The following is a 144,179-nucleotide window of genomic DNA, read 5'->3' as shown; positions in this document are numbered from 1 at the left end:
CGCGATTGTCTTGGCCACGCCGAGGTGGCTTGCGGCGGCGGCGTCGTGATTCCGGCGGAGGATTTCCGGCCGTTCATCGCGCGGCACGCAACGCTTCCATTGCTCCTCGGCCGGTGACTCGTTAAAGTCTAGGCTATGCAGGACGTGGCGGTACAGCCTCCCCTCGCGAATCGCGAAGTCGGGTTGCGCGGCGGGATTTTCTCGTGCAGCGCGTAGCGCGCGCCTGTACCAGCGGTCCGGTGAGACAAGATTCGCTGCGGCGCTGGTGGGTTGCCGTGATAAGGCGTCCGCGACGCGGTTCAGCGTGCCTTTCCGATACTTGATCTCGACGTCGTATTGCTGCAGCTCGAACGCCCACCGTCCCAACCGTCCGGTGGGCGTGTCGAGTTTCTGTAGCCACCGTAGCGACTGGTGGTCTATGACGACGGTGAAGGGGTACCCTTCGAGGTACTCGCGCATCCGGCGGATCCCCCAGATCACGGCCAAGCACTCGAGCTCGGTGGCGCTGTAATTCCGTTCGGCCTGATTTAGCGTTCGGCTCGGGTATGCTATTACGCGCTCGCCTTCGGGAAAGAATTGCGTCAACACGACTCCGAGACCGGTGTTGCTCGCGTCGGTTTGCAGTACGAAACGCCTGGAGAAGTCGGGGCAGGTCAGCATGGGGGCAGCGGTGAGGGTGCGCTTTAGCGCTTGAAATGCGGCCTGTTCCTCGGCCCCCCACTTCCACCTTGTGTGTTTTTTCGTTAGCGCGGTCAGCGGCGCGGCCACGGTAGCGAAGTCTTGGATGAACCGACGGTAGCGTAGTCTTGGATGAACCGACGGTACCACGAAGCGACGCCGAGAAACTGTCGGACCTGTTTGACGGTAGCGGGCGGTGGCCAGTCGGTTACGGCTTTGACCTTTTCGGGGTCGGTGCGGATACCGTCCCTGTCGACGATGTGGCCGAGGTACTTGAGCCGCTCCACGCAGAACCAGCATTTTTCCGGGTTGATTTGTAGCTTGGCCTCGCGGAGCCGGCGAAAGACTTCACGTAGCGTCTGCAGGTGTTCCTCGAACGTGGCGCTGACGACAATGATGTCGTTGAGGTAGACCAGCACGCGCGGCTCAAGGTCGGGTCCGAGTACGGAATCGAGCAGCCGCTGAAAAGTGGCGGGCGCGGAGTGCAGGCCGAACGGCATGACTTTAAATTGAAACAGTCCCTTGCCGGATACTGTGAACGCGGTGATTGGTCGGCTTGCGGGGGATAGTGGTACTTGCCAGTAGCCGCTCTTTAAGTCTAATGTGGATAGGAACCGAGCGCCGCGTAGCTTGTCGAGCGTAGCGGGGATCTGGGGAAGCGGGTACGCGTCTGGTTCGGTCGCATCGTTAACGCGACGGAAGTCGATGCAAAATCGGAACTTGCCGTCTTTCTTGCGCACTATTACGACGGGGGAGCTCCATGGGCTTCGTGACCGTTCTATGACGTCGTCGTCGAACATCGCCGACTTCGGCGTCAATTACGGCCTGCATAGCGGGATTTCGCGGTCGGTACCGCTGTTTGATTGGTTCGCGGCTAGGTTTCAAAAGGATGATGTGCTGCGTTATTGTCGTCGGGCCGGCTACGCCCTCAAACTGCGCGAGTTCGGTTGTGAGGAAGCGGTTCAGCTCGGCTGATTCGGTGGGCGTGAGCAACGTGGATATGTTGGTCACGGCGTGATTCTCCTCGCGGCCCCGTAGCCCGGCGGGGGGGATAGGTATGGGTGCGCCTACTTTTGCCCACGCGTCTATACCGAGGAGCATGGCGGTTTTCATGCTTGGCATTATGCGGAATTTGTGCCAGATGTGTCGGTGTCCGATTGTCACGGTCAGACGTACGTGGCCGGGCAGTTCCACCGACTGACCGTCGGCCAGCTGTACGGTATTACTCTCGCGCTAAATCTTAAAGCCGGTCGCCTCGGCGCGGCGGGCGGTGGCAAGGTTAATGAACGACACCTCCGACCCGGTATCGAAAAGTGCCGTGAGGTCCTGGTCGCGCAAACGCACGACCGGTTTTTGTTCTATGTTTTTCCCTGGTCGTAGCGTGCGATGTGTGTGCCGTTTATTAGAGTCGCCTTAGGCCGGTGGTCCCCGGACACCGATCTGCAGTATCCCTCGGGTGAGGGTGGGGTTCCCCTCGAAAAATAATACCCCATTTATGAATCTATGGCCACTGATAGGGATACATTACCGCGGAGGGGGGGTCGGATACCTCAGGGCCGGTAAGGGGGGACTAGTGTCCTGGGTGCCCCCTTGTCGTTATCGTTCAACGGGCGGCCGCGCGGAGTGACCACACGCTCCGCCGGCTATCGTGCTAATGTGGTAATTAATGTACGTATTCGTCCTCGCGCTAGACGGATAGGCCAAAGGTCTGATCCAATTCGTTGGATAGACTCGAGGTCTGAAGCCTACCAGCGCTTCCTATGGCGTCGCCGACTGGACAGGGCGCTGACGCCTTACTGGAGCTACACGAGCTCCGACTCGTGGAGCCTCATTGGCGTTGAATCGGTGGAGGAGACTTCCTCCTCCTCGAGTGACGGGGGGGGTGCGTCCCTTGAAGGGAGGGGTGGAGTGGAGCCGTCCCCGGTGGACGAGGCCTCTGCCCTGATCGGCGAGGGGGACACGATCCTGCTGGTCGACTGCCGCAAGACAGGCGCCGACTAGCGGAACAGTAACGCGACCAGGTCGTCGGGGACCCGGTTTTTCGATGCGATAGCGTCAGTGACGCTGCGGAATGGCGAGGGTAGGACGCCGATCCGCGTCCGTGGGGGAGGCTCGAGCGGGGAGGACCTCGCTGACCCGCCTCGTCAGAGGCGGCAGGGGCTCTCTCGGCCTCGGGCCGAGCCCATGGAGGTTGATCGACGCGAGAAGGAGGAGATGACCGGGAACCCACTGGAGCCGGTCATCGATTTAGACGAGTCGGAAAGCCGGGTTCGGATTCCGGATGTCCCGGGAGACGGATCCGACCTCCCGACTCAGGGCGGTGCTAACCCGGCCACGTAATTTCCCTCATCGTATCAAAAAAAAAAAGACCCCGCCTCTCCATCTCACCCGGTCGGGGAGTTTGGCACTGGGCTGGATAGCGGCCCGCGCGGAGGTGCTGAAGGCGCCTCCACAGCGGAGTTTCCGCTTTCTGGCTCAGGGACACATGCAGCACTGATGCCTTGGCGATACCGACAGGGTCCGGTGCTGCTTCAATTGCGGGGGGGGAGGGCACACCCAGGCGGAATGTGCGAATAGACCGTTCTGCCCGGAATGTGTCTCTAAAGGAAAGGCGGTGAAAAGTGCCCTCGTGTTCCCCCTACTCGACAGGAGAAGAGAGCTTCCCCTCCTCCGCAATGGGAGGAGGTAGAAGATCTGGAAGACAATCGGCCTCAGTCCCCGCCGCTTTTCACCCCGCCCGGCGCTCAGGCCGTGGATGGTGAAATGTCGGCGGGGCCAGTGGCCGACGTAGACATGGATGAGACCCCTCCCGTAACGGAGGCCTCTGTCGGTGAGGCCTTTGTCACGGGGGTGATTGAGATCTCGTCGGAGTCGTCCGGGGCGTCTGGGCTCCGGGCGAGTCCGCCGAGCAAAAAGAGGTGCAAGGCACTTGACAGTCCGAGTGTCTCGAACCTTCCCCAGGCAAAGGTGGTGCTTGAGCCTCTCCCTCTCTCACAACGGAAGATGCGAGTGGGATTTGACTCGAGCACCCCTGCCAAGTCGGCGAATAGACCCCCAGCGGAAAAGGCGTCGACGCCTTCTCCCCCAGGGTCACCTATCCTCTGAAGTGATAGGGCCGCGGGGTAACCCCTGGGGGGGGTGGCATTCTGCGCCTCTAGGCCTTGTTCCCGGCTGCCCCTGCGCTCGGGGATGCTCAGGGGACGAGGACCCCCGCTATGGACCGCCGGATGAGTGAGGGTCTCCGCTCATCAGGCGGGTCGACCACTCGTGGATAGAAGGTAGGCCTAGACGGTTCCTCAGGAGCGCTGGGCAGGGGATTAGCGCGGAACGGGTAAATTCGGCGCTCGCCTCTGGCCCGAAACGAGCGCGGGGGAGGGAGGCGTGTCTGTGCTTGCACGCCGGGATGAACAGGTGGCAGTTGACGTATCTCGGCTCGCTACTCTGGCACGTTCTTTCCCAACCTGACCAACTGGCGCGTCGGGGAGCTCACGTTCCGCCCCCGGGGGAAGACAACCGAAGGAATGATGTATTGTCGGCCGGGGCCTTCCTTATCCGAGGCAAGGTGGCGCGGTGAGGTTTTTAGTTCGTAGGCGGGGGGAACGAACCTGGTCGTTGAAATTATGTGGCCGGGATTGCACCGCTCTGACTCAAATTCAACACTACCAGGTCTAGCCAGCCTAGTATGCCATGAGCATTTCCCTCATCGTACCAAAAAAGACCCCGCCTCTCCGCAACAGATGGCCAAAAAGAAGATTCCTGAACAATGTTAAGGAGTTCGTCTCTTTAATGTGTGGCGGGAGAGCATTCCACATGGTGCAGCCAAAAAAAAGGAACGAATGCTGATAGGTGGAGGTGCGACAAGACGGAACTGCTAAGTCCCAGGGAGAAGGAGGGGAACGAAGATGAGAGAGAGACTTAGAAGCAGGCAGGAGATTGTGTGCCAGGAAAGGAGGAGACCGGAATGGATAATGAAAAAGATTAGGCAGCAGGTCAAATATTCTCTTCGGTCATTGGCAGACAACCAACCCAGACGCTCGCACCAGGAGGACACATGTTCGTTGCGGCGAAGATCAAAAATAAAACGCACACGGGCATTCATTAAGCGCTTAAGCTTGAGTCTCTGTTGTCCCGTTAAGTCGGTGAGAACCGCGGCACAGTAGTCAAAGACTAGGAAGACTAGTGACCTAATAAGTTGCACTCTCAGGGGCAGCGCGAGGCCGTTTTTGAAATGGTTCAGGCGCCAGAGAATCCCGTTGACCTGGCTCGAAGTAAATCTGATTTGATGAGCCCAGCTCAGGTTGTTGGTTATGAGCAACCCCAAATTACGCACTTTGTCAGTAAACTAAATACGTATATGGTTGACAAACAAGTCTATGCTAAACGTGAAGATCGAGTTGACAAACCCAGCACTGCCCATGAGAAGCGCTTTGGTCTTACCGGCATTTAGTTTGAGAAGATTATTCGCCGCCCATTACTCGACCGCAGCGATGTTCTCGTTGACAAGCGCGACCGCATTAGAGAGGTCATGAAGAGGGAAGGGGAGATAAATTTGAAGGTTTCAGGCATAGAGCAGGTGATGAGAGTGCCTGAGCGAGTGCCTAAGGTCGTTCACGAAGAGAGAAAAAAGTAGGCCCCAGGACGGAGCCTTAAGGGGATGCTAAAGTGAACGGCAAACTCAATCGAGGTCGGTCTAGATTCTAATAATCCTGCGACATCTGCGGCCTTCCGTGGAACTAAATGCGACATCTGCGGATCTCTGCAGAACTAAAAATGATAAATATCGATAATACCAACATTTTCATCGACATTTATCATATAAGCGTCGTTTCTCTTCTACTTTTACATGAGCTCTGTTAGACAGATACTCTATTTTTTTTGTTACATAACAAAAAAGAAGAGAAGAAATACAATAAAGTTCAGCATTTTATAAAAATTATTATATATGCGTATGATAACACTTATAGTATTGTGTCATAATTAGCTTGTTCAAACGCCTCCGATATTTGGTTATAACTATTTACAGCACAATGTACAGCTATAGCATTTGGTTATAACAAGCAAGTACACGATAAATGCACCTGGCAAAAAATTAGAAAGTCAGCACACAATAAATGCATATGACATTTGGTTATAACTATTCACAGCACGATTTATAGCTGTGGCATTTTATTATAACAAGCCAGCTCACAAAACGCCTATGGCAATAATCAAAATTTATTTATAACTATCCACGGCACGATTTACAGCTGTGGCATTTTGTTATAACAAGCCAGCTCACAAAACGCCTCTGGCAGTAATTACAAATGTAATTATAATTAAAATGGTTTACCGATCTATGGCGAAAGAAATCTTTTGATATCTCATTATAGGTTTCTTACATAACTTAATTCGTCTTCGCAGACGATACGGCGGCTTCCCGTTGTCCTCCGCTGCCGCTACCGTTGTCGTAGTTGTTCACTAGCTATTATCACCAGCACTGACGACGACGACGACGACAACGACAACGACGACGACGACGATGACGACGACGACGACGACGACAGAGACAGAGGCAGAGACAGAGAAAGAGAAAGACGATGAGCAGAAGTACGCGCCGAGTAAATTATTTTGACCCACAATCCGTACCATGCATCGATAACAACTGTATTGTCTGAACGTTTATTTCACTGCGGGTTACTCACGAAGACTCGGACGTATGTGTAAAAAGAACTCTACCCGCGACAAACGGCATGAAGCACACCGCAAAGATGCCATCAGATGCCATATTACTAGAGTGGCAGTACACGCTCGCGCGTTGCGGCAGTAGGATTGTAATTTTCATACAAACTGTAGTACAATTCAGACATTCTTGAGAAAATAGTAAAATATATTTAGCACCTATAGTACCGTTACGAAAGAAGACGTGTCAAGTTGAGCATGTATTTCTATAGTAAAATGCGTGGCTTATACGCTGAAAGTTTCCAGGTTCGATCCCTCAGGACAATTTTTTTTTTGTTAACCTAGTATTGAAAAAAATAAAGAAATTAAAAAATGCTGTTCTATTATTAATTAAATTGAAATTGGACACAAAACATATGTAAAAATTGTAACACTTATTTTGACGTTTAAACACTCATTGCTAATTTTCATGGCAAATACATTTTTCGTGTTTTTGAAAAATTTTAATTCGATTGATAATAGAAAAGCATTTTTTTAATTTCCTAATATTTTGTTTTAATGACGAACTTAGTGTTAAATAATTAAAAATAGTTTAAAAAAAATACATAACGATTTTAAAAAATCCTACTAACTTTTATATAATTCTACATACATTATAAATAATTGTATTTACGAATGTATCAAAAATAATTTTTTTTACAATTATTCATATATATATGTATATATATATATGTATATATATATATATATATATATACAGGGTGTTTCAGACCACCCGTACACCCCTTTTCTCTTCGCAGGATTAGGACCAATCAAAAATATGTTCAGACGAAAGTTGTAGGGTTTCAAAAGATCTATTCAATGATCTTATCAGTTTGACCTTGGATGGCGTCGCCAAGGTCAGATCAAAATCACATTAAGTTTTTTAAATGAAACACCCTATTTTTGATTCCAGAATCTAATAGCTGGTGTCGAGACCTTTCCAAAACACTACAAGAAAGTTTATTTTCGTTGACTACTTTCCGAGTTGTGCCGCTTGAAAGTTACACTACCGCCAACACCATGTAAATAACAATATAAAATCACGCGTTACGCAGAAAGCTGTGCAGCCGGCACAAAGAAAGTAAACACGCGAGCTGGGCCAACAAAAACAGATCATGAAAAATCGTGAAAGTTAGCTGTCGCGACCGTAGATAGTCACATACATATGTATGTCATAATATTATGTAATTACATTATTACTTTAACGGTAGCACACGAGCAATAACGAGCGCGGCTTTCTGCGTAACGATGTCTAACTCGTGATTTTATACATATTGTTATTTGCATAGGATGTAGTAGAGATGTATTCACCACAACGCTATTGTGACTCAACTCAACACGAGTGACAATAACTCTCTCAAACTTGTCACCTACGTTTTCAATAACCGTCATATCAGTATCAATCGCGCAACAAAAATCCGACCCTCTTTATTAGTCTAGGTTTATTTAGCCATGTCCTATTCCAATGAAGAAGCATATGATATGCTGCTAATTTTAGGTGAGTGTCGAGGTACATTCATTGCAGCGGAAAGATTGTGGCGGGAACGTTATCCTGATCGGACTCCTCACTCGCGAAATGTTTTTTCACGTTTGGCTAAACGAATCAAAATTAAAGGTGTCGTTCAGCCTCAACATAACAAAGGTACACAAATTCGTCGTCCGATTATGGATGAAAGAACAGTGGAAATTCTTGCATCGACAGAATTGAACCCTTATGATTCTTTAAGACGACGAGAACAAGATTCTGGTGTTAGTAAAATCAGTGTTTGGCGCATTCTAAAAAATAACAAATTTCACCCTTACAGAATGTCTGTTCATCAAGCGTTGAATTATAACGATATTAGACAGAGACTTGTATTTTGCAACTTTATAAGACAGCAACCACTTGATTTCCACTTGAAAATTTTATTTTCTGACGAATGTACACTTAAAAGTGATGGATCTGTTAATACTTGGAACTCTCGTTATTGGGCACAAAATAATCCTCACTGGTTGAGAGAAGTAGATCATCAAACCATTTGGAAAGTCAATGTTTGGTGTAGAATTATTGGAAGTCAAATCATAGGTCCTGTTTTCTTTAACGAAAATCTAAACGGTGATAGATATTCCGCCTTGATAATGACAGATCTTCCTGTCTTACTAGAAAATATTCCTCTGTAATTGCGTCTGAACATGTGGTTCCAACAAGATGCATGTCCGTCTCATACATCGAGAGTTGCTCGTGCGGCATTAAATACTATGTTCCCCGACAAGTGGATAGGCAAATACGGTCCAATCAATTATCCACCCCGATCACCAGATCTCACCGTCCTTGATTATTATTTCTGGGGAAGGATAAAAAACTTGGTCTATCATGAACGTCCGACTACGAGGGATAATATGATTCGTAGAATAAGTGAAGCAATTCGATCCTTACGTGCCGAGGAAATTCTTCGAGCAACCAATGATTTTCAAAATAGAGTTGATGCTTGCATCGCAGAGAATGGTGCTCACTTTGAACATTTAGTCGCTTAACAAAACATACACTCATTCATTCCCGAACGTGAGAGGCAAGGGGACTCACGTGAATCAAGCACCCCAAACGTGAGAGGCAAGGGGACTCACGTGAATCAAGCACCCCAAACGTGAGAGGCAAGGGGACTCACGTGAATCAAGCACCCCAAACGTGAGAGGCAAGGGGACTCACGTGAATCAAGCACCCCAAACGTGAGAGGCAAGGGGACTCACGTGAATCAAGCACCCCAAACGTGAGAGGCAAGGGGACTCACGTGAATCAAGCACCCCAATGGGATGAAATTCTCGTCACGTCCACGTCGTTCATTCTGGATAATGCTAAGCGGGAAAATGCATACAGTCAATCTGGACATGATTGATCATCAAACATAATCAATCCAGTTAATAAACAAAAGCAGAGTACATAAAATTTTGACTCCCCTTTTCCTCCCCCATACACATACGCATGCACGTATGCACACACCCACACACAAGATTAAATCCGACTAAGTAACCACCACATGGTACATCTTGAGTAATGCTGATGCTGGCGGTAGTGTAACTTTCAAGCCGCACAACTCGGAAAGTAGTCAACGAAAATAAACATTCTTATAGTGTTTTGGAAAGGTCTTGACACCAGCTATTAGATTCTGGAATCAAAAATAGGGTGTTCTATTTAAAAAACTTAATGTGATTTCGATCTGACCTTGGCGACGCCATCCAAGGTCAAACTGATAAGATCATTGAATAGATCTTTTGAAACCCTACAACTTTCGTCTGAACATATTTTTGATTGGTCCTAATCCTGCGAAGAGAAAAGGGGTGTACGTGTGGTCTGAAACACCCTGTATACATGGTGAGTCATTTTAGTCTATGGACCCGAATATCTTCCAAATAACGGTATCTACAAAAAAATGGTTTAGATAAAAGTTGACCAGGACAGAGGGGGTCATTCAATTGTACCATTGGTTTTGTCCTTGAGGTCAATTTTGAAGGTTACTTCAAGGTCACGATGGTTTTTTTAAATGGGACACCCTATTTTTGAGTGTGGATTTCAAAAGAGCGGAAAATTTTACATCAAACATGTCTTATGAAGAAATTGTTTTTGCGACCTTGGAAAGGTCAAAAATGAAGGTGAAATGCCTGAAAAACGATCTGGTGTACTTTTTCTGAAATGACGTGGTTTTCTGGGTAACACAAATGTGCATAAATGCTTAAACATTACTACTTGCAACTTTCGGCCGGATTCTTCGACGCACGCCTATTGCTCCCCTCTCAACGCTCGCGCCTTAGCAACAGCGCCGCCGGACGGCGTAACGCACGGTCCTGAGACGATGTATCGCGCTCCTTAGTTACGCCGTCCGGCGGCACCGTTGCAAAGGCGCGAGCGGTGGGAGGGGAGCAATAGGCGTGCGTCGAAGAATCCGGCCGAAAGTTGCAAGTAGCTGACAGCACTGCGATACCTAATGCAAATAATTAACGATTGAAAAAAACTAAACAATTACGTTCGATTTAAGATTTATAATTATTGTTATAATAGAGTTTTATTCCTTTTCTTTCTTACTCACTTCTGCATAATTGAAAAACTTAATATTTAAAGTTGCTTAAATTTAAAAATTCCAAACGTACATACAGGGTATGTAGGTAATTACATTCACAAGTAACCTTTCCAGAATGGCTGATTATAGTCCTAATGAGATTGTTGATATTATATTGGTTTTAGAGGAGTGTCATAGCAATTACAATGCAGCATTGAGGCTTTATGCTCAACATTTTCCTGAAAGGCGACATCCAACTGATATGACAATACGTAGTTTAGTCCAAAGAGCTCGCAATGGATATCTTGTTCGTCAACGTCAACATCATGAATATGAGGAAAATGATGCGCGAGCTGTAACTATTTTAGCAGTACTTCACCTTAATCCTCATGTTAGTACTCGCCAGATTGAAAGGGAAATAGGTATACCACAAAAAACTGTTGTTAGAATTTTAAGAGCTCTAAATTATCACCCTTTCCACATCACTCTTACGCAGGCTTTACAGCCTAATCATCATCTGATGCGTATTGCTTTTTGCCAGTGGGCTTTATAAATGTTACACAATGATCCTAATTTTTTTAGGTATGTGCTTTTCTCAGATGAGGCTAAATTTTATAATGACGGACAACTTAATAGACACAACTGCCATTATTGATCAGATGTTATTCTCCACTGGTATAGGCCAATAGATCATCAAAATCGATGGAGTATTATGGTGTGGTGCGGCATTGTAAATGGTTATTTGATTGGACCTTATTTTTTTGAAGAGAACGTTGATAGACACAGTTACTTATCGTTGCTAAGAGATCACTTACCAGGCTTATTAGAAGATGTTGACTTAGCAACAAGAGCAAGAATGTGGCTTCAACAAGATGGTGCTGCACCGCATTATGCAGTCATTGTACGTGCCTTTTTAAATGCCAGTTACAATGACAGATGGATTGGACGAAGGGGTCCAGTTGAATGGCCTCCTTGCTCACCAGATTTGACGTCGCCTGATTTCTTTTTATGGGGATACTTGAAAAATGTTGTTTTTGCTGAACGATCAATCACAAGAGGTGATTTTATGGACCGCATTCGTAGAGCTTGTGCAGCCATTTCTAGAGCTACCCTGCTTAGAACTGTGGATAGTTTTCAAAACAGATTGCAGTTATGCCTCAAAGCCAACGGAGGTAATTTTGAACAATTACTCCGTGGGTAATTCATTTAAATTACAGTCTCAGTGAGATGCGAGGGGACTCACGATAATCAAGCACCCCGACGTGAGAGGCAAGGGGACTCACGATAATCAAGTACCCTAAATGAAATTGAACTTACTACGTCCACGTCGTTGTTTCCGGGTAACGCTAAAAGTAAGATGAAAGTGCTTTTGACCTTGATATGACCTTGATATGACCTTCAAAATGTCAGGTCGAAAAACTAAAAAAATCCCTATGCTCATGTAAAAAGTGCCATTGTTTAAGAGCCCATTGTCAAGAAACAGGTTCTGCGGTCAAAAATAGGGTTTACTAATCAAAAAATGCCTAATGAGCCTCAAACAAGCTTGAAAATTGACCTCAAGGTCAAGCTAGTCAAAGTGATTAATACTTTTACAATTCATTGACTTTGTTTAAGCATTATGCACATTTGTGTTACCTTAAAACCACGTCATTTCAGAAAAAGTACACCAGATCGTTTTTCAGGCATTTCACCTTCATTTTTTACCTTTCCAAGGTCGCAAAAACAATTTTTTTATGAGACAAGTTTGATGTAAAATTTTCCGCTCTTTCGAAATCCGCAGTCAAAAATAGTGTCCCATTTAAAAAAACCATCGTGACCTTGAAATAACCTTCAAAATTGACCTCAAGGTCAAAACCAATGGTACAATTGAATGACCCCCTCTGTCCTGGTCAACTTTTATCTAAACTATTTTTTTATAGATATTGTTATTTGGAAGATATTCGGGTCCATAGATTAAAATGACTCACCCTGTATACAGGGTGATTCAGAATAACCCGTTGTCTTTTAAGGGACGTATTCCTGGTCGAATTCTAAGACGATTTTTTTCTTTGCCAAAAATTTGTCAGACGCTTAGATTTTAAAATATCAGCCGATTAAGTTAACGTACCACGGGTCGAATACAGATGGTACGCAGGGACGGCGCACTCACCGTTACCCGCGGGTGTGTCGTGAGGTGCCTGTGCGCTCAGCTGATACAACACACAAGTCTTTCTCCCTTCTCACGCACTCTCTCTCTCTCTTTTTTTCTCTCTCTCTCTGTCACATCACAATGCTAGCTTTAACTTAAAAATGTAATTAATTTTCTTCTGAATTTTAATGATTTTAATAAGAGAAGTGTCAGGAAATTTTTTGTACAGTTTGTACACATTAAATATTTATTCAGTAAAAAAATGATAGTTAAATTACATTAGTGATTCTTGTATTAAAGAAATATTTAATTACATTTAATAAATTATGTCATTGGAAGTATTCAAACAAAAATTTATTAAAATTCAATAACTTTTTTTTTCAGTGTAGAATCTCTTGATATAAAAAAATAATTTTAATAAAATAAATAAAAAAATATTTTTTAATAAATTTTATTATTAAAAGCAATATTAATCACTACTTTACTTTTAAATTGCCGCGTTCTAACTTCTCTTCGACCAATCACGCATTCATATTCGATCATAACATAACCCATAAAATCAGTCGGCTCTTTCCTGTTGTCGAGTAAACACATGTTGTCTGTTCGTCGCGCGTAAACACGAGTTTTATCGAGCTACATATTTTCGCACACCGAATGACTAATAATTATTTGCAGTGATTGTTACTCGAAGTGATCGTTAATTAGTTACTCAAGTTTTATCGATCAAGTGAATGAATTATGTATTATGATACTAAAGTGATAATTTACGAAAGGATCAACGAAACTTTGGTCTGTCTCATCGTGGAGACAACTAATTGATCGCTGTACAGAATAATACGTCAGTAAATGCATGTTCAAACTTGTTCATGCAAGCACGCGCGCGCTGGCTCTCTCTCTCTCTCTCTCTCTCTCTCTCTCTCTCTCTCTCTCTCTCTCTCTGTAACAAAACAAATACTACTGTTTCTAAAATCTTGAGATGTAAATACTTTTCTAGATTTCGTGCAATTCTTTGTTCGATTCTTCGACTGTATTAAGAATTTCCTTGCACTTCTCTTATTAAAATCATTAAAATTAAGAAGAAAATTAATTACATTTTTAAGTCAAAGCTAGCATTGTGATGTGACAGAGAGAAAGAGAGAGAGAGAGAGAGTGAGAGGGGAGAAAAACTTGTGTGTTGTACCAGCTGAGAGCAGCAGGCACCTCACGACACACCCACGCGTAACGGTGAGTGCGCCGCCCCTGCGTACCATCTGTATTCGACTCATGATACGCTAACTTAATCGGCTGATATTTCAAAATCTAAGCGTCTGACAAATTTTTGGCAAAGGAAAAATCGTCTTAAAATTCGACCAGGAATACGTCCTTTGAAAGACAACGGGTTATTCTGAATCACCCTGTATATAAATTTGTGAGAGATGTGACAAATGAAATCACAGATATTGTAAAAATTGTAACAAAAATTATTCTTTATACATACGTACATATAATTATTTATAATGTACGTTGAATTATATAAAAGTTAGTGGGATTTTTTAAAATTGTCACATGTATTTTTTAAACTATTTTTAATTATTTAACACTAAGTAAGTCATTATGAAAAAATATTAGAAAATTTAAAAATGCTCTTCTATTACCAATCAAATTAAAATTTAAAGAGCACGAAAGATGTATTTGCCATGAAAATTTACAATGAGTGTTTGAACGTCAAAAGAAGTGTTACAGTTTTTACATATGTTCTGTGTTCAATTTTAATTTAATTAATAAAAAAAAAGCGTTTTTTAATTTCTTTATTTTTTTCAATATTAAATTTACAAAAAAAAATTGTCTTGAGAGATCGAACCTGAAACCTTCAGCATACTACCCACGTATTTTATCACAGAGCTACATGGCCAACTTGACAAGTTTTCTCTCATAACGGTACTATACGTGCTAAAAGTATTTTATCATTTTCTCAAAAATGCCTAAATTGTACTGTAGTAATGTATAAATAAAAATTACAATCCTATTACATTTTATAAAATCGGTGACCAGGGACTACTGAGTTCTCGTTAGCGCAATTTTGCAAAATTTTTGTCGCATGACCAACACGCTATGTGGCAACGTCGCGATAACTTCGCCGGAGCGCGCGCCGGTTGGCACACCGCATCTTGAACCGTAGAGTATTTGCTCGTACGAGCATTCAAACTGTTACTGTAAATTCGGCGATAAATAAAATTTTGTGACTAATTGCGAATCACTAAGCACGACTTATTAAACTAACTATCCTTTCATTCTCCTTATCAAAATAAGGACAACGCGGCGACGGGTGCGTGCGAGCGCGTATGTTCGAGTCTCTTGTACATTCTCCGGCGGAGAATAGCCAAGGTGACGAATGGGGACTGAGAAGCTCTTCCTGTCTCCTTCTTTTTTGAGGAGTCTCTCCTTCTCGATCTATCCTCTTCTGTCTCAAGCGTTCTCTTTTTTTCTTATAACAGGCATAGCTTTGCTTTCAGCTACGAATTCTGATTTTCGTGTTGCAGAGCCGAGTTTGCGACGTGCGCGCGCGCGACGTATTACTATATATAAGTTTCCTACTTATATATATATATATATATTTATATATTATACGTACAATTATTTGTACATATAAGTTAGTAGGAAAATCTCAATAGGACAACATTTATTAAATTGCATGACGATAAAATCTTACTTAAAAATTTTAATCAGCAATTATGTAAGTACATGTAGAAAAATAGATGTAGAAATATTGACCTGTTGTAAAACATTGATAACTGTTGATGTAATTTTAAAATATTTATGTAATATTTCATACAGCAATATTTCTACATCATAATTTAGAAAGAATTGTGCATTTTTGTAAACATTTATTTGGATTAATTCTTTTATAAAGATTTTAGCATAGCTAAAAATATCTTTCCTAATTATCTCTTTCCAAATTTAATTTTGCAAATACATCACTAAAATGATTCGCATATTGTTATAGTTTTACGAAATACTATTTTGAAATTAATTGAACAATTATCAATATTTTATAAGAAGTCAATACTAGTTTCTACATAATTTTTCTAAATGTACCTACATAATTGCTGATTAAAATTGTTATGCAAGATTTTATTGTCATATAATATAATAAATGTTGTCCTATCGAGATTTTCCTACTAATATATGTAATATATATATATATATATATATATATATATATATATATATATACATACAGGGTGTAAAAGACAAAGGGACCTGGAGTATACCATGAGGACACGAATCCAAGTCGAAAAGTCCTGAGTCATTTTTTGATCTGAGCCTTCTGTTCCATGCTATATGATGTTAAAGTTAGCGAATGAGCGCCCGTCTATAGAAAGAAAGCAGTGGCAGACAATAGACAGGCGGAGTGGAGGTGACAAACTACGTGGCGGGAGAACAACGATGAGCAGCAAAACGGCTGTAATCAAAAACACACACACACACACACACACACACTCTCTCTCTCTCTCTCTCTCTCTCTCTCTCTCTCTCTCTCTCTCTCTCTCTTGCGTCCGGTGAGTACTTACAGTCGTGTGTCATATCGCTCCGTATTTAGATACTTTTTCTGCAGTTTTCTGCCCCGCGGGGCATCTTTGTTGCAGTTCCGGGTTTTTATTCAGGGCTGTTTTCTTGCTCTCTGTTCTTACTTGCAAAATTCTGTGCGGCATTGTCTGGATTTTCGGATTTTCACTGTGATCTTTTCGGTCTCTACTCGCGACGGTGTAAGAAGACATCGACGATGACGCGGAGGACTCTGATTGGCTGCCGGTCGCGCTGTTGGTGCACGATGTCGGAGCGTGGTCTCGCCGCGGCCGGCGAGGAAAGTACTGAAGCGGCGAGCGACGAAAACAAAAACAAGGGATTTCGAAAACGGATCTCATTAACGAACGTGTCTCTCGCACCGAGTTCGACAAGCGTGAGCGCGTCCAAAATTCTCGCTCTGCGTCAGTCTGTGAACAGACACAGCGACGAAGTAGCGAAGATTTTGTTAAGTAGCAAGGAGTCTCTGGAGAAGCGGAGGCAGATTGAGTCCGCCTTTCGTGTCTGCAAGGACGCATTTCTCGAGCTGTTATCGGCTTATTTAAGTGTTTTGGAAAAACATGTGTCTGCTCCTCCATTATCTGAGGAACTTAAAACTCATATAGATAAAGCAGTCACTAATGCGTTTGACTCCTTGCGAACGCGAATGGAACATGCCGATCGGGCGGTCGGGGCGACCTGTGCGCCGAGTATGTCTGTTAATACAGACGCGAAAACCTATGCGTCCGTTTGCTCGGCGCAATCGACGGTCCGCGTAGCCAGGGGTCCTGTTCTGGACATTCCAAAGACCACTAATCTTATAGTCACTCCCACGGGCGAGTCTGGCCTTGCGATTTCTCGCGAAACTAGGAGTGTCTTAGAAAAATCGTTAAAGCCCTCGGAGTACCTAAAAATATGTCGGATATCGTCAGTCAGAAAAAACGGCATTCGTATCGAGGCCCATTCCGTGGATTTGGCCAAATTAAGGCAATCGCATTTTGGACAGGGTCGGTCTCAGGCTAGAGCAGGAAACCAAAATCAATCCTCGGCTCATAGTGCACGGAGTTCCCTGCGGTATGAAGAGTGAGGATCTCAAAAAGGAAATCATCTCTCTAAATTTGAAAAATGTTGCTTCCCCGGACATCAGGGTTATTTATATTTTCCCTCCAAGAGAGAATCGAAAATTCACCAGCTGTGTCATAGAGGTATCACCCGCTATCCGCGCCCAATTACTGAAGGAGGAATTAATTTTCGTAAATTATTCTGTTTGCAAAATTGCTGACTATGTAAAGGTTCTACAGTGCTATAGATGCTTGGCATTCGGTCACTTCGCCAAGACCTGTAAGTTCCCACCTCGCTGCGGTCATTGTGCTGAGGGACACGAAACCAGGGATTGTGTCACGAGGGGGAGGGATCCGATTTGCGGCAACTGCATGCGATGGCTGCTTCACGAGGTGGCTGTCTTACTCAGCACTGGATAGCAGATACTGCCCCATCTTGCGGAGGAGGATCGCTGATCGTATAAAGAACATAGATTATGAACAGTAAAGGGACGGAATACATTCAATTATGTCATGTTAACTGCCAATCGCTGCTTGCACATATAGACGAATTCCGAGTCCACTTTGCTAACTCTAAGTATCATATCATCTGCCTTACAGAAACCTGGCTCAAACCAGCTATTTCGGATCAAATGATATCTCTACAGGGCTACTATCCGCTCAGATGTAATCGGTTCGGGAAGCAGGGGGGAGGTGTGGCTTTCTTCGTGCGCGAGCACCTGCGGGTCCGACTGATACAACATTCAAATAACGTTTATAGTCACAAACCGGAGTACATTCTCGCGGAGGTGATTCCGGACGGAAGGTCGAAGATTCTTCTCGGCGTGGTGTACAGACCTCCACACTGTGGATATCTGGCTGATTTTCTAAACGTCTTTACAGATGCTTCTGCATTATATAATCACTCTATCATCTTCGGTGATTTTAATGCCGACTTGTGCTCTCAGACGTTCGACTCTGAGCAGATTAAGTCTTTCGTGGACATATCTAATCTATTCCTGGTGCCTTTCGAGCCAACACACCATACTCGTTCCTCTTCCACGTGGCTGGATTTATGTATCATCGACAATGGTGAAAAACTTGTGACGAAGGATCAACGCGATGTCACGTTTCTCTCCGCACATTAGCTGATTGAGATAACGTACAGAATCAAAGTTGATCGCTATTGCAAAAGGTGTATCTCAGCGCGAGATTTTCGTTCCTTTGATAGAGATACCTGCCTGGATGAGCTTAGCACGTGCGACTGGGAGGCTCTGTACCGTGAGTGTGATGTTGACATAAAAGTCAAGATGTTCAACAACTACGTCATTGGATGCTTCGACAAGCATGCTCCGCTGAAAGAAATTGTTCCAAAGCACCTGCCTTCGCCGTGGATCACTAACGAGATCAGAAGGTCTATGGCGGAGAGGAACAGGAGTCGGAGGAGATGGAGGAGGAGCCGTCTAGAGGCGGATTACAACTCTTTCAAGAAGCTAAGAAATCAGGTACAACACATGGTACGCACCGCTAAGCAAAACTACTATCAGGCAACATTCTGCGAGCTTGAGGGGTCCGATGCTGTGTGGAGGAGGCTAAAACATCTCGGGTTGATAAAATCCAAGGCGATAGAGAGGAAACTACTCTTTTCCACGGAAGATTTAAACGCATTCTTTACTAACCACGTAACGGCAACGGAGCATGAATGTGATGATGTCCACCTGGGAGAGGAGTCGTACGACGATTCAAAATTTTATTGGAGCTACATCGAGCCTCGCCACGTCTTAAAGGTTCTAACATCACGTGGGTCTGAAGCTGCAGGCGTGGACGGTATGGCACCGAGGCTGCTGCACATAGCCCTGCCATGTATTCTGCCCGCTGTGACTCATATTTTCAATTACTGCCTCGAGGCTGGAGTGTATCCCGATCAGTGGCGTACAGCAGCCATCTGTCCAATACCTAAGATCAAGTTCCCTTCTCAAATGAAGGACTACCGGCCGATCTCAATTCTGTGTTTCATCTCCAAGGTCTTGGAACGAATTGTGGCAGATCAGATAAAAGTCTACCTAGAGAGGCAGGACGTCTTGGATCCGAATCAGTCTGCTTATCTGAAGGGCGCATCCACTCAAACGGCCTTGATCAAATTTCTGGACGATGTCCGCCAGGCGGCGGATTCTAGAAGAGTCACAGTGTGCGTCTTCTTCGACTTCACAAAGGCGTTTGACTACGTCTGCCATCGCACATTAATAGAGAAGTTGAGGAATATAGGCTTTTCGTGCTCCTCGTTGCGCTGGGTTTGCGCCTATCTTTTTCTTAGGAAACAAGCGGTTAGAGATCCACTCACGCGTGGGTCCTCAGAGAAAGGTTAGTAAAAACGTTAATTTTTCCAATTCTGGGCTATTGTTCAGTCACTCTTACGGACATCTCTCAAGAGCAGAACCTTAGGCTGCAGAGGGCCTTGAATGCCTGTGTTAGGTTTATCTACCAAGCAAGAAGGGACGAACATATCACCCCTTATTTTGATAAACTAGGGTGGTTAAAGACTCATTCCAGGCGAAGTTACCTAATAGGGAGCCTTACCTTTCGTATAATGCGTACAAAAAAACCTCCCGCAATCTACAAGGGTTATACTCACAGAAGACGTGATAGTCCGCAACACAAGGACCGCGAATGACATGTTAACCGTGCCGAACTGTAGAACCGAGTTATATAGGAAGTCTTTTAGGTGCGTTTCTATCGAGTTATGGAACAGCCTCCCATCTGACATTAGATGTGCCAAATCGCTAGACATCTTTAAATCTGGACTTTACAATTTCCTGTTCGGAACAAACCGTTGGGCCGAAGTCCGCTTCGACCCAATCAATTGAAACATCGGTCTCGATACAGCGACTGACTAATTATTCTAGTCCATATTTATATTAATTTCTACTTACATTAATTACTAATTTCTAATATTTTTATTGTATTTTATGTTAATTTCAGATTATATAATAATTGTATATTAGTATGTATTTTTCTGCGATTTTTGATCTCTCATGTCAAACTTAAAGATGTAATTGATCATGCGCTTGAGGGGATCTAATCCCAGAGCGCGTAATAAATGACGATTCTCTCTCTCTCTCTCTCTCTCTCTCTCTCTCTCTCTCCCCTTCTCTCCACCTTGTTTAAAAATACCTTAAAGATCCTACTTGTTTGTAGAAAATATTATTTCTTTAAAGTATTATTTTTTTTTTTTAAGTAATATTTATTTGTGTGAAGTAAATAATTTGCTTGAATAGCCCTAATAACATATTTGCTTAAACCACGAAAATTTTTTTTACAGTGTACATACATAGAATAACTTGCTTTTATACAATGATTTCTCGTTAATTAGATTAATTAAAATTAGTATTAAAAACATATCGTTTGTTTGAGACAAACTTTATATTCAAGTGTAATTATCCATTAAACTACTTTTAATATCAACTTCAATAAATCTTATTTAAAGGTATAGTTTGCCATTGTCTCGATGAAACTTTTCCCCAATGGTTCAAAAGAGATTCGATAACTCCGTGGCCTGCTCGATTTCAGGATTACAATCCGTGTGATTTTTTTCTTTGGGAAACAATAAAAGAAAAAATATTTATGCACACCAACATCGAGACGGCTGACAAAATGAAGGAATTAGTATTCCGCACTATTGAGGGAATTAGTAATGTTCAAGTTCGAAGAGCTATGCAAAATGTACAGAAAAGAGCAAGAACGTGAAGTAGGAGGAGCACACTTCAAACATTTATTATAATTATAAGAAAATAAATAATTCACGTTGAATTGATAAATTACAATAACACCGAAACGTTTATTTTAGTTATGCACCTTAAGATCTTTAAAGTTTTCTTTAAACAAGGTTGAGAGAGGGAGAGAGAGAGAGAGAGAAAGAGAGAGAGAAAGAGAGTGTGTGTGTGTGTGTGTGTGTGTGTGTGTGTGTGTGTGTGTGTGTGTTTTTGATTACAGCCGTTTCGCTGCTCATCGTTGTTCTCCAGCCGCGTAGTTTGTCACTTCCGCTTCGCCCGTCTATTGTCCGTCACTGCTTTCATTTTATAGACGGGCGCTCATTCGCTAACTTTAACATCATATAGCATGGAACAGAAGGCTCAGATCAAAAAATAACTCAGGACTTTTCGACTTGGATTCGTGTCCTCTAACTCATGGTATACTCCAGGTCCCTTTGTTTTGTTACACCCTGTATATATATATGGGGCATTCTCCGTCAAAAAGGCCACCCCTGCTGCCCATTTCAATTTTTGAGATAAAATGTTCGAAAAGGGCTTAAAATTTTCGTTGAAATGTCTATTTTTCGATGCCGTTTGGCCTTTTGGAAAATTCAAAATGGCGGACCTAATATCACGGCTAGAATGAAAAAAGCCTTTGAAAAAATACATAATAACGTGAATAAATGTGCAAGATATGACGTAGCAGAGGTCTAATCCTTATGTGTAAGTGTGTGAGTGTGTGTGTGGGGGGGTGGGGGGAAGGGGGATACGCGCGCTCATACGCGTGCGTGTATAAATGAATCACGTAAAAATCCTTGCTCAACATGGTCTGGCTATCAAGACATTTGCATACAAAATTTCGAATCATTTCATTATCCTTGTCCTGAAAAAGTACGTCACAAAAAACCTACGGTACAGAAAATATTGTTCTTTAAAAAACATTTTCTCCACAGAATAATAGTAAGATTACTTAAAATTACTTTGAAACTTATATTATCCCTCATAACATTTTTTACAATTGCAAATGTTGGCAACAGATTAGTTAGTAGAAAAACCGCAAACAGAAAACATACTTTGTTATAGTCAATTATGGTAGCACACTTTTGTTAATATGCAATAATCTTGGTAAAATATATGACAGAGTAGTTAACAGTAAGCAAATGTCGAACATATTGATGACAGACTGTTAACAAACGCCAAGCAATTTTTTTATTGCAAATAGTGTTAGCAAACATCACGTAAAAATGCAGCAGCATCTGTTGATCAAAATACATAAGATTGACAGTCGATAGCGAACAAGTCAATCGAATATATTGACGACATATTCACTGCATGAACCCAAAAGATCTATCTTTAAAGTCGTACACCTGCGAGTAGTACGCTTATATCTCGTACATAAAAAACTACACATATGGAATAAAAGGCACAGCAATATTTTTTCAATTTTCAAATTTTCTCGTCTTGTTTTGGATTAGAGAACCTCATCACAATACATTAGTTACAGAATTTATCGAGTTAATTAATTATAGTTTGCAATTCAGTCAATCAATAAGTTTTTTATGTTAAATAGAATATTCAACTCACGTTTTTGTCTCTTCTTTATCGACTTTTACTTTTTCTACAATTATTCCAATTATCTCTTACCTGTACCACATCCAAAATAAAAAATGTCGGCTAAATCTCGTACAGATAGATGTATGAATCCATTCAAGAAACTTGGTGAAAAAGGACATTGTGGTAAAGATTTACGAGTGATACCAAAATTCATTCGGGACAAATTTCCTGAGATACCGACTAATTCTAAAATTTGTTGTGCATGTAGGAAAAAAAGTAGGACTGAATATGTTGATATGTCTTTAGATGAATCTAATGATTGTGTCACAAATATGGAATGTGATGGAAGCTCATTAACAATGGATATTGATAACTCGGAGATTTCTTATAATGAAGATAACATTCGATCACTTAGAGAAATTGAACTGGAAGAAATGCTTGATGGTCTTAAACAAAAATTTTCCACCTTGAAACACAATGATCCTTTAAGGGTGCGAATTCTCACTATAGCTCCGTCGTCTTGGAGTGTGAGAAAAATAGTAAAAGAATTTGGTGCATCACGATATTTAGCAAAAAAATCTAAGGAATTGAAATTCAACCATGGCGTATTAGCTGATACTACTAAAAGAGTTGGGAAAGTTTTACCGCAAACTACTGTTGAAAAAGTAATTGAGTTTTATAATAGTGATATAAACAGCAGGATAATGCCTGGAATGAAGAATGCCATTTCCTTAATAAATAATAATAAACGGATAATAGCAAAAACGTTTTTTACTATTAAATTTAAAAGAACTGCATGCCTTATTTAAAGAATCCAACCTAAAATATGATGTTAGCTTTAGTACATTTGCTAAACTTAGACCTAGAAATTGCATACTCCCTGGGGCTTCTGGAACACATTCCGTTTGTGTTTGCACAATCCATGAAAATGTCAAGTTAATGATTGATGCAATTGATGTACGGAAACTAACAGAAAATGTAGACAAGCCACTTTCCAATTATAAAAATTGTTTGAATGAAATTATATGTAAGGAATCGAATCCTGATTGCTATCTTGATAAATGTGATCAATGCCCAGGTACTATCGAGCTTTCTACAAAGCTTTCTAAACTATTGGACGATTCATGCATTTCCCATGTTCAATGTTCTTTATGGACCGGAACTGATCGATCAACTCTATTAACGCAACAGTTAAAAGTTGATGAGTTCATAAACGAGTTATGCAACAAATTACAAATTCTGAAATCTCATTCATTTATCGCCAAACAACAAATGCTTTTCATTTCAGAAAAAAAAGAGAATCTTTGTGAAGATGAAGTAATTGTCATGTTTGATTTTTCTGAAAACTATTCATATGTTTGTCAAAATGCCTCACAAGCATTTCATTTCAACAACGATCAGTGTACTGTGTTTCCTGTTATTTACTATTATAAAGAAAATTCTGAATTGAAGCACAAGAGTAATGTATTTTTATTTAGAGAGTTTGAAACACGATACCGCTGCCGTTTACACTGTACAAACATTATTAATTCCAGAGATTTTAAAAAATGTCAAAAATCTTAAAAGAGTATTATACATGACGGATGGGGCGAAACAGCATTTTAAAAATAAATTTCAGATTGCTAACTTAGTGCATCATAAACATGATTTCAATATTCAAGCAGAATGGCATTACAGTGCGACTGCTCACGGTAAAAGTGCTTATGATGGCATTGGTGCTACTTTCAAAAGAGAGGCATATAAAGCAAGTCTTGTTGCTAAACCACAGGATGCAATACTAACATCTCAACTTCTTTTTAATTGGGCTAAAAAACATTTCAAGAACATAAAGATTTTTTATTTAAAAAAAACTGACCATGAGAAGGTAAAAAGAAAACTTAAGAAGAGATTTGAAACTGCATCGCCTGTACCGCAAATTCTTAAAAACCATGGGTTTATAGTTGTGGACGAGAATAAAGTACTAATCAAAAGGTATTCCAATGATACAAATGGAATACTATGGCAGTTATGAGAACAAAAGTAAGAAATATAGGATAAAAATAAAAAAATATTTCATGAAACATCTATCTACATATACAGACACACATACACATACACGCACACACGTACACACGTGAGAGGCAAGGGAACTCACGTAAATCAAGCACCCCAAATGTGAGAGGCAAGGGGACTCACTTAAATCAAGCACCTCGAATGTGAGAGGCAAGGGGACTCACGTAAATCAAGCACCCCGAATGTGAGAGGCAAGGGGACTCACGCAAATCAAGCACTCCGAATGTGAGAGGCAAGGGGACTCACGTAAATCAAGCATCCCGAATGTGAGAGGCTAAGGGATTCGCGTAAATCAAGCATTTCAAACATAAGAGTTAAAGTGACTAATATAGATCAACTATCTCAAAAAGAGGAATATAAGTATAGTATAAGTTTCAAAGTAATTTTAAGTAATCTTACTATTATTCTGTGGAGAAAATGTTTTTTAAAGAACAATATTTTCTGTACCGTAGGTTTTTTGTGACGTACTTTTTCAGGACAAGGATAATGAAATGATTCGAAATTTTGTATGCAAATGTCTTGATAGCCAGACCATGTTGAGCAAGGATTTTTACGTGATTCATTTATACACGCACGCGTATGAGCGCGCGTATCCCCCTTCCCCCCACCTCCCCCCCACACACACACTCACACACACTCACATAAGGATTAGACCTCTGCTACGTCATATCTTGCACATTTATTCACGTTATTATGTATTTTTTCAAAGGCTTTTTTCATTCTAGCCGTGATATTAGGTCCGCCATTTTGAATTTTCCAAAAGGCCAAACGGCATCGAAAAATAGACATTTCAACGAAAATTTTAAGCCCTTTTCGAACATTTTATCTCAAAAATTGAAATGGGCAGCAGGGGTGGCCTTTTTGACGGAGAATGCCCCATATATATAAGTAAAAAACGTATATAATATAATACGTCGCGTACGCGCGCGCGCGCGTTGCAACTCTGATCCGCGACACGAAAATCTGAAATCGCTTCGCTAAGCTGTGCAGTGTTGCCGGCTTGTGCAGTGTTGCCGGCTTGTAATGAGAGAAATCAAGAACGCTCGAGACAGAAGAGGATAGGTCGAGAAGAATAGACTGCTTAAGAAAGAAAAAGACAGTAGAGCTCCTCACGCATCTTTCTTACTTGACGCTGGGTTGAGAGAGAAAGCATAATGTAACGTAGACGTATGAACAACTTCGGTGTCCTCGCCGTTACGGATGTCGATCGCGTACACGTATATTGATCGACGATAGTCAGCATGCACAGAGCGCCGTTCTAGGCGCTTTGTTACATCCTATTAGGGTTTTTCTACTAAAATATTCTTGTTTTTGTTGGCGATGGGACAAAAATTTTGCAATATTGCGGGAACTCGGCGATCCCTGATCAAAAATTTCATGATTATGTAGTATTCATTCATAAATTTACTACATACAGCGAACCGGCTATTTAGGCATTCTCGAGAAAATAATAAAATATTTCTAGCACCTATAGTAACATTACGAAGAAGAATTACTAGTTAGCTGCATAGCATGCGTGGAAAAACGTTGACTACTATGCTCAAGTTTCCAGAGTCGATCTTGAGAATGAGAATAATTCTTTTTCGTAAATTTTCTATTAAAAAAAATCAGAAATTAAAGAAATTCAAAACTGCTCTTCTATTATTAATTAAATTAAAATTGAACACAAAAGATATATAACAATTTTAACACTTAATTTGACGTTTTTAAAACAATCATTGTAAAATTTTATGACAAAAATATTTTCTATGTTCATGAAAAGGAACATTGAAATTTTAATTTAATAATAGAAAAGAATTTTTGAATTTCTTAACTTTTTGAAAAATAATTTTGTATTAAATAATTAAAAACTAAATTATTTAAAAATTTTATATGTATAACGAACGAGACTGGAATAGACAGCATCTCAAGAAATCTTATTGGCTTACGTAATCCACTAAAAATTTCAAAAAAGCATTACAAAAATAATATTTAAAAATGCAGAAAGGTACCTTTTTTCTCTTAGGTTCCATATAATTTTGATGAAAGTATTAAAATCTAGATGCACATTTGCATCTATTGATACATAATCCACAAAAATAATTTTATATGCAATATGTCTACACGAATTCCAACTTATTGTTTACTAATGAGGAATTAGTTGAGAAAGGTATATAAAATCACACAAACAAAAACAAGCACGAAGGTCTAGCTGCGACCGTAGAAGGCAAAATATGTAAAGTTTTATAGAACAAGTTTTCTCTAGAGTTTCCTATAGATTAAATTATTTCTTTTCTCTTTTTTTTTCATAATTTTAAGAAAATAAACTACGTTCACAGTCGCATTTACAATGTTACAGCAAGTTTGCAATTCAACACATTTTTATTTATGTCATTATGTTACCATACAAGACTTCTACATAGTAAAAAAAAGTGAAATATGTAAGTTCTTCTCAAAAGCAATGCAAAAATTCTAGTATATTATGAGAAATGAATATTATGTAATTGATATTAGTATTCTCAATTTATATATTTATAAAGTAATATGATTTATGCAGATTTAAAAGGTTACGTTATAGTAAGAAACTGAATAAGAAGTTCAAATATATTTGACAGTAAAAGTAAATCTAGATCAATAAGTAAAAAACTGTTTAACATATATTTTTTATCTATAAAAAATTTGAGCGTAATTTGATAAAAATGAGTTATAAGTACATATCATTATAATATAGCTCAAGAACATATTATAGATCTATATATATTTATCATTCATATTTTATCACGTCACTCAAACTTTTTATAAAAAAATCTTATTCCTAATTAATATAAATAAGAGTATGTGTGAAACAGTTTTTAACTGACTGATATAAATGTATTTTTACTGCTAAATATATTTGAATTCCTTATTTACTTTCTTATTATGTAATTATATTTAAAACTGCATAAATCACATATTACTTTAAAGTAATAATATTTTAGACTAATATCAATTAAACATATATTACTAAATATAGCAAGAGTCTTATTTACATGAAAAGTTTTATGTATTGTTTATTTTTGATTTTATTTTGTTGAACTCTTGTGTGCTAACATAATAATATAAATAAAAATGTGTTAAATTGAAAACCTGATATAACATTGTAAACGCAACTATAAACGTAACTATAAACGCAACTATAATTCAATTTATTTTTAATTATAATAAAATTAGGAAGAGATATCAATCCAATAATTATTTTATAAAACGTTACATCTTTATTAAGTATTGTTTGTCTGTATATAATAAAACATTCATATTCTCTCTAAATTAGAATCAGTGTATTATTCATTGATAAACAGTGAATAGTCTAGCTGTTTTCAGTGATATATTTATAACTATTTTATTTCACTGAATGTATTACTATATACTTATAAGTATTTTATTCATTGTCAGTAATGTATCATTGAAAAATAGTGAATATTCACTAATGACACAATTATAAGTATAGCACTGTAAATCGGTAAAATTTCACTGATTCAGTTTTAGAGAGTAGGTAATGCAAAGGGCTGCGTTTCGAAATTCACTTACTGAAAATCTATAGTGTACATAACGTCTACAGTATATGGAACTATAGATTTGTAATATTAGCAGTGAATTTCGAAACGCAGAATGCCAAGAAGTTCAAGCCAAACAGATAATCTGCTTGCAGAGTTGGATTTGACAGGAAACCTAACCTATTATTGCTTAGCTTAGATTCAATCCAATCGATCAATAAACAGATCGATTGCTTCGTCCGACTTGAACACTGCCATGTGTCACAATACGGGGCAACTAATTTTCTCTTTTTCTGCTGCGATCAGCTGAGATATACCGGCATCGGACCGGACATATGCTCACAAATTTTTGCAGACAAAAATCTTTTTTTTTAGACTTCTAATCCAAATTTTGAAAAATCTACGTTGTTCCGGCATTTAATTTGGAACTCATAGTACACTCATTTTATACGAAAAGACCGTTAAATATTTGTATGAAACAAATATTTGGCACCCGTTGACACTCTAGATTACAGAGCCAGTTAAGATTGGATAAAAAAAGATATAAATTCAATGTTTTTGGCATAAATTACTATGAGGTCCATTAATGTCTATACTTTAATTGACGAAAAAGATTTTGAAATCTGTAAATGCAATTACAAGAATTTTGTCTGCAAAAATTAATCGTATTTAGTCGGTAAAAAAGGACATGTTAAGCATCCCCTTAAGGAACACCAGCGAGGACAGGCTGCGCGGATGAGAGAGAGCCGTCAAGCTCTTTAACGCATTGGTGTCTGTCAGAAAGATAGGACCGAAACCAGGCCAGAGCCGACGACGAGATCTTAAAGCTGCTTAGCTTCTCGAGAAGAAGCACGGGAGACAGAGTCAAAAGCTTTGGATAAGTCAAACATGACTAAAAGAGTAATCATGCATCTGCCAATGGCTAGTCTCACATCGTCTACTAGCTTGATAAGGGCGGTTTGCGTGCTGTAGCCCTTTCAAAAGCCGGTCTGGAAAGGATCGAGGAGGTTGTGATGAGATATGTGAGCAACCAGGCTATTGTAGGCAAGCATCTTGGAAAAGAAGCAGAGGAGAGAGATGGGACAAAAGTCAGACAGGACGGTAGGAGGGTTTGGGGAGAGGAATGACATACGAGGTTTTCCAGAAGGAGGAAAAGGTGGAGGAGTTAAAGGAGCAGTTGAAAAGATCGAGGATGACGGGAAAGATGACGAGGACACAAAGGAGAATAATATGACGATTTAAGCCATCAGGACCACATGAGTCGGAGGAACTTGCTCTAAGAGCCTTGGGTAGGGTTTCTGGAAGGATGTGGGGAAAGTAAAAGGTAGCAAGATCAGAGACGGGAGAGGCATGACTAGGAGGGAAGGTGGATGGGGAAAAGGATGAAGGAGAATGAGAGGAGTGAGAGATATAAGCAGTGGTAAAGAAAGTGTTCAAATCCTTCAGAGAGAGATTAAGGTGAGGGTTAGAAAAGCGGCTCTTAGCGAGGCCAAGCGAGCGCAGCTCCAACCACAGTCTTGCCGGGCCTAATTTAGCGCCAAGTCTTTTGCGCAAATAGTTATTCTTGGCTTCGACCAGGAGCGATTTTGCCAAGTTTCTGAGAGACCCGAACCTTTTCCACCGCTCAGGGGAGGGGGGTAGGAGAAAGAATCTTCTGGCGGCTTCTCTTTGCCGAAAGAGAGACTTGATTTGATGATTCAACCAAGGAGCAGAGGGATTATTTTCCACAAATGTTTTGTAAGGCAGATGAATGGCCAATGAGTTGTTAATAAACGAGTAGAACAAGTCAACTTTGCGATCCAAACAACTAGCAAGATTAACAGCAGACCAATCTTGGGAGAGAAGAGAGAAAAGAAAGTTGTCTGAATCAAATTGAGAATAATCTCTAATTCGGATCACGCAAGGTGGAACCCTATAGATAGAAAAGTTCAGAGTGACTTTGATGAGGTCATGGTTAGATAAAAAAGAGATTGGAAACTGTTGAAAATTCTTTACTAGATTTTATCATTAACTAGGCAGTGGTCAATTTTTGTGATGAGGAAGTGTGGTGGGTGTCAGAAAAGGGAACTATGTAGAGATTGTTGGAAGAGCTGAAGTCAAGTAAGAGAGAGAGAGAGAGAGAGAGAGAGAGAGAGAGAGAGAGAGAAAGTTTAAATAAGAATGTGCTGTTCATGTACTTTTGTCAGTCATTTGAGCGCAGGAGGTGCCCCACGGAAACACCCGCGTGTAACAGTGACTCGCGTCGCCTCTGTCTACCACTTGTATCCGACCTGTCATACGCTAACTAATTCTTACTGTAATTTAAAAACTAAGCTCCGGACAAATTTTTGCAAAAGGAAAAATCGTCTCAGAATTTGATTACGAATATGCCAGCTTCGGGACCAATAGGTTATTTTGAATACTCTGTATATACATACATACATATATATGCATATTAAATATTACGTAAATATCAGTATAGAGGGAAATTAATTAGATTCCTTTGCGTTAAATCAATTACAAATTCATTTTAAATTTAAACGTTTTCCCGCCATTTTTAGATTTTTTGAAATATCTACTTTACTATTTATATAACTTAGCAAAACGGACGATAAAATTTCACAAAACGAGATAATTTCCAACAAGTTTCATAATAAATAATATATTTATTTCGCATTTTAGTTAAAGAAAAATTTATGCAGAAGCCGCGGAAATGACTTGCTTTGTTTTAAGGAAAGGTGCATGACTTGCAGAAATATGGTATTCATTGTGACATTAACCAAATATTTATGCGAAAAAGTCTTACTATAAAGGCATACTATGAAAATGAGATGTAAAGGGAGTCATATATGTATATGTATATATATATATATATATATATATATATATATATATATATATACAGCGTGAGTCATTTTAATCTATGGACCCGAATATCTTCCAAATAACGGTATCTACAAAAAAATGGTTTAGATAAAAGTTGACCAAGACAGAGGGGGTCATTCAATTGTACCATTGGTTTTGACCTTGAGGTCAATTTTGAAGGTTATTTCAAGGTCACGATGGTTTTTTTAAATAGGACACCCTATTTTTGACTACGGATTTCGAAAGAGCGGAAAATTTTACATCAAACTTGTCTTATGAAAAAATTGTTTCTGCGACCTTGGAAAGGTAAAAAATGAAGGTGAAATGCCTGAAAAACGATCTGGTGTACTTTTTCTGAAATGACGTGGTTTTCTGGGTAACACAAATGTGCATAATGCTTAAACAAAGTCAATGAATTGTAAAAGTGTTATTCACTTTGACTAGCTTGACCTTGAGGTCAATTTTCAAGGTTGTTTGAGGCTCATAACACATTTTTTGATTAGTAAACCCTATTTTTGACCGCAGAACCTGTTTCTTGACAATGGGCTCTTAAACAATGGCACTTTTTACATAGGGATTTTTTAGTTTTTTGACCTGACCTTTTGAAGATCATATCAAGATGAAAAGCACTTTCATCTTACTTTTAGCGTTACCCGGAAACAACGATGGGGACGTAGTAAGTTCTGTTTCCTTTAGGATGCTTCATTATCGTGAGTCCCGTTGCCTCTCACGTCGGGGTGCTTGATTATCGTGAGTCCCCTTGCCTCTCACGTCGGGGTGCTTGATTATCGTGAGTCCCCTTGCCTCTCACGTCGGGGTGCTTGATTATCGTGAGTCCCCTTGCCTCTCACATCGGGGTGCTTGATTATCGTGAGTCCCCTTGCCTCTCACGCCGGGGTGCTTGATTATCGTGAGTCCCCTTGCCTCTCACGTCGGGGTACTTGATTATCGTGAGTCCTCTCGCCTCTCACTGACACTGTAATTTAAATGAATTACCCACGGAGTAATTGTTCAAAATTACCTCCGTTGGCTTCAAGGCATAACTGCAATCTGTTTTGAAAACTATCCACAATTCTAAGCAGGGTAGCTCTAGAAATGGCTAACTAAGGAGCGCGATACATCGTCTCAGGACCGTGCGTTACGCCGTCCGGCGGCGCCGTTGCTAAGGCGCGAGCGGTGGGAGGGGAGCAATAGGCGTGCGTTGAAGAATCCGGCCTAAAGTTGCAAGTAGTAATGTTTAAGCATTATGCACATTTGTGTTACCCAGAAAACCACGTCATTTCGGAAAAAGTACACCAGATCGTTTTTCAAGCATTTCACCTTCATTTTTGACCTTTCCAAGGTCGCAAAAACAATTTTTTCATAAGACAAGTTTGATGTAAAATTTTCCGCTCTTTCGAAATCTGCAGTCAAAAATAGGGTGTCCTATTTAAAAAAACCATCCTGACCTTGAAATAACCTTCAAAATTGACCTCAAGGTCAAAACCAATGGTACAATTGAATGACCCCCTCTGTCCTGGTCAACTTTTATTTAAACCATTTTTTTGTAGATACCGTTATTTGGAAGATATTCGGTCCATAGATTAAAATGACTCACCCTGTATATATACATATGTTACTGTAAAAACCTAAACTACGGTAAATCCTAAGATTTTCCAGTAAAACCTAAGATTTACTAACTCTTAATGGTAAAAGTCCGAACAGTTTTATGATCATTGTTGATTTCAAACTTTTACCACCATTTACTTGGTAAATCTTAGGATTTACCTCAAAGTCACGGCAAATGTTGAAAAATAGATATATATATATATATATATATATATATATATATATATATATATATATAAAAGGTGTCAGAAAACAATTGTTTTTGCTCTCGTGGGTTGATAGAGCAAGTCAAACTAAGAAAAAAAGTCCTTTACCATTTTTCATTATTTGCAATAGTTAACGATTTAAAAATTAGTAAAGTTTGGTAAATGAGCGTGTAATTTCTCTGCCCACCGCTCGCGGGATCCGCCCGTCGGTCGCGAGTTAGGTCGCGAGTGGCGGCGCGGTAAGAAGAGAGAAGCAGCAATGGCTACCGGCCAGCGCGCTGGCGCTCGGCTGCCACACACGCAAAACCGCGCACGCATGTGGTAGCGCGGAGGAGATCGGAAAGCAGGCAGAAAGTGATGGGATTTCGATCGTGCATCCTCCTCGCTTGACACTTGGTCAAGAGAGAAAGCATGATGCGGCGTAATGTTATGGAGAAATGCAGTGTTGTCTGCTTTTCTCATCCGTTCTCTGCCGGCAACTGGACGGACCTCGCGTGCGATGGGCAGGGAAAATATGCGCTCATTTGTCAAACTCTACTAATTTTTAAATCGTTAACTATTGCGAATAATAAAAAATGGTAAAGGACTTTTCTTCTCAGTTTGACTTGTTCTATCAACCCACAAGACCAAAAACGATTGTTTTTTGACACCTTGTATATTATATAATACTACAAATTGCAAACCTTTAGTCAGACTATTAATTTAGAACAGTATTAGTAGCAAATCATTTGTTTAAAATTTGAAAAAGGAACAAAATTAATTTCCACATTTAATAATATAAATATTAAAATTTTAAACCTTAAATACAGCATTGGGTCTGGACTTTTGTGATCGTTTATTATGTGCAGAGGAAATGAGATAAAAAGTCCAGGTTAGGAAAGAAAAGTTTAAAGTCTCTACTATCAATCGCGTTCAGTTTTAAATCTCAACTAGAATTCAAACGGCATAAAAATAATTTTGTCACCATATTTTTCCCATTACACCATTATAATTTTGAAAGGAATAACAAATTCATAAATTCTGTTAAAAATATCACTCTTTAGTTTTAAAATGCCGTTAAAGGTCTTATAAGTCCTTATAATTACTAAGATCTTAAAAGTTTTTTGTTATGAAGATATTTATTGTGATGATTTAATTTAAAAAATGGATTTTTATAAACCTTTACTTTTGTTTAATGATTTATTCTTAATGAATTCACAGTAAAATATTTTTCGATTATTTAGTTACATTTCTGAAACTCTGAACTCTACCATTAAAAAAAAAATTTGTTGAAAAATATTGATTGGATCCAAAGTTATGACTTCTTAAAGTTGAATAGCTTTCCCAAAATTTTGTGCTGGGTTTAAAGTTAGTGTCAGATAAGCTGTGCTTAAGGATTACAGAATTTATATAAAAAAAGATAAGTAGATTAACAATATAATAACAACATTTACATGTAGATGTAGATAGACATTGTACATCCAAATTGTTGCAAGTACGCCATGAATCTGAAATATATGAAAGACGAGGTAAAAATTATGCAAAAAACAAAAAACATAATTATCAAATAAAAATAAGTATAAATTTTTAATATAAACAAAAAACAAAACTTGAAAGAGTAAATCTAAAAAAAGTTTTTCTTTTAAAGGCAAATTTTTAAAAACCAATTTGTTTTCAAAACTTAAATATGTATAACTATATTTTATCGTAACCTTTATGTAGAGGAGAAGAAGGTATTATGGCTACCCCTATTATCTCCATTGTTAGGTGACGTATTCTAACAATTACTTATGAAGTTATTTGTTTAGTAGCTCGCCGTTTTCTAGTGATCCTAATGTGCCAATACATAATAACTGACAATTGTTATAAGGCATTTTTACTTTTGAGCACTTCTAAACTTTTTCAAGGTACACCTTTAATTACAGCCTTGTAGCCTAAGCTAACACCAGTGCATAGCAACAAAAAGCGATTTCTTTACTAGCATATATTTGCTAAACGCGAAAGTAACGGATCGTCTTTCGAGACTTCCTTTCGAAAGACGTGCAGAAAACGCGACAACGACGGAAGACAAGATAGTCTTTCGCCGGATGTCGCACCACCGCCGATTCAACATATAGCCAACCTGCATTTTAGCGTTAGCAATATTGGAGGATAAAAAGGGCCTCCGAATCGGGAAACGGTGGAGAATAATTCGAACAACCGCCAGAGCAACATCACGGCCGTGCGTAACTCATACGTCGAGCCGTGAAGCGATAAGAAGATAACGCGCACCGCAGCCCATCGTAACAGGGCATCTAAGTGTAAGCAACCACTGTATAAGAAAAAGTATCGAGAATAAATCAACATTGTATTGCGACAAAAAAGGTGTTTCTTGATTAGCAACCCGTCCGAGCTGCTACCGTCCCGTGAGTTCTAACTCTTTGGGCAAAAGCAAATCCCGAAATACCTACCGACGTGCCTGGATCACCACCGGGCACAAAAGTAAAATTGGTGGCGGCGGTGGGATTCCGCTTAACATATCGCTCAGAAGAAGCCAGGAAGAGAGTAATCCTGCAAGTCGCATCGACGACAACTGAGAAACAACGCCAGGAAAAACTGTACAAAGACGACATCTGCCATTAATCGAAAACATCGAGGAAATCGCAATACTTCAAGGGACAACAGGCGAAATAAAAGACAAGGGCGAAGGATCACAGTTCCGTTAGCCAAAACGAGATGACAGGCCCCCCAGGAGATCACCGCCGACCTACCGCAACAGTCAGCGAGCCGACAAACGCGAGCCCAGCTGGAGCGTACAGATAACACCAGAGGAGGCGCAACCCGACACCAACATGCGAGCGAGTACTGCGCTACTACTGTAAGTCGAATTACTTCCGTAAATTACCGACACGATAAAAAAGTAAACAGTAACGGTAGGCTAGATCCCTCAAATAACTTCATAAAAAATCGTGGTAACTGCGCTAAAATTGATTCACAATCAAATAAATAAATAAAAACGAGCGACACGGAGAACAGAAAGAGAGTTCCCTATAAATCCGCTCGACTTTAGTCTCTTAAATATGGACGGAAATGGATTAAACGGTACGACACAACAAACCGGTGCCACCACGGCAAATTCTCCCGCCGGACCGTCGTTCAATTTATCAAATAATACGGTAGATAACGAAACGCAAAACTTACCAGGTACAAGTCGGCGTAACAATGAATCTGAACAAAATAGAAGAGCGAGTTATATTCCAGGCGCGGATAATTTCCTTTTACACGAGTTGTTACGCGAAATAAGGGAACTTCGGGTATCTTTCACGGAAACCGTACCCGAAGCCCGCGGTACCCTACCTAGGAACCCAAACCAAGAAACAAGGAGTTTCCATAATCACGCCCGCGAACTTTCTTATGGCCGATCTATGTACGATATCAAGAATCAGAGAGGATCAACGGTTAATTTCTTAACGTTAAAAGATGCTCGAAACATGATCCTAGATATAGACGGAACTTCCCGAGATCGCGTAAAAGAATTTATAAACGCTAGCTCATATGCTATGAAAAATATTCACCCAGCAGAAGAGCACTCATTGCTTGAAACCATGATCTGCACGAAATTTAAAGGAAAGGCCATGACGGATTTCCAAACACGGGATATAAGAAGTTACGAACAATTAAAAAGAGAGCTAGAAAACGAATATTTGAGTAAACGAAGCACAGCGCATTTGCAAATCAAATTTAATTCACTAAAACAAAAAAGTGGAGAAAGCGCGTAAGACTTCGGACGCCGAGTAGATAAATTGGCAATGGATCTGTACGAATCAATGGAAGAGGACACTCAAGAACAACACGAGCCATTTTAGAAAGTATTAGAGAACAAGTCCTCCATAATTATCAAACCGGATTGCACGAGGATATCAAGCTCCTCGTACGCGCACAGCAATATCCGACGCTGGCTGAAGCGATAACCGGCGCAACGGCCGAGGAAAAAGTTAAAGGTCCAGGCAACCGCAATCTGAATTTTTATCCAAGGAATAGATCAGAGTTCCAAAAACATATCCCCTCGTATAGAATACCGCAATGCAAAAAATGCGGGAAAACCGGGCACTACGGACAAGACTGTCGTAGTAGCCGATATGCAAACCGCTTCCCATTACCGAGACCAGAAAATCGCTCTCACATAAATACTTTTGAAAAATATTGCAATCATTGCAAGAAGAAGGGGCACACCCGCAAGGAATGTTGGTGGCTAAACAATCAAAAAGGCACCGCAACGAAAGAAACAAAAACTTATCAGAACGGTAAAGATAAAAAAACAAAAAAAATACGAGCGATAAAAAGCTCGGGCGCACAAAGCAGCGGAGAAGAAGAGAGAGAAAAGACAATTAAGACAACGTCGCGCACCGCCGCCGCGTATCGAGTGTCACACATGCGATACGCGCCAAGGGAAGATACCGGGCTGGATATGATATCCCTGCCTGTATGAGAGGTCCAAAGAAATCAAATTGCTTTCTTGTTCGACACAGGGGCAACAATCTCGATTATAAAATTGAAGACATTAAAAGATGAAACTATAATACAAGATGAAAAAATAAAACTAACTGGGATAACAGGCCATTCAATTACTACACTTGGAAAAATGTATCTGCATATACATGTACAAGATGGAAAAATAAGTCTCCCGGTATACGTAAAGATAACGAACCTCTAGAGTACGATGGAATACTCGGGGCCGACTTTGTCAGGAAAAATAATATGACATGCGATTATGGATCAAGAAAAGTGACCATTGACAAAACAAGCTTCAACTTATTTCCATATCAAAAGATAATACTAAAACTACGAAGCGAAACTATCGTACAAGTATCAACAAATTAAAATAAAACCGGTATAATCAAACCAGAAGAATTAAAAGCGGAAGTCTATATCGGATGCTACTTGGTAGCACCAAGTGAATTCACGTGCCCTACGAGTATATTAAATACTACGGAGAAGGAAATAGAAATCCAAGCACCACAGGTCAAAATCGAGAAATTAGTACGCGAAGATACACTCGAACAATCAATAAATAAAATCGAGAATGGAAACGTACCAAAAATTTCAAGAAAGGAGCAAATAAATAATCTCTTGAGAGCCATTTAAATGAAGAAGAGAAGAAAACTCTTAAATATTTGCGAAGAATTTAGCGATGTTTTCCACTTAGAAGGAGAACGGCTAACGTGCACCTCAAAGGTTTCACACGAAATAAAAACACGCACGGATACAGCAAATGTAAACGTCAGACCGTATCGATTACTCAAAAAACATAAAATCGAGGTAAATAAGCAAATAAAAAACATGCTAGACCAAGAAATAATACAGCCGAGCACGAGTCAATGGAATGCGCCATTACTCGTAGTCCCAAAAAAATTAGATGCGTCAGGCAAGCCAAAATTACGCATCGTAGTCGACTTTCAAAAACTAAACGACTTAACAATTGGAGATTCGTTTCCAATACCTAATATCACTGACATTTTAGACCAGCTAAGCAATGCAAAATATTTCTCAACACTAGATTTGGCGTCGGGATATCATCAAATCCCGATATCCAAAAATGATAAACAAAAAACAGCATTCTCAACGGCATACGGACATTACAAATTTAATCGAATGCCGTTCAGATTGAAAAATGCGCCTGCAACCTTTCAACGTCTAATGAATAGTATTTTAACGGTATTACAAGGGCTAAAATGTCTGGTATATCTCGATGACGTCGTAATATACGGTTCGAGTTTAGAAGAACACAATAAACGATTAATTGAAGTACTTAAAAGACTACGAAAGAATAATCTAAACTTACAGCCTGACAAATGTGAATTTCTAAGAAAGAAAGTAATATACTTGGGACACATTATAAGAGAAAAGGGGATCTCACCAGATTTATCCAAGCTCAAAGCTGTGAGCAAATTTCCGACTCCTCGTCGAGTAAAAGAAATTCAAGCTTTTATAGAGTTAGCAGGATATTATAAAAAATTTATAGAAAATTTTTCAAAAATCGCCAAGCCGCTCACAAAATTAACGAAAAAAGGGGAAAAATTCGAGTGGACGAACGATCAACAGAATGCATTTGATGCATTAAAAAATAAATTGATAACGGCGCCCGTACTGAAGTATCCAGACTTCAATGCGGAGTTTATCGTCACGACGACGCATCAGATTACGCCGTTGGAGCCGTACTCTCGCAAGGTATCGTAGGCCAGAATCAGCTGATCACATATGCAAGCCGAGTGTTAACAAAAGTCGAACAGAACTATAATACGACCGAAAAGAAATTATTGGCCATAGACTGGGCTGTTAAACATTTCCGGCCATATGTATACGGTACAAAATTTAAAATTATCACGGATCACAAACCACTGATATGGCTATTCAATGTAAACAATCCGGGTTCACGATTAATCAGATGGCGACTTAAATTAGAAAAATACGATTACAAAATAATTCACAAGGCTGGTAAAATAAATAAGAACGCCGATGCCTTTAATCGAAATCCGATCCGAGCGGACGAGCATATAAACGCGATAAGAGATGACGACGACGAAGAAGGAGGAGATGAAGAAGATGAAGAAGAACAAATAAATTACTCCAAAGATAAAAAAAAGAAAATATTATATGAATATCACGATGCCCCCCTTAAAGGACATCAGGGAGTAAAAAGAACTCTTGAGCAAATTAAATTAAAACAAAAATGGCATGAAATGAAAAAATATATAGAGACATATATCGCGAAATGCAAATATTGCCAAAAAAATAAATTAAGACAAAAAACTAAAATGCCGTTAGTAATAACGGATACGGCTAAGAAGCCATTCGAGAAATGTGCGTTGGATATAATAGGACCATTAACGGTCACTACATCCGGGCATAAATACGCACTAACATTCCAAGATAATTTGACGAAATTCAGCAAGGCAATTGCACTGATAAACCAAGAGGCAAATACCATAGCAAAAAAGTTTGTAACAAAAATCGTGCTGGAACACGGAATACCCGAAAAAGTCCTAACAGACCAGGGTACAAATTTTACAAGTAAAATTTTTAAGAACACGTATAAACTTCTAAAAATCAAGAAAATTCAGACGACCGCTTATCACCCAGAAACGAATAGAGCATTAGAGCGATCGCACAGAACCTTAGCAGAGTACCTAAGGCATTATATTAATAAAGATCAAACAAATTGGAACAAGTGGTTACCGTACGCAATGTTCACATACAATACCACGCTCCACACAGCTACAGGCTTCACGCCATTTGAACTATTATATGGATACCAGGCAACCATGCCTACAGCGTTAACAAAACCGTCGAAACAAGGATATACATACGACGATTATGCACAAGAAATGCGAGAACAAATAAGAGCCACCAATCAAGTGGCAAGGGAGAAATTAAAAGACGAAAAACAAAAAGCAAAGCTTCAATTCGACAAGAAAACCAATGAAGAAAATTTTCGAGTAGGAGACCAAGTACTATTATTTGACGAAACATTACGAAGAGGAAGATCGAAGAAACTCGACTCTCAATGGACAGGGCCGTACACTGTGATCAAAAGACACAGTGACGTAAACTATACGATAAAAAAGGGCCGAAAAGAAATACACGTACACGCGAACAGACTGAAATTATTCATCGAAAATTAACAAACACAAGCAATGAAAAAATAAATATAATTATATATACGCGTAATAAGCGCAAACAAATAGTAAGAATATAATAAAATAATAATAAAAAGCAATAACAAATAAAAATATAAATATACAAATAATAGATAATAATAGAATAAATAAGAATAAAATAAAAGAAATAAACAAAAACTCACCAATATACGAGAATAATCCAATGACTCCAAATAAAATCCAAAACGAGATGAAAATCAAAAGTCACTTAACTACGTTAACACTAAAAATATGAAACTACCATACAAAAAAAAACCACAAAAATGTTACTGCTCCCCCTCCTCGGAAAGCTCCGCAACAAACTCCGGATCACCAAAGAAGGGATCGAGGGCAGCGATATTTTCCCATTTGTCATCGGAGAGAATAAACAAATCAAATTCATCAAAGGCTCAGGGGTTAACAAGGTCGTCCAGGGCCTCATCAAAGACCTCGCCCACCCGACGATCTCCTCATCCACAGCTGATCCCTCCAGTTCCATCTCCTCCGGAACCTCGACCCTTTCTTCCGGAATTTTGGCACCAAAATGGAGCTCTAAAAGCTCGGGATCAATCTCATAAATGTCCTCAAAATCGCCGGTGGCCGCTGACTCAGCCACCTCTTCAAGAGCAGGCGACACTAAGAAATATATTTTTTTTTATGCGAACAGTCTGACGACCAAATAAAGACTGAGAAAAGATTAACGAGCAAAGGGCAGCAAGAGTTAGCAAAGTCAAGAGACACCAGGAGTAGAAACCTGACATCGGAAGATACGAGGAGGAGGAAAGGGAAAAACGAAACAAAAAAAGACTAACCATCCTCCCCAAAAAATGCTCAAAATCAGCGTCATCAATAAAATCCATTACGAGGACCGGACCGGGATCCTCAAAGTCAAAGTCATCCTCAGGGAGGAGAGGATATATGCCCTCATGCTCCCAAAATGGGAAAATCAGCAAATAAAAATACATAATCAAATACTTAATTACACCACCGACAGTTGAGGAAAAACTGATGGCCGAATAAAAAAAAATTAAAAACGACATAGTCCAAGCCGAGAATAAAATCTTGCTGAATAAAATATAATTATCAAGAGAGATGATAACATAAAATAAAAACCCTGATGCTTACAGGTGTTGCATTGCGTGAACCAACGTCGTGAGAACGAAACTAAAGACCGCACCAACCAAAGGAGTAGAAAATCAACCATACGAAATAGAGAGGTTCGTCTACCATCCAGGAATACATTTCGAAATAATAGGAAATCTTCACCAATTAGAGTCAACATGGAAAATAGTGATCCGAGTAGACACCACATCGTTAACAAATTGATTGGAACAATTGAGACAATATTTACAAAAAACAAAAAGTATGTGCCACTTTTTTGCAGTCGTGAATAAAGATACATGTCAATCTATACGAGATTACAAAAGATAACTATGAAGAAATAAATAAAGAACTAATAAAAATAAATTCCAAGTGCGAATCGTCAGAAATAAGAAAAAGAGGCTTAGTTGACGTAATAGGCACGATAGCCAAGTCTTTATTTGGCACAATGGATTCAAACGACGAAAAAATGATTAACGAACAATTAACCGCATTACACGACGAACAACAAAAGGCAAAACATGCAGTAAAAAATCAAATCAAAATACTGCAACAAACAATAGCTCATATTGACAATACGGAAGATATAATACAAAAGAACGAAAATCTTCTCCCAAACGCGACAAAAAATTTAAGGGAGCAACTAATAGCCAATGAACGTCAAAGTAATATTCACGAACATTTTATCACAATCAACGCGATCGTAGCAGATTTAAATACCGCGACATAAAAGATATACTAGATTATTTAACCCTAATAAAACAAGGGATCTTACATCCTAGATTAGCACCAATAAAAAATATAATAGAAAATCTAAAAGAAGTGATTTCATTCCGCATCAATGCATGCTTCGCACCGACGTCGCATAGATTGTCGAAGATGTTCAAAGATTCCTGGAGTATTTCGTATTTTTTCACACGCAGCGATAATACGATTTCGGAGTACTTCTACAGTAGCAACAGGAGTATCATACACGATAATCTTAAGATAGTCTTAAGATGTCCCCATAAGTAAAAATCCAATGGGTTCAAATCAGAAGAACGTGTAGGCCAAGCGATGGGTCCTCTTCTACCAATCCATCTATTGGTGTAATTATTATTCAGAAACTCGAGCAATGCGGCTGAAATGTGCTGGAGCTCCATCTTGCATGAACCACATTTGATTGCGTATCTGTAGAGGAACGTCTTCTAATAATATAGGGAGTTGCGTTTCCAGAAATTGTGTGTAGTTGTTACCATTAAGTGTAGGTGGAAGAAAAATCGGTCCAAGTAAGAAATCTCCAATAATGCTAGCCCATACATTGCACGAAAACTTATGTTGATACCGAGATTCTATAATATCATGCGGGTTTCGTATGACCATAAGTGATTGTTATGATGATTTATTATAGCATCGTGTGAAAAATTTGCTTCGTCTGTGAAAAGTATGGACACTTCAAAATTTGGAAAAGTACACTGTTGCAAATACTACTAAGCAAAAATTACTCATGAAGGATAATCCGCTGGTAAAAGAGCTTGTACTCGTTGTATGTGATAGGGATACAAAAGATCTTCGTTTAATATCTTCCACACAGTTGAGGAAGAAACGTTTTGCATGTAAATAAGACATGTTTATAACTAGGAAAGAAAGCATGCATTGATGCGGAAGAAAATCATTTCCAGCAATTTTTATAAAATTAATAAAAAATGTTTATAACTTGTAAAGGAAGCATTTCCGGACCCATGTTTGTATGACTTTTTTTCATCCTTACAATGAGTAGAATATGCTTTTACAGTTTGGCCACCTATTTCGGAAACATCCTGTATACAAGGTGTCCCAGAGCAATGTATACAGATTACACGATGAGGTAGAAGAGATTGAGACAAATCAAAAAGTCTGATACCATTTTGCGATATTTGCAATAACTTTCAAGTGATAAAATATTAAAGTCGACCTAATAAGAGCGCGCGAAGAGACAAGCGGTCGCTCGCCTGAGCCGTAGAACCGCCCACCGCAGCCCGACTGTAGGCGACGCCGTGACAGTAAGTGTCGCGCGGCGAGGGAAAGGATAGCTCGGCACCGCACCGCTTTCTCATGTCCTCGCACTACGTCGTGGTACGTGTCAACGCTATACACTCGCGATCACGATTATTAAGTATTTTGTTCTTTGTAATATTTATAGCATTTTTTATAACGAAAAACCAAAAGATAAATAATGTAACTTTGCAAATATAGCATTACATTCTCTCTCTCTCTCTCTCTCTCTCTCTCTCTCTCTCTCTCTCTCTCTCTCTCTCTCTCTCTCTCTCTCTCTCTCCCTTGCCTCCTGACCCCTCCCTTGATCAGCTTAATTCCTTCTTCTCCTCTCCCTGCCTCCCTCCTCTCCCTTCTCTTACCCCCTACCCTCCTCCTCCCTCTTCAGCGATCCCTCCCCCCTCTCTCCCTGGTTCTCTTCTTTCTTCATTTGCCGCCTTATCCGATCCGTCTTCTTTTTATTTCTTACACATTACTCCTGACACTCTCCTGAGGGCGCTCACCCGGTGCTTATCCAATGCCGCCAGACCCGACAACCTCAGTCGGCATTTCATCCTCGACTCTCTCCCCATCACTTTCCACCCTATCCTCGAACTCCTAAATCTTTCACTCAATTCCTCTACTTTCCCCTCGTCATGGAAGCGCTCTCACGTCATTCCTCTTCCCAAAGTCACAGCTCCTTCCTCCCTCTCCGATTATCGGCTTATTTTTCTCCTATGCTTCCTTTCCAAGGTCCTGGAGCGCATCGTCTTCGACCAGCTGTCCTTCCATCTTTCCTCTCTCCATCTCCTTGATCCCCTTCCGGCTTCCGTCGCGGCTGCAGCACTCAAACTGCCTTGGTTAAACTGGCGGATGATGTTAGGTAGGCGGTTGACCTTAGAAGAGTAACTCTTCTTATCCTGTTTGACTTTTCTAAGGCCTTCGACTCCGTCAGTCACGATTTACTCCTGTGTAAACTCTCGCATTTCTGTATCTCCCAACCGGTCATCCGCTGGTTCGAATCTTACCTTTCCGGCAGAAATCAACGCGTCCGTGGACGCGACGATTTCTCATCTTGGTCCTCTATCCGGGTCGGCGTCCCTCAGGGCTCTGTTCTCGGTCCCCTACTCTTTGCTCTCTACATCAATGACTTACGATCCGTTATCCGCCACAGTCGATATATTTTTTACGCTGACGATCTGCAAATCTATGTCGACTTTCCTCCTGCAGACCTTGAGCACGCACTTGATAGGATCAGGGAGGACACTTCTGCGGTTGAGCGGTGGGCGCGCGTCAACTGTCTTACACTAAATGCCAAGAAAACCGTGGCTACTCTCTTGGGCAGCGCCCGCTATGTTAACAACGCGCGAATAACGAGATAGTCCTTGAACTCAATAATACTCCTATTAAAGTCACTGACCGGGTGATCAATCTTGGCCTGACCTTCACCAGCTCGCTCAGCTGGAGTGAACATGTTAAATCCGTATCCCAGCGCGTAAACGGCGTTCTCTGGCGTCTTAAATATTTTAGGCACTGTCTCTCGCGCCCCCTGCGCGTTCGTCTTGTGTCCTCTCTGATCTTCCCCTTCTTCGACTACTGCGCTGCCGTTCTGACTGACCTTACTGGGCAGCTTCGTCTCAAACTCAGGCGATTGCTGAACGCTTGCGTACGATTCATCTTTGACCTTCGCTGGGACAATCATGTCTCCCCCTATTATACCCAGCTTGGCTGGCTGCAAGCGGACGATAGACGATCTTACCTATTCGGATGCTTCATCTACTCCATCATCCGTAGTGACACCCCGTCTTACCTGGCCTTCAAGCTCTCCTCCTATTCTAGACTCAGAACCACCTCTAGAGCTTCCCCATCGGACCTGGCCATTCCTTCATGTCGCACCTCCACTTACCAACAATCCTTCGCTGTGGCTGCGCCCACATTCTGGAACTCACTCCAGGTCTCTATTCGCAACGCCGAGACCATCCACACCTTCAGACGCGGTCTCTTCCTTTTCCTGCAGCGGCGGAGTGCCTCTGCGCCCTAGCGGGACGCGCACTTTTTCTCACGCTTATTATTTTTAGCATTATTTGTACTACATTTAGCGTTATCCGTATTTTTCTCTTTCTTTTGCGCTACATATTTAATTATTCTTATTCTTAGTTCTTTTTATTCCTTGTGTTAATTCTATTTACTCATGTTATGTGTTATACTCACTCTCCGTTATTTGTATTTGCATTATCTGAGCTTCCCTTTTTTTTCTCTTTTTTGTTTTTTTGCGTTACTTTTATGTTTGTTTTATTTTTGATTCTACTCTGATATTGCGGTTCCTATTGCTTACCTGCGTTATTGTTATGTTATATTTATTCTATTCTATTTTATTTTATTTTATTTTCTACTCACGCTTGCGATTTGCCTGTTTCTTATCTTACATTTATACTTCGCTGTCTCTGTTCAATTTAGCTTCTATCTTGTCACTAGGCTATTTTGTCTTTAATTTGTAAGAGCTTTGTTCTTTTTTTTTTGCTGCTCACCTGTGTCCTTAGAGGGCTTGCCCTAGGGCTAATAAAACGCACATTCATTCATTCATTCATTCATTCTCTCTCTCTCTCTCTCTCTCTCTCTCTCTCTCTCTCTATTTCTATCTCTTCTTCGCGCACATTTTCTCTCCTTCTTAGGATTTACTCGCTGCAATAAGAGTTAATCCAAAGAAATTTCTTATTTTATTCTCTCTCCTTCTTGGGATTTACTCGCTGCGATAAGAATTAATCCGAAGGAATTTCTTATTCTATTTTCTCTCTTTCTTGAGATTTACTCGCTGCGATAAGAGTTAATACGAAGGAATTTCTTATTTTATTTCCTTTCTTTCCTTTTTGTTCATTCTCTCCTTCTAGATTTAATCGAATTTGTTAAACTTTCAATCTCTTTCTCTGGTTTCACTCCAACCCTGTTCGAGTTAACCCGAAAGGCTGTCTGAATTTTAATTAAATCTTTCGCAAGACAGAGAGAGAGAAATGGAGTGGTTTTATTTTAGTGAACGATGCAAAGGTCCTTAAAATCCACAAAAATAAGTCCCGAGCAGCCGCAAAATATCGGAACCGCCGTAACTAGTCAATTAACATATAGAATCTTCTCCGATTCTCCCCTTTCTCTCTCTCCTCCTCGTCAGTCTCCGACCCCTGAGGTCTACGATGTAGAAGAAGAACACTTTCTTCCGGGTCTGCCGATCTTAGGGTCGCATGATCTCGAGGACGAGAATCCTCCTCCTTCCGTCCCCAGTGTAGAATTTTTAAAAAAGTTACCAACACTTCCTCTTCGTTGTTATTTTGCCCCTGCAATCCTTGGAATCAATTTTGTCAGTGCTCCCAATATCCTCTGCCCCTCTCCTTCCTGGCGTGTTCTCGATCGGGCCCGAGGTATTCGATCTCGAAACGATTCGTGCCTTTCTTTCTCGTTCTCCCCACGATGCACCCGTACTAGTATATCTTCCCCATATATATCTAAATTACTATTTAATCTCCAAATTAACATTTTTAAACCACTTCCGCCCCAACACTGCCGTGTTAAATGAAGTCCCAACGTAGCTTCACATACATACATCTATATATATATATATATATATATATATATTAATATATATATATATATATATATATATATAGGAAAAACTTAGGAAAAATTATAAACAGTAACTAGGGAATTTAATATTATAAGGAAATTGTATTATTGTTTTATCCGTTATAAGTGTAAACTAATTGTAAAAATGTTTGTAAATCCAAACATTTTCTGAAAAAACAACATTAATAATTAAATTAAGAAAATTATTAATGTATTTTACTAACACTGGTTTCTGCCGCGACGTGGATAAATGAATGGCCTACATCCGCAGGACTCTTGTATGCTATCAATTTTACAATCGACAATACAATCACTGTAAGTATACATTGTACCGTCATTCGTTGTATGCGTCTCATGCGTGAAAATGCAATTGCGTTCATTTCTAGGAAAACTTTCAATAATTTGAGTACTAAGGAAGGCTGTCGTAGTTATATCCATAAACGTTTCGGAAAGAGGCATTGCGAGGATCTCTGTAACACCACCGCTGGTCATATCCGGATAATCAGTAGGATTAAACACAATCACCTGGAAATCAAATAAATATTAATTTTATTAAACTTGTGTCTCTTTTTTTCTTTGTACGTTTTTTTCAGACTTCTTTAAATTAAATTAAATTTAAAGAAGTCCTCAAGAAACTCTCAAGAAAAATGACTACAAAATCAATTATAAAGGGCCTAGCGGAATAAATATGGTGAAAATGCCCCCACGGCTTTTCAAGTTGGCCTTTTTTTCTAAGATAACTTATATGAAAAAACGTTTACATACCAAATTTTAAAATTCTATATCGAGAAGTGACCAAGATACAGTAAAAAAACGATTTTTTTACATTTTCACAATTTCCACTTGTTAGTAATAAATCAAACAAAATTTTGAAAAAATTCTGAAAAATTAATTACACTTAGATATTAATAAAAATATTTTCTACATTTGTTTTCAATGCGAATTTTGATTATAAAAAATGAAAATAATTTTTAAACATTTTTCCACCCTGATTGCGTTGATTGAGCACCTTAAAAAAATTACATGTGATCTCTGTTCTCAATACTTACAACATATATTTTTTTCAAATTTTTTCAAAAAGTGGGCCACAATGAAAAAAATTAAAATAACATTTTTTCGTTAATTTAAAAGAAATGAGTATGCAAATCGTTTTTATCAGCTCCTTAATGTTTTATTTATCTATAAGATTCCATATTAAAATGTTTTGCTGATCACAAGTTGAAATTAGTGATAGCGAAATTATTTTTCAATTTTTATAATGCTATAACATAAGATTTTTATTTCATAAATCGCTGGGTCGGAAAGCAATTAGTTTTATCCACAATTCATGACATTTATTTATTTTATAACAAAAAAAAACATATTTAATTCTCATCGCTATTTTCGTTAATTACTGGATAAACTTCTTCTGCAATGTACATATTAGATAGAATTTTGCCAGGTTTTATTATTTTTGATAGATATCGAGCCTGGAATAAATAGTATATCACTGCAATAATATAAGAACAAAATCCAACTGTGCGTCTACCATTAGGACAATCACATACATAACGTTGTATACCAGAATAGCTTATAGAATGATAAATGTAATCGACGTAACATATGTAAGTTTTGCTATTTATGTGTCTGGATTTTACAAGAATTTTTATTATTGTGTTATTTTGATTTTCTGATGTAGACTTTCGAGAATAATTTTTCCTGACTCATTCATCATTTCTGTTAAGTAGGATACAGCATATGATAATTGGTATGATCCAGTGAAAAGAATTTTCAAATCTCTTTCCGTTATTTCAGAAAAATCCAAATCGGCTGATGTCAATTGTTGAAATTGAGTTTTTTGTCGGTTCCAATGTTCTGTTTCTACTTTTTCAGCCAACGAATTTTCTACATTTTGTCGATACTTTATTTGCTGAATGATTTCATTCGAAACTTCAAAATCAGATTGTAGTCTTTTGCCGAAAGTATTGCTTAAAAAACAAGCGATTCTGATGAATAGCCAAATTTTTGGAAAGAGTTCATTATCCAAAGTAGTGAAAAAGTTGGTATTTCTGCCAGAGAATCTTATGAATTTTTTCAACAACCCAACGGATTTTAGTAATCCACCGAGAGTCATTTGATTCTTCAGTTTTTAATTGTGCTCGTTTTCCTTTTAAAGCTGGCGTAAACATCCTCGTTCTTCTAGTTGTTTCACGATATCTCGAAACCCTCTATCAACTACACAAATATCACCTGCTTTCATAATTTTTTGAAGACCAGTGGGATTATTTAGCAGTACTTTCATTATTTCTGATACTTCTATTGTACTGAAGTTTGAATATATTTTTATATTATTTAATTCGTCTTTGACAAATCTTTTCTTTATGATGTGTGTAGAACAACACCAATTTTCTTTAAAAATAAAAATTATTTTTTTTTTAAAGACTTGTATTCGGGCTAAATAGCACATTAATGATTTCCATTGATGAACTGCACAGAAAACTGTACTTATGCAACGCTACAACTCGCTAAAAAGGCATTTCTAGAATCTCATTTTCTTTTTCATTTAATCGAGGAACAAATGTTGGATCATCACTAGATGATTGTGAGCCAACAATAGATAACGATTGTAAGCTGCTGATAGATGATTGTTATGAAAGTGATAAAGTTTCAAATTGTATCTTTTTAATTGACAAACATTTAGTAGCTTCTTTATTGTCAGCTTCCGGAAATTCAAGAACATTTGCAAATGCTTAAAGAACTGTTGATGTTGATGGAGATTGTAGATCATCCTCTTCATCTCTCGTTTTCTCTCTATAGATAATTAATCGACATCAAGCACATAAAATATCACCAATTTGTATAGGCTTTCCAATCTTATTACTATAATTAAATGATTCATCATTATTTTGCACAACTTTTTGGCGTCCTCCTGTTCTCCGGAGCAGCAAAACACAATTTGCATATTTTGTGTCATCTCTTTTAGCATTAGAGCTTGCGCGTGAATCTAACATTTTAGATTATTCTTTTTTATGCAATTCATGTATCAACAACTTTATTGGTTAATTATGAAACAAAAAGTAACTCTTAATATTTTTCTATTAAATGGAATTCACTATAAAAATATACAAAGAAAAACGTTTTTTTATGTGCGCAAGAGGAGTTGTAAAGAGAGCGAGAGGCGGTGATAAGGAGCGGCGGGAGGCGAAGAGGGCAAATGCCCAAAATAAAGCTTCGAACAATTGAAGAAAAAAGCCTTTTTTTAATTCACTACACTTATTTCGTTTAACTGCGCGAATTTACAATGTTTTGATCGTTTTCCAAATCTGAGTCCAAGAGACGTAGGCCGATTCCAATATAACAGTCCGTGTACGTATCGATTCTAAGAGCGCTAGATTACCTCGCAAACGACGCGCACGGCGTCGATCACTGGGCTTTGATCGATCCTGGGGCTGAGTCCTCGCTGGTGATGGAGTCGCTGTGCCAGGGACTCCGGTTGCCCCGCTTACATACTTCCGTGGCGGTGTTCGGAGTCGGTGGTGTCCAGACGGGTGTTGCTCGCAAGCAGGTTGACTTGCGGGTCTCGCCTTGCCAAGAGGGCTCTCCGATTATCGTGTCGGCGCTGATCTTTCCTCGCCTGCCGCTCTACGAGAGCGATATGCAAACGTTTCCGGTTGGCCCCATCTCGCGGGCCTAACTCTCGCTGACCCGGACTTCCTGAAGGCGGACCCAGTGGACATCCTCTTGAGCGTAAATATCGCGTAAACGTGTATGCCGCCATCCTCCGGACCGGGCTGCGGAGGGGCAGACCTGGTTAGCCTGCGGCGCAGCAGACATTACTTGGCTGGCTTCTCGTGGGGCCCGTCGGCGCAGTGGAGACTCCTTTGCATGCTCTGGCCTTGCATTGCCGTGTTGAGGACAACCTCACTTCTTTGCTGAGAGAATTCTGGCAGCAGGAGGAACTGCCTATGGGACCGGCGCCTCTCACCCCATCCGACCAGGAGTGTAAAGACCTGTTCTGTCGTTCGCACCGCCGACAGGACAACGGCCGCTACGTCGTTCGCCTTCCGGTGGTCAACCCGCTGCTTGACTTAACGGCCACAAGGCGCGCTGCCTTGCGCTCTTACAGCGACGGAGAAGAGATTCACTTGAGATAACCGACTGCGCAAGCTATACCTCGACTTCACGACGCTGCGGACGTACAAGGAACTCAGATATATGGTTCGCTCGGACGCCACAACGGAAACTCGAGTGAGCTACTTACCTCATCATGGTGTACTGCGTGAGGCCAACTCGACCACTAAGCTGCGCGTGGTGTTCAATGGTTCGACGACGGTTTCCCCCGCAGAATCGTTAAATCGGAGCCTCCTGGTAGGCCCGAATCTGTTACCTCCATTCGCTGACGTCCTGCTACGCTGGCGGTTGCATCGCTACGTTCTGGCCACGGACGTAGAAAAGATATATCGCCAGATTCTAGTCCACCCTGAGGACCTCCAGCGCATCCTTTGACGGTATAGCACCCGGGATGAAGTGGCGGAGTTCCGCCTGAACACCGTGACATACGGTTTAGCGTATTTGCCATTCCTGGCCATGCGCACTCTCCGCCAGCTGGCCGACAATGAAGCGGACAACTATCCGCTAGCTGCTTGTGCTCTACGCCAAGACGTCTACATGGACGATGTCTTGCGCCTCAAGCCTGGAGAAAACGCTCGAGCTACGACAACAGCTGACCGACATGTGCATGGCGGGCGGCTTCCCCCTGCGCAAGTGGTTAGCTAACGAGACGCGAGTCTTGCAGGACATTCCGGCGGAGCACCGCATGCAGCAAATGCTGCGAAACTGGGGACCGCACGAGACGCACAGGATCTTAGGCTGTGGCATCCCGCCACCGACGAATTTTCATTCGTCATCCCGGCGATCTCTTTGACCGAAGTGACGAAGAGGTCGGTGCTGTCCTTCACCCCGACTGTTTGATCCTTTAGGTTGGCTGGCGCCGGCTGTGGTGCGAGCCAAGATTGTCTTCCAGTCGACTTGGCTGGTGAGTCTTGGCTGGGACGACCCTCTTGACAAGGCGGAGAGACGATTGTGACGCAAGTACAAGGCTGAGCTCCCCCTTCTACGGAGTGTACGAATTCCGCGACGACTGGATGCCGGTTTGTCGAGCGGCGACGCGAAGCTCCATGGCTTTGTCGACGCCTTGGAGCGCGCTTATGCCACTGTTATCTACTTGCGGACTAGCTCCGGTGCGTCTTGGAGGACCTGCCTTGTTGCGGCCAAGACTAAGGTCGCATCCATAAAACCTGTAACGTTGCCTAAGTTGGAATTGTGCGCCGCTACTCTCCTGGCAAGACTGGCATCACACGTTTGCGCTACGCTCGGTTTTGACCGGACGGCGATGCATCTGGTCGGACTCAATGGTCGCCCTGGGCTGGATACGCGGCCACCCGACTCGGTGAAAGACCTTTGTGGCAAACCGCGTTGCTGAGATTCAGACCAAGGTTTCTGACGCTCAGTGGCATCATGTGCCTGGCCCGGAGAATCAAGCGGACTGCGCGTCCCGTGGACTTGCGCCGGGAGAGCTGATGCATCACCCGCTCTGGTGGCGGGGTCCACGTTGGCTCTGGGCGGAATCGACGTCATGGCCTGATGCTGACCGAGAGACTCCCAGTGACGGCTGGCCGGAGGAAATAGTTCACGCAAAAGTAGCTAAGTCCACGCCCGTCGGCGTGGAAGAGACTGCTGAGCTCTTGCACTTCTCGAACCTTAGTCGCCTGCTGAGAGTGACATCGTGGTGCCGACGTTGGCTTCTTCTTAGACCGACTGCTGCACCCGCGGCCTTGGAGGACGGCCGCGGTCGGCATAGAGACGAGCTATTGACGGACGAGCTGGAGGAGGCGAGGTTGGCTTGGATTCGACAAGTCCAAGCTGACCACTACCGTATAGAGCTGGGCGTCGTGCGGCGGGGTCTGTCGGTGTCCTCTGTCGGCGTCCAGCTCTCTTGCACGATTTACTCCCTTTTTAGATCACCAAGATCTGCTGCGCGTGGGGAGTCGCCTCAAATACGCGCTTCTCGCTTATGACGAGCGACATCCGGTACTGCTGCCTGGGGACTCTCATCTTGCCAAGCTGGTGGTGGAGAACTGTCACCGACGCACGTTGCACGGCGGAGTCCAGATGACCCTGGGATTCATCAACAATACTGAATCCCCCATAGACGAGCAGTGGTGAAGACGTGGCTGCGCCGTTGCGTAGTTTGCTTGCAATGGCGGGCGGTTATCCCCCAGCAGCTGATGGGCAACCTTCCGCGGGAACGAGTGACCGCGGGGAGGCCCTTCCTCGACACCGGCGTTGACTACGCCGGCCTAATTCAGCTGCAAACGACCAAGGGACGAGACCAGCGGGCCTACAAAGGGTTCATCGCAGTCTTCGTCTGCCTGTCTACCTGTGCCGTGTACCTAGAAGCGGTGTCCGACTACACTGCCGACGCTTTTATGGCGGCCTTGCGTCGGTTTGTGTCTCGCACACTCCGTAGCGATTGCGGAACAAACTTCGTCGGCGCCGACGCGCAATTGCAGAGTTTCTTTGCCCCTGGTAGCCTTGAATTGCATCAGACAGCTTGCGAGCGATCGTATTTAGTGGCAGTTCAATTCTCTGTCAGCACTTCATTTTGGCAGAATTTGGGAGGCCGCCGTAAAGTCCTTGAAGCACCACCTGCGGCAAATGTTGGGTGACGCGACCCGGACGTTCGAGGAAATGAGCACCCTCCTCGCCCAGGTAAAAGCCTGTGTGAATTCGCAACCGCTCCAAGCATTGTCCGACGATCCTGATGACATTGCCGCCCTCACGCCGGATCATTTCTTGGTGGGATCTCCGCTGACGGCCGTGCCTAAGCCTTTGTTGCTGTAGTTGCCTGCTAATCGCCTGACTCGCTGGCAGCTTCTGCAGCAAATGCGGGACCATTTCTGGGAACGATGGTCCTGCGAGTATCTTCACTCCCTCATCCATAGACCGAAGTGGCGGAAGGAGGCCGCGAATTTTCGCGTGGGACGTCTGTGCCTCATCAAAAATGAGAGCACTCCGCCTTTGCGCTGACCACTCGCACGTATGGTACGAGTACACATAAGGGAAGACGGGCAGATCTGCGTCATCACTGTCCGGACGTCAGAATTTACGCGACCAGTCGTCAAACTGGTAAATATATCGAATAGGGGAGGCTGCCCCGATGACCTTGACCTTGACCTTGACGTATGTTGTCAAGGTCATGACCCTGAGTAACATCTAACAAGTTTTAACCGTCGCTCGCCCTTCATTAAAAAGTTATAATCATTAAAAATTTATGAAAATTAAAAGCGATAATTACACATATACTCACATATACACATAAAAATATGGTACAGAGAACGCGTGGGCGGGGGAAGGGCAGAGCCCCTCTTCGTATTTTATTACTGCACCATCTCCCCGTATTTTTTCTAACCTAACCTACCCCTATTTTTGTCGAAATTTGTAATAATATTAGATTTGAAATTATAAGTTAGGTTAGGTTAGGTTAGGTTACGCGCGCACCAACACACTTTGGAGGAGTGCTCAGCATGGGCTGATGAGCACCGTGCCCTGGTGGCAGGGGCTGACCTCTCCCTTCCCACAGTAGTAAGAGGCATTCTTGAGGGCCCGGAGAAATGGGGTGCATTCGCCTCCTTCTGCAGTACTGTAATGCTGCGGAAGGAGGCGGCAGAGCGGGCGCACGAGGATGCGCCGGACGCCCCGCCCGAGAGAAGGAAAAGGGAGGGGGGTGTACCTGCAACAACATCAGTAGACCCCCCCTCCTCCCTCTCCCCCACCCCCAACGGGATGGTCTGGGGGGAAAGGGGGGCGACCTCGTCGCCCTCCTCTCTCCTCACAGGAGAAGCGCTGGCTGCTCTTCACGGTATCGACTATGTCGGTGCCGGGGGAGCGGCCGGCGCGATGGCTCATTTTTGTTCCCCTCCCTTCGGGGAGGGTTTGAGCTGAGCCGGGGAGGAACAGTGGGGAGGGGGGACCCTCGCAGCACCGGCTAGACCGGACAGAGGGCCCTACCCTCTCCACTGTTGAGGAAGTACGCCCCGGGCGGAATCAGCGGCGGGATAGTTGCCCGGCTGACCCGTCTCGGGGCTTGGGACGCGGGAGTGCGTACCTAGGGCCCTCTCCCAAGGGGGTCCGATGCACTCCCGGCGTCCCGGTTCGGGCGGCCAGGGCTCGACTTCGGTCGAGTTTCTGGCTGCTAACTCCGGAGGGGGGTTTCGGCTCTCGGGCGGGGACCCGTTTGGGCTAGGATCGCGGTGCATACTTAGTTCGATCCCGTGATCCGTCCCGAGCCCAAATGCCGGAAAAAGTTTGGCTTTAGTGAGTATGTCGGCTAGTCAGGTCGACGAGTCTCACATACCCCGCGTTCCTGTCCCCACAGGACCGGGGACCCATAAAGGCGTTTCCCAACTATAAAAAAAAAAAAAAAAAGGTTACGCGCGCACATGCACACGCATACGCACACTGCGCGGAACAGTACTAATAGCTTATAAGATCAGCCTCATTTCACGTAGAACGTCGATGGCCCGTTTCATATGTATTTTTGACAATATTCCTTGTGTTTAGTTGAAATTGGATACTCAATACGTGTATAAAACTAAAATTGGTAAAAAAACTCTGAAAAACTCAAATATTTACATGTATTGCAAAGAACGCGTAGGCGGGGGAGGGGCTCCTGCACCCCCGTATTTTTTCGAACCTAACCTAACCTAACCTAACCCTGTTTTAGTTGTGATTTGGCCAAGGATATCCAGTTGACCACGTTGCAATATTAGATTTAATGTAAGGGAGAGATAATTATAGTCGTCAGAATGGGTATACAAACAGAAGAACACAGGTAAAAGGAAAGGGAGTTTATTGGAGATACGTCTTGCTCCGTTCTGCTCCGATTGCAACTGCCCCTGCGAGCTTCGCCTAGCAACAACAACCGCCTAAACAATTGTACTCGCATAGCGACCGCAGTGTCGGTGCATTATCGAGATGAGCCCCGATACTCGGAGATACAATTATAATCTTAAGTACGGTTGACAACCCATTACGCATTACATTAAAAATAAACTAAAATAGAATTAGGAATTAGGTTGGGTTAGGAAAAATACGGGAACGGGGTGCAAGGAAAGATTCTCTGTACCACACGTAAAAATTTTTCCTAACCCAAGCCATAATTTCAAATTTAATATCATTATAAATTTTGACAAAAATAGGGTTAGGTTTAAAAAAATACGAGGCAGGGGTACAGGGGAAGGGGCAAAGCCCCTCTCTCGCTCACTCGTTCTCTGTATCACATTTTTATGTGTATATGTGAATATATGTGAATATATGTGTAGTTATCGCTTTTGATTTTCATAAACTTTTTATAATTATAACTTTTTAACAAAAGCGAGCGACGGCTAAAACTTGTTGGACATTACTCAGGGTCATGCCTTTGACAACATATGTCAAAGTCAAGGTCATCGGGGCAGCCTCCCCTATTCGATATATTTACCGTCAAATTAACGCTCACCGATTGCTATAATTCATTTGCTAAAATTCATTCGCTCGGGACTATATCGCCTATCGAGCTTCCAAGCGAGCAAACGTCGCGCGCTCGCAACCGCTCAGCTGACGCGCTTGAGTAGGCCAAGTTCAGGACCAAGCGAGGAAGCCGAATTCAAGGATGAGCAGTGCAAAGGGGTTTGGCGGGACCTCAGCCTGAGCCGATCGCTCTGGCTCGGGCGAGGCGGGCGGGATGTTCGAGATCACGAGAATTTGAGCGCATCACGCTCATAACGCGTGGCCGCACTCTTCCCGCTTGCGCGGCGGACTGTTGCTCGCGAGCGGGAAAGCTATGCTGTTGCCAAATAACAAATTTCATTTTCGGCAAACAATAACAATGAGCCTTCTCGAAGGATCTACGGAAATCAGTAACCGTCGCATATTTACTGAATTCCTGCAGGGATCTTTTGAGAGGGATTGTTGTTTATATAAGGCACAAATATCGCGCGCGCTCCGCAGTCGTTTGCAAGGTAATCTAGCGCTCTTAGAATCGATACGATACGAACTGTTATATTGGAATCGGCCTACGTCTCTTGGACTCAGATTTGGAAAACGATCAAGACATTGTAAATTCGCACAGTTAAACGAGATAAGTGTAGTGAATTAAAAAAAGGTTTTTCTTCAATTGTTCGAAGCTTTATTTTGGGCATACGCCCTCTTCGCCTTCCGCCGCTCCTTCTTATCACCACCTCTCGCTTTCTTTACAACTCCTCTTGCGCACATTCGACACTCACTCGAACACCGGCACCGGCAACGAAAGAATCTGGCTCGAAGGACCAACGAATGTGCGCAAGAGGATGTAACAAACCGCCTTCCGACTTCCCCCCGGACTGCCTAACCGTCCGAACCATCCGGCCGAACATCCGCCGGACGGCAGTTAAACGGCGCATAGCGCCTAGTAAATATTAGAACATCGGAGCAAACGAGCGATCGCTCCTGCGCTCTCATCTTCGCGCGCACGCGCTCTCGTTCCCGCGCCGTCCGCAGCCACGCTATGCGAGCGTGGTCCGAAGCGAGAGACCCGAGATCGAGTGGCGGGGATGCTGCCGCCGGACCGCTTCGCCGTAACGCGCCGCGCGTCCCCCTCGCCTCGATTCGCGGGTATATAAGGCGACGTTCACTCCCACCGGAGGCAGGGACCTGATCCGTTTCTGGCCAGTCCGCCGAACAGAAGCTTCCCCAGGTTGTTACTGAGATCGAGCGCCTCGGTCTCTGCTAAGTTACTTAGCTAGCAACCGCTTCCGAATCCGATCCTAGAACCGCTTCCTGACTCGTCAACCTGGGCTCAAGAACAACTTGGGCCCCGTCAAGCCACTTGACACGAAGGCGATTCTCCATCCGCTCCGCCTCCCGAGTCCGACGCCATCACGTACGGGGGTACGGTGCTCCGTCCCTCCACCAAGCGCACTTGGAGTGAGGGGGTGTCCTCCGGCGAACATTCGCGGTCTTAACCGCCTCGCGACGGGCCGCGCATACGAACCGCCGAGAATACACGGATCCGTGTACGCGCCGCGCTCACCGCTCCCCGCGCCGTGCCACCGCCGAACGTCACGGCCACAATAACAAGGCCGCCGGGATTCGCAGAAAAACACGCGACTAAATTCCACGAACTCACGCGACAGGTGAACCTGTAAATAGATTCCCGTGTATATAGACTACGCCGAGCCGAATTTCTGTGTCACGTCCGTCCGCGCGCTTAACCGATTTAACTCTGGATATCTGTATCGCGTCCGTCCGCGCGTCTAGAAGATTTAAGTTTGTACCGCGTCCGTCCGCGCGTCTCGTAGATTTAAGTTTCTAAATATTTGTATCGCGTCCGCCCGCGCGCTCAGACACAAGTCTCTGTACCGCATCCGTACAACCGCCGATGTCAATGTAACGACGTCTAGTAGAATAAACACGTTGATATTTTCCATCGTTAAGAAACGTCTAATTCCTCCAAGCGACCTTTCGCGTCCGATCCTGTACCGTCGACCGTCCGTGCGCGAAACACGGTCGTTACAAGGAGTTGTAAAGAGAGCAAAAGGCGGAGATAAGAAGGAGCGGCAGGAGGCAAAGAGGGCGAATGCCCAAAATGAAGCTTCGAACAATTGAAGAAAAAAGCCTTTTTTTAATTCACTACACTTATCTCATTTAACTGCGCGAATTTACAATGTCTTGATCGTTTTTCAAATCTGAGTCCAAGAGATGTAGGCGATTCCAATATAACAGTCCGTGTACGTATCGATTCTAAGAGCGCTAGATTACCTCGCAAACAACTGCGGAGCGCGCGCGATATTTGTGCCTTATATTAGCAACGATCCCTGTCAAAAGATCCCGGCAGGAATTCAGTAAATATGCGACGGTTACTGATTTCCGTAGATTCTTCGAGAAGGCTCGTTGTTATTGTTTGCCGAAAATGAAATTTGTTATTTGGCAACAGCATAGCTTTCCCGCTCGCGAGCAACGGTCCGCCGCGCAAGCGGGAAGAGCGCGACCACGCGTTATGAGCGTGATACGCTCAAATTCCCGTGATCTTGAACACTTTACATTTAGTATATATGTTTGTTTAATTTATGCATTGCTGTTTAAAAGTTTGAAGTGCCGTACAATTTTTAGATAAAATTATATTTTTCTCACAGTTACAATTATTTTACTTAAAATATTGATACTTATAAATCCAGATATTATTTATTAAAAATACTAGGGTAAGTAAAAAATTATCCGCACTTTTGCTAGAACACCTCTTTAAACTTGTCATACTGCGTTCCGGGCAGGCAGGCTTTAAGTTGGTACTATTGGAGTCCCATAATCAAAGCTGGACCTTGATTGCATTAGTTTATTTACCGCTACAAGCATGTAAATACGATTGCTCCGCTAGATGTTTGCATCAAGGAGGATCAAAGAGCTGTAATACGGTTTCTTTGATCGGAAGAAGTGAAAGGTACTGAAATTTATCGGAGACTTTTAACATAATATAACGGTTTGCCAATATCACTTCTTAACCTTGCTGAATCTTTTCGTCGGTGGTGGAAGTTGACGGGCGTCCTGCTCCCTCTTCGTGTGTCACACTTGTGCGTCCACTTTTAAACTTTTTGATCCATTCATATACACTTCTGCGTAGTAAAATACTATCTCAGCATTGTGTTGAAAGCCTTTGATGAATTTCAGCACTTTTCACTCCTTCCGACTAAAGAAATTGTATTACAGCTCTCTGTTCCTCCGTGCTGCAAACTTCTAGCGGAGCTGTCATATTTACACGCTCGTAGCAGTAAATAAACTGACACGATAAAAATCCAGCTTTGATCATAAGATCCCAGTAGTGCCAACTTAAAGCCTGCCTGCCTGCCCGGAAGGCAGTATGACAAATTTAAAAACATGTTCTAGCAAATGTGCGGATAATATTTGACTTACCCTCGTATTAATGGGGAGGGTTCCGATAGAGTACATCTCGATAGCCCACCAACCAATCATCTTGACTTATCTAACCCAACCTACGGAAAATCTCTAGGCATCTGCCATTGTGAGTGGTTTGTGTGCTATCGGGATGTGCGCTATCGGAACCCGCTGGTATTAATGCTTATAAATATCGATATTTTCAATAAAATAATGGTATCTGTGAAAAAAATATAATTTTATGTAAAAAATATAAATTGTATCAAAGTTTTGAGTGGTAGTATATTTGTTTCATTGAAAGTAATATTATTTTATACAAAAATTATTTTATTCAATAAAAATTAGATTGTTTCGTTGCATTAAATCATATTATTTGACTGAAGAATAACATTATTTGAACTTTGTACATTTCATCGCTTTATCATATTCAAATTTCCACTAAAAACGCATATAAAGCTTGCAAGGATGAGTATTAACATAAAATTCAAAGTATATCTTTTCTTTAATATCAGTTTAATTTTGATATCTGTTTGATGTTCTAAATCTCTTGTTAGAATTTAGGATGTTAAAAAAATTTCAGAAATATATAAAAATAACTTTTTTCAGGTATATACTTGATTAATACTTCACGTTTCTTATATGATTAGATATAAATTAATGTTTTAATAAAAGATATTGAAAGTGAAAAATATTTGTTTACATTATTGTTACATGTTCTACATTATAAAAATGTTAGAAGAAAGAATATTAGTTAAAGAAAACAATAAGATTATTTGAAAGAATAATATTATTGTTCAAGTAAAAAATATTTTATTTACAAAGTAAATATATGTATATGTTTTTTGAATGTCAAACAATTGTATTTGTTAGTTCAAACATTAGTTTGGTTAAACTATTCCAATGATTTTTCTTTGGATTTTTCAACATTTATTAAATCCAAAGAAACATTTTTTTGTGCATGTAGAAAATATTTCATAACCTTAAATATTTATTTTTTTGCTTCAAATGAACATACAAATAAAAGAAAATAAAAATGTCTTGGAATAGCTAATCAAGCGGATATAAACGTTTTTTGTAAGTTTTGTTTTTTCTTTTAAATTGCAAAACAAAGTTTTCATTTAAAGGTGATTAGAGCTGAACACAAATAAACTATCAGATAAAACATTAAAGACAAAGAAAGAGAATGATAAAAATGTAAAGAGAGGATATACGCGACGTTCGTGGCGCTACTCTACGTTATTCATAGTCGATTCTTAGGGGAAATTCTAGTTGCGCACAGACTAAAAGCTCAAGCACACACTTTTGCATAGCTCCATAAACATATGCACAAAGGAATTGATTGGTCTATTTCCTTATGCATTTGCTAATGAACCAATCAATTTCCTTATGCTTATGATTATGCAAAAATGTTTGCTTCAGCCGTAAGGGCCTCTTTTACCCATGCTTTTACCAATCTAACCGATAGGATAGTCCATTGGAATTAACCAATCGCATTTTTATTTTACACAATAGGCAATGCAATTGATCACTTCCAATGGACTAACCTCTCGGTTAGCTCTAACCGAGATTGATGAAAGAGGCCCTGAATTGGACACAGCGAGTTGAATATATCGCGAATTTTTGACTTATACAATTAGATTTGGGTTGGGTTGGGTTAGGAATTTGGGGGGGACGGGGCAAAGGGCACAGATCCTCCACCTTCCAAGCATTTAATGCTCAGAAGGGAGACAATCTGTGCCTCCCCCCCCCCAATTCTTTTCTCAAGTCGCTATCATGGTGGAAGTAACAAGGTGTGCTATCTTCTCGGACGAATTTTCGTCACATTCTGCGCAGCACCAAGTTTCCGCCATCTTGCAAAATCACCATTGCCAACCAATAGCAACGCGACGATAAAAGTAAACGAAATAGTGTCACGGTATACACAGGTTATACACAATTTTATAATGCCGTCGTGTTCTTTCAAAAACTGTAAAAATACGTCGCGAAATAAAAAAAATGTAAGCTATTTTTCATTTCCAAAAAATCAAGAAATGATTGCGAAATGGAAAATACTTTGCAAAGAAAACGTCAACCCAAACAACGGTATGTATATAATACTGACAGGTGATAAATGGAATTTAACAAATTAAAAATTATAAAATATAAAAATTATAAAATATAATAAAATTGATAAAATACATTATTTAAAATTTGTTTATCTAGCTCGGGTTTGTTCCCAACATTTCCATTCTTCACAATTCAAAGATCGATCGTGGCTACTTGGGCTACTACCTAACTATAGCCCTGTGAAATCTCGGAAATTGAAACTTGATGCAATTCCAATGGAATTTATAGAGGACAATGCAACAACTGTGGTGGAGAAGGATTTGTGTATGTATATAGACATTACTTCTATTGATGTGAATAGATTTATGTTTTAAGTGATTATATATTAATAATGTATAAATAATACTCCTGTCTTCATACAATATATTAAATATACTTTCAGGAACAGAAGTAAGAGAATGTACACACGTTGCTACAGACTGTGTTGCATCGAGCTCTGAGAGTTTTGTGATATCAACGCTTGCAAATGAAGTCACATTAAGCTTCACAAATGAAGAAGCATCATGCTCTCTGACTCAAGTCGCATCGAGCTCTGAGACTCCAGATACACCAAGCTCTGCGAATCCAGTTGCATCATGCTCTACAAGTACAAGCAGTGATAACTTTAATACGTCCTTCTATTATGATTTTTTTGTTGGTTAGATTTCTATAACTTAACTTAACTAAATTTTTAGCAAAGTTATATTTATTTATTTTTATATTTCCTTATCGTGAAGGTTCAATACAAGTTTCCTTTCAATCAAGATGATATACAAAAACTGATACGGGAAAATGCAGACTTGGTTCGCCAAAATGAAATTCTTCAAAATAAAGTTCTTCAATTGGATCAGATTAATAAACTACATGAGAAAGAGATGAAGAATATTAATAAAGGACACGAGCAAGAGATGAAAAACAAATTGCAAGAGATGCTAAGTCCTTTTTTTACACCTGGACAAGTTAAACGCTTAATGAATCCCATGTAGAAGTTAACCCGTTGGTCTTCAGAGGATATTGCAGCTGCAATATCATTAAGAAGCGTAAGCCCGAAAGCTTACAGATATTTGCGAAAAAACAAAAAGATTCCTCTTCCAGCACTGTCAACCCTCCGAAAGTGGGTAGCATCATTCAACCTTGATGAAGGAATTCTTACTGACGTCTTGCTGATTATGAAATATAAAGGTGAAAACATGACAGAGTTCGAGAAGGCAACAGTGATCTGTTTTGACGAAATTCATTTGTCAAATCAAATGGCAATTGAAAGAAGGCAGGAGAGAGTTATTGGCCCTCATAAAAAATGCCAAGTCGTTATGGCTCGTGGGTTATTCAAAAAATGGAAACAGCCTGTCTTCTACGATTTTGACCAAGATCTCACCAAAGAATTATTATTTAAAATAATTGTCCAATTGTATAACAGTGGCTATACTGTGTTCGGAATGACTTGTGATCTGGGACCATCAAATCAAAATTTAATAAAACAATTAAAAAGTAATATAATGGAAAATGAGGATGAAACATACTTTGAGCATCCGTGCGATGAAAATGTAAAGATCCACGTTTTTGTCGATGCTCCTCATTTAATGAAATTACTTCGAAATCATTTTTTGGATTCCGGATTACATGTAGATAGGCATTTTGTGACTTCGGCAGCCTTGGAAAGGTTACTTCAAATTAACAGTGGGGATTTGAAAATTGCATTCAAGCTGTCGCGTATTCATTTAGACGTCAAAGGAACGCAACGACAAAATGTGAAACTCGCAACCCAAATTTTCTCTGCGACAAATGCATCTGCAATTGAATGGTGCGGTTCGCGAGGATTCATGGATAATTGTCCAGAATGGGTTGCAACTGCTACATTATTAAAAATGTATAACGATTGGTTCGATATTTTTAATAGCGTTTCTAAATACGGAAATAATCCTGGACAAAATGGATATGGTGTTGATCTTGTGCAGCAAAATAATATTCTTGCCAAAGTCACGTCAACAACTAAACATATGAAAGTTGGTAATCGACAGGCTTTGCTTCCTTTTCAAAAAGGAATTCTCATGTAATTCGTCATTACGAAACCTGTACTATGATTTAAAGAAGAAATTCAATTCAGAAATGTCATATGTAATTACAAGTCGATTGAACCAAGACGTAGTGGAAAATCTTTTCTCGTACATACGATCAATGGGAGCAACAAATGATAGGCCCACGGCATTAGATATTCGCTACAGACTGCGGTGGTATATATTGGGAAAGCATTCAACGGACTTCTTCACACAAGGAAGCAATACCATCGCTCATGACTCAAGCATGGACGAAACGTGTCTTACTAGTGGCATTGATTTTGACTCGAACGTAATGTCACCGACCGACGATGATGTTGAGGGTAACATTAGTAGTATCGCTAATTTTCAAGACGATTTACCTGATGATTGTGAATCATATACTTTTAATGAAGAAAATGCTGATTGTGGTAAGTTTGTATCTTAATGATAATTATTACACTTTCATTGTTTAGTATTAAGTACGAGTATGTTTATGTAATATTGTGGTAAGACGATTGTAGATTAATTTTTAGCATAATATATATCATTCTAATTAATTCATAGTTTAAGGTAATGTAATATTTTATTCTAATTAAATTGTACTTTAAATTAGAATAGTAGTTTAATTACATCATTGTAAGCATACTCTGATGTACTATTATAAAAGAATTTCAATTATATATAATTTGCCTTATTTTGTAATTATTACAATTATTAATTGTGATCGTATTATTAATTAGTGACGTGGGCAATCGAGTTTCATTCATATAAGTGAATGAAATTATTGTAAATAAATTGAAATTTGAAATTGTCAAAGTGTTTTACCGATATAATATATATGCATGTTTTGCTTCACACCTTTTCTTTCAGATCCAAGTAGTAGTAGTACATTTATTTATTCTCCTACTTCTGAAGAACTGAAATTATTGAGTCAAGTCGAAAATTTAGAAGTTGTGGACGTCATAGAAGAAGAAGGCTTAAAATATATTGCGGGTTATGCCGCTTTTAAATTTATAAATAAATATAAAAATTTAGGTAATCCTACTGAGGTGTTGGTTAATCCAGAAAATGACTGGATTAACTACATCTCTAGAAGAAATATTATAAGTCCTTCTTCAGACTTATTAAAAGTAGGAAAAATAATGAACCAAGAATTCCAAAATTACCATGGATCCTTCATGCGAAAGGAGTCGTCGATATTTGAAACAATCGCAAATAGGGTTGAAAAAAAATTGAAAAATATAACAATCCCGCGCGAGGTTCTACTTTGTTTAATTAGAACAAGAACATATATAAGACTTCGAGTAATCAATAAAAAAATTTCGGCAGAAAATGCTACAATAAAACAAAAAAGAAAAATGAAAAAATTTACAAATAAAAAGTAATTTTATTTTTATTATATTTTTCATATATTTATTATCTTTTTATTGTTTTTTTTGTGTCTGTTATATTTGTTTATTTATATTTATGAGTTTATATTTACTATATTTTTTAAATATATTAACCAGAATTATATTTATACACGAAAGATCTTTCATTAAAACCCTTTCTTGCCCGAGTCTTCGTTTTAATATCCATTTAAATTATACAAGATGGCGGAATTTTGTCACGTTCTCTTATTGGTCAGTAGAAATACCTGATGCGCAAGAGCACACCTTGTTACTTCCACCATGGTCGTTACATTACGTAAATTACGTCAGTGACAGGTATCCTAACCTCAATAATAGTCGTCAACTTTAGTGTTTGATATTTCGGTTAATGAGGCAGTCTGACACTTTTCTCTGCCAGATTCGTTTGTTTCGTGCAAAAACGCGTCAAATGAGTTCAATTTAATCAAAATCAGAAGTGTTTAACTTGCTGTGTCCGATTTATTCTGCAACTAGGACTCACTCGATTCTTATACTTAAGATCGCTTTAAGTATCATCTTAAGATGTCACTAACCAATCAGAGAGCCGTATTAGCATTTTAAGACGTTACTTAAGACAATCTTGAAATAAGACTCAACTATGAATACCGGCCTACGAGTCAATTTCTGTATCTAAAATGAAACGAACAGACTGACTTTTGATTTGTGATCATGAAAAATTCTGACTTACAATTAGTACTTTCAACTTATAAAAACGCTAATCTATATTCCGATTTTTTTTTTAAATTAACGAAAACATCTAATGTTAATTTTTTTATTGTGGATCAAAGTAACTGCTTTCCGACCCAGTGATTTATGAAATAAAAACCTTATGTTATAGAAATATAAAAATTGAAAAATAATTACCTAACTAGCTATCATTAATTTCAACTTGTGATTAGCAAAACATTTCAATATGGAATTTTATAGACAAATAAAACGTTAAAGAGCAGATAAAAACAATTTTCCTACTTATTTTTTTTTAAATTAACAAAAAAATATAATATTAATTTTTTTTATTGTGGCCTTTTGAAAAAAATCTGAAAAATATATATGTTGTAGGTGTTGGGAACAGAAATAACATGTAATTTTTTTAAGGTGGCCAATCAATACAATCAGGGTGAAAAAAGCTATTCTCATTTTTTTATAATCGAATTTCCTATCGAAAATAAATGTATAAAATATTTTTATTAATGTCTAAATGTAATTGAATGTTCAGAATTTCTTCAAAATTTTGTTTGATTTGTTGCACTAAATGAAAATCGTGAAAATCGTGAAAATGTAAAACATCGTTTTTTTGTTCTATCTTGGTCACATCTCTATACAGAAATTTAAAATTTGGTATGTAAACGTCTTTTCATATAAGTTATCTTAGAAAACAAGGCCAACTTGAAAAGCTGTGGGGGCATTTTCACCTTACTTATTCCGCTAGGCCCTTTAAATCAGATATAATTTCAAAAAGCTCCTCTTTAAGTACGCTTATTCGATTAGCAATTATAGAATATATTAACCCTTAAACACACTGATCCTGTAAAATACGGAAACACATTTTTGGGTCTGAGAGACTTTTTCAACTTTGAGAAGCTATAACTTTGATTACAATCAATATTTTTTTACGATTTTGTTTTAAAAACTAAAGTTCAAAATGTCAGAAGTGTGTCTGCACAATCGGCATTGGCGAAAAGTAATTTATTGTAAAGTTACAAAAGCAAAACCATTAAGCAAAAATGAAAAATTGGTTAAAAATACACTTTTCCTTCAAAAAATCATATCTTCGCAACAAAAAACGTTTAAAGACTTTCAAATACGGCGTTTTAAAGCTAAAGAGTCACACTCTCAAAATAAAATTTGGCAAAGTCGTTTCTTTCAAAAAATATAATTATGTAACATCGAGAATATGAGGTATTTTTGAGCATTTAAAAATTCACTTTTTAAAAAAAATCATATCTTTGCAACAAAAAACTTTGAAGAACTTTACAATACGGCGTTTTAAAGCTAAAGATTCATACATTTAAAAAAAATTATATTATTGTCATTTATATTAAAAAATGTACTCATGTAACAAGGCGAATATGCGGAAGTTTTTATTAAATCGTGTCTAAAATTGAAAATTGATGTGTTTTATGATATATTTCGAAAAAACTCTTTTTTCTACAACATTTTATAGTATTCCAATTTTAGACAGAGTATATGCGAGTAACATCCGCAAACCGACCTGTTCGAACGTATTTTGTCCAATTTTTTTATTTAAAGTACTCACAAAAAAAGTTTCACGTACATACTATATGGGTCGCATTGACCCTAACAAAACTTTGCTGCCGTGCCGTTCAAATTTTAGTTGACCAAAAAGTTGATCAACTATATCAATCGAAAGAGGAGATTTCAAACTTTTTTTACGTCTTGGTCCGAACCTCCTATCTCATTCCGCCTTCACATATCAAGCGTTCAAAATTTCATATGAGGTCTCTCAGACCCACTTACGTGTTTAAGGGTTAAGGGGGGAACCTAGTATAAACAGCCGTTCTTCTTCGATTTAATAAAAAAGATAAAATTTATTGAATGTAGACAAGGTGTACAATAATATTCACCATTTAAACTAATTAAAAAATTTTTTTGTTGTTGAAAAATTTCAAAATAGCGACAAAGCAGTTGCTTAAAGTTAGCTCTTTAAATTTGCGCCGACGTACGCTGAGGTTACAAAGTTAATGTAAAACAAAAATTTGAAATAAATTTTGTTAATTTATGTAAAAATGTACAACATATACCTAAATAATCAAAAAAATTAATAAAATTGCAAAAACGGCGACATAAACAAAAAAGCACTTTAAACACTTGTTAATAATTATTGTTTAAAGCAAAATGTTAATGATTGGATAAGTATATGCTAGGACCAGTTGAAGAATAAGCATGTAAAATTTGAAGATGTTCGGTCAAGTAGTTTTTAAGTTATATAAACCGGCGCGTAAAATTTAGCTTTTTGAGAAAAAGGCATTTAAAGTTGTATACCTATGCACTCCGGCCGCTGAGGCCGATTCACCTATCTTTGAAATTAACTCAAAAGAAAGTCTCTTATAACTTTCTAATGTTTTTTTTTTATATTTTTGAGATAATTTCCTAACAATTTCAACAAAAATTAAGGGGCGCGGTAGCGTCTCACGCCAAATTCCGAGTTGTATACCTACGTGCTTCAGCCGCTGAGGCCAATTCATCTTTCTTTGAAATTAACACAAAGGGAAGTCTCTTATAACTTTCTAATGTTTTGTTTCATATTTTTGAGATAATTTCCTAACAATTTCAGCAGAAAACAGAAAATGTAATCAAAATCAAATTTACCCTGGGTTCTTCCCTTAAAGTATCAAACTAAAACAAAAAAATTTCTTATCAAGTAACACAATACTATGTAAAAGCCACTTGTACCAATGTAAAGTAACTATAAATTCAGTCTATATCTTTAAATCTAACTTTATATTTCTTTCTAATTCTTATAATTAAAAAAAATATATAAGTTAAATCGTGTTTAAAATTACATCTACATTAGTGCAAACAGGCCTAGGTAAAATTAATTATACACACAAACACGCAAGCCCGCACGCACGAACACACAGCAGAGAGGATTTGGAACCATTAAATACCATGGGAGTGACGAACCGTGGGGTTCTTATGTTTGCTGACACACACACACACACACACACACACACACACACACACACACACACACACACACACACACACACGCACGCACACGCACACGCACACGCACACGCATACACACAGCAAAGAGGGTTTGGAGTCATTAAATACCACGGGAGTGATAAACCGTGGGGTCCTTATCTTTGCTGCACACACGCACGCATGCACAAAAAAGCGCGCGCGCGCGCACGAATGCACGCATATACACATACGCACAAGAAGTGTAAATCTGACGGCGTGTACAACATCCACGTTGTACACTTTGTGTATCATAAACATTGTTGCTTCATGACCAGGATCGGGGAAATTACTTTAAATCATTAAATATACGTTATAAATTTGTCTTCAACTTTCAAACTAGAGAAGAGCAAACAAAAATTCCGACGGGGCATTTATGGGGAAACGATAGGCAAATGTTTACAAAAAGAAATTTTTAGATTTTTCAATATTGGGGTATTAACTTCACATAAGTTTTTTTTTTTTAATTTTTGATATGTAATGGAACTAATCAATTTAATTTGTTATTAAACAGCAATTCGTAGTCCATTACAAAGATACTCAAATTGCTGAGTGGATAAACTTTTAGTTAGAATATCTGCCTTTTGATCTTTTGAACTATTTAATATACTTTACGTCAACTGTATTGTCATTATGTAAGTCTTTAACAAAGTTGTATCGAATGTCTACATGTTTTAGTCGTCAATGCTCCTATTTTTTCAAGAGGAGAATGCAGAATTGATTGTCTTCAAAAATGATAATGGAGTTGTCCATTTTTATTCCATAATCCATGAAAATATTATGGATACAAATAGCTTCAGCTGCTGCAGTTGCTAGTGCAACATATTCCGCCTCAGTTGATGATAATGCCATTGAATTCCGTTTCTTTGTTTTCCAGCAAACAGTAGCACCATTGACTTCATGAAGGTAGAGACGTTGATTTTCTGTTATGGTCTCCTGCCTAATCTGCATCTGCAAATCTAACGAGTGCTTTATTCCTATTACTATTCAAGTGTAATCCAACATCTTGAGTGCCTTTGATGTATCTAAGAATGTACTTTAAGCCAATTCAGTGTTTTTCGGTGGCACAGTTTTAGAATCTACTGTAGTAATTCACTGCCTAGCTCAAACCTGGTCTGGTGCACAACATGGTGTACATTAAACTACCTAAAAGTTTGCGGTATGGTTTAATACCGATGATGCACTCCGTCGTATCTTTTTCTTTATACCAGCTTGCCTCTGTTGGTGTTTTCACAGGTTTGCAATCATCCATCTCGAAGCGTTTAAGGAGATTCGTGAGATAGAACGGTTAACTGAGGAACATTCCGTCAGAAGTTTGTTGGATTTTAATTCCCAAAAAATACTGTAGCTCTCTCAAGTTCACCGTTAAAAATCTTGTCTTGAGTTCATTCTTTACTTTGTTTAGTTGTTCCTTATTATATTTCTATCAAATCATTTACATATATGATAATGTAAATCTTCACTTCTCCGTCAATCTTCATGTAGAAGCATTTATTACTTTCTGACCAAATAAATCCTATGCTTCTCAGACATTTGTTGAATTCTTTGTTTCAAATACAAGACGCCTGTTTAATCCGTTCGAACGGATTATTTAACTTACAGAACGGTTTATTTAACTTACATAAAGTTTCGGGATTCACAACTATTTCTTCTGGGATCTTTATATAAATTTCTTTACGTATAATTCCATGTAAAAATGCGTTCTTTACATCTATTTGTATAATATACAAATTTTCTTTTCCGATTAACGCCAGAATAATCCTGACCATCATTATACGAGCTACTGGGGCATAAGTTTCATTGAAATCTTTTCCTTTTTTCTGCAAACACTCTTTTGCCACCAGTCGGGCTTTGTAACATTGAATATTTTCGTTTCCATCACGTTTAATTTTATAACTATACGGCCTTCTACTACGCGCGCGCCTCCGTATCTCGTTAAGAACACTCCAGACAACTGAGCAAACCGGCGAGAGACCGGCCCACGTGTACACGCAGAGATAACCTCGCCACGACGGTGCCACGTGCGTTGGTCGACGCGTTCCGCAATCGTCCCACTTTGACTACCCCAGCCGCGCGCGCTGATTAGTGCGTCCAACCACGCGCGCGGATATATAAGCCGACAGTGAGAACGCAGAGTCAGATCACTCCGAACCACTGATCTCAAACTTATTTCTCTTCAACGCCGAGCATCCTCGACGCAACTCGCAGTACTCTCGAGCCTTTTGGGTGTACACCCAGCGACTTTGATTCTGTTCATGGGGAAATTTTCCAAACTGAGAAGTCGCTATCTTTCTACATACTTACAGTTCATAATTAACGTAACGACCAATAAGCTCTAGTCGTTTCATTAATCATGAACTGCAAGTATGTAGAAAGTGGTGACTTCTCAGTTTGGAAAATTTTCCCATGGACAGAATCAAATTCCATGGGTGTACACGCAATGAATGTAATTCTGTCACTGGCAAAATTTTCTAAACTGAGAAGTCACCATCTTTTTACATTCTTACAGTTTATCATTAACGTAACGACCAATAAGCTCTAATCGTTACATTAATCATAAACTGTGTGTATGCAAAAAGTGGTGACTTCTCAGTTTTGAAAATTTTTCCAGGGACAGAATTAAATTCATTGGGTATACTTTGTCAAAGTGTTTTGTCATTGTTTATATTTTCTTCTTTTGTTTCATGTACCTCATCTTTATTGTCATTGTTATTTTTCATGATTGGATTATTGTTATCAGTACTTCTCTCCGAATTTTCTGTAGCAACGTGCTCCCTTCCATGTTCTGCTGTGTGAGAGAATCTTGATTCATTGAAACTTACATTACGTCCACAGTAAACTCGTCTTTCCTTTGGACACCATAGCTTATAGTCATTTGTACAGTAACCAATCAAGAGGCACCTTATCGATCTTGAGGTAAACTTTCCGCTTGACAGATCTTTCGGAATGTGCAAATAAACCGCACATCCAAAAACTCTCAGTTTCTTAAGATTTGGTTTTATACCGTACCACATTTCTGCTGGTACCTTATCCTTAAGTGCTCTTGTAGGACTGCGATTTATTAAGTAAACTGCAGTGGCAACTGCATCGGACCAGAATCCTTTGCTGAGGAAGCGTTCCAGTTGCACACAGGCCCAATTGGACACCACTAATCATAGCGGCCAATGCCTAGTATTTTCGTTGGTTGGGTTAAATTAGATTACGTGATTGGTGATGTCCAATCGGGTCTGTGCGCAACTGGGACTCACTTTTTGTTGCGGTATGTCTGATGGTGTATTCAATCTGCGTTTCGGACTCCTCACAATGTTTTTTCAATTTATTTGAGACTAAAGGCAACACAGATTTTTGCACAGCTACATAACCGTATGCATAAGGAAGTTAATTGGCACATGCATAAGGAAATGGACCAATTAATTTCTTTATGCATACGGTTATGCAGCTATGCAAAAGCTTGTGTTGCGGTTTATATTCTTTTTCGTTGTCACAACAGAGTTTGTTCAGTTTTAGACCAAAGTGTACAGTAGTCATAGCTTCATATACTTTATAATAATGAAAGACCTTAGATTTACTCTTCAACAAATATGCAACTGTGAAGTGGGTATAGTCATCGATAAATGTCAATGCATAACGCTTTCCATCATAAGACTCTGAATACATCACTGTGGATAAGCTGTAGGGGACATTTGGCTCTAACTCGTTCTTGTATAGTCGTGAGCTAAAAGGTTGCAATACATTTTCTTCGATTGTTTTTGAAATGTAGACTTGTTCATCAAACGGCGAACATAATTGGTTCTTACCTGTGGATCCAACCAATTACGTTCGCACAATCAATGAGCAAGTCTACATTCCAAAAACCATCGAAGAAAATGTGTTGCAACCTTTTAGCTCACGACTGTATATGTGGCTGCTTGTCTGTTTTTCTTTAACGCAGTTTTCGCAGAATTTCAGATTGGCTGATTTCAATGTTACATCAATTTCTTGACTAAGAAGTAAGTATTTCCGAGTTGTTGTAGACCTCTTTCACTGAGGTGCCCCATACGTCTGTGTTGTTGATCTGGTGATTGAACTTCTGTGCATGTATTGGCACTCGATATATTGTTAAATGTCACCAGTTTGTATAACTTACTAGTGACTTCGCCACGTTCTATAAATACGTTTCCGTACGCCGCTTTCTTTTCTTTAAATAAACTGTTCTACTTTGGCTGTGTTCCGTTTTTACTGGCAGTGCAGTAAATGTGACGTCATGACAGTACACTGTCACAACTGTTCCAATATTACTGCATTACTGCCAGCACTGCTATAGCATCGTATTTCGGAACAACATAGTAGCCATATTGCACTGTAGCTACCTCACCTTGGAAGCTGCAGTAGTCACAGTGGCAATATGGCTACCATTCATGACGTCATTGATGTTACTAGATGCTGTCGCAGTGCGCTGCGTACCAATAACGGAACGGATTTTTCACCACTGCCAGTACTGGCAGTTATATCGGAACACAGCCTTTATATCATCGAAACCTTATGTAGTTCTCTTGGCGACCTACCCGCGTCCTCGTCTTCCGATCGACTACCATCCATACGCGAAAGTCAGGTCGTTACAAACTATCTCAATTCATTAAATAGTACATATTGCCGAAGTCGTATCTACTTACTTTCCAACCCTTAATGGGTATTGTTGGGTAGAAATAATCATCCAAAAGTGGATCCATGACAACCGTTAGACCACGTTCTATTCCAAGATCCATTACTTTAATTGTATCAATCAGTTTTATTGTATCGTTCAATCTGTCAAAAAGTAATTACTACCATTAATGTTTTAAACGATTAATGCTAAAAAATTAACTTATATTTAACACTTTAGAGATTTCTAAAATAAATAATTTTTTTTTTTTTCAAGATTTTGAACTGACTTACATTTGACATTATTCAATGTAATTCATTACTTTGTTACAATCAAAGTAAATATTTTTTTACAAACATTATTCACGTCAATATTATGGCGTACTAAATGCGGCGGACACGCTCATCCCGTCTTCCCCACTATCGCTAGCTCTGGACAGCACGGAAATAGGAGGGAACCGGTATAGAAATAAAAACTCGTTTTCGTCTTCTAAGGCTACGAATTTATTCTATAATATTTACAATATGTACAGGAGTTCTTTCTTTTTGCATATATATTTCGGTGATGGCCCTGACACGGACTATTTATAGGTGCTAGGATTTAACGCCGGTGATGTTGGCTATGCTGGTGTTGGCGCTGGTGGGAAACTCTAGCGAGTTCGTATCTCCCGCGGCTCTATTGGTGGCGTTGACCGTATTGATTTATTTCTTAGCGCTTCCGCGTGGTGCGGTGCCTCCGTTGAGCGGGTTTTCCGGCGAGAGGCCCGTTTGAGCGATGAGATTCCCGGCAGAAACCGCGCGGCCCGACTGAGCGGCGGGAATCTCGGTGATGTTTGACTGGATGACTGCACCTCCGGGAGATGACTGCATATCTGCAAGATCTCCGGTTTTTGTCCTGCTGCCTGCGAGATGACGAGACCTTCGACGGATCGGTCCGAGGAGTGTGAGACGACAAGACTTTCAGCGAATCGAGCAGATGAGGCTGGCTGCTCTCTTTCGTCCTTTCGGGTATTATTGACTCCACCTGAGTGACCGAGTCGGTGGATAGTGGCTTATTCAGCGTCTCTCTCGTGCACGTGGGGCGCTAAACGTCAATGTCCTTGCCGCTTGGCTCCCAGTCACTTCCCGACGAGTCTGATTCTACCTGCACGCCTTGATGTACTCGGGCAGATTGTTCTGTTTGTGTCGCGATATCGTCTACTTTCCTCTTAGTGGGCAATATTGGCGGTGAAACGAGTCGGAGGATATCCCGAAACCTCCGCGAAGTGTACCGCCAGGCGGTAATCTTTTTTGGAGAGATACACTCTCGGCGGCCGGGTGTGATTAGGAGACTCCGATTCTAACGGAATCAGCTTCCACGGCAAAAGCTCCAGAGTAGTGGCAGCAGCGGTTGTTTTGGTTGAAGGTGTTTGCCTTATGAGAGGTGAGCTCGGAAAAAATACGCTTTTATCTACAAGTATGGTTATAGCCTTGTAGGGCGTTGGTGAGGTGTCCGTTTCTTGCAGCGGCGTGTCTTATATTCTCTAACTATAAAATTTTAAATAGGAGTAACTGCTTATTTTTGCGGCCACTTGTACACCCAAGGACTTTGATTCTGTCCATGGGGAAATTTTCCAAACTGAGAAGTTGCTATCTTTCTACATACCTACAGTTCATGATTAATGAAACAACTAGAGCTTATTGGTTGTTACGTTAGTCATGAACTGTAAGTATGTAAAAAGATAGCGACTTCTCAGTTTGGAAAATTTCCCCATGGACAGAATCAAAGTCCTTGGGTGTACGTAGAAATTTGATTTACGTGTAGCGCGCGTGCTACTTCACGTACTTGTGCTTGGCCGTGACTCAGGCGCGCGCTTGTTTGCGCGCGGTACCGCGGGCCGTTGTCCTGTGCTTGCCACATTGCCGTGCTTGTGGCGTTCTTTTCACTTACACTTACACCTTACACTTTCTACACTCGTTATCGATTTTCTTGTCAAGATGTTCAATTATATTTTATTACCTATAATAGCCACACACTAAACATCTGTTGTTATAAACTTTTCCTTCACTTTCATTCTGTCTGTCAACACGTTTACATGTCTCAACAAATATCTCTTTATTAAATATAAATCTAGTAATTTATTCAATAAGTCGCTACATTTTTGGTGACCTCGACGTGATAACGGTATGTGCTAAAATATTTTTTGTCGCAGGAAGTTTGATTTTTGGAGTGCCTTATGATGTCTTCAAGAATCTTTGAGTTTTGATTTCTGGATCGTCTTGACTCTTCTCTGGAAGCATCAGACCATTAATAAAATACCTGTGGACAGAACTCCGGTTAAATCTGAGTCAACACCGTCGACTTTGACCACTTCAACTTCAGCGTCGACTGTAAATCTTCAACAACAGGTCGGAACGGAAATTTTAAATTTTTCTTCGGGCATCAATCATCGGGTGAGCCCACTCAGATCCATTCTAATAAATTTCGACTGTTAAATTTTCCAACCTTTTGGCATAAGCAGCCCAAGCTGTGGTTTGCTCAGATTGAGAATGAATTTACTGTATAGCGTATCCGTTCACAAGATATTAAATATAGTTCCGTTATTCGTCATCTCGATGAACAAGCTTTAGTCGGTAGCGATATCGGATATTGTTAAAAATCCGCCTGAAATTAATAAATATAATCAATTAAAGAAAGCACTCATTCACTGCTTCACGGATTCAAAAGAGAAACGTCTGAGACAATTATTAGTCGGAATTGAATTAAATTACAAGAAACCTTTGGAACTTTTACGCGAAATCTGTCAATTATCCGGTGATTTTTTAGCAGATAACATTTTACATTCGATTTGGCTACAACGCTTACCATATAGAGTTCAAGCAACTTTTGCTGTTGTCGAAAACGTACCATTAGTCAAGCTCTCGGAACTTGCGGATAAAATTGTTGAATGTGATAATGGTTTTCAAATTGCAAAAATTAATACGTAATCAACCTCTAAACAATCGGTTTTTTCTGATTTGGAACAAAGAATCGCTGCGCTTGAAGTTTCTTATCGCCATGGCAGATCTTCTAGTCAATCTAAAAGCAAATTAAAATTTAGATCAAATTCGCAGAATAAAAAATCTAATTTTAAAAGCCAGTCAATTTGATTTTATCATAAAAAATTTGGTGATAAAGCAAAGAAGTGTATTATTCCTTGTACGATGTCAAAAATTCTTATTGACTTTCAGGAAAGCTAAAAGCGCCGTTAAAGATTGAGGCTGCTTGCAACGGTTTACCTTGTCACCGCCTCGTAATTTTTTACAAATCTTCCAATTTACATTTTCTTGTTGATTCTACCGCTGATATTTCCTTAATTTTTAAGAGAGTTTTGTTTAAACCATTATCCACTAATTTTAAACTTTTTGCTGCTAATAATACTCAAATTTATACTCATAATTCTAAAACTCTTTCTTTGGATTTTGGAGAAATTTCCATTGGAAATTTTGGACAGCAAATATTCAACGTCCCATTTTAAGTGCAGATTTTTTCGGACATTTTAATTTTCTAGTCGATATTAAAAACAAACGTTTGATCAACTCTATTACTGGCCTTAATACTAAAACTACGGTAAAATTTCTCACGAAAAACACGCTATTAAAAAAATTATGTTAATTAATTTCTTTTAATTAATTAGTTCATTTTTTTCAACTTTTATATAAGTAAACTTCATACACAATCACAAAATTATAAGATTTTACAAGCAATAGATAAATTATAAAATTAATACAAAAAACTGAAACGGTCATTTTAACTGCGGCCATCGTTTTAGTGTTAAACATTTTGAAAAAAATCTAAGATATTTCACTATCATCTATATATACCACGTCTCCCGATTCCCCTTATCACAGGATTTTAGCAGATTTTTCTGGACTTACTCGATTTGCTCCTCTTTCTTCGGTGAAATCTCATGGATTTGAACATCGTATCATCACTGAAGAATCTCTTAAATTTTTAGTTCCCAGAAGACTTTCTCCGGAAAAATTCAAGTTTGCCAAGGAGGAATTCAAGTTCATGATGGAACAAAGAATTTGTAGACCTTCGGGTAGTATTTGGACAGCTCCTCTGTATATGATTTCCAAATTGGAAAATATTTGGAGACTTTGTTGTGATTATCCTGCGTTAAATTCGGTCACTATTCCTGATTGTCACCCACTGCCTCATATTTAAGATTTCACTTCTGGACTTTATGGTAAGAAGGTCTTCTCCAAGATTGACTTAGTTAAAGCGTATTATCAAGTACCCGTTGCTAAGGAGGATATTTACAAGATCGCTGTTACCACACCTTTTAGACTTTTTGAATTTTTGGTCATGCCTTTTGGTGTTCGTAACGCGGCTGAAACTTTTCAAAGCTTAATGAGCTTATTGCTCAATGATTTAAATTTTGCTTTTTGCTATCTTGACGATATTCTCATAGCTTCCAAAAACGAAAAAAAACATATTACCGATTTGCGCATTATTTTTAATCGTTTACTACAAGCCGGGATATCTTTCAATGCTTCCAAATGTCTTTTCGCACAAAAAGAACTTTCTTTCCTCGGTTACCTCGTTTCAAATCAAGTTATTAAACCTACAACAGAGAAAGTAAAATCAATTATTGATTATCCTAAACCTAAGACAATTCATGCGCAGATGTATTGGCATTATCGTCACTGTTTTAAAAATGCAGCTGAACATCAAGCTTTACTTACAGAATTTTTAAAGGATAGTCGCAAAAAAGATAGAAGAGTTATCCCTTGGAATAATGAATCTGAAGCAGCCTTTCAAATTTACAACGATAAACTTCTCCGAGTTACTACTCTTTCTTATTCTGCACCTCACGTTCCTTTGATTTTAACTTTCAATGTCTCTAATTTTGCTGTTGGAGTGTCTCTAGAACAAACCATTGATAATGTTAATAGCATATTGTATTCTTTTCTAAGAAGCTTGATCAAACTCACAAGGAGAGGACCCGACAATGATCTCTTTGATTTTAATAAAATTTTATGGGTGTGTAGTATTTACTCACATCTTTATTGTAGTAAAGCTGTTTGTTGCACAACTTAGGCATTCTCGAGAAAATGACGATTAAATATTTCCAGCATCTATAAATACCGTTACAAAAGAACGATTCTCAAATAAGCGGCGTGGCGTAGGGCATTAGGATGCCGACTGGTACGCTTGGGATCCCAGGTTCAATCTCCGCGGATGCAACTTTTCTTATTTTATATTTTTATAATTTTTATAATTTTTAAACCGTTTCTAATTATTTAATATAAAATGGTAATTTAAAAAATGAAGGAATTTAAAAATACATTTTTATTATTAATTAAATTAAAATTTCTCATAAACAAAAAAAATATGTTTGCAATAAAAATTTACAATGATTGTTTTAAAAACGTCAAAATAAATGTTTCTATAAATCGTTATACCTAACGATTTCCGAGTAAAATGGTTTCCGAGTAAAACGGTTTTATTATTGTTTTTTTTTTGTCTAGGTCTTATTTTAGCTTGTATACGAAACTTCTTGCTTAAAATTGTAAAACAGTAATGTTGTAAATTTTTATTAGATTAAATATTTATTAAATATATTTTTTGTTCTTATTTTTTAGTTTTTTTATTCTTGTGTTATATATTTTTTGTGTTCATGAAAAATTTTAATTTAATTTATAATAAAACAAAGTATTTTTAAATTCCTTCATTTTTAAAAAATAATATTTTATATTAAATAATTAAAAACGGTTTGAAAATTATATATAAAAATTAACAAATATAAGATAAAAAAAATCACATCCGCGGGGATTGACTCTGGCCCTGGGATCCCAAGCGTACCAGTCGACGTCCTAATACTCTACACAGTCTACACCATGCCGCTTATTTGAAAATCGTTCTTCTGTAATGGTACTTATAGATGCTGGAAATATTTAATTGTCATTTTCTCGAGAATGCTTAAGTTGTGCAAGGAACGGTTTTATTACAATAAAGATGTGAGTGAATATTACTCATAAAATGTTATTAAAATCGGTAAGATCATTATCGGGTCCTCTTGTCAGAAGAATTATAGCACTTACGATCGAGAACTCCTTAGTATTTATATTTATTTGAAGGACGTCAACTAATTATTAGAACAAATCACAAACCTTAGATTTATGCTTTTCGTTAGAAATTTGATAAAGCATTTCGTAGGCAGATCAGATAATTAGATTTTATAGCCCAATTTTCTTCTAACATTGTTTATATTTCAAGCAAGTTAAATTCTGTGGCCGATGCTCTTTCAAGAATTGAATCAGTCTCAATGCCAATTATAGTATCTCTTGATGAGTTGGCTGATTTTCAAAAAAAAAGATGAAAAACTTCAAAACTTACTTTCTTCGAACTCTTCTCTTCAATTAAGAAAACTTATACTTAGTGTCTCAATTTCCATTAATTGCGACTGTTCTTTTGAATTGATTTGTCCTTACGTGGCTAAACCTCTTTGCAAGATAATTTTTGACGTTGTTCGTGGTTTTGCTCATCCCAGTAGTAGATCAACAGCTAAATACCTTTTGCAAAAATTTATTTGGCCATGTTTAAAAAAAGACATTAAAGAATGGACTTGTACGTGTCTACCTTGTCAACACTCTAAGATATCAAGATACACGAAGAATACTCCTGTTAAAATCGCATTTCTTGATCAGTGTTTTTAACCTTATCAGTGTTTTTAACTTTATCAGTGTTTTGTCCACTTAGACTTGATTAGTTCCCTTCTATCTTGTCTAAATTTCCGTTATTGCCTTACGATTATTGACCGTTTTTTACGATAACCTGAAGCTATTCCTTTTAAGGAAATCTCTGCTGACACTGTTTTTACAGCATTTTACTCTCATTGGTTAGCTAAATACGGTTTTCCCTTAACCATCACTAAGGATCAAGGATTACAGTTCAAAGCATCTCTCTTCAAGGCTTTAATCAATTTGTTTAGTTGTGACAGGAAAAGAACTTCTGTTTATCATCCAGCTTCAAATGACATTTTGGAAATGTGGCACAGGACTGTCAAGACTGTCATTATGTCTCATCAGACAAAGAATCTCTTTCTTCTGTTCTTCTTGGTCTTTGTTCATGTTATAAAGAAAATTTAAAACCTTCACCGGAATTACTCTATGGAACCACTTTTTGGATTCCTGGAGAATTTTTTATTGAAGAAGATTTTCCTGCAAATCCTTAAATCTTTTTGGAAAAACACAGAATTCACATGAAAAATGTTAAATCTTTATCAATCACTCATCACATCAAGCAATTACCTTTTGTACATAAAAATCTTTACGATTGAACTCATGTTTAGATTCGTGAAAATGCTATCAAGAAATCTCTTCAACCTCTTTATTTTGAACCTTTTTTTGTTATCAAACGCATTTCTGATTATTTGTTTTCTGTAAACATTTTAGATAAAAATGTCAATATTTCTAGAACGGCTTAAACTAGCTTTTTTTCCTAGAGAAAACTTTTCTGCAGTTTCTACTTCCACATCTTGATCTTCGTCTACAAAACCTGCAATCAGTTCAGATGTCCCCGCTACTATTCCTTCTGTTCCTGCTTTAAGATCTTTAAGAACTTACCCTGCTAAGAAAAAAGTTCGCAACGTAGTCGTCGCTTTGGGGGAGTACTGTGGCGTTCTTACACTTTTTCACTTACACATACACCTTGCACTTATACTTTCTACACTCGTTATCGATTTTCTTGTCAAGATGTTCAATTATCTTTTATTACGTAGCAACACACTAAACATCTGTTGTTATAAACTTTTTCTTCACTTTTATTCTGTCTGTCAACACGTTTACATGTCCCAATAAACATCTTTTTATTAAATATAAATCTAGTGATGTATATTTGATAAAGGCCTTGATGCCTCGCGGGCTGCCGTTTGGCAGATGCTTATTGTGTGTGCGGATTGCCATTCGGCATGCATCCCAAGCAGAACAGGGAGTCATCACGACCTCAAAATGATGTCAAAGTGACTACATAATGATCATTAAAAGTCACTTTTCAATCAATTACGATTCATTTTGATGTCGTTTTGATACAATTGTGAATCACTTTGATGTCATTTTGATTTGTTGTTCTGCTTGGGATCCGTCATGTAAAGCGCACATGACCCGCTACAAATATTTTTTTAGAGTAATTTCTTAAACAATTATTTTATAATTTTTAAAAAATAATTATTTAAAAAAAATGTTATTAACGTGAATGAATAAAGGTAATTTTCTTGTAAATCTTTTGTATAAAATATTTTTTGATGTCTTGAATAGTTTTCAAGATATAACGGAAAAAGCTAAAAACCGCTATACATATAAGGGATGATTTCACCACTTGACACCAAATATTGGCAACAATTGATAATTTTTAAAATCATCTAATTATGTTATCTAAATGTGTGTACAATTTTATTAAAATCGGTGTTTGATACTTTGAGAAGTTCCCTTGTTAGTAGAGACAAAGTATTTTTTATTATATAGCTCTTTGAAAGCATGGAATACTTACTCGAGAATGTCATCGCTTTCACGTACATAATTGAAGGTACAACAGTAACCATCTTGTGTCTTGCGAAACTCAAAAATATCCGAGCAATTTTTATCGAACCCATGCAGCTTACACTTTAACAGCATCACTGAACATTTTGGTGTCAGCTGAAAAATTGAAATAAGCAATATGTAAATTGCTAATAATTTTCTGAGTGATAACAATAACAGCAAACGCGCAAAGTCTTATAAAAATAATATTAAAAATTGATTAACAAATTATTTAATAATTAATTTTAAAAAAAATTGTTTAATCTACATGTAAAAAAATAAGATAACGGGGTTACAATAACTGCACAACTACATAAATTATTTTTACTTTTTCTAGATAACTCATTAAAGAAAGAAGTAAAAATTAGAAAAATAAATTTATTCGGAAAGTATATGCAAAAGATTGAGATAATGGTAATAAAATCGTTTTTCAAAAAATTTGCATTAAAAATTAGACAAATCTGAATTTAAATTTTTATTATTATACTTGAAAAGGTATTACGTTCTTGTAGATATAATGTTGATTGGTATCATTTGGTGGATACATTCTACTATCACCCTGTACACTCCAAATTGCGCTAACACTAAAATTAACGATTGTAGAATTTTTAAAAGATTTATTTTTATCCATCGCGGTAATTAAGAAGTAGTTGCAGCTACAATAAAATGTTAACATCTGAAAGTGCATAACGCTTTGGTACATGGTTCTTTATAGTAAATCAGTATTCCATAAGAAATGTATTGTATATTATTTTTTTAAGAATAATAAATTTGCGTCGAGGCGTAATACGCACTATCCCCGCGACCCGCGACCACCGCGAGCGCCTACAGACACTTCGCGCGAATTAATGGCGGGAACCGCGCGGTCGCGGAACGGTGCGGTCTCTTGCGGCCTACGCGAAAAACTATCGCTTCAAATTTTCCGCGAACTTGAGGAGTCGTCCCGCAACACCTCTTGCCCATATTCTTGCCTATATACGAAGCGAAATTGGAGCTTCTGATGTTAAATTTATCTTGTTGGTCGGCGAAATTTGCTCCTAAGCGACTGCCAAAACGCAGACCTTCAGGTACAATTTCATAAACGGATGGGTCTTATTCCAAGCAAAGACGTTGGTCTTCCGGATTGCCCCAGTCAGATGCCTCTTCCTTTTCTACCCATTCTCTCTCTCTTTCTCTCTTTCTCTCTCTCTCTCTCTCTCTCTCTCTCTCATTAGAGTCTCAGAGGGTTGAACCGCACCTAGCATATCCTATAATGAGTCCTCACTTGTTACTCTATCTCTCTTTCCCATCCTTGCCGTCAAAGAAGATTTGAAAACGCGACTCTTTAACGTTTCCTGCCTCACTCGTTACTTTATCTTTCTCTCCCATCCTTGTCGTCGAAGAAGATTCGCAAATGCGACACTTCGATGTCTTCCTTCTCTCTCACTCTCCTTCCCCGTCAAAGAAGATTTGCAAACGCAACTCTTCGATGTCTCCTTTCTCTCTTTCTTTTTCGTGTTGTCAAGGAAAATTTGCAAATACGACTCTTCGACTTCCAATATTTCCATCTCTTTCTTTTCCGTCGAAGAAGATGAGACGCTGAAGCCACTCTTCGACTCACTTTCTCTCTAATCAGTGTCTTTCAAATCTTTCTAAATGACCTTCCTGAATTTTTACTCTCCCAAAAAGGCATTCGAACGGACGTCATCTCCGACCCAACGGATTCACCTCTTATTACATTTTAAACTAAAAATTTCAAATTACAGTAAAATCGCGTGATTTAAGAGGGTAGGACCTTTTGTAGGGTTTAAAAAAAATCGTTTTTTTTTATTTCATTTTATGAAAATACATACTTTTAAGATTCAACTCTTAAATTTGTATTAAAAATATGAAAAATTACGGAAGTTATAACTTTTTATTCAAAACGGTAAAAATTTTTACATGTAGTATTTTTTGTGGATTTTATTTTATTATTTTTTATTATAATAAATACACTTTACTTCAAAGTGTTTGTTTAGCTTTGCTTCTACCCAGAAATTACAGAAGACTAATTTATAGAATAATTTCTCCATTTTCCTAAATCTTGCGGCGGGCATATACACGCCAGAGTACGAGAGGATTGCCCGCCGCAGGGTAGGAGGCACAGAGATGTGGAAGTGCGACGACTCCTGTAGCGCCAGATTGAAGTCTGGGAAGAACGCTTGCCCTCGGCGAGTACAAGGTCAGGCGCACGCGTCGCCGGGGCTATTTGTCCGGTCTTACGGGAGTGGGCAGAGAGGCGGTTTTAGCCTTCTTACTTTCCGATTGATGCAGGTGCTCACGGGACATGGGTGCTTCGGTAAGTACCTGCACCAAATACGGAGGAAGCCCACTGCGGTATTTCACTACTATGGCGCCCCGATGGATTCGGCGAAGCACACCCTCCTGGAGTGTCCGACTTGAAAATTTGCAGAAATCGAAAATGGGCCTCCTAACTTGGATCGCCTCAAAAGACGAGACATTTTTTCGAAATAAAGTTTGAAAATTGCCTGAGAGATGGGAAAAAGTAGCAGCCAGCGTTGGAGAATACTTTTATTAATCTGTTCATTTAATTTGTTCTGAAATTAATGTATTTTTGACTACAAAAAAACGAACTGAACTAATTTGTACTCCCAATATTTCGCGTTTTATGATAATATTTTTACATTTATCTCAAACTAGTGATACATTTGCTCCAATTTCTGGTTCAATTCAGATATCTTTCAAGAGAGGAATTAAGTGATCCGCAGTATTAAAAACAAAATTATACTCGGCAAAAAATGCGGCTAATTTTATATCAGTGCGTTTAATTTTGTTATTATATAAAAGAGTGTCTCTAATATTTTATGAATATTTTTTTGCCGCTTTGAATTGATGCTTGTTCTATGTGTTTGACTGTCTGTGATTGTAGGCGATAGCGCGGGGCGAGGTACAGGGGACTGCCATACGCCGGCAGGCAGGGGCGTCGCTTGCCAGTCACGCTGGTAAAGAAAATTTTTTTAAATTTTTAAAATTTTATAATATATTCTGACCAAATGGGTCTGAGACAATAGTTAATTATTTAAATTATTGATACGCGATTCAAAAATTAGTAATTTAGTAATAATATTATTAAAGAAAAAGTTTTATTGATTTGTAAATAAATTAAAAATTAACGCGGTTGTTCATAAATGTTTTATTGAAAAATATTGTTGGATGGCGTGAGAAAAAGAAAAGAAAAATCGTTTCAGAACTCCAGACTTAAAAATGGACATATTTAATATATAATTGTGTCTAATTATACATAGGGGAGACCGGGGCAAATACATTAGACGGGGTAATTCGATAATTGGAAATATCTTTTTATGGGTACATATTAAAAATTTACTTTAAACACTGTAAACACGTCCTAATGTAACAATGTTGCTAACAAAGTTTTGTTGGTAACGGCGTCATATTAATGTCGTAGTAGTGAAAAATGTGTTTTGCGACAGTCGAAGTAATTTCTGATAGTCATCATTTTTTCGAAATTTAAATAAGATAATAAGGTTTTTTTTGAAAACTTTGAATGTATCGTGTCCAGTTGAATGTATTTGAAACATTTTGTGTTTACTTTTTGCTGTGTGATGTCTATTTTTGTCGATCAACGCAATAATGCGCACAGTTGATGTTGGGGCTATTCGTAATACTGATTGTGAGTGAGCATCGGGGCGATTCGTTAATACTGATTACAGCGCCTAACCTAAATTGGGTAACCCTAACGCTTTAGCTGTGTTACGAACGTCTGCGCTACGCAGAGTTAAGCATTGAGGTAAAGTTTTTCATTGATTTAGTTCAAACTTGATAATATTGTGTATTTCAGTACATAGAACATGAATATGAATATAAAATCGACGTTCTTAAGCAGGTAAAAAGTTATAAAACGTTAAAGATTGACACTTGTGAGGCTAGGAAATCTGTCACACCGATGCGGCATAAAAAGACATGCAAACGTGTATGTTTGCATTTGTTTTTTGTAGTATACCTATATCTTTTTTTAAATAAAAAAATATCTTAACAACAGCTTTTTTACAGTCTTTCAACTTGAAACACAAATTTCGGGATATTCCCGGACTAATTACGAATTACCCCGGGCTTGGAGCTATTCGTAATTTTTGGCATTGGTCAACATTTTTATATGTACTTCAAAGCAAGTACACTTCCATGTTCTATCTATACCGGCATTGTGAAGGGGAAGATTCAACCTTTCAAACCGTCTCATGTTTCTTTTTTTTAATGAATATAGAACTCAGGAGACACAAAAGAAAAAAAGGTCTAACAAATAGCCCCGTTCTCCCCTATATAATGATATATAACTGTATATAAATATACTAGTATATGACAAATTTTTTGTCAGGCTAATAAACGTAAATGAAAATAAGTTTCCATGATTACTATTTATTTATGCGGTACTCATATAAAATGAGTATCTATATACGTCATAGAGGTGCCTGTAAATCAAATTTAAAATTTTTTATTTAATATGTCATATTTTTATAAATAAATACTACTTCGAGTAATTTCTAAGAATGAAATAATATTGACAATTCTCCTCTATAATGTAAGAAAAATCTAAGACAAGATATATTTTTATTTATATTAGGTGCGCAACTAAGTTCTCGCTGTTCTTTTTATGAAAATGCAACTTTATTGTGAAAAAATGGTTACAAATGAATCATTCAAAGTATTGCCCATCGCTAGCTACAACTTTTGCCCATCTTTCTGGCAGAGTTCGAATTCCGTTACAATAAAAGTGTTCGTCTTTTGAGGCTATCCATGAATCAAGCCATTTTTTGATGTCTTCATATGAGCAGAACTGCTGATCAGACAGACCATGATGTAAGAAGAAAGGTGAAACAAGTAACCAGATGCGCAGTAGACCATACTCTAGACCAATCAGAACTGGGTCCAAATTTTGAGATTCAATATGGCTACGGCTCGGGTACTGGGACGTATGTATACTTGTATTTATACGTGAATCTGAGATAATTGGTGAATTGAAGAAATTCAAAGCTACTTAAAAAAAGACGAACGTGAAGGTAAGGTTGAGACTTTGTACATTAATAAAAATTGTGATTTCAAATTTTTTAAACTTGGATTAGAAGAAATTTGGAAAGTTATAAGAATGAGCTTATGTGTTTGGCTAAATTGTTATATTTCATGTTTTTAACAACAGTGTTTATTGCAACAGTGATTTGTGTTAAAGATAATAAATTTCAAGTATTTTTACATTTTTATATATTTTTTTTTTAACAACTTCTACATTTTAAGTACGTGTGACTACATATGATTGTTTCGTATTTAAATTGCGCGGATATATTTGGACCCAAATTTCATTGGCGCATCACATTGAGCCACGCCTCTTACCGCGCATCGAGCCGCCGACGATGCGCGTTGTTTCACCTTGTTTTTTACATCATGAGCCAGACCACGTGCCATCGAACGGGACAAGTAATAATCGGACGGCGCAATATCTGGGGAATATGGCGGGTGGGGTAGAACTTCCCATTTGAGCGTTTCCACGTAGGTTTTAACGGGTTTGGCAACATGAGGCCGAGCGTTGTCATGCAGTAGAATCACTTTGTCGTGTTTCTGCTCGTATTGTGGCCGTTTTTCGCGCAGTGCTCAGCTCAGTCACATCAATTGAATATCGTTCCCCAGTGATGGTTTCGTTTGGTTGCAACAGTTCATAATAAATAACACCGACCTGGCTCCACCAAATACACAGCGTAACCTTCGCAGCGTGGACATTCGGCCGAGCCGACGTAGAAGCATGACCGGGCAGTCCCTATGACTTTCTTTTTTTTTTGGGTTGCTGTAATGAATCCATTTTTTATCACCCGTTACGATGCGATGAAGAAAATTCTTTCTTTTTTGCTGCTGGAGCAGTTGTTCACAGGTGAAAAAACGACGCTCAACGTCTCTTGGCTTCAAATTGTAAGGAACCCAAGTTTCTTGCTTTTAAATCATTCCCAACGCATGCAATCGCTTGGAAATAGCTTGGCGGATAACTTCTAATGCTGAAGCAAGCTGTTCTTACGTTTGGCACGGATCCTCATTGAGCAATGCCTCCAATTCAGCGTCTTCGAATGTTTTTGGCCTTTCTTCACGCGGACGATCGTCAACATCGAAATCACCGTCTTTGAAGACGGAACCAATCACGGCACGTTGTTTCACTTAGAGCAGCATCTCTGTAAACTTTTTGAAGCTCTCGATGCGCTTCAGCCGCCGTTTTTTTTTTTAATGAAATAAGAAAATCAACACTTCCCGCAAATAACGATTATTTGGCACAAAATCAGACATTTTCACACAATCAAAAGTATATGACGCCAAAACAAAATCACTAACGTGTCAACGCGGTTTGTTTACCATATGTCTAAGCTTGGTTCATGACGTTTTGGATGTCTAAATCGACCAGCACTTACTGCTAGAGCCATCTATTGACAAACAGCGGAAACTTAGTTGCGCACCTAATAATTGACTAATAAAAGAGTACTTATAAGTAAATCTCTAGTGTATAATATTTGAAACATTGTCGTTAAATTTGCATACATACATCTTTCATCAGATTGGTAACGTCATAAGATCCATTGTAGTAAGTGTTTAAAAGTTTCTCTAGTTCCTCATTACGATTTACATTTATCTTGAAAACGGAAGCATAAAGACTGCCCAAATCCATGATCAAATTGCGAATTTCATCGACTGATTGGTTCGAGATTTTTGCGTTAAAACTAGTTTTAAGGAAAAGATTTATAAATATTTTAATTAAAATGTATCATATACATATACCTATACACATACACATACAGATACACACACAAACATACAGGGTGTCCCAAAACGGTCGAGATATTTAAATATCTTAGGAAATATAAGTTTTACAGAAAAATGTTTTAAATAAAAGTTGCCTGGTTTTGGGGGACATAAGATGGTGTCATTAATTTGACCTTGAATAGTTGCTTGAAGGTCACGTGGATACCTTCAATTTTTTAAATGGGAGTGCCAACTTTTTATTACATATTCTTGTAGCTTATCTTAAGACCTTTTCAAAACACTACAAAAAAGTTGATTTTTGTTAAGTACTTTGCGAGTTGTGACGCTTGAAAGTACACCGTAGATTTCAAGCCTCACAACTCGAAAACTACTTAACAAAAATAAACTTTCTTGTAATGTTTTGGAAAGGTCTCAAGATAAGTTACTAGAATATGTAATAAAAAGTTCACAATCCCATTTAAAAAATTGAAGGTGTTCTTTACGTGACCTTCAAGCAATTATTCAATGTCAAATTAATGACACTATCTTATGTCCCCCTCGAAACCGTGCAACTTTTGTCTGAAACATTTTTCTGTAAAACTTATATTTCCCGAGATACTTAGGTGTCCCAACTTTTTTGGAACACCCTATATATATATATATATATATATATATATATATATATATATAGATACCCAGTTGACTCATAAGTGTGAAAAACGAAATAGAATCTAATATGTTAGACCAATCAACAGAGCTATATCGTATAACTGTGAACTAACTCTATCCTCTAGTTAATAGGAATATGGTTAATAAATCCATCTTCAATCACGTATTCATATTTTTTAATTGGATACGTATTATTTATCACACTTCTATAATTTTATTTAAATATACGAGTATCTATCTTATATAGGATATATAAATTGTTTATTGTTGTAATGTTAACCTTTTGAATAATATAATTAATGCTCATCATTAGTTAATGATATGATAAACTAAAAACTGATTTAAAAAATTAACAGTTTCTAAAGTGACTTTAAATGCAATTTAGCAGTAGCATATTAGGAAATGAATAAATTAATAAATATACGTAACATATGAATACTGTCATTACTAACATTGCAATAAGATATTTGCATCACAGATTTATTATTAATATTATCTATAAGTAAATCATGAGACTAAGCCGACGATTGGGATTTTTACGGAGGTTTTTGCAATGCTAATACATACAGTGATCATATTTTAACATATGCAAAATAAATTCGCAGAATAATACACGTTAGACAACAATACTCTTCGAGTAATCCTAATTGTTTGTGTGATTGATGTAGTTTGATAAAAATGGCAAAACCAGAATCTCACAAATCCAAAATGAATAAACGTGTGCATTAGCTCTTTACCATTGTTCATGTGCACGCGAATGCATTTATTTAATAAATGTGAATGCGCTTTATTATTTAATACATAAATTTCACTTACATATCGGTCGCCAGATTAATTGCGGATTGTTGACTTATCCTGTTAATGGAGCAAATGGCAATTCCTGAAATTATTAAAGTTATGCTTTTAATCGATTCAGATACGGGTGTAACTCAAATATCTTGAAAACAGATTAATATTTTTTAATAAATGAAGGATAATTTTATCATTAACCCTTTCTATTATACTTGCAATTTTTAGAATCCGTTTATATATTCTTTTAATAAAGTTTAAAAAATTTGTTTTTAATTTATTATTATTACTGAGAAAAATGTTGTAATTAATACAACCACATAACAATCTGCATAGTAACACAAAATCAAACGCGATTTTGATTGCTATGCACATCCGTAATGGGATTTGAATTTTCTACATACGAAGATATCGAAATATTATCACTCTGAGCAAGCAATTGCTGAGTCGTCTTCTGCTATTTATATTTCTGCTAAGCGTGGGAATTGCATTTTGCAAGCACAGGATTAGTAATTAACGAATTTATGAATAAATAGAGCAACAAAAACGGGAAGCGACAGAGAATCAATTCGTCAGCTGACCGATATGTTACTCGCCGTACGTATTCCACGTCGAGCTGGTAATGTAAGCCAGGAGATAAGCGTTAAAACCCATATATACCGGGTCGTCCGAAAACCAAGTGAATATATTACAAGTGTACAAAAGAAAGATAATAAAGGCATACTATTATAATGTTCGATAACTCAGTATGTTTGTCAACTTTAACCAACCAAGCTGCCTTTCCTCAAGTCCCTATTCTTTGGACGCAACAACAATTTTGAAAATACCTTAGTGACGTGCCGGGGCACAACAAAAAATAAAAATTTTATTAAGAGCAATATTAGAACAGTACTCATAACAAAGTCCTTATTTAGGACCGATTTCTGAGACGACGCTCTTTTCTTTCCCCTATGGCAGAATTCATTCTCCTACAGTGCTAGCCACACCCTAATAACACATCAAATTTAACATAATGTCTTAACGCAAATCTTGACAGCGTATAACTTAAAAAACGTGTTATCCTGATAATACAACATAAATCTGCATTAAGTCGATAAGGTACATTCCAATAACACAAATTATATATGTTATAGGGAAAAAAAATGCGTTTCATCCTATTAGTACTTATACTAAAACTAAATAATATGTGTTATTGGGAAAAAAATGTTCTTATTTTTGTTAATAGCTATCTCAATAGAAAGAATTATGTGTGCTAACAGGAAAAAACGCGTTTTGCTCCCGATAGCACATACAGTCGTATCCTACGGAGATGTATGTTAACAGGAACAAGAACGTTTCTTTCCTGATAGCACGCATGACTAGATAGAACTCCTAATGAGAAGAAGCGCATTTTCCCGATAGTATAGCTCTGTGGAGTATGCTAAAGGGATGTGCAATATCAAAATATGAGCTAAAAAGATATTCGCTATCGGGATGTGTGCTATCGGGATATATGCATTATGCGCTATTAGGATAATGCCCCATTTTGCATTTCACATTATTCGATTACATTAAATATGTGCTATTGGAATGTGGGCTATCGGGAATGATGTCAAAGTGTTGTTGGGATGCAAGCTATCGGATTGTGTGTTAACCGTGTTCAGTTATGCCTATTTCTTCTCTATCGCTCAATGCTCAATGTTTGACAGCTAAACCTGTTTGGAGCATAGCCAAAAAGTACTTACACGTTTTATATCTTTACAAAACGTTTAATATTATAATAGTATTGCAGCTGAATGCGTGTCGTATGTGTCGTGTGTGGACGGAATCCGTTAGCGCACAATGCGATAGCCAAACAACCAATCATCTTGACTTATCTAACCCAACCAACGGAAAAACTCTAGGCCGCTGTGAGTAATGGTGTGCTATCGGGATCTGCCCGTCGTGTGTATATCTCTAACGTAAGTATCCGTGTATTACTACGGGCGCTACCGCTTCATGCGCGCCCCATGTATATCGAGAATTAAGGTGTAAATGTTAGTAATGTTTGTGAGGCCTATTCCTACACAACATCCCCTTTTCTTTAAATAACTGCTCATTTACGTATTTTTGTATTTATCCGGGAACTCTTATTAAATCTCGGGTTTAAATGATAAAAATCAGGCGACTTTCAAATGCGTGTCTCACGACGAGTTTTTCCATCTCCTGTAGTATTTGGTAATTTCAGGTATGCTTCAGTTCCAGTTTCAGATTCCTCCCTCGCTGTCGTAAGTTTCATCCTGCAGTTCGGAGCTCTTACAGAGTGATAGCTTGACCAGTTGTGATCGAGTACGGCGATAATTGCCTTTATTACAGTTTATCACAAATGATCGCGGTTCTTTACATTTTTCTTTTACGACGCCCCATATTCTTAGGTCTCTAATCCAGACTTCATTTCCCACTTCGAATTTGTTTGACTTTGTTGCGTAATGTTTATCATCGTGATTAGCCTTCTAACGTTGTATTTAGGCATTTTCTTGACGTTATAGCTCCTCACGATCGATTAAAATAGGCATTAAGTTGTTGGGATGAATCGACGCTAATGAATGAATCTTTCGTCCCATTAGAAGTTTGCTTGGGGTAAATCCACATTTCAACGGCGTCGAACGATATTCCAAACATGTATGCACGTCATCGGTCTTTGCAAAACCTAATTTCATCGTCTTTACTTCAATACAATAAATCCGTTGCTTTTTGGGTAATGAGGAAATGAGGTAACATGATCAAAGTATTATTTCTTCTTGAAAGTTATAAATTCGCAGGTTAAACTGTGATCTGTTGTCACTGTGAATTATTGATGGATGCCATGTCTAACAAAACAGTCAATTAGATATTGTATGATTACTTGAATAGTCATGTTCCGTACTTTATAAAGTTCTGGATATCGCAAAAAATAATCTGCAATTAAGAAATACCAACAGTCTTTAAATTTGAATAAGTCCATCGCGATTATCTGCCATGGCCGATCAGGAAATTGTGAAGGTAACAAGAGTTCTGGACAATTCGGCCTATACTCGGCACACGTACGACATTGTTCAATCTTCTGTTTAATATCTCTTGTGATACCTGGCCATCATATGCTGGAATTGACACGTTCTTGACATTTAATTATACCTTGATGACCATTGCAATAAAGTGCTTCCAAAGCTTCTTTTCTCTGATCCGTTGACACGAGTACCCTAGGTCCAAACATGATTAATCCTTTGTTTATGGATAACTTGTCTTGATATTGGAAGTATGGCTTAATACTTGGCTCCATTTTCTTCTTGTTCTTCTTTAATGTATGTTTTTAATTTTTAGCACTTTTCATCTGTAGAACTTTCACTAATTTTGTTACCGCGGAGTCCGATATACCAGAGTATTGTATTACTTTGATAAATTATCTTACTTTTGATAAATCTGATTCTTGAATGAAATTAACTTGTGTTAGTGACCGACTCAAAAAGTCAGCTGCTGCTATGTTTTTTCCTAGAGAATGAAATATTATACATCAAAATCATAATGAATTAGTCTCATTCTCATACGTTGAAGGCGAAAACTTACAAGGAGTGAGCAAGAACTGTAAAATGCCAAACGAGATAAGTCATAGTTCATTCGAAAGGGGGGAACAAGTATATTAAATGTGTAAAAGAGTTAGCGCGAATGGGGCTTACTTTTTAAAAAAATTGCAATTAAAGTTTAACATTGGAATGTTTGTATTTTAAGAATCTTTCTAAGCAGTAGTATCCAAGAAAGCGTCGTGACAAGGCTAAATGCTAGCGTTACATTTTTTTCTCCGCAGCGGACCGGGTTCGAATCTGCGCAGTATCACTTTTTTTTAAGTTTTTTGCTATTATATTTTACAATTACATTATCTTTACTATTTTTTAAATTAATAATAATGTACTTACATATAATAATAAAATTAAGCAATTTTTTATTAATAAAAATTTAATAAAAAAATTTAATTAATTATTTATTATAATAAAATTATTTACAAAAGTAAATAATAATTAGGTCTTAACAAGTAGACAATTCAAATGAGACAAGAAGAGCTTCAGAGCCGTGCAAGGTATTGCGCGCCAATGTAAGTATGACTGCAACGTAACTTTTACAATTCAGTACATGACCGCCTACAATTCACAATAGAGACGGAGAGAGAGGATAAAATCAGTTTCCTTGATGTGTTATTGATAAAACGCAACAATATAATTATTTTCAATCAGTATCGTAAACCCACCTTTTCGGGAAGATACCTCAATTTCTTTTCGCATTACTTGTTGTTTCATAAAAAAGGTATTGTTTTTGGTATAGTGCACAGAATAATTTCATTATCACATCCACAGTTTCATCAAAAAAATTTTATTCTTATGATTAATATTTTACTTGGCAATAATTATCCTTTAAATTTTATCTTTGCCGTGATTCATTTTAGATTAAAACACCTTTTTTATAAAAATGATATTGATGTGGCGGACGGCGGTGCGAAGAGGTATTTCGAGATCTCTTATATCAAATCGGTATCTGATAAATTTTTGTCTTTCCCCAATAAGTATGACTGCACTCAGCTTTAATAATTCTCTTTAAACTTAATAAATTTATAACTGCGGGAAAAGATCATATTGATCAATTATTGTGCAATGATGTAGTCTACAAAATTAATTGTAGAGATTGTGAGTATTCTTATGTGGAACAGACAAAACGTCAGCTAAAAACAAGACTCACGGTACATAAATCGGATATCAAAAAATCTAGTTCTTCTTCCGTTATTACAAAACATCGTATTGCAAATAACCATGATTTTGATTGGAACAATGTAGAAATTTTAGATAAAGAACCATCCTTTAAAAAAAGATCGATATCTGAAATGTTACACATAAAGAGACAACAAAAAGGACTCAACAAACAAAGTGATATCAAACTGCTTTCTGACGCGTATCTTCTTATTTTCGATTATATTTCTCTTCCTTAACATCTGATCCTTCCTCTCCCTTTCCTACTCATATCGTTCTGTTTCGACAATTCTCTTACCTGCATTATTCGTTTTACAACACTATGTGATTCGTATCAGCATCATTTAAGATATAGTTTTCAGAACTCATAGATGTTATCTATATTATTCTTTTTATGTTATCTATTCCATTTTACAATTTTATTGTTGGACTTGTACATTTTTCAATTTATTATTTCTTGTTGTTATATTTTGACTTTACGTTAGCTTTTTCCTTCTTACAATTTTATTATCTTGACTTGTACAGCTCTCAATTTATTATAGTTATTATTATTTTTATCTGTATTTATTTATTTTTTACATACTGGCATTGAGTATTGTTGTTTTTTCTTTTTTTGTGCAAGTTTACTAAACTCATGTTCCGAAAACGATGTCTTTTTGCTCGTTTCTTGAGAATATCTCTCGAACTAAGACGCTTTTCGACACATTTTGTAAGCACGTTTCAATGTGGTACGTTTTCGTAAGCTGATATCACAGATATATTCGATAAGATCTCAATTTATTGATTAATGTTGCGCTAAGTTTTTGATACAATTTGCTATTTAATTGTTTCAATGTTATAGATTCAAACATTGTACTGAAGATGACTAGTAATTAAATTGTCGAAATGTTTACTTTATTTACTTTGGTATTTGTTTTGTATTAGCGCACAACACCCTGCACGGCTCTGAATCTCTTCTTGTCTCATTTGATTTGTTATTCGTTAGGAGCCTGGAACTTTGTATTTATTTTTTAATCTTTTAACGAGTAGATTTATTCCGAAAAATAATACACTTTGAGAGTTTCTACAATATCATAAATTATAAGACCATAGTAAATTTAGTTACGAGTAAATTATTGAATAAATATATGATATTGTAGAAACTCTCAAAGTGTATTATTTTTCAGAATAAATCTGCTCGTTAAGGCCTAATTATTATTTACCTTTATAAATAATTTTATATTATAATAAATACTTTATTAAATATTTTTATTAATTTTTTATTAATAAAAAGTTGCTTAATGTTATTATTATATGTAATTACATTATTAATAATTTAAAAAATAATAAAGATAATGTAATTGTAAAATATAATAGCAAAAGAAAGATGCTGCAGAGATTCAAATCCGGTCCGCCGCAGAAAAATGTAACGCTAGAGAAATTAGTAACGCTAGTATCTAGCCTTCTCAGCCATGACGTTTTCTTGGATACTGCTTCAAGATTCTAGTACTCAAAATACCAACGTCACAATGTTAAACTTTAATTGCAGTTTTATTAAAAAGTAAGGTCCATTCACGCTAACCCTTTTACACTTTTAATATATTTGTTCCCCCCTTTTAAATGAGCTATGACTCATCTAATTTGATATTTTATAGTTCTTGCCCACTCCTTGTTAGTTCATCCAAATTCTTGGCTTGAAGTAAAGGAACGGTTTATGATCCGTTTCCATCTTGAAGCGTACTCCGTAGATAAATTCGTGAAATTTCTCGCAGGCTCATGTTAATGCTAAGGCTTTTTTTTCAATTTAGATATAGCGCTTTTCTGTATCGCTTAATGCCCTAGAAACGTATGGCACAGGTCTTCAACTTTCGTTTTCTTCTTGAATACGTAGTACCGTTCCGAGTCCGTATGAAGAGGAATCTGCTGTCAGCATGATTGGTCGAGAAGGATAAAAAGTGGTAAGACAAGGTGCTGTTGTTAGCTCTTGACAAATTTCTAAAAATGCTTGTTGGTGACAACTTTGCCAATTAAAGTCGGAATTACTTTTTAACAACTAATATAGAGGTGCGAATAAATAATCTCGGTACAAATTTACTGAAGTATTGCACCATTCCGATGAATGGCCTTAACTCTGACACGTTCTTGAAAAGTTTCAACTTTCTTGTTGCGTTGATTTTATCCGGATCAACTGAGATATAATACCTTCAGTATTAATGACATGTCTTAAAAATTTTGCCTTGTGTATGTCAAATATGCACTTATTTTTATTCAGAGTTACTTTATTTTCCATAAGTCTTTTGAATACTTGTTGGAGGCAAGAATCATGTTCAATACGAGTTGTTCCCCAAACTAGAATATCATCTGTGTGATTAGTGACTCCTTTCAATCCTTCCAAGATTCTAGAAATCCGTTTCTGATAGCGCTGATGGAATTCCAAATGGTAAACGTAGAAAATAATATCTTCCATAAAACATGATGAATGTCGTTAACTTCTGCGATTCTTTAGATAATGGTTACCAGAATTTGCTGGTACAGTCAAGTTTAGAAAAATATTTAGCTCCTGGCATCTGATTTAATGTATGTTCTACAATCGGCATTGGATAATTCTCTTGCGTTATAGCGTGATTTAAAAATATTAGGTCTACACAGATACGAATGTCTTCCGAGACACGTTTCTTTGCTATTACCATTTTGCTACACCAATCTGTTGGCTCGTCAACTAAAATGATTATTTTCATTTTAAGCATTTCATTGAGTTTCTGTTTTAATTTTGGTAACGGTACTCGACGAGATTGGCTCAGACAGTAGAATTTGGTATCTAATCTTAACGTGATATCATAAGATGTAGTTAAAAGACCTACTCCGTCAAACAGCAATTGGAATTCTCTGAGAAAACCATTTGAAACTTGACTACATCGTGCAATTAATTTTAAAGAAATACATTCTGGACAACCAAGTAAGCATTGTTCTTAATTTCAAACCACATAAATATAGTACCTGACACATGTTTGTCGGAATTTCAGCTATGCGCTAAATATTCCGTCCATTTCCAAAAGTCGACCGGACAGCTCAATCAGTATTTGTCTGCTGGAACAAGTTTGTACCCTTTGTGGCGCAGATTATTGCTGATTTAATAATAGTTATGTCAGCGCCGCTATCAAGTCTGAATTTTATCGGTTTGCCTCCTACATAAATAGCTCCTTCCCATTGCGTATTCTCACTTTCTTGATTAATTGTTCCTATGAAATAATAATCAGAGTCATTAACAACTGTATTGACATTTGCACTAGGCTGAGAGCTTTTAGAACTGTCTGTGTTTTGTCCTTTACTACATGCTTTAGATCAATGTCCGTTTTGACTACATTTGTTACAAGTTGATTCACGAGCTGAACAAAAATCTCTCTTATGCTGTTTATTGTCGCAAAAGTAACATTTCCAGGATTTGTCACTTGTCTTCTTTTCAGTAGTTTTCTTTCTTTTAATCTACACATGGTTAGTGACGCCGACTTCTGATGTCGCGTTTAATATAATTCGCGGTTTTGCCGTAATACTATTTCATAACTTCTAGTCGTTTCTATAGCTCTTTTAGAATTTAGATTATCCTAAAATTGCATTTTTTCAGATTAACACATATCGCAAACGCCTATCACGAGCTTATTGCGTACCATTTCTTCAGGTGCCTCTCGATAATTGCAATATTTTGCCAGTTTATGCAAATCCGTTATAAAATCGTCTATAGATTTGCCTTCTTTTTGCACGCGGCAGTTAAACAATGCTTGCTGGTAAATAATATTTGTACGTCTGTTAAAATAGTTAGTAAATTTATTGTCACATATTTAGTTTTGTCGGCTTTATTCTCTCAAACGTGAACGAACCATAGATTTCCTCTGCTTGAGAACTCATAGCGTTACATGAGCTACAATGCCGTATAAGTCGAATGTCGATTGATAGGTACTCCAATATAAGTTGGATAGTCGAACGGAAAATGTTCTAGTAGAGAAATATGTATAGAGTTAGCCATCTTAACCTCCAAATGTTACCGGACGTGTTCAGAATATTCACGTAAAAAGTTGATTGCGGGCTTACCAAAACTTTTTATTTTCTGTTTACCGCTGTCATCATGTTATGTAGCGTAGCCAGAAAGTACTTACACACTTTATATCTTTATAAGATGTTTAATATTATAATGATATTACAGCTGAATGCATCTCATGTATGTTGTATGTATATTACATAAGTGTCCGTTTATTATTACGCGCGCTACCACTTCACGCATCCCATATACAGGGTGTCCCAGACCAATGTATAAAGATTACCACGATGAGGTAGAAGGGATCGAGATAAATAAAAAAGTCTAATACCATTTTGCGATACTTGCAATAATTTTTGAGTATAATAAGTAATAAAATATTAAGGTCAGTCAAATAAGAGCGCGTAGAGAGACAAGCGGTCGCTCGTCTGAGCCGTAGAACCGCCCATTGCGGCCCGATTGTATGCGACGGTAAGTGGCGCGCGACGAGGGATAGCTTTGCACCGCACCGCGTCGAGCCGGGCGGTCTTACGGCTCACAAGGGGAGAATCAGGTGAGTTACCCTGGGATTTCAATCCCAATTTTTTTAGTTATTCTGGAGACGAGAAAAAAAGACATTACATCTCCCGGCGTTTGATCGAATAGGCTTTAGTTTCGAAATAATAAATTTGTGAAAATTGGCCATACCGCGGAGCGCCATATGAGCCTTCCCGATAATTGTTCTCCCAACCAGTGCGGTTGGCTCCGTGCGTTAGGTGCTTGCTTCACAATCGTAAGATCCGGGTTCGCTCCCGGATTGGTGCAATATTTTTTTTTTTTTTTTTAATAAGTGTATTTATTTATCTTGATGATATTGATATAATATGCAAATTTCTAAAATAGAAAATTTAATTTAATATCACTTTCTAAACATTAATTTAAATTTAATTTGAAGGGAATTTGAATTCAAGTAATAATATTTAAAATAATAAATAGGTAATAATAATAATGTATAAATTATTTGAAATGGATAACATATAAAGGAAACGTATCTAAATTTTTTAATTGTTTAAATTTAACACTGGTATTCTTCTACGATTAATTATTTTAAAAACTAGAATTTTAAAATACTGTTAATATTATTTCCAAATAAATTTTAAATCAAACAATTTGAAAATTTAAATACGTTGCTTTTATATATTATCCATTTCAAGTAACTTATAATATATATTATTATTATCTATTTATTATTTTAAAAATTATTACTTGAATTCAAATTAAATTTAAATTAATGTTTAAAAAGTAATATTAAATTAAATTTTTCATTTTAGAAATTTGCATACTATATCAATATCATCAAGATAAATATATACAATTAAAAAAAATATATATTGCACACATTCGGGAGCGAACCCGGATCTTACGATTGTGAAGCAAGCACCTAACGCACGGAGCCGACTGCACTGGTTGGGAAAATAGTTACCGGGAAAGCTCATATGGCGCGCCGCGGTATGGCCAATTTTCACAAATTTATTATTTCAAAACTAAGGCCTATTCGATGAAACGCCGGGAGACGTAAACTTTTTTTTTGTCTTCAGAATAACTAAAAAAATTAGGATCCAAATCCCAGGATGACTCACCTGATCTTCTCCTTGTCAGACGAACAACCATTTGCCTCTCCGCGCGCTCTTATTCAGCTGACTTTAATATTTTATCACACGAAAATTATTGCAAATATCACAAACTGTTATTAGACTTTTTGATTTCTCTCGATCTCTTCTACCTCATCGTAGTAATCTTTATACATTGGTCTGGGACACCCTGTATAGGTATAAATGAGAACTAAGGTATAAATGTTAATAACGTTGGTAAGGTCTATTCTTACACAACAAGATCCTTTTTTTCAGTTTTAAGTGCAATTGATATTAGACGAAAATTATAATTGCACCGTGATTTGGTGCAGTACTGGTTGTCTTTAGCAAATCTGTCGTTCGGAGCAATCTGTTGGAAATAAAGTAAACATAAGCGGTCACCCGTAATGTTTAGAGACTTTTAGGAATGTAAGAGTAAAGATTGGCAACCAGGTGTAAAATGAATTGGCACAATCGCCGATTTTGTCTAACCTCTAAAAAAAAAGTGGTTTGAAATCGAACATGTGGTTGCCGGCTTTAACAATTTCATTTATTTTTCAATATTTGTAAGGCTCGACGTAACAAAAAGAAAACATTTTTTTTATTATAGTTATGCGTTGCACGAATAAACTAAGCTCAGTATACATTCAGCATAATTGTGTCATACGTTTATTTAAATTATAACCTACAAATGATTATGGGCCCAAGACACGTGGCGAATATATTCGAGAAACGTAGGAAGTTATAAGGGCTCAAAATTCTGAGACCGCTGATACACAGTGAAGGAAGGACATAAAGAAAATATTATTAATAAAAAGCTTAAAAAGATGGATGAACAAACATTCAAGTTTCCGAAACTCAACGCGACTAATTACCACACATGGAAAATAGATATGAGAGTTATGATAATGGACCGCGGGTCGTGGGAGTTCGTTGCGGGAACGGCCGAACCGCCAGAAGAAAATACCTCAGCAAGGAAAAAAAAGAATTACAAAAGAAGGAAGGAAAAAGCTCATACAACCATATACGAAGGTATTAAGCGTCAATTTATCACCTTAATAGCAGATACACTTGACAGTAAAGAAGCATGGGAGATCTTAAAAGTAAATTTTGAGTCAATTTCTAGAACACGTTTGGCACGGCTAATTGACGAGTTTTACGAACTACGTTTCAACAAAAATGAGGAGACAATTGGAGTATTCTGCCGGCGAGTGAACGAGAAGAAAATGCAGACTAAAAAAGCAGGCTTCGAGCTATCGGAGATACTCTCGTGTTTCCAATTAATTAGAAAGCTCTCGGAAGAATATGATAACTTAGTACAAATTCTTTATCGACTAGATGATAAAAACTTAACTTTAATGATATAGAAAAGGAACTGATATCCGAACGTGGATGAATACAACAGAAGAGAAAAGACGATGAATTAGAGATAACGATAGACATCTACCAAACTGGACCGAGGAAGGATCAGAAGGACGATAAAAACCAGAATAAATATTTAAAAAATTGGAAAGCGGGCAACCATGAAAACGGAAGCGCACCTGAAAGAAAAGAAAATTCATACAATCAGTTCAAGGTAAATGAAAATAGAATGTGGAAAGCGAGATCATATAATGAAAGACTGTTTCTCGTTAAAGAAAAATGGACAAAGTAAAGACGATAACTATCAAAAATCAAATCGAAAAGAATCGGTAGACGCGTTCTGTAATAAGAGTTCAGTAGAAAACAACGAAATTAATCTCGAAACACAAGTCGTGAATTCGAATAATAACAACCTTGAAGAATGGTTGATTGATAGCTACGTCGCATTTTTATAACGAGAAAAGCTGGTTTGGAGATTTTAAAAGCATATTACCAGTAGAAGTACTTAGAGGCGACAAAAACGCGAAATTTCAAGTATTAGGAAAAGGGAATGTTATATTTCACATCAAGAATGGTAATAACTTTACTAAAGTAAAACTTTTGAATGTATCTTACGCTCCAAAAATGAGAAAAAACTTGATGAGCGGCGATAGTCTAGATGTTGCAGGTTTCAAAATAAATTAGCAAAATAACAAAATGGAAGTATATAAGCCGAACAATGGCCACTTCTTCACAGTTTATAGAAACGGAAGATGTATGTGATCTATGGAATCCCAGATACTAATTAGCAGGAGATATACACAAGTCAAGCAAAATTAAAAGACAAAATAAGTATGAGATTGGTACATCGGAGATTCTGCTATTTAAATACGAATTTGATAAATAACATGATTAAGAAGAACGTAGTGAATGGAAAATGTACATAGCGAAATTGGTACTGTAACACCTATAAATTGAAGGCAACGAGATCATCGTTCAAGGCCATCAGTGAAATCAAGACAAAAAAGATATTGGATAGAGTATACATGGATGTATGGGGGCCATTACCAGTCGAGTCACGCAAAGGAAGTAGGTATTTCTTATCAATTATCAATGACTTTTCAAGAAAGACATTTATATAGGGTGTCTAACAATTAATGATAAATCTCTCGCATGTGGGTAGAATGGACCAAACTGAGTCGAAAAGTCCTGTGCCATTTTGCGATTTACGCAATAGTTAACTAGTTATAAATTAATAAATATTCCAAATTAGTCCCGCCCATCGCCAAATACAAGCGCGCGATCAAAGTTGCCAAACGTGCAGGGCGAGAAGTTTACTTGAAGCGGCAACGCGGTTACGCAAGAACGGCGCGTAACGCTCTCTCCCGCCCCCTATTCTTATAGTCGTAAATGTCCTCCGTCATTCAAGTGAACTCCCCGCCCTGCACGCTTAACAACCTCGATCGCGCGCTTGAATTTGGTGATGGGCGAGACTAATTTGGATATTTTAATAATTTATAACTTGTTAACTATTGCAAAGAACGCAAAGTGGTACAGGACTTTTTGACTCAGTTTGGTCCATTCTTCCCACATGGGAGAGATTTATTATTAATTGTCAGACATCCTGTATATATGTATATTATAAGGGCAATTTGAGGTGTTTAAATATTTCAAGAAGTTTTTTTCAGAGGTCGAGAGACAATGTAACAAGAAATTGAAATGCATCCGAACCGACAACGGCATGGAATTTTGTTACACCAAATTTGAAAGATTTCTAAAAAAGGGATAAAAATAGAGCGCATTTCAACATACTCTTCAGAGCAATACGGGATAGCGAAGAGGTTCAACCATACAGCGATTGAGGGGATACGTGTAATGCTACAGGACAGCGGGTTGTAGCGAAGGTTCTGAACAGAGGCGCTACATGCATTCGTACATGTCAAAAACTGGTGTGAACACAAGCTGTAAAAGAGAGCACACCAAACAAAATCTGGTCGGGGTACAAACCGTCTGTCAGACATTTTCGAATCTTCAGATTAGTAGCATATACTTACATTCCACATGTTAACAAAAATAAATTACAATCCAACGCAAAGTTTGGAATTGTGATAGGTTATGCTACCAAAACTAAAGGATATAGAATTTGGTTACTAAAAAACAGAAAGGTAATTAAAACGATCCACGTAAAAATCGATGATAGTAAAAACGTAGTCGACACATTATTCGACACGGAAAGAAAAGATCAAAAAATTACTACAGCATCAACAATATAAAGAACTGGAGTTTGACGATGATATCAAAGGAGAAACAAAAAAGGAAAATAAATTGAAAATACCAAAAGAAGTCGACGACTCAAAATGGAAAAAAATAAAGAGAAACAAACAAACAAATCGAGAATTGATATATATATAATACTATTACCCATCCGAGAGTAATCAAAGATTAAGATCTCAAAATGATGCGAAGAACTACTGTGGAAAAAAAAGGACTGCAATGTAAAGTACAAGATTTTAATTTCAAGCCCAAAAAAATGGAAGGAGAGGTAAACGAAAAAGTAGAGAAAGAAGTAGAGGAAAAAGCCGATAACGAAGAAGAAATCGCCAACTTGTTATTGAAAGAAAGCTATAGTACGGAGGTTTCAAAAATTTACGAGAAATACCAAATACACCCGAAAAAGGAAAAATGGAATTCTGCCATGAAAGAGGAAATGAAGACGATGTCAAATCGAGGAGTGTGGGACCTAGTTGATCCACTGAAAGATGCAAAAATAATTAGCAGTAAATGAGTATGCAATACAAAGAGAGATGAAAAAAATAACGGCAAACGACATAAAACAAGGTTAGTAGCGCAAAGTTACAGTCAATTGTACAGGGTCGACTATGGACGTATTCTCGCCAGAAGTAAACTTTTCAATCATTGGATTTTTATTTATATTATTAGTACATGGTCAATTAGATAACCTTGACCAAATTACAACTAAAATAGAATTAGGATTAGGTTAGGTTAGAAAAAATACGAGGAGGGGTTGCAGGGAAGGGGTTCTGCCCCTCCCCCTCCCAAGCATCTACATTTTATGCAAAACTACCAAACTAAAAAAAAATTCAATAATAGTAAGAAAGCCTTCTTCGGTCGTAGCTAGGTCTTAGTGGTTATATTTATTTATGTGATTTTATAGTATATACTTCTCCGAATTCAACCAGAATGTGCGCCGAATTAATTTTCGGTCATAACATAGCATGTCGAATAAGAATTAGTAATATTACTATTTATATTAAATTAATTAATTTAATATAATAATTGATGCTGATTTGCATCTATATACCCATTCACCCCTGAAAAAACTGTAAGAAATTTATTGCGAAAAATAACACCCCACTTAGGGTTCGAACCTGGCACCTCCGGAATCTCCGGTCCCGGTGTCTTACCACCTCGACCACTGGGACACAGTGATATTTCTCGCAATATTCGTATATGAGTGACAACGCATTCTAGGCGCGTGATTTAAATTACAAATATGTTATTGGACCGATAGTGTAACAACAATGATAGTAAGAAGGCCTTTTTTGGTCGTAGCTAGGTCTTAGTACTTATATTTATTTATGCGAGAAATATCACTGTGCCCCAGTGGTCGAGGTGGTAAGACACCGGGACCGGAGATTCCGGAGGTGCCAAGTTCGAACCCTGGGTGGGGTGTTATTTTTTGCAATAAATTTTTTACAGTTTTTTCAGGGGTAAATAGGTATATAGATGCAAATCAGCATCAATTATTATATTAAATTAATTAATTTAATACAAATAGTGATATTACTAATTCTTATTCGACATGCTGTGTTATGACTGAAAATTAATTCGGCGCACATTCTGGTTGAATTCGGAAAAGTATATAAAATCACATAAATAAATATAAGCACTAAGACCTAGCTACGACCAAAGAAGGCTTTCTTACTATTATTGTGTTGTTACACTATCGGTCCAATAACATATTTGTAAAAAAAAATTATTTTAAAACAGTTTTTCTAGTATAACAACTACAGTATTAAAGTTAAGTAAAATATGCATATAACTTTTTTTTATAGAACTTATCACGAGCTTCATTTTTTGTTTGACATATTTTTTTGTAAAATGAATATTTTCTGAAATAAGTAAGAAAAACTGTTTTTTCTTTCTGTAATGATATTTTTTTAATAAGACATGAGCATTACTTAAAACCTTTTGTATGTCACTCAGTACCTTCCCATTGATATGTCAAGGTCAAGGTCGTCAGAGGCTGCTCCCCTTTTGTAAAGGCTTACCATCCTTAAAGTCGTCAACTTACTTCCTTTCCTTCATAACACTTAAAACTCTCATATAGTGTATATGTGTAAGAAAATCGTAAAAAAAATTAGCTTAATTTACCTGGAAAGCTTAAATCGGTCGTTTTGTAAGTATCTGTTTCCATGGAAGTTAGTAAAGGTGTTGTTACAAATTCTTGACAGGAAATATAAACCATAATCACCAAAACAGATATAATTAGGTTTAGTATTATAATCCACAAAATTCTGAAAAATATATTTATAATTATTATAAATTTAATATATTTATAATTATTATAATATTTATAAAAAAGTGTGTTCAGGCATTCAAAATTAACAATTACAGTTTCAAACTTTTTCAAATCAAATGCTTATATAAGTATTTTGTCTGCTGCCGAATATCGACAATTTTTCTCTATACGCGAATCATGTCAATATTAGTGACCTTCCCCCTTCTAGCGCTCCAAAACAAGATAAAGTTCGGTTGCGCGGATTCCCGCTTTCTCGGTATTAGGCAGAATGTTTTCGGAAATAAACGGAATTGCATCGAAACGTTTTAAAGAAGGTTTTTCTCAAGTTCCTTAATTTCCATATAACATCTCTCTAATTTCTCTCTCTCTATCGTCCCATTTTCCTCCCACCTTATCACCTCTCTAACTCCTCTCTCTTTATCACTCATTTTTCCTCTCACAAAATGTAAAAAAAATGTTATATGTACAGTTAATGCAGCAATTAGTTATTTTGCTTATTTTATTTTTATAAATAATAATATCTAAAACGTAAAAAAAGTTAGATTTACGTAAGTAGCATACGAGGTGTGTTCAAAAAGTATCGCGAATTTTGTGTTTTTTCAAAAATTATTTATTTATTCATGAATATCTATTTTGTCCCCTTCAAAGTAATCCCCATGAGATATTATACACTTGTGCCAACGGTTTTTCCAATCTTCGAAGCACTTCAAAAAATCATTTTTTTTTATCTTGTTCAGCTCCTCCTTCGATGCCGTCTTTATCTCGTCAAGCGTAGCGTAACATCGTCCTTTCGTGGGCCTCTTCAGTTTAGGGAACAAGAAAAAGTCACAGGGGGCCAGATCTGGGGAATACGGTGGCTGCGGCATCATTAGTGTGTTGTTTTTGGCCAAAAAGTCGCGCACAAGCAACGATGTGTGAGCAGGGGCGTTATCGTGGTGCAAAAGCCAATTTTTGTTCTTCCACAAATCCGGGCGTTTCTGGCGGATTGCTTCGCGCAAATTGCGCATAACTTGCAGGTAATATTCCTTATTGACCGTTCTACCCTGTGGCAAGAACTCATGATGCACCACGCCCCTGCAATCGAAGAAAACTGTCAGCAAAACTTTCACATTCGACCGAACTTGGCGCGCTTTTTTCGGTCTTGGTTCGTGCGGCAGCTTCCATTGAGATGATTGAGCTTTGGTTTCCACGTCATAACCATAAACCCACGATTCGTCACCAGTTATGACCCTCTGGAGCAAATTTGGGTCGTCGCGGACAGAGTCCAACATCTCATTAGCAATGTTCATGCGATGCTGTTTTTGGTCGCAATTTTGGTACGAATTTCGCGGCGACCCGTCTCATGCCCAAATCATTGATAAAAATCGAATGGCACGAGCCAATCGATATGTTTAGGTCCTCAGCAACTTCTCTAACGGTGATTCGACGATTGGCCAATACCATTTTCTCCACTTCATTAATTTTTTCGTCTGTTGTTGAAGTGCTCGGGCGTCCGGCACGCTCTTCGTCATTCACATCTTCTCGGCCTTCTGAGAACATTTTGTACCACCGATAAACGTTGCTTCGGTCCAAGGTAGCTTCTCCGTATGCCACAGTCAACATTCGGAATGCATCCGCGCACTTAATTTCGTTTTTCACACAAAATTTGATACAGGTTCTTTGATCCATTTTTTTGAATAGATAAAAATCGAAGACGATCCAAAACACGTGCAAGCAAAGCAGCTGTCAACAATTAAGTGAACATTCAAAATGGCCGAGCTTGTCGGCATAAGTGAGAGACATGAGTACCAACATAACGCCACAAAAAGATCGAAATTCGAATATACGTAACCCGCGAAAATTCAAAATTCGCGATACTTTTTGAACACACCTCGTATACAGGGTGATTCAGAACAACCCATGTGTCTTTGTAAAGATGTGTTCTGGGATAAATTCTGAGACGATTTTTCCTGTCCGAAAATTTTGTCCGACGCTTACTTTTTGAATAATAAGAGAATAAACTTAGCGAATCACGGGCCGTGTACACATGGTAGACAAAGGCGGCGCAACTCTCCGTCTGACATGGGTAAGCGCCCGCGTCAGACGGTGAATTGCACCGCCTTTGTGTACCATGTGTACACGGCCCGTGATTCGCTAAGTTTATCGTCTTATTATTCAAAAAGTAAGCATCGGACAAAATTTTCGTACAGGAAAAATTGTCTTAGAATTTATCCAAGTACATGTCTTTATAGGGACACATGGGTCGTTCTGAATCATCTTGTATAGGCCGATTCTAATTCAGATCCTCCAAGGAGAGTGTAGGTAAGAGATGTGAACGCGAATAGAATAGGGGGGGGGAGGGGGGAATTGATGTCATGCGCGGGGATTTTGGGAATCGTTGATATCGACAGCAATTATAGTTTATATTACGGACTTAGAAATAGAGAGACAAAGCATCATAAAATCCTATTTGGCAAAAAAGGGTTTTCTCTCAGACATGCAGAGGAAATTCTTTCTTGCCAAATAGAATTTTATGCTTTGTCTTTCTATTCCTAAGTCCGTGATATAAACTATCAGTGCCATATTAATTTTAAAGTTCTCCGACATATTGATTTCAAAGTACTTACACATAGATGTGTGTTAGTAACATCCCGCTTGTGCTGTGTTAGTGTGATAATTAGAAAATTAGGTTAAATACTCGAACTGAACGGGATCCGATAGCGCACGGTGCGATATCCCACCAACCAATCATCTTAACTTATCTAACCCAATCAACGGAAAAATTCTAGACATCGGCCGCTATGAGTGGTGATGTGCTATCGGTCCCGTATGCTCGGAATCCTCCCACTCGAACTATTAATTCACTCTTTAAAAATAAAAATGGTAAAATGCGTAGTACCAGGATGTCACAACAAATTCTTCAGGTAAATGTAAAAATAAATTTCATAAAGTATTGGAATAAAATGCAAAAATTAGTTTCTACAGGTAAAAAATTATGTTAATCTTATTAAATATGTAATATTTTATTTTCATTAATATAAATAAATAATTTCTTTGTTGATACTATATTTATTCAAAGCAAAGAAAAATTAGATTAAAATTATAGAGAAGAAAAGGGTATTGATATGTATTCAAGTATATACGCCGAGATGATAAAAGGAGAATTAGCGTGACATCTCTCGGTGCTTTTATTTAGCTATTCGCGAATATCGGCTAAAGCTCGGTATCTTGCCGAGTCATTGTTTTCCCTCGCTCCGCGAGACGAGAGACCGGCGCGCGTGGCGAGCGGATGCTCCAGGATTACTCTCTGAGACTCCCACAAATATTGATGTGATATCTTCAATAAAGTGTTGTTCAGTGGTTCAATATATTATATATCTCGGTTCTCCCCAAACCCATAAGGTAAAAAGAAGAGACAAAACAGCTGGCGACGAGGATGGGATCCATTAAGGCGTGAAGCAGTTAAACGTAGTGGAAATCAGCCACGTGGAATTCGTGGCAAGCTTTTTTTTCTCGTTGGAGCCGAGCGCGCGACGCAGTTCGAGAAACTACGTCGTGGACGAAGCGGATTGCCAAATCGAAGGAAGCCTAAGACAGGATGACGACGACGGGTACAAGCTCGGGGACGCAGAGCCCGGTGCCGGGGATAAATCCCCCGGCGAAGGTAGCTATAGCGAATCCTTTACAAGTCGACGTATTCGACCCGCAACGGCAGCCGTTAATTCGTTGGCTACAGCGGCTTGAAGGTGCTTTTCGAGTTTTCCAAATCTCGGGAGACACGGAACGTGCTGCCTACTTATTACATTTCGTGGGCGTGGAACCGTTCGGAATTTTATGTGATCGATTGGATCCGGTCGATCCATATACTCAGTCGTATAACACGCTAGTAGGAAAATTAAAAGAATTTTACGCGCCGGAACCACTGGAAATAGCCGAAATATATATATATACAGGAAGCGTGTGCAACGCGCAGAGGAATCGGTCCAGGAATATATGGCCGCTCTTCAGAAACTCTCGTTACATTGTAAATTCGGAGATTATTTACAAACGGAGCTACGGAATCAATTTGTATTCGGTTTAAAAAACCAACGTATCCAAGCAAGGCTGCTGGAGACAGCAAATCTCACGAAGGATTCGGCATTAAAAATCGCATGCGGAATAGAATTGGCAGAGAAGGGCGTTAACAAATTAAAAGAAGAAAATCCTGTGGAATCGACCGTTGACTACATCGGAGCGGGAGCCAAGCAAAAGAAGGCGAAAGGTCGCGAAGATAGAAAGGCAAATTCTCGAAATCAACAACAAGCAGGGTCGAAGAAGGACGCACCGTCAACAAACCGTTCTTTAGTCAAACACAATAAGTATTCGAATAACAAGCGTGCGAATTCAAAAATAAATGACATTATCTGTTATAGGTGTGGAAAGGCTCATTTGGCGCCAAGCTGTACCCTTCCTCGGAACGTGAAATGCAATGAGTGCGGAGGTTTTGGACACCTCCAAAAAGTGTGCAAAAAGAAGGGCCAAGCCCATTTGCTGGAGGAGGTTTTCCGTGTGGATGATGGAGAGCATTTCGAGCAGAGGGCAAAATTCACTGTGCCGCTTCAAATTGAAAACAAACAGGTGAAATTCGACGTGGATTGCGGATCAGCGATCACATTGGTGAGAAATGGCTTATAAAAACGTTTCCAAATTTAAAGATACATAAAACTCGGTTGCAATTACGCTCGTACTGTAAACAAAATTTCGTGCCACTCGGGTACATTAGAGTTAAAGTCAAGGACGTAAATGAAATTAAAATATTAAATATGTACGTAGTAAAAATAGATCGAGACCCATTGTTAGGGCGAGAGTGGATCAATCAATTAAAATCTTTGGAAAAAATTAAAAATAGTTTAAAAGAAATAGAAGACGTGTCTACTCTCGACGCGTCCGGGCAAGAACGATTGTCAAAGTTATTGGAAAAATATAAAAATGTATTAAGTGAAGAGTTTGCGCACATTAAAAAATTTAAAGCCCGTTTAAAGTTAAAACCGAACGCAAAACCTGTGTTTATAAAAAATCGGTCGGTGCCTTTTAAAATATTAGAGAAAGTTGAAAAAGAATTAAAAAAAATGTTGGAGGCCGGAATCTTAGAAAAAGTGGAATCTTCAAACTGGGCGACGCCTATCGTCCCGGTTTTGAAAAAGAATGGCGGAGTTAGAATTTGCGGCGATTTTAGCGTAACAGTCAATCCGGCTTTAATCATTGATGAACATCCCTTGCCCACGATGGAGGAGTTGTTCGCTTCGATGTCGGGTGGCACGATCTTTTCAAAAATTGATCTTAAACAAGCGTATTTGCAATTACCGGTTGCGGATTCGGACAAAGAAATCTTAACTTTAAGCACGCATAAAGGGTTATTTAGATGTAACCGTCTGATGTACGGAGTGGCATCCGCACCCGCGATATGGCAGAGAACAATAGAAAGCATACTGGGGGGAATACCCGGTGTTGCAGTATTTTTGGACGATATCAGAATTGCAGGGAAAGATATAAACCAACATTTCGAGAGATTAGAAAGTGTATTAAAAAGGCTATCAGAGTATAATATACGTATAAATTTTGAAAAATGCGCCTTCCTTAAAGATCAAATATCCTATTGCGGATACATAATTAGTAAAAAGGGAATTTTAAAAGAGCCTAAAAAAATCGAAGCGGTTCAAAAGATGCCAAGACCAACTAACATTACTCAGCTTCGAGCATTTATTGGATTGGTAAACTACTATGGACGTTTTATTGAACATTTAAGTAACAAATTATACCCATTAAATAATTTGTTAAAGAAAAACGTGAATTTTAATTGGTCAAAAGAATGTGAGATCGCATTCAATAAAATTAAACTAGAATTCGGAAGCGATAAAGTTTTAGTGCCTTTTAACCCTAAGCTGCCATTAATCCTCGCGGTGGATGCCAGCCCGTACGGAGTCGGAGCCGTTCTTTCACATATGTACCCCGACGGTACGGAGCGCGTAATACAATACGCCTCAAACACTATAAATGAGACGCAAAAGAAGTACGCGCAAATAGATAAGGAGGCTTTTGCAATTGTATTTGGTATAAAAAAATTTCATCAATTCTTGTATGGGAATCACTTTACATTGTGGACAGACAATAAGCCTTTGGCACAAATACTCAACCCGCAAAAGGGTTTACCGGCATATAGCGCGCTGCGTATGCAGCACTATGCCGTGTTTTTACAGGCTTTCAATTTCAATATTAAATATCGTAAAGCAATTGAGCATGGGAATGCCGATGGTTTCTCGCGATTGCCCATACAAGAAAAAAGTAAGGGAGACTATGATGTAATTGACGTATTTCAAATGGAAAATGTAGAGGCATTACCAGTAACCGCAAAAAGTATAAGAGATGAAATGTGTAAAGACAAATGGTTAGCAAAAATTCGGCAAGCGTTGCTAAACGGAAAAAGTTTGTTTCCGTTAGGCTATAACGATAGCGAGTTCACATTACAGGATGGTATCATGTTTAGAAAAGAAAGAGTGGTTATCCCGAAAAATTTAAGAGATAAAGTATTGAAGGAGTTGCACGCAGGGCATTTTGGAACAGTAAGAATGAAACAACTTAGCCGTAATTTTTGCTGGTGGCCTAAAATAGATAAAGACATAGAGAACATAACAAAAAATTGTAAGGCTTGTGTAACATTTTTAAATAATCCTAGAAGCAAGATTAAGCATACCTGGGAACCAGCGTCAGAACCTTTTGAACGCGTTCACATAGATTTCGCGGGTCCATTTATGGGCCATATTTTTTTGGTTTTGGTTGACGCGTGTACAAAATGGCCTGAGGTGTACATTGTTAAAAACATGTCCGTTCAAAGCACGATTGAGAAATGTAGAGAAATTTTCGCAAAATTTGGATTACCCCAAGTTCTTGTGTCGGATAACGGTCGTACGTTTATTGCGGAAGAATTTAAAAAATTTCTAAAAAACAATGGGATATACCATAAGCTCACAGCACCTTACCATCCAGCCACCAATGGCCTAGCGGAACGTTTTGTGCAAACCTTAAACCAGGTGTTACGAAAATTAAACGTTAGCGATGGAAACGTCAAAGTTAATCTGCAGAAATTCTTATTCCATTATAGACTTACGCCTCATTCTGGAATTAATAAATCTCCGGCAGAAGCCATGTTTAATCGTAAACCGAGAAGCAGACTGGATTTGATGTTCCCGAAACCTAATAAAAAATTTGAAATAGAAAATGCCATAAGCGATAGAAATTTTAAAGAGGGGGAAAGAGTCGCCGTGCGAGAATACTTAGTTAAAAATATAAAATGGCGATTTGGAAACGTAGTATCTAAATTAGGAAAAGCGCATTACTTAATTAAACTAGATAGCGGAAAAATTTGGAAACGGCACATTGAACAAATAAGAAAAATTGGTGAACAAATTAATACCCCTGACGGGGCAAGTAATTTCGGCATTGCGGACCATTATGGTCCAGCGGAAGTATCGCAGGATTCTTCGACTCCAAGCGATAACGATCAAGTGGAACCTATTCACAAAAGCATTGTCTCTGCCAGCTCGAGATGCTATCCAGAAATCCCTGAGATAATCACATCCGAAGAAGGGGAAGCAGCGCGAGCCGAGGTTCCACACTCATCCAATCAAGAAATAAATGTTAAAAACTGTACAAACGTAAACAGGGAGGCCCGACCTCAGCGGAACAGGAAACCGCGAGATACGGGAACCACCTGGCGTAAATTTAAAAATTAAGCATATCTTTAAGAGATCTTTGTTATTAGTTGTAAGCCAGTTATACACCGTTTAATATTATATATGTGATACTAGTTTTTAAGTGAAATGGTAGTGGAGAAGATTTATTATAAACGTATAAAGAAATTTTCAATTTAATATTGTATATCCGATATTAGTTCAAGTGGAATTGGACCTGCGAGATTTATTATAAATCATTGAAATTTCCCATTCAATGTTATAGGGGGAAGAGCTGATATGTATTCAAGTATATACGCCGAAATGATAAAAGGAGAATTAGCGTGACATCTCTCGGTGCTTTTATTTAGCTATTCGCGAATATCGGCTAAAGCTCGGTATCTTGCCGAGTCATTGTTTTCCCTCGCTCCGCAAAACGAGAGACCGGCGAGACAGAGCGAGACCGGCGCGCGTGGCGAGCGGATGCTCCAGGATTACTCTCTGAGACTCCCACAAATATTGATGTGATATCTTCAATAAAGTGTTGTTCAGTGGTTCAATATATTATATATCTCAGTTCTCCCCAAACCCATAAGGTAAAAAGAAGAGACAAAACAGGTATTATGGCTACTGTCAACAATATGGCTATCCCTATTATCTCCGTTATTAGGTGATATTCTAACAATTGCTTATGGAGTTATACATTTAGTAGCTTGTCGTTTTTTAATGATGCTAATATACCAATACATAATAACTGTCAATTGTTATAAGGCATTTTTATTTTTGAGCACTTTTAAACTTTTTCAAGGTACACTTTAACCTTTAATTACACATACGTTCTCATTATTCTTAAACTTGAGCGTATTATCACACGAATGTATGTACAGTCGCGGTCATTAGGATTGCAACACTTTTTTTTCGATGAGTTTCTGAATGCGCAACTCTAACGTGATCTGAGAACATAATTGGTTCTTATTTATGGATCCAACCAATTACGTTTGCCGCTTGATTAGCAAGGTTACATTCCAAAAACCAAAGAAAAAGTATCGCAATCCTAATGACCTCGACTGTACACTCAAGTTTTTTTTGTTATAATATTTAACTTTTATTTGACTGTACACATTTTGAATTACACAAAGTTAAAACAATAACATGTAATTTTGTTAATATAGTTTTATAAGCAGAATTTTTATAATGAAATATTTTTTCGATAAATCAATTATTATTCTAAAGGATGGAGTTTAGAAACATTAGAGACATCACTTTATGATTATTGTTTAATGTTAAACAGAGATAAAATATTTCTAATAAAATTTCTAATGATATTTCTAAAGTTTCTAAACGCAGAAAAATTCTAAATCAAGAATATTCTAAACAATGAAAAATTAAAAATATATGATTTTGTAACAAGGTACTGTGTTTTTTTTAAACTAAACTAATTTTTAAAAATTATTGCAACAAACCGCCTTCCGACACCCCCTCCCCCCCGGACCAACCACTGTCCAAGCCGTCCTGTCAAACATTCGCCGGACTGCAAAAATCGGCGATATGCTTCAAATAAATCTACCAAACTCTCTATCGAGCAAGCATTCGAACACATTCGCGCTTCAAATATTCCGCGCGCACGCGCTTTCGTTCCGTCGCCGTCCGCTGCCACGCGCGCGCGTGTGATCCGTCCCGAGATGCTCGAAATCGAGTGGCGGGAAATGCTGTCTCCGTAACGCGCCGCCTGCTCGCCGCACATCCCCTCCTTTCGATTCTCGAGTAAAGGCCAAGATCGCCGAGAGAAGTGACCTTTTTCCGCTTCTGACCGCTTCTTGCCGAGCAGAAGAGCACTGGGTCGAGACAGAGATAAAGCCAAATCACTTGGCTCTTGACTTGCCCGAAACCAATCCAATCCGTTCCGTTCCGACATCCTTGCCGCTACAACGGGCTCAAAACCTCTTGGGCCTTGTCAAGCCACTTCACGCAAGGCAATCCGGCGCTACCACACGTAAGGGGGTACGGAGTTGTGCTTCCACCAAGCGCACTTGGCGTGGGATAGCGCCCCCGGCAATTACGCCTGCGATATTAACTGCCTCGAGACGAGCCGCGTGCGATTGAACATCGATACACGGATCCGTGTACGCGCCGCGCTCCCTCCGCGCCCCGCGCCGCAAAGCTATTATACGGGCTACGACACCAAGGCCGCCGTCTTGAGAATCCGTGACGACACGTTTCCGGGAAAAAGTCCCGACATTCTTTTGCAAAACGCATCTCGCGCCAGTGTAAATGCCAATTCCGTATTTTCTTCCTGTTTGCGAATCAAGAGACGTGGTAGCGTCTCGCGCCATGTATATTTTTTTTCATCTTTTTATGTAAAAGACGCTACTGCGTATCATTTACGGGAAAGAACACAGTTTTTTACAAATAAATAAGTGTTTTTCTTAAATAAATTAATGGTATTAAAAAACAAATATAATGGGGGAATGTATTTTTCCGTCAATTTTTCCGAGTACAATGCCACAAGAATGATGTCCGTAAGTGCATTCGATGCTGAGATATAAATTATGCATGTATTTTTTAGCCCGATTTATGTCATTCAGATACGTCGTTGTCGTCGTCGTCTTCTTTTTCGCAAAAATTCAGTTTATCCCCCTTGGTCCAAGTACACAACCCAAATGGAGAACTGTATGGGGATGAATCCAACAAGAGTAAAAAGTGTTTCTCGAGTACTCTAACATTGATCTTCGGTATCAACCCTCTATCACCAACCCCAAATTATTTGATGATATCTTCATAAAATTTCAGAAATTTGTCTCCTTTAACGGTAATTTTGAAAAGATGTAGGAATATATATAAAAAAATATTTCAAAAACTGTGTCTCTCTCCATCTTTGTTTCTCACTCTCTCTTTTGCTTACTCTCGTTCTTCGTCTATCTCCCACACTCTCTCTCCCCGTCACTGATCCCTCGTCCCTCTCTAGCTTGTCCTCCTCCCTCTCCATCGGCCACCCTATCTGATCCGCTTTCCTTCTACTTCCTCCACATTACTCCTGACGTCCTTCATAAGGCGCTCGATGCTCATCCAACGCTCCTGACAACCTCAGTCGGCGTTTCACTCTCGATTATCTTCCTTTCACGTTTTACCTCATTCTTGAACTTCTGAACCTCTCTCTTAATTCCTCTACCTTTCCTTCCTTGTGAAAGCGCTCCCACATTATCCCTCTTCTCAAGGTTAAGGCTCCCTCCTCTTCCTCCAATTATCGTCCCATCTCCCTTCTTTGTTTCTTTTCCAAGGTCCTTGAGCGCATTGTTTTTGACCAGCTATCTTCTCACCATCTCCTTGATCCTCTCCAGTCCGGCTTCCGCCGCGGATGCAGCACGTAAACGGCACTTGTAAAGCTGGCGGATGACGTCAGGCAGGTTGTCGATTACAGAAAGGTCACCCTTCTTATCCTATTTGATTCTTCTAAAGCCTTCGACTCCGTCAGCCACAAGCTGCTCTTGCGTAAGCTTCCGCATTTTGGCATCTCTTATCCTGTTCTTCGCTGATTCGAGTTGTACTTATCCGGTAGATCTCAGTGCGTCCGCGGTCTTGACGGCTTCTCCTCCTGGTCTCCTATCAAAGCTGGCGTCCCTCAGGGCTCCGTTCTCGGTCCCCTACTCTTCGCCCTCTTCATTGACAATTTGAAGACTGTTATTCACTACAGTCGTCATTTTCTGTATGCGGACGATCTGCAGATTTACCTTAATTTTCCTTTTACGGACCTCGAGCATGCCCTTGGGAGGATCAGGGAGGATATCTTGGCGATTGATCAGTGGGCTTGTGTAAATTTCCTGACCTTGAACGCCGGGAAAACCAAGGCTATATTTTTGGACGGTGCTTGCTACGTTAATACCATCTGAGCGAACAATGACATTGTTCTCGAGCTTAATGGCACTCCCATTGAGGTCACCGATTAAGTGGTCAATCTCGGGCTGACCCTCACCAACGCGCTTAGTTGGAACGCGCAAGTTAAATCCGTATCTCAGCGTGTAAACGGCGTCCTGTAGCTCCTACAAACACTACCCAGTGCGTCCCATGTGCGCTCACCTTGTGTCCTCTCTGATTTTCCCCTACTTTAACCATTGCTCTGTCGTCATGACTGACATTACTGGACAGCTCTGCATCAAACTCAGGCGGCTGATGAACACCTGCATGCGTTTCATTTATGATCTTCGCAAGAACGACCACGTCTCTCTCTATTATTCCCAGCTTGATTGGCTACAAGCGGACAACAGAAGATTATATCTTCTCAACTGCTTTATATTTGCGATCCTCCATATTGGCACACCTCCTTATCTAGCCTGCAAGTTATCGCCGTGTCTCAGACCCAGAGCTACCACTAGAGCCTCTTCTCTGGACCTCGCCGTCCCTATTTGTCGCACCTCTACTTTCCAGCGTTCCTTTACTGCAGCAGCACCCACTTTTTGAAACTCTCTTCCCATTCGTACACGTGGCGCTGATTTGCTCGATTTCTTCAAACGGGACCTTTTCCGCTTTTTATGGCAACGAGGAACTCCTCAGCCCTCGGGCTAATTTATCCTGTTCTTCTTTTCTGTTTTTTACTTGCGTACATTTATATATGTATACATATATGTCTGTTTCCATCTATTTTTATTTTTCTATTTTTATTGTTTTTCTGTTTCATTTTCTTTGTTTATGTTATGTTACTTAATCTTATTTTCATATATATATACGAGGTGTGTTCAAAAAGTATCGCGAATTTTGTGTTTTTTCAAAAATTATTTATTTATTCATGAATATCTATTTTGTCCCCTTCAAAGTAATCCCCATGAGATATTATACACTTGTGCCAACGGTTTTTCCAATCTTCGAAGCACTTCAAAAAATCATTTTTTTTTATCTTGTTCAGCTCCTCCTTCGATGCCGTCTTTATCTCGTCAAGCGTAGCGTAACGTCGTCCTTTCATGGGCCTCTTCAGTTTAGGGAACAAGAAAAAGTCACAGGGGGCCAGATCTGGGGAATACGGTGGCTGCGGCATCATTAGTGTGTTGTTTTTGGCCAAAAAGTCGCGCACAAGCAACGATGTGTGAGCAGGGGCGTTATCGTGGTGCAAAAGCCAATTTTTGTTCTTCCACAAATCCGGGCGTTTCTGGCGGATTGCTTCGCGCAAATTGCGCATAACTTGCAGGTAATATTCCTTATTGACCGTTCTACCCTGTGGCAAGAACTCATGATGCACCACGCCCCTGCAATCGAAGAAAACTGTCAGCAAAACTTTCACATTCGACCGAACTTGGCGCGCTTTTTTCGGTCTTGGTTCGTGCGGCAGCTTCCATTGAGATGATTGAGCTTTGGTTTCCACGTCATAACCATAAACCCACGATTCGTCACCAGTTATGACCCTCTGGAGCAAATTTGGGTCGTCGCGGACAGAGTCCAACATCTCATTAGCAATGTTCATGCGATGCTGTTTTTGGTCGCAATTTTGGTACGAATTTCGCGGCGACCCGTCTCATGCCCAAATCATTGATAAAAATCGAATGGCACGAGCCAATCGATATGTTTAGGTCCTCAGCAACTTCTCTAACGGTGATTCGACGATTGGCCAATACCATTTTCTCCACTTCATTAATTTTTTCGTCTGTTGTTGAAGTGCTCGGGCGTCCGGCACGCTCTTCGTCGTTCACATCTTCTCGGCCTTCTGAGAACATTTTGTACCACCGATAAACGTTGCTTCGGTCCAAGGTAGCTTCTCCGTATGCCACAGTCAACATTCGGAATGCATCCGCGCACTTAATTTCGTTTTTCACACAAAATTTGATACAGGTTCTTTGATCCATTTTTTTGAATAGGTAAAAATCGAAGACGATCCAAAACACGTGCAAGCAAAGCAGCTGTCAACAATTAAGTGAACATTCAAAATGGCCGAGCTTGTCGGCATAAGTGAGAGACATGAGTACCAACATAACGCCACAAAAAGATCGAAATTCGAATATACGAGGTGTGTTCAAAAAGTATCGCGAATTTTGAATTTTCGCGGGTTACGTATATTCGAATTTCGATCTTTTTGTGGCGTTATGTTGGTACTCATGTCTCTCACTTATGCCAACAAGCTCGGCCATTTTGAATGTTCACTTAATTGTTGACAGCTGCTTTGCTTGCACGTGTTTTGGACCGTCTTCGATTTTTACCTATTCAAAAAAATGGATCAAAGAACCTGTATCAAATTTTGTGTGAAAAACGAAATTAAGTGCGCGGATGCATTCCGAATGTTGACTGTGGCATACGGAGAAGCTACCTTGGACCGAAGCAACGTTTATCGGTGGTACAAAATGTTCTCAGAAGGCCGAGAAGATGTGAACGACGAAGAGCGTGCCGGACGCCCGAGCACTTCAACAACAGACGAAAAAATTAATGAAGTGGAGAAAATGGTATTGGCCAATCGTCGAATCACCGTTAGAGAAGTTGCTGAGGACCTAAACATATCGATTGGCTCGTGCCATTCGATTTTTATCAATGATTTGGGCATGAGACGGGTCGCCGCGAAATTCGTACCAAAATTGCCTTTACTTTTAAGTAAATTGCTTTACTTTTTGGCCAAAAACAACACACTAATGATGCCGCAGCCACCGTATTCCCCAGATCTGGCCCCCTGTGACTTTTTCTTGTTCCCTAAACTGAAGAGGCCCATGAAAGGACGACGTTACGCTACGCTTGACGAGATAAAGACGGCATCGAAGGAGGAGCTGAACAAGATAAAAAAAAATGATTTTTTGAAGTGCTTCGAAGATTGGAAAAACCGTTGGCACAAGTGTATAATATCTCATGGGGATTACTTTGAAGGGGACAAAATAGATATTCATGAATAAATAAATAATTTTTGAAAAAACACAAAATTCGCGATACTTTTTGAACACACCTCGTACGTAACCCGCGAAAATTCAAAATTCGCGATACTTTTTGAACACACCTCGTACATGTATACGCTCTTATTTTTGTTATTATTTTTCTGTACATATTATTTTCTGGTTACTTACTATATTATTATGTTATGCTTATTTTATTATATTTTGCGCTTAAATAATTTATGTTATGTTACTTAATCTTATTTTCACATATATACGTGTATACGCTCATTTTTATTCTTATTTTTGTTATTACTTTTCCGTATATATTATTTTCTAGCTGCTTACTATATTATTATGTTATGCTTATTTTATTTTATTTTGCGCTTGAATAATTATTTCTGTTTATCTCTTATTTCTTTTGTTTATTTTCTATTTTGTAATTTTTATTTTTATCTTTATTTTGTTATTAGTTTGTAAGTTTGTAGTTTTCTTTTGCATGTATTATTTTTCATTATCTTATTTTGTTATTAAACAGTGAATGCTTTGGCACCTCTTTTCGTTCCTACCTCTGTATCTGCCTGCCCTTAGAAGGCTAACCCTAAGGCAGTAATGAAAGCTTATTCATTTATTCATGTATTCTCTCTCGTTTTCTCTTGCTCTCTTTCGCTCTCCCTTGCTCTCTACTGTTTTCCTTCACTTTCTTTTGTTTTCTTTCGGTTTCTACCTCCCTTCTTCGCTCTCTCCCACTCTTTACCGCTCTTCTTCGGTTTATCTCGCTCTTTACCGCTCTCCCTTGCTCTCTACCGCTCTCCATGAAATATTTAGGCATAATGCTAGACGATAGACTTAGATTGCAGGATTGCGATTATATACTTAAAAAAAAAAAGAAAAAGGCTAGCTTTTTAAATAGAATAGGTAACTTCGCATCAGCATATACTAGATGTATTGTGTACAAGTCCATCATAGCACCTCATTTTGAGTACTGTGCTACTCTATTAGATGAGATGGGTAAAACGCAATTGAATAAACTTTAGATAGCTCAAAACCGTGCCATGAGAGTAATTCTGCAGTGCAATAGATTTACTAAAATTGAACACATGCTACATGCCTTACAGTTCATGTCTATAAGACAACGATTATGTTATAACGTAATGTATTTATCTTTAAAATATTAAATGGCATGGCTTTGGAGGCGTTAAACAATAAAATAGGGATAATGGGAGGGGAATGCAATAGACAAACGAGGCAGGCAGGAAACTTAGTAGTAACTTTTCGCAAAACCAGAAATGCTCAAAAAAGTCTTTTTTATGAAGGTATAAAAATGTCCTAATTCCTTATCCACTGGGATTAAGTAATGTAGAGTAATAATAGCGTTTAAGTCATTGTTAAAAGAATATATATCAGTTAATGTTAATATATAGTTAAGGTATAGTTATATATAATAATTGTGTACAAGAAATAGCTGTGAAAGCTAAAATAAACGTCAATCAATCAATCAAAAGTCCTTCTCTTTCTTTTGCTTTTTAACGCTCTCCCCCATTCTCTATTGCTTTTCTTCGCTCTCTCTCGCTTTCTACCGCTCTTCTTCGGTTTCTGTCGCTCTCTACCGTTTTCCTTCATTCTTTATCGCTCTCTCTGGCTTTTTACTACTCTCTTGATCTCTACCGCTTTTCTTCGCTTTTTACCGTTCGCTCGCTCTCTCCCTCTCTTCCTCTCCCCCCCCCCTCTCTCTCTCTCTCTCTCTCTCTCGCCAGGAGAAGACGTGTCGAGAGTCGCTCCGTAAATGTAATAATTTTTGAGTGGTTTAAAATGAGAAAAGACATAAAATAAGTTGATTGACTTACGCCGCCATAGACCGGGGATAGCTGTAAAAGTTATCTAGCTGGGATATGGCGATCTGTGAATGTGAGCAGTGAATTTATTGTTCGGGACATCGAAGTTTCACAAGACAGTAGACATTATACGTGGACACAATAGTGCTGACGTGTGTAAGTGAATCACAGGTGACGGATCGTTTATGCTGATATTAACGGTATTCGACCGGTAATTATCAGCATGGACGAGGAATATGCAGAATATCGATGCTCGGCATGTAGGAAAGCAATTAAGAGCAAAGTTGTTAAATGTAAAATTTGTCCAAAGCTTTTTTACCATCCAGGATGTGTAAATAAACATAGAATTCTCGACCAAGGTAGTGACCAAGAAACCAAGAGTACGTGCTGTGTAAAGGCCCATTTGAGGAATTTTTCATTGTTATTGAGAAAGTACCGACACCAACAGGGAGAGATAGGACATCATCGACAGGATCTGTAGGGTCTACAGGAGCGGTCACAACAATAAGCAGTGAAAATAAAGGGTCAGGCATTGACTTAAAAATAGATTGGATTATAAGAGCTGTAAAAGAAATAAAAAACGAGGCGGTACGTAAAAATGAAATTAAAATAATGATTAAAGAAGTAGTTCAAGAAGAATTAGGAAATGTCAAGCAAGAACTGGAAAACTTGAAGAAAATAATACAGGGAACAGCATATGGATCAAAGGAAGGACCACAGAGAAGCTACAGTGAAGCGGTTAAAGAAAAGAAGAAAGGAAACGTTATAATAGTTAAACCAAAATTGCAATAGGAAGACACGAAAAAAGTAATAAAAAAGAAGGTGGATATAAAAAATATGACAATGGGAGTAACGAAATTAAAGAAAGGAAGCAAAGGAGTAGTAATTATGGGTTGTGAAACTGGAGAAAAGGTGAAAAAATTGAAAGAGACAGTACAAGCTAAGCTGGGAGAGAATTATAAAGTGCTCGAGTCGTCTCAATTGAAACCAAAATTAAAAATTGTTAACATAAATTTAGAAGAGATGAACTTAGATGATAATGAACTTATAAATACAATTAAGAAGCAGAATAAAACAGATACAGCAAATATGCAAATTGTGAAGAGAATGGTTAAAGAAAAGAGTAACAATCAAAGAAGAGGAAATGAAGAAGAATCAATAATAATGGAAGTAGATGAAGAGACGCACAAGCTGATATTGAAGAAATCAAAACTAAATATAGGATGGAAGAAATGTCCTGTATTTAATCACATCAGTGTCAAAAGATGTTTTAAATGCTGGGGGTACTTCCACATTGCTAAAAATTGTACGAGAGAAGAAACATGCTGCAAATGCACAGGAAATCATAACTCGCATGTTTGCACAGCGACGGAAAGCAAATGTATGAATTGTATATTCAAAAATAGAACATACAATCTAAAAATAAATGACAAACATGAAGCCATCAGTCGAGAATGTCCAACTTTTAAGAGGGCGTTACAGGAAGAGAAGAGGAGAGCAGGTTGGGAAGATACAAAATAGCAACTACCGAAGAAAGAAGAAATAATTATGTATACAAATGCGCAGAGCTTACGCGCACATAGACGAACTGCAGCATCAGGTTATGAAGAGGATAAATCCTGTGGTGATAGCGATGACGGAGACCAAGCTGATTAGTGACATAAAAGACAGTGAAATAAATGTGCCGGGTTACACTGTAGTTAGATGCGATGCCGAAAATAGGAACACAGGGGGAGTTATTATGTATATAAGAGACGATATTAGATATGAAGTAGTATTAATAAAAAAATTAGAATCAAATTGCTGGTGTGCTGCGATAAAAATGAAAGAAAAACTTTATAAAGGAGTTATAATGGTAACATATTATTCACCAAGCGTATCGCAAGGGGATTTCATGAGATTTTTTGAGGATATAGTAGAGGAATTAGTAATAAAGGGAGAATGCATGGTAATAGGAGATTTTAATATAGACCTTATGACGGACTCGTTTTATGCAAAGAAATTACAAGAGATGTTAAGCTTGGGCATGAAGCAATGTGTAAACGAACTGACGAGAGTTACGAAAGACAGTCAGACAATTATAGATTTAATTTTCTCTAATAATAATAAAATAGTACAAGTAATTCATGAACCTAAGATTACGGACCATGAGTGGCTAAAAGTAGAGTTAAGTGTGAGTAAAAATGAAAGTAAATACAGAGAATTTAGCGCTAGAAGTTACAAAGAGTTTGATGAAGATGAATTTGTTATTTTAGTAAAAAACAAATTACAGGAAAGTTAGGGATGGCAATGTGAATGTATGTATGTGAGTGAAAGAGCGAAAAAATTTGATAACAGTATAGTAGATGCGTTAGATGTAATGGCACCGAAAAAAAAATTTAGAATTCCAAAAGTATGGGAGGGGAAAAAATGGTTCTCAGATGAGATAAGAGAGGCTGCGGATAGGAGGGATGAGACATATAGAAAAGCTTTGTATAACAGTACCGAACAAAATTGGTTACAGTATAAAATTGAAAGAAATAGAGTAATAAAATTAATCAGGGAAAAAAAGAAAGAATATTACGAAAGTATGATAGATCTTAATAAAGAAAATCCTCCAACTATGTGAAAAACCTTGAAAGAAGTAATTAGAGGCGAGCCAATAGGTATAAAGGAAATAGGAAATATAGATTTTGAGATCTTAGGCAATACCGAAGAGTGCAATATAGCTGATAAATTTAATTTATATTATATACAAAGTATTAATAGTATAGTAAACTCTATAAAGGTAGATAAAACCGGCAGTGATATAATTAAATTTTGGATGAATATAAATAAAAAAACTATTTATACTATCGAGAACAAAGGAATTATGGAAAGTTTTGAAGTTGTTACACTAAAGCAGCTAGAAGAAATAGTTATGGGATTACCAAAAAAGAAAGGTACGGAAGAGGGAATAACTAGTGATATATTGAAGGTAGCTTTTCCCGTAATAAAAGAAGAATTTGCGATTTTAATAAATAATTCTTTAAGAGAAGGTCACTGTCCGGAAGGTTGGAAAACCTCTACTATATACCGATCCCAAAGATAGATAAAGCCAAAAAAGCGAGCAAATATAGGCCTATTAATATGTTACCAATATATGAAAAAGTGCTAGAATTAGTAGTAAAAGAACAACTTGAAACATATTTGGAAACAAACGATATTATAACAGAACATCAGGCGGGATTTAGAAAATATTATTCATGTGAAACAGCGATTCAATCCGTCATAGACGAATGGAAATTAATAGTGAGCGAGGGAAAAATGGTAGGAGTTATCTTCATGGATCTTAAGAGAGCGTTTGAAACAATAGATAAAGATTGTTAGAAAAAATGTATCAATACGAAATTAGAGGAATGACCTTAGAGTGGTTCAAATCATACTTAAATAATAGGAAACAACAGGTACGATTCAATCAGATATGGTCTAAATTATTGCCTACAGAATATGGAGTGCCACAAGGTTCAGTACTAGGATCTTTGCTATTTATATTATATATAAATGATATAATTGAAGTCTGTCTAGAAGGGTGCAATATAAAAATGTTTGCAAATGACACGCTTATACTATATATGTAAATGGAGAAAGTATTACGGATGTAGAGATAAAAATGAATATGGCGTTTAATGTAATCGAACATTGGATGAATATAAATAAGTTAAAAATGAACGCAGATAAAACAAAATACATGTATATGATAGTTAGAAGTATTAAAAAAGAATTAAGAGATATTACTGTCGTGAAGTGTCTGGATGGAATTGAAATAGAACGGGTATCAACCATGAAATATTTATGTGTAATGCTAGACGATAGACTTAGATTTCAGGACCACTGCGGTTATATACTTAAGAAAATAGGGAAAAAGACTAGTTTCTTAAATAGAATAGGTAGCTTTGTATCAGCATATACTAGATGTAGTGTGTACAAGTCCATCATAGCACCTCATTTTGAGTACTGTGCCACTCTATTAGTTGGGATGGGTGAAACGCAATTGAATAAAATTCAGATAGCTCAAAATCGTGCCATGAAAGTAATTTTACAGTGCAATAGATATACCAAAATTGAACACATGCTACACGCCTTACAGTTCATGTTTGTAAGGTAACGGCTATGTTACAACGTTAATGTATTTATCTTTAAAATATTAAATGGCATGGCTTCGGAGGCGTTAAACAATAAAATAGAGATAGTGGGAGGAAAATGCGATAGGCAAACAAGGCAAACAGGAAACTTAGTAGTAACTTTCCGTAGAACTAAAAGTGCTCAAAAAAGCTTTTTTTATGAAGGTAAAATGTATAATTTGTTACCCACTGTGATTAAGCAATGTAGAGAATTAGTAGCGTTTAAGAGGCTGTTAAAAGAATATATATCAGTTAATATTAATATATAATTAATGTATATATAATATAATATTGTGTACAAGAAATAGCTGTGAAAGCTAAATAAAGGTCAATCAATCAATCAATTAATCTCTCCCTCTCTCTCTCCCTCTCTCTCTCTCTCTCTCTCTCTCCCTCTCCCTTTCTCCCTCTCTCCCTCTCTCCCTGTCTCCCCCCCTCTCTCTCTCTCTCTCTCTCTCTCTCTCTCTCTCTCTCTCTCTCTCTCTCTCTCTCCTCTGCAATGTAAAAAGACGTTCTTCATTTCTGCTCCGCAGTTTTTCAACGTTTTGTTTCTGCTCTCCGCCTCGCGAGGCCTATGTGTTCTCAAACCTCAAGCAGTGGCTCCAGGCAAAAAGATTCACATCAAATGAGGAAGTCATTGTGGAAACCGAGGCGTGAACATTTTCGAAGGCTTGGACATTTTGTACTACAGGAAGAGCATCGAAATGTTGAAAAATCGCTATACCAAGTATATCGCGCTCGAAGGCAACTATGTTGAGGAATAAATATGACTTTGCTCAAAAAACGCTTGTTTTCATTAAAAATCCTTTTTAATGGGACTTTTTAAGCTCATGTAGTATTTCAAGTAAAAGTGTACACTGATTAATATAAGTTAAGCATAGTGTATACTAATTAATACAAGTTAAACATTTATTTACTAGTCTACATGATTCGATTATAACGTTTGTTCTTTTTAACATTTTACAGACAAAAAGATTTGGTTTACAAAACATTATTACTAACACATTCCATACCTTTATTATCTAACGCCAGCTCATCAACTAACAACAAGAAAACTAACATAAAACTAATTTAAAAATTAGTTCAAAATTCACCTTTTATACTGCATTTATACAATTCAATTAATGCGTTTATTATATGTATACAAAATTTTATTAGTGTAGAACTATGCATACGACGCCACTTGGTGCGTGCACTAGGATCATTTATATCTTGAAATTTGATTTTACGTCTCGCCAGTATTGATCTTGATATGCATAAATTTAAGTGTTATGTAAATGTTTTTCTCGATGTGTACGATTTTATAATATTTACGCAGACTGCCCTCAAAATGTTTTCGTCATTTCCTATTATGGAAAAATATGATCAAAACATGCTGCGTGAAGTATCGAGCGCATGTACCATATGCTTATGGAGAAGTTTTTAATTATTTTTGGAAAGTAAAAATATCGCAACATAACTTTATCATATACCATTCAATTTGTAATAAAATAAGCTTTATTTTGATCATAAAAAAAATAAAAATTAAAAAAAAATAGGTAAGCAGTGGGACAAAAATATACAAAAAATAAAAAAAATTTTTTATTATTGTTACAAAGTACTCTTCAAGCCATTTAACTTTTAGATCAATTTTCTTTTATAGTTTCGAGAATATACGCTTTGAAAGAAAAAAAATGATTTTCTTTAAAGGGGTGTTTTACCCTCTAAAAGTGAGATTGGGCACGTATAAGAAAATACGTGTCCCTTATTTTCATCTGTACTACAACGTATTAAAGGCTCGTCTAAATCTTAAGCGCACACTTCTGAAGGGTTCCTTGTTAGTTTTAATCTATCATTTAATATTAAAAGAATTTTTACATCAAGTAGAGAAAAGTACAAATTAAATAATGTTCATAAATTTTCATATAAATTGGACTTGCAATTTGTAGGTGTCATATTAAATCTGATATTTTCAACTTCGAAATTTTTACTTCAAATATGTAAATTGCAGGACAAATAATCTTTATAAATTAATTTTCACGCAAATTTAATTAGTTTTCGGATTTTAGCCACCACATTGATTCCGCCATTTTTAATTTGAAATTAGTAAGATCCAATTCAAAATTAGCATTTTCAAAAACTTTTAAAAAAATGTTTTTAATACAAACTGAACTGTTTCTGTATGTCGCATTTGCCATTTTGAATCCGTCATTTTAAATTTTAAAATGATGTCAATCTCTGAAATCAGCAATCCCCCAAAAAATCTTATATTACTACTTAATTTTACAATTTTAAACAAAATTACTTTAAACGGACTTTTGATCAGTTTTTCTGGTCTTCTAGCCCCCAATGTAATAGTATGTTGAATAGAAAGTAGAAAATTGAATTATATTTGACAAAATTAAAGTTGTTTACAACTATTTTATTAAAATACATATATAAACTTATATAATACTTTATGTCTTTTTTTATTAACAAACATGATCTTTTATGATTAAATTTGTTTTATAATTAAAATTTTGAATTTTATATAATAACTAGAAATTTCTGCATCCATTTCATTAGCGCATTCACTAATAAGTAAATATTATTTTGCTTGACATTACCTTTCAAACCAAGGTCTTCGAGAATTAGCAAGATATTTCAAACCGTTTAAAGTGGAATAATGACAATAAAATTTTATATATTTTGATATCATTTTCATCCTCGAAAGTTTTGATCTTTCCGAATTTTTTGTCACCCCTCCTTTCTTGGTAATGGTATTTTCTTTACCTTTAACTTTATTATTTTCACTCCACATCTGTAATTCAAATTCTTTTTAAATTAGATACTAAAGAAGTTAACTAACTTACAATAAATTATTATTTAAGCTATTATAGGTATGTATTATTTACATAACTACATGTATAATATAAGTTTGCAAATTAGTCTTGAAATTACAATAGATTAATTATTGTAAATGAGAAAGTATTTTATAATTGTAAGAAAAATGTAATAAAGGTTAAATTGTAAATGTAAATAAAAAGCACTTAACAAAGAAAACATTTTTTTACTGTTTTTATGTATGCATAAATATATCTTTGCAGCATTTTCTGTAGAGCAGAATCTGCGTGGAGTTAATTGCAGTACAATTGAGTCAAATACGAAAAGTTATTCCCAATATGGCCTTTCTGGTAGTCTGTCAGCAGTCTGCTACGAAATTCGCACATGTAAATGAACTATTTACAAATACTTGCTGCAAATCGAACTATCTTGAAGCAGATTCTTTCCAATTCTTGTAGCAAATATGTGCAAGTTTCTTGCAAGAATTTGATTGCAGATTCAGAAAACTTGATCAGAATGAGAAAGTAGATTGTAATGTTCTAGTCTATCAGAATCTGTCAAGAATTTACTGCAAGATTTATAGTAATCTTACGGCAAATTGCTACTAAGGTATGTGTACATAAAAACTTAAGTAATATTAAGTAATAATATCACAAATATTTTCCAAAATAATAGTATCTATTACAGTTAAGCTCAATTTGGAAATAAAATTTGTGATAAAAGCATATCCTTATCACGACCAATAATTCTGTTTAGGTATGCACTTACCTTATCAAAGCAGTTGACTTATATCTGCAAAATAACGACCAAGATATATATACACACACGCGCGCACGTGTGTGTGTGTGTGTGTGTGTGTGTGTGTGTGTGTGTGTGTGTGTGTGTGTGTGTGTGTATGAATAAGAAAGAATTTATTATAATTAACAACTTTTCAATTTTACAATATTTAATGGAATTTTTTTATCAAATTTTTCATCAAATAATTATCATGAATCTTAATTTTCTAGCACAAAAACAATCGTTAAAAGATAAAAATGTAATTAATTAAAGGTTTACAATATTTAATATTTTTTTGATGATAATAATCCAAAATTCTCTCTTTAATAAGTGCAAACCTTGCAATTGATTGGAACAAAAAAGCTATATATCTAAGTATGTAACACAAAATGGAAACTCCCGTAATACATTTTATCACGGTGATGCTGACAGCACAAGTAATATCCCGAATACTCGCGTGATCATTTGAGATTACGACTGACGTTGTTTACATCGAGCGTCATAAAACTCGCGTGCAATCGATTCGTGCATGTATTGATCCACATTAAAAATTAAAACAGAAGAGATCCAGTAAAATCATTTTGTATCTAGCATGGTTTAATTACTACTTTGATATCGCATTTGCGATCGCTTATTACCACAGCATATGAAATTGCGCTATTTATTGCTTCTCCAAGAAAATCGTGAATAATTTATACATGCGGTACAGGCATTAGTATGTCATGCAATATAATTTTTGTAATAAAAAGAGTAGAACATTTTTTAAGAACTACTTAAATACAGAGATCTAAAATAATACCTTTTATCAAATAACATTTTTCATATATTAATAATTTTTGGGGTAAATACATTTTTTTGTAAAATGAATATTTTTTGAAATAATTAAGAAAAACTGTTTTTTCTTTCTCTAAGTATATATCAAAAACTGTACAAAAGCGCCAATTAATTTATAAGGAAAAGTTGTACAGGTCAAGTTCAAGGTCGTCAGAGGCTGCTCCCTTTTTATGCACTTTTGGACCGATTTTTCTTTCTACATTTAATAGTAACAACTACAGATAATTATTGGAAACGCAACTCTTTATATTATTACAAGACGTTCTACTACAGATACGCAATCAAATGTGGTTCATGCATGATAAAGCTCCAGCACATTTCAGCCGCATTGTTTGAGAATTCCTGAATAATACATACATCAATAGACGGATTGATAGGGGAAGACTCATCGCTTGACCTGCACGTTCTCCCGATTTGAACCCTTTGAATTTTTACTTATGGGGACATCTTAAGGCGATGCTGGACTGACGGTGAAACTCACTCAACGTCGGTACTGCAGATTGCTGTAGATTTTTTTTCGATGAACTATGGGTCGCACGTGAGGCAAAGAGTAAGGGGAATAGGCTAGCGCACTTTGTCAAACGCACTCATCTGTCTTTGTTTTTTTGACTTCAACGCCTCTAATGCAAGATCTCTGAACTACAATGAACCCAATTTCTGCTCTTCGCACCAATACACGTGAAAATTACATAAACAATTTTCATACATTTATATCTTTTATACTAAAGTTTCTAAGATTATTTTGCAAGCACCGTATTGTTCTTTGATTTAATTCACACCTCGCTAGCTAGTTATTTCATACACACAATGTCTAAAACTTTTATATGGGTATGTATTGTTACGTGTCGGCTGCAGAAGCCGATAATTAAACTATAATTTTTTAATCAACTTTCGTTTTTTGTATTTAATTATAACTAGCGAGGTGTGTTTTTGTCATTACTTTAATTGTGTAAAAGGATTTTGTGATCTGTAAAGCCAATTAAGAGTTATCTGTGCACAAAAATAAGCACATATAGAGACCGGTCCAGCATCGTCTTAAGACTCGTGTATGATACTTCTGTTGCTACTGTGGAAGTACTCCGAATTCGTATTATCGCTGCGTGTGAAAAAATACGAAATACTCCGGGAATTTGTGAACAATTCGACAATTCATGCGACGTTGCAAAGCATGCATTGATGCAGGATGAAATCATTTCCAGCAATTTTTGTAAAATCAAAAAAATGTTTATAACTTGGAAAGGAAGCATTTCCAAACCCATCCCTGCTTGCACTAAACCAGGCATGGCCCACAAACTATAACTCGAGCTTCTCCGCTTTTTCTTCCACACGCGCGAGTCACGTGCACATACTGTAGCATAGTAGGGACCGAGAGCGGTCGTATAGAGGGGATAGGTGGATTGCGGAGCCAGAAGATGGGAAGAAGCAACCGTGCAAAGAGGGAGCACGTTCTCCTCCTCGCATGTTTTGTAGGCGCTCACGGGGCCATGCCTGCACTAAACGAAACAAGCACGTCACTGTGACGTGCTAACTCGTCGCATGTTAGGTTTCTTGTCAGCAACATCTCAACTGTTCGATGTTCGAAACGTGATTGACACATTGCTAACACGTATCTAACACAGTGTTGTCAGACGGGCCCGCTTTTTCGCGCATGCGCGTCAGATGATGCTTCAGTGAAGTATTTATTACTGACAGAAAGGAGACCTTTGGTAGCCTATACAAATTTTTTTATAAATGTAGGGAAATATTAATATATTCTTTACATTTTCCATATATAAATACACATATATAAAATACAAATTAAAAATTAAGTAATCGCTACTTAATAATACAGAATAAGAAAAGGAAGGTTAAATAATTTGTTAAATAAAATACACATTTAAATAAAAATAAAATATTTTATTTGGCAGAATGTCATAGGATACCAACATTTGTTGCTAGGGCAAGGGAAAACTGCCAAAAAACCTCACCAGTATTCAAATAAAAATACAACAATTTCATAAAATTAATAAAAATAAAAATAAAATATACAACACATTAATAATAATTAATAAAATAAATCAGTCTTCGTATATATATATAATTATAAATAAAATTAATATTAAATAGATAATAAATAATTATTTCTATATAAATAATTTTATATAAATAATATTATTTTTTAAAATAATTGCACGTTTCTTTGGCTGGATTTGGATTTTTAAAATAAATATTCTAAAACACAAATATAATTAATAATAATAAAGATAAACATGCATTAAAAAATGTGGCTAGATGTGACTCTATGCAAATTAAATAAAAAAAATAACAGCGTAAAATTATGCAGCAAAATAATAATAAAAAATAAAAACAAAGCTATTAAGCAAAATAATTATTTAGAAAAAGCAAAGCTAAGACCATCAAATTTGTATTAACTTTTATATAAATTTTGTGCAGTGTGAAGTTCTAAATGCCTTAAATCCGTATCAAAATTTGTACAATTAATATTGTGTGCTTGAAAATTAGACCGAACTACGTACATTGCAGAAACAGTATCATTAGATAATCGGTTTCGTTTTTTATTTTTAATGTCGGTAACCATAGAAAAAATTCGTTAGGCCTCGGCATTAGAATGAGGAAAATATAAAACTACGTTAACTAATAATTTTAAATTTGGAAAAACTTCTCCGGTAAAATCTTTATAATCTAATATTTTTTCCCACATTTCATCAATTGGCAAAGATTCAAATTCTTTTTTTTGTTTATCATTAAAAATTGTTGGCAAAATTCCCCACTAAAGCTAAATTAGTAATATTAATATTTTCTACTAGTGTGCCAATATTAGTTAAATTTTTAATTGTTACTCTACCTTCATCATACAAAGCAATTTCCGGAGATAAAAAAGATAAACATTCAAAAAGAGGATCCTTATAAGGCAAACGTTTTAGCATTTCACAAACTGCTGTTTTATAAAAATCTAAACATGCTAATTTAATTTCTTCTCTACATGCTAAAGGTAAAGATTCTATAAAAGTTTCACATTCTGGTCCCACATTTACATCTTCTAAAGTTAATATATTATTATCATTATTTAAATCTAAATCTTTAATATTTTTTAAGGAATTTATTGTCATAAAATTTCGAGCTAATTGATGAATCAATTGTTGGCTACTTTCAAATAATTTATGAATTAAAATTTGACGGGACTGAAATAAAGCATTAAATTTATTTAAAAAATTTAATGCATATTTAAAAAATAAAAAGTATGCTTTAATAATATCGTTATTTAAATTTGATAAAATAAGTTCCGCAGATTTTAATTTGTCTTCTACAACTGCTAAAACAAAATAACTTTTTAAAACGTCCCAATTTTCAAGAATTCTAACAACACATTTATGTAAGACGAGCCATCTAGTGTTTGATAATTTTAATAACTTTTTACTTTCCACATTGAAGAATTCTTGAAATTCTTGTAAAATTGTACATCTTTTCGCACTGCCCGAAATATAAGTGTAAATACTTCTTATTAAATGTTCACAAGACGAAGGTAATTTTTCACAAGCTTTGCTTGCTACTAACGCGGAGGAATGGCAAATACAATTTAATGTTATTAACCGCGGTACTTCTAATTTTAAAAGTGTCATAAAAGATTTATTGCATCCAGTCATGACTGATGCATTATCAGATGCCATTCCGACAATATTTTTAAGAGGAATATTTTTTTTTCGAAAAGATCTTTAAAAACTTGAAATATTTTTGTTGCGGAACAATCTTTAGCGTCTAATGATATTAAGTCTAATAATTGTGTTATTACTTTTTTAGTTTCCGGAGATACATATTTTACAAGAATGCACATCAATTTCGTATCTGAAATGTCTGTGCTTTCATCAATTAGTATAGAAAAATTACAAGATTGTAAATCAAAAATGATTTTTTCAATTACATTTTTGGCTAAAATATCTTTAAAAATATTTGTACATTTATTTCGGCCTAGTATGATATCTTGCATAACTTTAGAATCGTCGCAAATATTCTTCAATACCGGAATTAAGTGATCTACGGAACAAAACGAAATATTATGCTCAGCAAAAAATGCTGCTAATTTAATTTCGGCTCTTTTAACTTTATCTTTATGAGATAATGTTAACTCTGTTAAGTCGTCTTCTACATTTTGAATTGTTTTATTTAAATTAATATTTTCTAAATGTTTGACCGTCCGTGAGTGTTTTAACAAATTTGTTTTACAACATTTAATGGTCTTATTACATGCAGTGTACATAGCTTTATTTTTTTTATGGTGAGGAGCTAACCATCCTTTAAAAGCATTCTCGTCTAGCCACGAAGTTTGAAAGTCTCTAATTTTACTTTTTTTAATTGCTCCTTTTGATTTTAAAATATTTAAATCCATGATAAAAAAAATAGGTTTGTTCGCGTTGCTTGAAATCTCTAAAAATTCATGCACTTGAAACAAAAAAAAAATTAAATATATATATATATATATTTATTCAACAAGAAAGATCTATAAGAGCCAGAGAGACAACAAAGATATTGAGCGCGAAAAAAAAGATATCGAATGCAAGCAACGCGAACAAACCTATGTAGACTTACCTTAACCTAATCTTACGGCGAGCCCGCCAACTCCGTCAACGGCCAAGGGCGCCAAGACTAACGCGCCCATTTCTCAATACATCGGTTACAGCGCTGACTGTAGTCGCGCATGCGCGAAAAAGCGGGCCCGTCTAACAACACTGATCTAACATCCAAATTTTTGTTAACAGCGACGTGTATTTTGTGACTTATGCGACGGGTTGAGCATTAAATGCAATCTGAAAATTGTCGACCAATTTTGAAAAATTAAGATTAGTTTTTAATGCATTGTGTACATAAAACACTTGCTAAATAAAATGTATAATAGTTGTACACTGAGAGAAGAGAATGCTTTGTAATTGCCATAATTTAACTATAATTTATAGTGATTCCGAATTATAATGCTCTACCTTCCATGTATAGTTACATCTACATAGTTTATATGGCTTCAATATTGGGAGTATAAAAAGATTAGTTTAATCGTAATAAATTATCAAAACATCTTTTACTTGATTTCATTTGCAAAGAAATTGCATCAGAAAAATTATTGTGCTATAATATAATACGAGGTGTGTTCAAAAAGTATCGCGAATTTTGAATTTTCGCGGGTTACGTATATTCGAATTTCGATCTTTTTGTGGCGTTATGTTGGTACTCATGTCTCTCACTTATGCCGACAAGCTCGGCCATTTTGAATGTTCACTTAATTGTTGACAGCTGCTTTGCTTGCACGTGTTTTGGATCGTCTTCGATTTTTACCTATTCAAAAAAATGGATCAAAGAACCTGTATCAAATTTTGTGTGAAAAACGAAATTAAGTGCGCGGATGCATTCCGAATGTTGACTGTGGCATACGGAGAAGCTACCTTGGACCGAAGCAACGTTTATCGGTGGTACAAAATGTTCTCAGAAGGCCGAGAAGATGTGAACGACGAAGAGCGTGCCGGACGCCCGAGCACTTCAACAACAGACGAAAAAATTAATGAAGTGGAGAAAATGGTATTGGCCAATCGTCGAATCACCGTTAGAGAAGTTGCTGAGGACCTAAACATATCGATTGGCTCGTGCCATTCGATTTTTATCAATGATTTGGGCATGAGGCGGGTCGCCGCGAAATTCGTACCAAAATTGCTCAATTGCGACCAAAAACAGCATCGCATGAACATTGATGAGTTCTAGAGTTCTCCATAAATTTTAGAAACAGATCTGCTCAAAAAAGTAAAAAAAATCGCAATTGAATTCTCGAAAGTGGAATGAAAAAAAATGAAAGAAACTTCAAAAGTATTAGTTTTACATAATTTTCTCATTAAGATTTTTGATATAACTCCGCGACGCCTATTCAGAACTCTCAACAGAACTCCCAGAACGCTTAAAAAATTTTTTTACGATGTCGACCTTGTATTTTTAAAGTTCGGAAAAATTTTTTAAGAGTTCTGGTAGTTCTGTTTAGAGTTCTGGGTAGTTCCCGATGAGTTCTATCAAAAATCTTAATGACAAAAATCTGTAGGATTGAAAACGAAAATGTTACGGACGATCGCAGGTGTGTCAATTTTATATTTTCCAAGTGTGAAAAATTTTTTAAGAGTTCTGATAGTTCTGTTTAGAGTTCCGGGTAGTTCCCGATGAGTTCTATCAAAAATCCTAATGACAAAAATCTGTAGGATTGAAAACAAAAATGTTACGGACGATCACAGGTGTGTCGATTTTATATTTTCCGAGTGCGAAAAATTTTTTAAGAGTTCTGGTAGTTCTGTTTAGAGTTCTGGGTAGTTCCCGATGAGTTCTATCAAAAATCTTAATGACAAAAATCTGTAGGATTGAAAACGAAAATGTTACGGACGATTATAGGTGACGATTTTATACTTTTCGAGTGCAAAATTTTTTTTAAGAGTTCTGGTAGTTCTGTTTAGAGTTCTGGGTAGTTCCCGATGAGTTCTATCAAAAATCTTAATGATAAAAATCTGTAGGATTGAAAACGAAAATGTTACGGACGATCGCAGGTGTGTCGATTTTATATTTTCCGAGTGCGAAAAATTTTTTAAGAGTTCTGGTAGTTCTGTTTAGAGTTCTGGGTAGTTCCCGATGAGTTCTATCAAAAATCTTAATGACAAAAATCTGTAGGATAGAAAACGAAAATGTTACGGACGATTATAGGTGACGACTTTATACTTTTCGAGTGCAAAATTTTTTTTAAGAATTCTATATTATTCGTGTACAAGAAAATTTTTAAGACTTCTGGTAGCTCTGTTGAGAGTTTTAGGTAGTTAACGATGCGTTCTATCTAAAATCCTTATGACAAAAAATTTATTTAGAAATAGTTCTGCCTGATAAAATAAAAAAAGTCGCTGTTAAATTCTCAAAAGTGGTATCAATGAAAGAGTTGAAATTTCAAAAATATCAGTTTTCCGAAATTTTCTCATTAAGATTTTTCATAGAACTTTGTAGTGGCTATCCAAAACTCTCAATAGAACTCTGAGAACACTTAAAAAAATTTTCACACTTTAAAGTTACATAATCGACATTTGCGATCATTCATGACTCTTTACAAGGTGATTAAATACATGCTACGTCAGAGCTACGTCAAAAATAACTTATAATGCGCAAAACTCTCAAAAGCTGATTTGCATCTCATCTTCGTTCTCATAAAAACGACTTTTTAGTAATACAAATTATTTCGAAATTAAAATCGAAACGGTTTATCACTAGAATTCTTTCTGGAATTCATGTAGAACTGTAGATATTTTAAAATTTGACAAAAACTGTGACGGCAACTTTTGTAGGAAAAAGTGAGACGCTGTATGAATTTGACATCTCATTTTGTTTTGAGGCATTTTTTACTTTAATGACATGAACTGTTTCATCTATTGTAGGAGCTGTACAAATATTTAAAATAAAGTTAAAACTCTCAATAATTAATCAGTTTCTGCTAAAGGATTCTTCAACTTTATATGTACAAATTTATATCTTTTAATTTGTAAAATTCATTTTATTTATTTCGTACGTACATTATAGTATGTGGTGTAACAATTTTTTCAGAAGATACATACATTTTTTTAGTTCTGAGGCTATCATATTCATACCATGAAAATCCTGTATACACTATAGCTGTGTAATGTCCCATTTCAAAAGATTTGCTTTGGTTTCCTTTATATTCTATAATGCCGCATAACGAATAACTTTTTTCTCCAAGTTTGATAATTTTAGTAAAATTTTCAAGTGATACGGTTTTTTTACACTTGACATTGTAACTTGAATCTGATATCACACTTGTGTCGAGGAATATGTGAGGACCATAATCGTGTTGTCTTTCTAAATTAGCACAACATTTTTTGCACGCTTGGGTAACATTTAAATTTTCCGTATCGTCAATAGCTTCTTGTATATAATCAAATCCTTTTCTAAATAATATTTCTATGTTAGCACATAAAGTGGGTAAATTTCTGTGTTGCACGTATTTACAATTAGAACAATTTGTATATCTAATTACACTGGGTATATCCATAAATAATTTTTGCGTTAGGCAATCAACGTTACAAGTAGCGTCGAGAAATTGTACATATCTTGTACCTGAAATTTTACAGATATTTGTTTTTTGTAAAATTTCCATGCGAATTTTGTAATCATTTGCAATAATTTTTCCGCGGGCTAAAATATGTTGCGCTAATTTTAACACTGGATATTCGAAATCTTGGATGTAATTTTTATAAAATTTTTCTTTGCCTATCGCATGTGCTAATATTTGTACAAGAGAATCAAAAGCACATGTATTTTTTACACATACATATTTATTTTTAAATTTAATGCTTTCGCACATATTGCCATTTCTTAATATTGGTATATCTACGAATTTATGTGATTGTACAAAATCCCAGTCTGGAAAAGGATCCATATAAGTTGAATGTTTTCTTTTTTTACCTGGTGTAATTTTTCCTCTCCAATTTTCATGTTCTTTAAGAGGATTTTTTTGCTCTAGATCGGATTCATTTACATCTTCTGAACTTTTATCGTTTATTGCTTTATTCCTTTCTAGACTTTCTTCAAGCACATTGTTTACCTTTTCCATACCGACATCTTGTATATCACTAAAATTAGATTCGTTTACTTCTTCTAAGCTTTTATCTATTGCTTTCTTTATTTTTATGTTTGCCTCTAGTGTATCATTTACGTTTTCTATATTGACATCTTGTACATCATTAACATCATTATAATCGAATTCGTTCGTTTCTTTTTTTAAGTTTTTATTATCCATTGCGTTATTTATTTTTATGTTTGCCTGAAGTATATTTTCTACATTTTCTCTACTGCTATCTTGTAAAATATCAAAAACCTCAACTTTACTCGACGAAAGATCAACTGAATAGTTGCTTTGTGATACATTGGTATTCATCAATGTATCATTAATTTCAGTAATTACATCGACATTCTCGTTCGCAGGCTCTTTTAAAATAGCTTTTACTTTCTTTTTAAGCGATTCAGTTTTTGAAAATGTAGATTTTGCTGAGGCTTCTTTAACACGACCATCTAAATAATCTACGTGACGAAAAATAAATTTATCGGCTCTTAAAGGCAATTCGTTTTTAAAAGCGCGTATTTTAATATTAGCAAATTCCGCTTCAACGCTGGAAGACGTTGCAACGCGATTTCCAATGCCAAAAAACGGTATCATAATACCAGTCCATAGAGGAAGATAGTACATTAAACGTTTCAAATTTTCTGCAACTTCAATATTATAATAAGCATTTAATGTTTCGCCATCAAAACATTGCGACGCAATGTTTGAAGCTTGATCGTAAATTTTTGTGGACCACTTCACCCATGGTTGAGAAGATTGTTGTTTAAAATATTTTTTATACTTATCTTCTTCTATTTTCTCGTTTTCAGACGTTTCAGCATGCTCTATTTCTTTATTAATTTCAATAGTCATTCCTTTGATAATTGAATTTACGTATTCAAATCGTATCTGGGATGGAAGTTGACTAGAATTACAAGTTAATGTATGACTGAGTGCTACTACTAAAATTGATTCCAAAAAATATTCTAAATTTTCAATTGATTGCATTTGGTATGCTTGACAAATCGATCTTATAAAAAATTGACGTACTTTTGCAAATGGGTGCTTTTTAACGCAGATCCATCTACATATTATTGCCACTAAATGACTAACATCTATACGAATATATGTAGCAGGGAGTGTTTCCTTTTGGTTTATTATAATATCATAGCAAGTGTTCATATAGTCTTTTAAATCAGCTTTCTTTCCAAATGCAATTGCGATAGATATCAATAGAGCCATACTAAAATCGCATACAATCATTTGAGGAATCGCGACATTATCACTCAAAATCGTCAAAAGCCAAGTTGTTATTGCAGTCGCAGTATGATCGGCAGATAACATTTGGAAAACAGGTACACTTCCCGCAGACGAAACGCTCATACATTGATATAAAAATATGTGCTTCGATTTTACATGCGTATATCGTATTTTTTTAACTATTGATCCTGTAGCGTCAATTGTCATGAATGATGACTTATCAAATTTCGAATTTAACTTGTAAAGCAATTTTTGCTCTTTCGTCCAATAGTGACAGAAGAATGGCGATGCTCCAACTTTTTTTATGATTCCTATATGTGTCATATTTTCCGCGTCAACTAAATTACTTATTGGTAATGATCCTAAAAAATAAAAATTATTATTTATATTTAATTATATCCCGGTTAAACCATAATAAATTTATCAATTCTATAAATATGAAACAGTATCATTTTGTACAAAATAGCAGACACAATTGAAGAAAATATTTCAAAAAAATTATTTTCTTATATTTTAAAGTAGGTCTATACGAATTTTTCAAATATTTTAATTATTAAGTAAATAAAATTTATTATACTTATTTACTATGTAACTGTTTATTACATAACAAAATTTATTTCTGCAATTTACTAATTTTCAATAGTTTCTTTAGAAATTTTAATTTTTGTACTAATTTATGGTACTTTTGTTAAATATTAGTATTCACGTGAAAATTAATAAGTTACCTGTGATACCCAAACGTTTTTCTTGCATTTCACTTTTTGCTTTACGTAAAACATCAGTGTTTGGACCTGCGTGAAGTTAGCCCCTCGAAATTGAAAAAAAATAACTTTTTTTAGCTCATTCGATTGCACATCGTTTGCACATTTATGCACACCTCGATTTTTCGTTTGCACACTTTTAGTTTAAAAGTTATTAATAAAACAAATTTGGGGGGGCTAACTTCACAATAGCCCCCCAACTGCGAGCAAATTAGATTTCAATAGGCTTAATGGATAGATTTTCGTTTGCACATTTCGAATCAAGTTGATTTTTCGTTTGCACACTTTTAGTTCAAAAGTTATAAACAATTAAAGTTTTAAGAATAAAAATAACTTTTTTTAGCTCATTCGATTGCACATCGTTTGCACATTTATGCACACCTCGATTTTTCGTTTGCACACTTTTAGTTTAAAAGTTATTAATAAAACAAATTTGGGGGGGCTAACTTCACAATAGCCCCCCAACTGCGAGCAAATTAGATTTCAATAGGCTTAATGGATAGATTTTCGTTTGCACATTTTGAATCAAGTTGATTTTTTGTTTGCACACTTTTAGTTCAAAAGTTATAAACAATTAAAGTTTTAAAAAAGTTGATTTTGATAGATAAGCTCGAAACGCAGATAATGCGGTTACAATAGCATTACCCAGTAGACTTATTTGCACTTTCTTAAATCGGTTAATTTTTTATGCTTAATTAAAGTTATTAACAATTTAAATTTTGAGAAGAGTCGCCTTCGTGAGTTTGCACACCTTTAGTTAAAATGATTAATAAATATATTTTTGCGGAGTGAGGGGAGACTTTATCAACGTTATATAAGTAATAAGGTAATATAATTAAGCTTTTTTTATGCAAGTTTTTTGCTTTCACGAAATAATTTTAAGTAGGTTTAACAATTTTGGAAAATAAATTAATTAAAAAAAAAATAAAAGATTTTTGTAGGAAGTTTATTTTATATTAATCTTTTAACTTTTACAAAATTTGTTTACAATCAATACAATCAACAGATTTTTAGTTTTACATCTTTAAAAATTTTTAGTTAATTTTATATAAGCTATGACGCTTGGTTTGATTAATGTTTTTGATGATTGCAATTTGACAGGTCGAAACAAATCAAAAAATTAATTATTAATAACTTTTTAAATAAATGTGTGCAAATGAAAAATTCGACTTGTTTGGTAATGTGCAAACGAAAATCTATCGATTAATGCCATTTTGAATTCAGTCTCGATGTTTTGAGCTTATCTACCAATGTTGACCGTTCTCGAAAATTTAATTGTTGATAACTTTTGAAATAAAGGTGTGCAAACAAAAAATCGACTTGATTCGTAATGTGCAAACGAAAATCTATGGACTAGTACTATTTTAAACCCAATATCACGTTTTAAACTCATGTACCGCAGATTTCTATTCTCGAAACTTTAATTGTTTATAACTTTTGAAGTAAAAATGTGCAAACGAAAAATCAACTTGATTCGAAATGTGCAAACGAAAATCTATCCATTAAGTCTATTGAAATCTAATTTAGTCGCAGTTGGGGGGCTATTGTGAAGTTAGCCCCCCCAAATTTGTTTTATTAATAACTTTTAAACTAAAAGTGTGCAAACGAAAAATCGAGGTGTGCATAAATGTGCAAACGATGTGCAATCGAATGAACTAAAAAAAGTTATTTTTATTTTCAAAACTTTAATTGTTTATAACTTTTGAACTAAAAGTGTGCAAACGAAAAATCAACTTGATTCGAAATGTGCAAACGAAAATCTATCCATTAAGCCTATTGAAATCTAATTTGCTCGCAGTTGGGGGGCTATTGTGAAGTTAGCCCCCCC

The 144,179-nt window shown here is 37.5% G+C and overlaps 1 protein-coding gene and 1 long non-coding RNA gene across 6 annotated transcripts; both read right to left on the bottom strand.

Moving 5' to 3' along the window:
• Positions 1-33,220: 33,220 nt before the first annotated feature.
• On the bottom strand, positions 33,221-133,775 carry LOC113004390 (sodium channel protein Nach-like). Of its 2 annotated transcripts, XM_039446444.1 has the most exons (8): positions 106,661-106,794; positions 98,282-98,523; positions 90,603-90,666; positions 88,921-89,095; positions 82,321-82,466; positions 73,838-73,970; positions 47,230-47,530; positions 33,221-34,132 (listed from the first exon to the last, which is right to left on the bottom strand). In XM_039446444.1, the coding sequence occupies exons 4-8, from the start codon at positions 89,041-89,043 to the stop codon at positions 33,861-33,863; spliced, it is 975 nt and encodes a 324-aa protein (XP_039302378.1). In that variant the 5' UTR covers positions 89,044-89,095; positions 90,603-90,666; positions 98,282-98,523; positions 106,661-106,794; the 3' UTR covers positions 33,221-33,860. The 2 variants fall into 2 exon arrangements, with proteins under 2 accessions (XP_039302378.1, XP_039302376.1); XM_039446442.1 differs by lacking the exons at positions 33,221-34,132; positions 98,282-98,523 and adding an exon at positions 129,889-133,775 and having other exon boundaries at positions 47,121-47,530; positions 106,661-106,803.
• Positions 74,286-82,310, bottom strand: LOC113004391. 4 transcript variants are annotated; one of them, XR_003269007.2, is made up of 6 exons: positions 79,875-82,310; positions 78,516-78,696; positions 77,703-78,394; positions 76,651-76,863; positions 75,631-76,449; positions 74,286-75,332 (listed from the first exon to the last, which is right to left on the bottom strand). It is a non-coding gene; the product is annotated as an uncharacterized LOC113004391 (long non-coding RNA). The 4 variants fall into 4 exon arrangements; XR_005574253.1 differs by having other exon boundaries at positions 74,286-76,449; positions 77,703-78,166; positions 78,270-78,394; XR_005574254.1 differs by having other exon boundaries at positions 74,286-76,449; positions 79,875-81,330; positions 81,399-82,310.
• Positions 133,776-144,179: the final 10,404 nt, after the last annotated feature.

This window comes from Solenopsis invicta, chromosome 1, assembly GCF_016802725.1.
Source record: "Solenopsis invicta isolate M01_SB chromosome 1, UNIL_Sinv_3.0, whole genome shotgun sequence".
Taxonomy (NCBI): domain Eukaryota; kingdom Metazoa; phylum Arthropoda; class Insecta; order Hymenoptera; family Formicidae; genus Solenopsis; species Solenopsis invicta.
The sequence above is the reverse complement of the archived record's forward strand: the minus strand, read 5'-3'. Positions and strand labels throughout refer to the sequence as shown.

Coding starts and splice junctions, on each gene's coding strand:
- LOC113004390 (XM_039446442.1), bottom strand. CDS start 130,082: ATGTGGAGTGAAAATAATAAAGTTAAAGGTAAAGAAAATACCATTACC. Junction 106,804..129,888: donor CGAAGACCTTGGTTTGAAAG/GTAATGTCAAGC, acceptor TATATTTTTCAG/AATTTTGTGGATTATAATAC. Junction 47,531..73,837: donor TACCCATTAAGGGTTGGAAA/GTAAGTAGATAC, acceptor TTTGATTTCCAG/GTGATTGTGTTTAATCCTAC.